We start from the raw sequence: 144,179 nt of genomic DNA, 5'->3' as shown, positions 1-144,179 counted from the left end.
TTTCTATAAACTATGTTTTTTAAATGGCAAACTCTAAAAACTAAGTGAATAAATAATAAACTAATAAGAAAGACCAATAAAAAAAATTAATAAGAAAGATATATTTTAAAAAAAATATACTTATTTAAAATTAAAGTTACATAAATTAATAACTAAGAGATTGTTTTTAAAATTATTCTTATTTGAAGTTAAATATTCAGTCATGTATAATATAGTAAGGAATAATGCCATCGTCAAACTAATATCTTGCTTTATTTTTCTCGTACCATATCTTGTTCATGCTACCCATCATGTAAGCCTTCAGACGAGCCAGAATTTTTTGGGTCTGAAATAAGGTATGATTGAATAAAAATTAAAGATTAATCTTTGAGATATTACCTTTTTCTAATAAATGTTTTTTTATAATTACTGTTAAGGAGAACATGTTTAAATTAGTGTAAATTAAGAAATAAAACAAAATGAAATAGAATTCTCATTTCAAAAAATAAGATGTTTCCCGTCGACAATGTACGAAGTGTCTTGCTTGTCATAGTTTTTGAAAAGTCGAACGGAACAGACTTGAATATTTGCAACGGTCATTAACCGCCACTGGCGCCTCTTAGTCCCCTATATAATTCCCATGCACTCGGACATTGCCTTTCACAGTTTTTATCGTTGTATTGTATCCAACCACCAAAGAATCTCGTGTCTGAAACATTCCCGGTAGTGGCGGCGCTGTCTCTTTGGCAGCCGCTGCTACGTTTCCTTTTCCCCGCTCGAAACAACAAGTTTAGTTATTTGTGTCTCCAATATGATCCATCGTGATTAAACACTACATCCATGGATAATAATAACAACAACTCCGGGTTTGTTCCGAATAATGATACTGATGATGACTGTACATTTCTCCAAACCTTGTTGGAAATGGACCCCCAACATTTCTATTTACCCACTGAAGAATTCGATTCACTGTCCCAACAACAGCAACAAAAAAATGATCCTTTTGGCGTTGAAAAGGGTAATAAAGTTTCCTTCCTGCAGGGAAATAATAATAACGATTTTCCCATTGGAGAAGGAGTAGTTCCTGATGTTGTTGATGTGGAGGAGGAAGAGGGTCCACCGAGGGGGGCGGGTAAGGAACTGATCCCCGAAGGCCAAGGTGATCGATTCTTCATACATGGCGATGATATTTTTTTCTTTGGAGAAGGAGGAGTTGGTAATAACGTGGATCCCCCACAAGAGAATCAAACTCAGCCACCAAATAACCAAGATGTGAGGTCACTTTGTCCTTGGCCCCCACCACCAGAGCCATTCTCTTGCAGTTGCTGTGAAGTTCTTAGACAAATAAATTACACCAATGGTAATAGATAAATATTTTTTCTATGTCAAGTTTTGAATAACCATATAGATAAATAAATGTCCACAATTCTATATATTATTTCGGGTTTGATTAATTTTTCCGCCGTAATTTTTGTTTCCCGTTTTAAATTTAAAATATATCGCAGGTGTTAGGTTTGACAAGCTTGAGATTCATGGAACAGTCGGGGTGATTAACCACGCAATATGCCACGTTGAGGATAAGACATCGAATCGTCCTCCAAGGGACACTTATCAAATAATCGAGTACGTTTTCTAACTTCTAAGTCTTGCATTGCTACTACTATTTGCATGCATGCAAACAAAGTTTCGTTGTTATTTTATGTTTTAGTATTTACTTGTCAATCTTTTAATTACTTTTTTGTCTGCAATTATTATCAGTTTCTGCAATAAAAACACAGAAGAAATAAGGAATTTCCTAAATGTTTACTGTAAAGAGAGGATTGAAGCAGGGTTCATTCCCATAGAAGATCCGTCGATGTCTGCCTTTTATGATGCCCTCTGCACTGGAATGGATTGGACTGAAGTTTCCAATGACGTAGACGATGATTTGGGTCCACGTTGGTCTTCATCTCTTTCATTAATGTCACATTTTCTTTCTTCAACCATTGACAATTTCATTCTACAATCATTATGTTGAGTTTTGAATCGTTATGTTTGTAGCAAATGGCACGGAGCAAGAGTCGGAGTCTGAACCTGAGGCTGGGAATGGAAGAAGGGCTTCAACTTCTAGGCCTAGACGACGTGATATGGCAGTTCAGGTAATATTTTATTGTTTTCTTAAGAAGTGTTGTGTTTGCATTAGTGGGGAGTAACTGTTTTGATCTTTTCATTTTAGTGGGGGAGAATTTGAGTTCTGACCGAGTAGTTGTGTTTTACATTGCACAGAGGCAGAGAGTACCAAGGATGACATTGAGTGATTTGAGCGGTGTCTTCCATTTGACTATTAGTGCTGCAGCGGTTAAACTGGACGTAAGTAACTCTACCGTGAAGAGTATATGCCGCAGAGGAAAATTGAAAAGATGGCCCCAAAGAAAGGTTCAATGCTTCCTGCAACAATCTCCTTTAATTTCGTTTTGCTAGCTATTTGATATTTGATTTTGTTGTGAGTTAATTATCTTTATCATTAATCATATATGCATGCCTGCATGTGTCTTTGTGACCATGTGCTCAGGTGCAAAGCCTTGCCAAGAAGGTCAGAGTACTCGTTAGAGCATTGAATTCGCCTGATCCAGGGGTGAAGCGAAGAACTCAAGATGAAATTCGAAGACTTCAGAAAGAAATAATTGAGAATTGTGGTGGAATTACCCCAACCGGAATACCGATGCTCCAATTCGATGAAGAATGATGGAGAGAGGAGACTATAATGTAAACTCTGTTATTCGAATTAAGTTCCCCTTTATTTCGTACCAACGTCTGATTGTAACACTGTTGCTTTGTGGCGGGTTATTAGATTTCTTTTGATCATTTTGTTGTTTAGTGTTGGTTATGATGAGTTGTGAAACAAAGGTTGGTTTAATTTTATTTATTTTTTAATAAAAAAAATAACTTCTTGGTACCAAGACTTTTTTTCGCTTGTACCTTAATTTGCAAATGTTACATGAGAGTCATGCGCATATAAATGGCTGTTTAAAGTTATGCATATTCAGAAAATTAAACTATGCTGTTGCATGCTTTACAGCGTATAAAAATTTCATTTTTTTTTACAGATTCATAAATCAATGTATAAACTATATTTTTTATATTTAAGTGAACATAATATATTCTTTTTGGTGCATCATTGAACATAATATTTAAAGTAAGCAATAACTAATAGTAATGAACATTTAGGAATTCTTAATAAATGAGAATAATATATTTATATTTTTTGATGAGCAATCATTAATATCGAAAGGTGGCTATTCACTAAAAACAAAGGTAATACACTAATATGGGATTTTCAGGAGATACTACTACTCTCTTGTTGCATTGACTATCACGAGACATACACAGTTACTGAAACCTATGTCTAAGAAATGAATTTCCAATATAAAAATTATTTGTAGAAAAATACTTATATATTAAAGAAAAGGATGATATGATTTGATTAGCTGGCATTAACCTTTGGAGAGAAAAGGGAAAAAAAATGGGATAAAGGTGAAAAAGGATGAGAAAGAAAGATAAACAAACTTTTATATTTTTTATGTTAAATAACATAAACAAGTACAAGGAATGAAACCTAAAAATAGTAAAAGCCATCTTGTAAAATCCATCCAAAAGAATGAAATCTTTACAAAACATGCCAAACAAACTTCTGCCACAAAATTATGTATTGAAGTTATAAGATTGGACTAAGAATTTCAGAAAGTAGTAAGCACTATTATCAATCAAAGTAATAGATTCATACCTTCATTTAAGTGGATATGTAATTACTCACAGTAATAGATTCATACTTTCATTTCTACTCGGGATAGATATGGTCTCTTTTCATCATGTGCAAACCGCACCTTTCCTTGTTTTTGTTTGGATTTATTCCACTCTTTTCGAACCTCAAGATGATTCCACATAGCTTCCATATCTTCTGGGGCTACTCTGGAATGCCAATATGTGTCAACACTTCCATCTTCATTTAAAATATAAAAAATTAGTCAGCCAATATAGAAATACAAGGCTAATTTTAAGCTTATACTATAATAAATTTATAATATAATTAAAACCATAGAAGAGAAGACTGAAAATATTCAGATCTATAACTATATGGCTAAGACACATCATATGGAATAAAGAAAATCATTAATATTTTATGATAAATTGAACTTACAATTATCATTCTAAGACTGGAAGCCAGAAAACTAAGAAAAATTGAACTTACAATTATCCAATGCATTTAAGAAAAATTGAGGCATCCAAAAGAGCCACCTTTTTTTTTTCCGAGAGAAGCTCAATTTGTCTATTTTTTTGGTTTGGTTTTCCTTACATTCTTTAAATTCTTGTGGAATTTTAAAAATAAAATGAAATTTTCAAATATAATTAGAGGTAAACTCCAAATTTGTCAAAAAATATTACTTGAAGCAATTTATTTTGCTGCCTAATAAACTAAGCTGAACAAAAGGATGATCCTTAACCAGTACAGTGTAATATTAGAATGAAGCCCGATTCAAATTCAAACCAAAATAATGAGATCACACCCTCGAGAAATAACATGCTAAAAATGGAGAATGGGGAGAAAGAAAGTGACCTTTTGAGTTTTCTAATGAAGGTAAGGGATGAGAGTGAGAAGGAGGTGAAACATTGTCATCACCAGATTTTCTGAACAAGGACAAAGTATTAGCATTAAAATATTCTGAACAACACATTTTAATTAGAGTTTTCCTTCTAACCAAGAAAAAGACTATTACTCATAATTTAATACACTTTTAATATTATCTATCTCTCAAAAGTGCGTAGCAGCACCAAAAAAATTATATAATGAAAGTTAAAAAAAATCTATCACTACTAGAGAAGCATCATTCTACATCGGTTAATTGGGTCATTTTACATTGGTTTATGTTCGTCGTCGTAGACGACGTCATAAAAAGGGGTAAGCTATTCTACGACGTCGCCATGACCATCTTAGAATGGGTATATTTCTAAGACGGTCACCTGTGAATGACCGTCTTAGAATGGTACGCATTCTACGAAGGTTGCGTGGCAAGGACCGATGTAGAATGATACACATTCTAAGATGGTCCTTCACACGTGATCGTCTTAGAATGGATTGCATTCTACAACGGTCTTTCCAGAACCGATGTAGAATGGATTGCATTCTACGACGGCCACTTGGCAAGGATCGATGTAGAATGATACTCATTCTAAGACGGTCATTCACACGTGACCGTCTTAGAATGGAAAACATTTTGCGACGGTCTTTCCAAAACCAATGTAAAATGCATTTTTTTTTGTATTCATAGACTTCAAACGTTCAAATACTTGCAATAAACACATGACAATATGAAATTAAATAAATTTTATGCAATGAATATGAATTATTCAAATCTTTTCTAGTTTGAAGCAATTTGAAAAGTAAAATGAATTCATATATATCCATGCCACCTATTTTCCTACCCGCCAGAACATCCATCAAAGTAGTCTTACCAGCTCCACTTACACCCATCAAAGCTGTGAGAACACCAGGCCTGAATGCACCACTAACACCCTTCAAAATTAAGCACCGATATGTCCTCTTGTAGACCTTGTTCCTTCATTTACTGCCAGTTGAAATTAATTGAGTTAGAAACGCAAATTGCTTCTGGCTGAAGTAGATTCCTAATAGAAACACTATTAGAAATGTAAATGCTAAATTTATAACTTTGAAGGTTATTTTCGTGTGGCATGTCAACAGAGTATAAGGCTGAAGTAGATTCCTTACATATGTCAACAAACCTCTCTGCTTCTTGAATTCCTCTGGAAGCTGTTTTTGAAGCAAAAAGTTGGGATTCTACACACCCTTTCTTTCTTTTTATGCATTTTCAGTATGAAAAATGAAAAGCACTTATGACAGAGTGAATTTGAAGCATATAATATAACCTGAGAAAGTGAATCTGAAGCATACCTAGTATAACAATTCCAACCAAGAAACAACAAATGCATCTTGCATTCATGAACAAGTTTCTCTGCACTTTTTGAAACCTGCACATGGAGGCCCATAACTTAACGGTGATAGGTGACAATTCAGAAACAAGCCATATATATATATATATATATATATATATATATATATATATATATATATATATATATATAGCATAAAAATTATAATTAAAAATAATGAAATTAAATTGTTACCTCTTTGGTACTTTTGCTAGCTAAACAAGTAGTTGGTGTTGCAAGTTTTCATGAATTATTTTCCATTTGTACAATAAACTATGAATCAAAGATGAATTCCATAAAAGTTGACCTAAAATTATTCTAAATTAGGTTCCAGTCATTGAGAATACAAGTGGTATGAAATAATAAATTATCAGAATAAAGAAGAAAGTTTTGATAATTAGGTTCACACTCACTATTGCAAAGTAATTGTGCAAGAAATGGCTAAAATTTCTTAATCATAAAATATCTCATACCAATTATTCGAGGTATTTGATTCCAGCAAATTGCACAGCTATACCATGAATGCCCACAATAGCCTGGTTCACCTGCAGTACATGAAATTGTCAAACATGCATGAAATGTGGATGTTTCAGAGCATATAAAAAATCCTAAATGGATATCCTAACAAAATGTTACCTTACAGTTAAGTATAAGACATAGAAAAGATGAAGCAAAGAATAACATTAGCTTCTTAAAATTTGGAGCACTATGATTTAGGTATCCTTTTGAATATACTGATATTTCAAGATAAATCAACCAAAATTTGGAAAGGATGCCCTAACTCTCCCTTTAACTTCGGGGAAGACTTGGAAAGATGAGTATGGAGTGGCATCAGGTAAGATAACACATTTTTCTTCTACTAAGAGAGAATTTTTTAAAATAATTTAGTTTCACACATTAGTAATAGATTTCAAATGTTTAAATCCCATACCAAACAACCCAGCAGCTAGTTTCTGTTCAAAGAAAAATGAAATGAATTTTGCTAGATTGGAAAAACAAATGTTTGAAGCTAGATTGTTTTAAAAAATAATGAGGTATATATATCTTCAAATTTTGCTAAATTCATATTACTATGTAATTTGAAATTAAATTAAAGGTGAATTATTTTTGCACTTTATAAATTAAATGAATTTAAAAAGTTTCACCATTCACTTGTATGCATAAGAATAATATAAGAATATAAATATTAATATTGAAGATATTAAAATATAAATGAAATATTCACTAATTTAATGAAATATTATTTTAAATATAAAAAAAATTTATTATTATTTTTAATATTTAGATGATTTCAAAATTCTTCTTCATCCAGACAATGAATAATAGCCATGCATTTTTTTCTTATCAACTTTCTATTTTAAAAAATTAAATACAAAAAATATATTATTTGAAAAGCAAATCCTATAACATCAGTTTAGGTACAATACAATTACCAATACCTCCTACACCAAACACTAAAACCACTCAACATATTTAATTCAACATAACTCATAACCTCTTTGCAAAGCATAGTCGTACATCACTCACAAATTGTTCAATAGTACATTGACTTCTTGAAGTGGAATAACAACTTTTCATCCAATGGTCCACAATCAACTTACTTGCTAGATGAATCAAAGTAGTTAAAAAAATGATTAATATTTTTCTATGAATAGTGAAAATGTACTGGTGAGCTCTTTCTTGGTTGAATAAGTTACAAATTTTGAGAGATTTGAATAGCCCACTGACACATTTCATGCATATAATTAGAGTTATGACAAAATTATTCGCTGAGTCCAGAAATATGAGAAGAAGGAAGAAAAGGAAGCAGACATGCAAACAGTAATATTGAGACCAAAGCTGAAAGAAACTACAAACAGAAACAAATATTCCAACACCTGATAAAAAAGAGCCTCCTTCTCTGCAGATACAAACCAAAGCCTACAAATACAAATATTGATCAAACAAACTATAAGAGACATGAATCCATAACCACAAAACCTTATCCAATGTAAATCAACCATATAAGAAATAAAATATTCTTTGTAGAGCTATCTATCTATCTTCATGACATAAATATTAAATTAAAATAAGAACGAGTTCATACAAAGGGTATATGTTTTTTAGGGGAAATGTGCGAGATGTTCATATTCAGTAGCTAGCGGTTGCCTTGGATTAGGTGGAAACTATTAAAGCTGAGTTATAACGAGTGACAGAGGAAAACAACACTCTAAGAATGATGCTTGAAGTTCTAAGCAGCAAGTACACAAAGCTTGAGACCCATCTTCAAGAAATAAACAACACACAACACAAGGGCATGAGTTCAAATCAAATAGGGTCAGTAACAATACAACCTATGTTTCATACAAACAAGAGACCGGGACTAGAGTTGACTTCATGGAAGACAAGCTTGACCTCATCATTGGAAATTACACTGATGGAAACTTGGTTTGATCCTTAGTGGCTTCTAAACTTGGAGTGACTGAGGTTCATTGAATCTCCTAGCTTATCTATGCACATTATTTTCCCATCAGCACTTTGAACTAAAACTTCTTTCCATAATAAATCAAGGCAACCATTTCTTAAGCTAGGATCATATATAAGTAACATAGGCTACTAAATTTGAAATTTACTTTCCCCATGGCATGTGCATCAAGTCATGAAAAAAGAAAAAAGTCAATTGATCGAAGCAGATGAGTTTGTGTGGGCAAATACAGATATTGTTTGTTTAAGCGAGCATAAAACACAACATTAATTCAAAAAGAAAGTTCAAACAGACAATTTAATCTCTAACGATGCTTTGTGGTTTGATCATGCTACTGTGGCCATAACAGTATAAATACACCGCAACTAGGTTGGTTTGGTATTGGCAGTTCTCTAAATGCTCGTCAATGTCGCCTAACTTCTATTTGCCGCAATACAAAATCAACAATTAAACGGGAAATAGACTAAGGGTTGTCGACATTACCTGCGTGACGAGTTGAGTACAGAGGCGTGCAAACACTTTTGATGGCTTCTAACCTAATAACAAGAAACTGTAGGGTTTGAGGTAGACACTGTAGCTATGGTAGGCTTCGATGCGCTTGAGATTCACGGACACAATGTGCGTGAGGTTCAGGGACACAATGTGTGTGAGGATGAGGGAGAGAATGGTTGAGGAACAACGAAGGATGCTTGAGACAATGGCTGAGGGACACAATGTACAGGCGACGTCGTTTAGGTCGTTTTAATTATGCTATACTATGATGGTCCTAGGTCAAAGACCGTCGTTGTCTTAATTTTACGCAATTACAAGATTGCCACTACCATACATTCTAAGATGGTTATTTATAATCGCCTTAAAATGTACGACGTAAAAACAAATTTTTGTTCCCCTATTTACAAAATTGCCACTGCGCCATATTCTAAAATGGTTCTCCAAAACCGTCATAGATGGCGCGTCGTAAATACAATGTTTTCTAGTAGTGTATACACTAAAAGTTTTTAATAAGGAAAAGGAGGAACCACCTGGATCAAAAATTTTCTTTAACTGAGAGATAGCAATTCCAATAGCGCAAAGTGGATTTATGAGTTGCCTTATAACAATGCCCCTCATAACAATAGCGCAAAGTATATACCCTTACAATAAACTCTTCACTTCTTTTTCTGCAAGCAATGCCCCTCATAACAAGTAGGTTTCTATCACTTTCAAGTTCAACAATAGCACATATCATGTCCTGCAGCAATTAATTTTAATCATAAAAGTAATGCAAATTTGTAAGAGTTAATGAGTCTAAACAAAAGATAGTTTTGAGTTATGATTGCATTATTTGTGTGCTAGTCGCACCCTTCATCATGGAATAAAATCTATTTGCTCTTGACCTTGTCCCTATAGTACTTATCTCAATGGAACTTAAAATTCTACCAGAGAATAACAATGTGAAGCTGTTCCATATGATCTTATAATAATACTTCATAACAGACCACATTTAAAATTATAGCATATTCTTCTTTCATCCCCCTTCTCAGCTAGGTAAGATTGAGTACTTAACTACCTATTTATGTTTTCAATATTTGATATCAACCTCAACAATTCCTAGACTATATATATTATTTTTGGAACAAAATTGAGAGATGAAAAATACAGAAATTTGAATGCTCTACTGCTAAAAAAAAAAGAATTCAATAAATCTTTTCATTGTGTCACTCAATTAATTTTCAGATTTCGAAACCAATTCGCAAAAATTAAACTAAAAAAAATACTAGTAACAATTCTAATTGTTAAATCCAATTAATCTAGACGGGTGGGTAACTAAAGTCCCTCCAAGAATGCATCATATATTCATCCTTGGTCAATACCACAAATGGAACAAATACCTTCTTACACGACCATATTTCAATGCATTCTATTGTCACTAGTTATGATAGCATATCTTATCTAACTTTTTTTCCCAAAGAAAAGACACCATCCTTTGAGCACCAGATTTTTTTAAACAACTAATTCAAATTACTTGTTATAACATCGTAACCCAATTAAAAGGAAAAAGGTTAATTCAACACCCCCAACCAATGATGTTGAGGTGACTCAGTGATAATTTGTTTTAATATTTGATATAATTAATTTGTAAAACAGAGAAAGAAGAGGAAAAATGATAGTAAAATGATAATAAAGTAAATGATACTTTAAAAAGAGAAGTGTTGGACAAGTGGCCTCAGAAATTTTAAGAAGGGGGGTTGAATTAAGATTTCATTGACTATTCTTAATTGAAAATTTCCCTTTCTTAGATATTCCCTAGATTCAATTATTTCTTTAATTATAAGTTACTTGAATAATAAATAAGGAGAAGTAAACTTAAAGAAGTATAAACACAACAGAAAGTAAAAGAGATTAAGGAAAGAGAGAATGCAAAACCGGATTTAGACTCGTTCGGCCACAACCCGTGCCTACGTCCAGTCCCTAAGCAACCCGCTTGAGATTTCCACTATCCTTGTAAAATCCTTTACAAGCAATGAACCACAAAGGACTTCCCTCCTTTGAGTTCAATGATTACAACCAAGAAGTTATTCCCACTTCTTGCAATAAACCCCAAGGAACGTTGGTCCCTTATGTCCCGTGATAACAACCAAGAAGTTATACTCACTTCTTGCAATGAACCCAAAAGACGTTGGTCTTTTCTCTCCAGTGATCAACCAAGAAGCAAATCCCGCTTCTTGCAATGAACCCAAGGAGCGTTGGTCCCTTGTGTTCAGTGTTTGTAACCAAGAAGACCTTCTCTTGAAAACAGTCACCAAGAGTAGGTCTCTTGAAAAACTTTTTGTAAGAATGAAGGAGAGGAAGAAAATAGAATAGCACAAGTTTTTGTCCAATGAACTTTTCTTGACAAAGCAAGTGTTGAACAAAAACTCTTAGAAAGATGTTGAGAAAATCTCCTTTTGAAATTCGTGCCATGGTCACATATTTATAGCCATTTGATGGCTCTTGAAGAAACCATGTTAAAAGTTGTGACTTTTGGCAATTTCTTCACAACCAGTCACTTTAAGAAAATTGTGACTTTTGGCAAAAGCTAATCACTTTAAAATTTGTGACTCTTTGACAATTTATTTTTCAAAACCAGTCACTGGTAATCGATTACCATTATGGTGTAATCGATTACACAGTTTATTTTATCAAAAGTTGTGACTCTTCATGTTGAAGTTTGAAATCCAACGTTCAGAAACCACTGGTAATCGATTACAAATATTGTGTAATCGATTACACTATTTTGAAAATATTTTGTCACAAGTTGTGACTCTTGAGATTTGAAATTCAACGTTCAAAAACATTGGTAATCGATTACATGCCCATGGTAATCGATTACTACTTTGTAAAACAGTTATAAAACTATTTTGGGCTTCTGGTAATCGATTACTGCCTTATGGTAATCGATTACCAGAGAGTAAAAACTTTGGTAAAAGATTTTTCTTTGAAAAATTCTTTTGGAAAAATTGTGCTATTCAATCTTTTCTTTGAAAAATTCTTTTTATACTTATCTTGATGCTTTTCTTGATGTTCTTGCATATCTTGAGTCTTCTCTTGAATCTTGATTCTTGATTGAATGACTCTATGCTTCTTGAAACTTACTTGAATCTTGATTCTTGACTTGAGTCTTTGGCATCATCAAAATAAGCTTGGAAGCTTTGCTTCCACAAGAAGTTGTGCTTATATGATTAAATTGTACTCTATAATTTTTTGTACAACCGAGAAAGAAGAGATGATAGATGTAAAAAGAAAAAAAATGTTATATAAAAGTAGTATACATTTTTTAATGAATAAAATGAAAATTTTGTAAGAAAAAAAATTAAGTGAAAGACACTTCCATCTTTCATATGAAAGCAAAGATTTATAGTCAGAAGACAAAAGGGTGTCAAATAATTCAACAAATACTTATAGCATTAAGGAAAGCATCAACAAGAGTGAAAATATTCACTATAACAACAACACTGTCACAACTAGATTTTGTCCTTAATTCACTTTGGTGCTTGAGATTCTGAGGCCAAGCAAACATCTTTGTGTGCTCTTCAAAATTGAGCAGTTCCCTTTCACTCTCATGGCTTTAAATCCAAAGTTGCTCATTTGTTTGACACATCTTCACAAAATCTTTTCATGGTGTCACTCAATTAGTTTTCAGATTTCAAAACCAATTCACAGAAATTAAATTAAAAAAATACAAGTAACAATTCTAATTGTTAAAACCAATTAATCTAGAATCTAATAACATTTCACCAGTAAAAATAAAAATGACAAAAAAAAAAGAAAAAAAAAGAAGGAAGCGGAGATTGCATAAGACTCACGTGCAAGAGTCTCCGATGTTACCGCCACATTGGTGAAATGACATAACAGCCTACACCTTGAGGCCATGCTTCTTCGCCATTTCCATGAGTTCACCGTGTCCACCAAACCCCAGGCTTTTCTCTCTCCACCAAACCCCACCACACGTCCATCATCACCCCCTCTACCCCTGCGCTCTTCAGTGCAGCCATCCCCGCGTTCATCACCTTTTTTCAGTTCACCGCATTCCTCGTCGTCACGCTGTCCAAAGGCATCATCACAAACACCGGCACTCGTTCCTTCCCCTTCCCCTTCTCCTCCTTCCCTCCGGCAACGTACTCCTCCTCTGCCGTGAATGCCTAACACGCCATCGATAGATCCGCCCGCAGCACTGACGACCTGCACGGACTCAGCGGCGACAAAACCCCCTTCGCGCAGCCAACGGTCCTCATTACCTTGCACTTCAGACTCGCCGTCAATGAATTCCACACCGCCGTGGCACTGGCCTAATTATTTTATAAGAAAAACTGTATTAGGAAGCCGACGGCTTCTTCCTACCATGGTTGTAATGCTTCTTCTTCTTCCACAGTGTCGTCCGAGTTCTAGTTCAGCTACTCCAAGACGCCGAAGGTGAAGCCGATCGCCATCGGGCAGGACGCCGTTCCCACCCTTCGCACTGCCTATGATGCCACAGCTGTGGACTAAGAAGGCACCATTGAAGGGTCTCCATTGTCCTCCTCTTTGTCGACACTGTCGAGAGTGTCCACATCCACCCATGTCGTCCTCTGCCAGTGAGAGAAAGCGACAAAGAGGAAGGGAGATACAGAAGGCAACAATGAGGAAAGGAAAATGAAAGGTCAGTGTATACAAGGACCCGAGAAGATAAGATAAGAGAGAGAAAAAATGAAGGGTCAATACACATATACAAGGACGTGTAGCACCCGAGAAGATAAGATAAGAGAGAGAAAAAATGAAGGGTCAATACACATATACAAAGACGTGTAGCACCCGAGAAGATAAGATAAGAGAGAAAAAATGAAGGGTCAATATATACGAAGACGGGTTTTTAAATAACTGTGGTTGAACTTAAAATCTTAAAATTCTAAAACAGTTTTCTGCCTATCATCCTTGTTGGTGCGTCATTATAAATGATTTTTGTAGTAGTGACAGTAATCAAACATTTTGAGCTCTCTCAAGTTTGCAGAAATGAGCATGAGAGTGAACAAGCGGGGGAGAGAATTCCACAGAAGTGGGATCAAATATGACTGCAAGATAAAAATAAGCACCTATCTGTCCGACCAATGTTGTTCAGTAATAAGCTTCATTCTATTTATGCCCCTAATTAGTGAGTACTACATCGATACTACCACAGCTAGGTGCATGGCATGGTTTAGTGCAGCAGTTTCCTCTGGGGTCCCTCTTGTTTTTGTCAATATCCAAACAGAACAAATTCCTTCCACAGTAAAACACTTTTTCTTCAGATTTCTTACTTCTTTATTTCATAAGTGTTTTTCTCATGTTAATGGATCAATCTTCTAACGCAGGAAGAGACTCATTTCTTGAAAAGGGAAATAGCTACTAGCAAGCAAAAAATCAACAATGCTAACCAAATAATGCATGGTATAAGTTCGTGGTTTCTACCTGGACTAGCAGAAATTTCAGTTGTGTTAATCCCTCAACCTGGCAAAGTGTGCTTTGGCATGGAAATTAAACAAACTGAAGAGGTGTGTAATGCTAATTAACACTCCTCATTCCTCATCAAGTATTTTATAGCAATTTTGTGTAGAACATGTTTTGAGAACTTGTTAGGCTATGTTTGGAGCCTTGTTCATTATGTGCCTGCACACATCCCCATACGGATCCAACAGCTGTCTGCAAAAGACACCTCCCTGATCCTTTTCAAAACCCGATTTTGAAGACCCTCAAGGACAACTCAAACATCCACTTATTGAACAACCATAGTGGCAAGAACTTAGATTTTGTGTTTTGTGTTACTGCAAGGCTTTGTGTACATATATTCAATGATGAGGGGTTCGCCAGCTGATCGTGATGGGTGAGAGAAATGCATGAAGAGTCAAGTGTAAATGGGTTCCTTCTGGTGATATCAAGGTTGCAATGCAAGAGCATAATGCCAAAGAGTGCTTGTTCTGCTGGCCTTGTGCATTGCTGTGACCAATCTGAAATGAAGGACATTCTCTCTTCAGCTATAGACCAATATGAGATGATTTAGCTGCATGTCATGGCCTGGCCGAACCAAACTCGTCCCTCTCCAATTCCTGATGTTGGTGGTTTAGCAGCCCTGCTACATCCAAAAAGTGATTCATCATTATGATTCATGACCTTACAGTAAACAAGTACAATTAGACACTGTCTCTATCTCAAAATCAGAGTTATGAACATGAATCTTAAAATTAAAATTCATTCTTTGTTCCATCAACTTTATGCAATGTTTCGTTTATGACATATTTTTATTTCTTTAATTTTGTTAAAAATATTATTGCAAATATCAAATAAATTGATAGTTAGGGCATTATGTGCCCCCATATTTAGTGTTCTAGTAAGCGGGATCAAATAAATTCATCCAATCTCGTAAGTAATAAGTTAGGTATTCAAGTAGACAATGTAGTATGATGAGAGAGATCTGAGATCGAATGGGAAGTTTTGTATTTTTTTAGATATCCCAAAATATAGGACTCCTCGCATGAAATATAAAGTTGATACCAAATAGCAAAGTGAAAGACATATTTGGAGTGAAACAAAACAATGGCAAATTAGTTTGCTGCCAATGGCCACTCAGCCATTCCGGAAGCCATAGCCAAACCTTCTTCTTCATCAACACCTCCAATTCTAAACCTTTCCCTCGTATCCTGCATCACCTTAATCCTTCAAAACCTAAATCCCCAAAGCCCAGATTACTCACCCCCCAAACAGTTCTCATCTCACCACACCCCAAACTTGGTTATCAACGTTATCAAGAACCAAAACATTCTCCACCATGCCCTTCAATTCTTCAACTGGGCCTCCAACCACAACCACTACTCCTACACACCCTTCTACTATGCTGCCATCACCGACCTCTTGCTCTCCTACTCCTTCTCTGTCACTCCAACTGACTCTCCGACAACCTCGTCAGCATGTTCATCAATGCTCTCGGCCACCGTGGCGATGTCAGAGGCGCCATTCATTGGTTCCACAAAGCCAATACCTTCACAAAGGACGCTGTGTGTATTCTTGCAATTCCATATTGGGTGTCCTCGTGAGGGCCAACTATGTCAACATTGCCAAGGCCATCTACGATCAAGTTCTCACAGAAGCTATATTGGAACTTGATGTTTACACTTATACTACCATGATTTGTGGGTTATGCAAAGTGGGCATGGTCGAAAGTGCACGCAAGGTGTTTGAGGAAATTCCCTGCAAACCCAACATGGTTACTTACAACACGTTGATCCATGGGTTTTGTAAGAAAGGTGATATGGAGGGTGCCACGAGGCTTTTTGACAAATTGGTTGAGAATAAGAGTTGCAAGCCGGATGTGGAGTGTTTTACCACTTTGATTGAAGGGTATTCGAAGAGAAGTGATTTTCGAGATGCGCTTGAGTGCTTGAAGGAGATGATGGAAGGTGTTCCCTGAATGTTGTGACCTATAATGCTTTGATTGAAGGTCTATGTTTGAGCGGTGAAGCGGACGAGGCCAGGAAGATGATGAGTAGGATGCGGTTGAATGGTTTGAAAGAAGACGTTGCCACAAACACTAGCTTATTGAAAGGGTTTTGCATTGTGGGGTAGTCTGATGAGACTGTTCAGCATTTGAGGGAAATGGTTAGTAGCGGGATGAAGCCAGATGTGAAAGCATATCGGGTTTTTGTCGTCAATGAGTATTGCAAGATTAGAAAACCAAGTGAAGCAGTGTTGCTTTTGTGGGAAATGATGGTGAGGGGTGTTAAGCCAAGTATGTCAAGCTTTAATGCAGTGTTTAGAGTTCTTGTGGATGAGGGGAAGCTTGATAAAGGAGTTCTTCTTTTGAAGCAGATGCCTAAGATGGGATGCCCGCCCAACTTCTTGTTTTATTGCATAGTGATATGTGGTCTTTGTAAAGTGAAGGGTAGGATGCAACAAGTTGAAGAGCTCATTTTGAATATGCTTCAGAATGGGCATAACCTGGATGCCACTATGTATAATTGCTTACTTGCGGGATATTGTGAAGACGGGGATGAAGAAATGACACCAAAGACAGTTATGACATAATGGACAAGAACTTTGTAATCAACCAAGACATTTTGTTCACTTTTGTGAAGGTGCTGTGTGCAAAGGGAAAATTGAAAGATGCAGAAACAGTATCTGAGGAGATGTGCAGGAGATGCCAATTGAATGGGAAAGTTAAGGCAACGAAGGAACATTAACGTGCATGGAATTCTTGCACAACTATATAGGCCCTAAAAACTATAGAGCAGTGGGGGAGGATTGAAGAGGGGGCTAATCCAACATTGGAACCTTAATGTTCATCCTTTGTAGGTGTTTGGATTGTAATTAATTTGGTTGGTGGTATGGTTAATAACAGGGTTTCAATATAAATTTAAAAAAATTGAATCTTTGACCAACTGATTCAACTAAATAGGGCAATGATTAAAATGAGTGCTAGTAACATTTTTTTTTGTTCACACTCTATTTCTAATAATTTTTTTGAGATGTGAGCCCGTCAAAATTGATGATTTTTAATAAATTTTAACAAATATAGAGTATCAGAAAGACAACATGAAAAAGAATGTCGCTCGCATTTCTCTTAAAATATTTATAACAACTAGAGAGATGGGTATATGAATTTAGTCCATTGATGGGGAATTGAATCTTACAATCCTACAAGTGTATCTTGTACCGCCCCCCCCCCCCTCATTTTGTTTGAAATTACCCTATTGCCCTTAATGAATTGGCACCACCTTCTTCAACCCACTCGTGAGGGGTGCCTTCCATGAAGTTTGCTCCTTTCGTCCTTCGTCTTGAAGCCACGCATCCTCATTCCCTTCCTCCGTTGTCATTGATGGTAAGCTTTTTCCTTTCTGGTGTGGGTTTGGGTTCCAATGCAATTGGGATTGGTTTCTGGTGGGGTTAAGGTTGGGTTTTGGTGGGTGTGGTTTTTGGTGTGAATGGGGTTGCATTCTGGAGTGCCCATTTTGTAACCAAAAAATGTTTATGGAATAACCTTTATGTAAGAAAAAAAAGTTTCTAGAATGATCTTTCTATAAGCAAAAAAACCTTTCGGAATGAGCTTTCCATAAGCAAAAAAGGCTTCTAGAATAGCCTTTTTGTAAGCCAAAACAACTTCCAGAATGACTCTTCTAGGAGAACTTTAGCTTAAGGAACGATTATTCCAGAACCAGATTTGTAAATCCAGAACATCCTTTCCGGAAGTGTATTTTATGTATTTCGGAAAGGGGGTTCCGGAAATCAATATTGGGCTTACGAAAAGCTCATTTTGGAAACAACAGCTGCAATCCATAGTAGCCTTTCCGAAAGTGTATTTTACACCTTCTGGAAAGTATAATTTTGACTTATGGAAAAACCATTCCAAAGGCAAAAAACACAATTCGGAATAGCCTTTCCAAAAGTACATTTTGAACCTTCCGAAATGGTTATTTCAGATAATACTATTTTTGCTTACGAAAAAGGTGTTCCATAAGACTTTTCCTTCCATAATGATCATTCCCTAAGCGAATTTATTCCCTTTATAGAAAGCCTATTTTGGAAATAAATCCATGACGTGAATGTGATTGCGTTAAAACGTACTTGCAGAGTGGAGAGTTGAAGAAGGAAAGGGATTCCACGGACCAATCCATTAGCCCATGGATTGGACTTAGCTGGTAGACATATCAGTCAAAAACTTGGTACCTTGAATAAGCAAGTTTTATATGTCAATAATTTTTAAGTAAAAAAATAAAATTACCATTTGCACTCTTATTGAAGCATGGAATATGAATATGATAGTATAAAGGGCCCGACCATTTGGACTTGAGTTTGCTCGGGAACAGCTTAACTCTAGAATTGAAGAGCAGAACTTGCTGTCTTGGTTGAAAACTCTTCTTCAGCAATTTCTTGTCATGGTAGGCCTTCATCTTCTGTTTATACAACTTGGAAGACTCATATGCATTGAGCCTCATTTCTTCCAGCTCTAGGAGTTGTAGTTTTCGCTTCTCACCAAATAAAACTTCATCAAAATTCAGGAATCTCAGTGCCCAATAGGCCTTATGCTCCATCTCTACTGGTAGATGACAAGCCTTACCATAGAACATATGGAAAGGAGACAGTCTTATAAGAGTCTTGAAAGCGATTCGATAAGCCCACAAGGCATCATCCAATTTGGTAGCCCAGTCCTTCCTTGAGGATGCCATAGTCTTCTCTAAAATCTTCTTTAATTCCCTGTTGGATACTTCAGCCTGACCATTGGTTTGGGGATGATAAGGGGAAGCCACCTTGTGAGTGACATTATAATGCCCCAGTACTTTCTGCAATTGGGCATTGCAGAAGTGGGAACCTCCGTCACTTATCAAGACTCATGGAACCCTAAATCGAGTAAATATATTATTTTTCAAAAACTTTATGACTATCTTGGCATCATTCTTGGGTGGAGCAGCTACAGCCTCTACCCATTTAGAGACATAGTCCGCAGCCACCAGTATGTATTCATTTCCATAAGATGATGGAAGGGGACCGACGAAGTCAATACCCCAACAGTCAAAAACTTCTACTTCAATGATATTCTGAAGGGGCATCTCATTTCTCCATGATATACCTCCAGTCCGCTAACATTGATCACAATGCAACACATGATCATGTGCATCTTTAAAAATTGAGGGCCAGAAGAAACCATATTGCAGGACCTTCACAGTTGTCTTGTCCCCACTGTAATGACCTCCGCGGGGAGAATTATGACAGTGCCACAATATACTTCTAGCCTTTTCCGTGGTCACACACCTCCTCAATAGGTTGTCTGTTCCAATCTTAAACAAATGAGGATCATCCCAAACATCAAAGCGTGCATCATGAAGGAATTTTTTCTCTGATGCCAATTCAGATCCTTGGGAATGATTCCCGCAGCCTTGTAATTAGCAAAATCTACAAACCATGGTCTCTCATTCAAAAATAGCAATAAATCATCAAGGAATTCATCACCGATTTCCAACTCTTCATGAGTTAATTATTCATTAATCAACCTTGATAAGTGATCAGCCACCAAATTCTCTGACCCTTTCTTATCTTTAATCACAAGGTCAAACTCTTGGAGCAAGAGGATCCATCTAATAAGCCTAGGTTTGGAATCTATCTGTGAGAAGGTATTTTATGGTTGCATGATTAGTGAATACAACTACTCGAGATCCCACAAAATAGGATCTGAATTTTTCCAATGCATACACGATAGCAAGCAGCTTTTTCTTTGTGGTAGCATAATTCAGTTGCACACCATTCAGGACTTTACTCGCATAATATATGGAGTGAAACTTTTTCCTTCTATTGCCCCAAAACAGCACCAATTGCGTAATCACTTATGTTGCACATTAGCTCAAATTCTTTGCTCAATCAGGAGCTGTAATCACTGGAGCTGATACCAATCTATCCTTTAAAGTTTGAAATGCTGCCAAACACTCTTCATCAAATTTGAACATCTTTATTGAGTAGATTACTCAATGGTTTTGCAATCTTGGAGAAGTCCTTAATGAAACGCCTGTAGAAACCGACGTGTCCAAGGAAACTCCTAACGCCTTTTACACTGACTGGTGGGGGCAGCTTTTCTATGACATCAATTTTGGCTTTGTCTACTTCAATGTCTCTAGCAGAAATCTTATGTCCCAACACAATTCCCTCATGGACCATGAAATGACATTTCTCCCAACCTAGAACTAAATTTGTCTCCTCATAGTGCTGCAACACCAGCTCCAAATTGGTCAGACAACAATCAAAAGATGGACCAAACACCAAAAAATCATCCATGAACACTTCGATGCATTTCTCCACCATATCAGTGAATATTGCCAGCATACACCTTTGAAACGTGGCTAGAGCGTTGCATAGCCCAAATGGAATCCTCCTATAAGTGAAGACACCAAAGGGACAAATAAATGTAGTCTTTTCTTGGTCCTTGGGGTCTACGGAAATCTGATTGTATCCAGAATAACCATCCAAGAAACAATAGAATGATTGGCCTGCTAACTGTTCAAACTCTAGGACAGTCCCGAACTTTATCGGAAAGTGTACCGAGTTGTTAAAGTAATAATAAAACGGTAAGGAACCGAGTATCGAACTCAGGGAACTTGTTTCATTTGGTGAAGTTTCATTCAACAAGCAGACATTGATATAAAGCCATGTAAACAAAATTAAATAAAAAATGTATGTGTTGTAAATCTAAAATAACTACAAGTACGCTTATCAAAACGGGAGAGAAAATAGATGATTGAAACGTTGGGTCCTTCTACTGAACGCTTGATGTAATTAAAATATTTTTCTCTATTTAATGTTATTTCTGTGTTCTATGCTGAGGACTAAAATATCAAACACTGATTCCTCGTATGAATGGAATAATTCTAATTAAACCTCGTTCTCGGATGTCTCGTCAAACTTAGCCTAACCAAATAACATTACAATCATAGCATATCAAAACCTAAAACCTTGCACTCTATGTCTAGCAATGCAGTTATCTAGCCCTGCTCTATCCAGTTCTAAGGATTAATACATTTTCTAATGCTAAAAATCCTAACTTTACACACCAATGGGTGATCATACCAAAAGCATGCAATAATTAAGTGCAAATAGAAGCAATGAACACATAAAAACAACTTTAAATAGATAGTTAAGAATTTACATCAAGTTTCAGCAGAATTTCCCAACAGAGATACTTAGCCTTCCATCACAAGGCAACACCTTTCAACTACAAGATAAGGGTTTAAGAAGAAAATAACATATTACACAGTGGTGGGGATGTCTCCTCCACCTCTAGGAACCTAGAAATTACTCCTAAACCTAAGATCCTCTTGAAAGCTGAGGTTTTTCGCTTCCTTGCTCTGTTTTGTGCCTCTATTCTGCTCTCTACCTTCCAATCCATGCTCTCTAGACGACTTCTCCTTGATTTTTCCAACTTCAGCCTTAAAAAAGGCTTTCTGTCCTCGAAGGCTCGCTTAGCGCCATTTTTGCGCTTAGCGCTAGTTAGTGAAAATCCGCTGAGTGAGCTGGGCACACTTAGTGCAGGAAGAGACAAACGCCTCGCTGAGCGAGCTGGTGATGGCCTGAGCGCACAGATGCTTCTCAGATTCTCCTCCAGATTCTCCCAACTCGCTAAGTGGGCTGAGTGCCTCGCTAAGCGCACAAGTATCGCTTAGCGAGACACCAACTGCAAGCCTTCACAAATTTCATCATTTTTACCTGAAATTGAAGTTGAAACACATTAAATTCACAATGTTGGGCATTTCTACTGAACAAAATTAAACTAAACCCAAAAATATGTATAAACCTACAAAAAGAACCATAAATTGGGGAAAAGATAAACATTTTATAAAAAATTTCTATACAAAAGTTAGTCGTAAATGACGACTAACACTAACCTCTCGAGCATCTGATCCATGAATGGTAGAGGGAAGTGGTCTTTTCTGGTGGCATCATTCATCTTCCGATAATCAATGCACATTCTCCATCCTATGACAGTTCAGGTGGGAATGAGGTCACTTTTTTTTTTGTTTCTTACCACAGTCATCCCACCTTTCTTGGGGACTACCTGAACTGGGCTCACCCAAGCACTGTTTGAGATAGGATAGATAAGTCCTGCCTCCAAAAGATTAAGGACTTCTTTGTGCACCTTTTCTTACATTGAAGGATTAAGCCTTCTTTTTGGTTGTCTTACTAGCTTATAATTAGCTTCCATCATAATTTTATACATGCAATACAAAGGGTTAATTCCCTTGAGGTCTGAGATATGTCACCTAATGGCGGCCTTGTGTCTCTTGAGAACTTCGACCAACCTGAACTCTTCATCAGAGGACAAGTCATTGCTAATCACCACTGGCTTTGCTTCACTCTCTTCCAAGAAAACATATTTCAAGTAGGTTGGCAGGATCTTCAAGTCTACTTTGGGTTTCTCTGTTGTGGGATCCTTCTTTTGCTTTTCAAAGGCATATTCCCCTTAGGGAATTACCTGTAGTCTATCTAAGTCTTCCAAGCAAGCTCTAAGATCTTTCTCCTTCTTCTTTGTTAGACAATCAATAGAATTTATTAATGCCCTTTCCAATGGAGAGTGGGAAGTCAGACTTTGTACAACTATATTGGCTTCTTGCTCAGTTGTCTCCACTTTAAAGCAAGCCTTGTTGTCACTGTGATGCTTGATTGCTTTGAATAGGTTGAAGGTCACCTTTTGATCATCCAGACTCATTTCTAGATTACCATTGACCATGTCAAATACACACTTAGTTGTCAACATAAATGGGCGACCTAGAATCAGCAGGATATCAGAATCCTCCTCAATATCCATAATGAAAAAATCCACTAGGAATGTGAATTGACAGACTTTGACTAGAACATCTTCAACTACACCATATGACTTTGACTTTGAAGTGTCATCCTTGTGGGCATAATCCTTAAGTTTCCTATTCGCCTGCACATTGAGAATGACATCAAATTGATGCTCGCTCCCAAGTCAATAAGAGCCTTTCCCACTGATACAACCCCTACAGAACAAGGAATGGTCACCCTTCCAGGGTCCTTGAATTTTTGTGGCAAAATTCTTTGAATAACACCACTGCAATTCCCTTCCACCACTATGCTTTCATTATTGATGTATTTCCCTTTTCTAGTGAGGAGGTCCTTCAAGAATTTGGTGTACCACGACATCTGTTGCAGGGCCTCCTCGAAGGGAATTATGATTTCTAATTTCTTGAAAATATCAAGAAACCAAGCAAAGTATTGCTCCTTTTCTTTCCTCGAAGGCACAAGAGGATAAGGGGCTTCATTCATCGGAATGATGGATGGTTTTCTCCTACTATCCATCGCCAATTGGATTTTGGTTTTCGGCTCACAGACCACTTCCTCACTCTCTTGCCTCTCATTTTTTTCAATCTCTCTCTTTTTATTTCTTTCTTCACTCATCATATTTTTTCAATTATTCATTTTTTCTCACTCTGCTCATTTTCTGCTTCCCTTTCTTCTTTGTTTTCTACCTCTCCCTCAGTATTCTCTTCCCTCTTCTCCAATCTATCTCTATCCTGACTCCTAGTGACTACCGCTTTACACTCCTTTTTTGGGTTTTTCTCATTTTTTGGGTTTTTCTCCTTTGGTCCTTGTTGAACTAATTCCCAGGGTGGGCCCTCCAGCCTTGGCCCTAATTGTGAGGGAAGTTGCCCCCTTGCTGGTATCCTAAATTGCCACCTAGATGAAAACCTTGTCTATTAGGGTTAGCCATATAATTAACTTCCTAAGAGGTGTCATCGTGAGTCATGCAAGCACCTGACTCATGAGTTCCTCCACATTTACTACACCACCCGACTTGCATGACTACCAAAGGAGCAAGTTGAACTGCATGCAATTGTTGCAGAAGTTTATTCAAGGTTTCTGTGAGAGTCTCAAGTTGTTTGGCCAATAACTTATTCTATGCCAACAAGGCATCCTGCGATGTAAGCTCCAATAGACTCCTCTTTGCAGGTGTGCGGATCCTATCACAAAGTATGACATGGTCACTAGCTGCCATATGTTGAGTTGAATGGGCTCACTAAACCCATGAGTGGGAGTCTTCTAGAGTAGACCATGAAAATGATCCAGGGCTTCACTCACAGATTCATCAGGGAATTGGTGAAATGAAGAAATCTTTGCCTTCCCTTCAACTGTCTTTGACTCCAGAAAATATTTCTTTAAAAAAAATTCAACTACCTCTTCCCAAGTTCTCAAACTATTCCCTTTGAATGAATGTAACCATCTCTTGGCTTCGCTGGCTAGCGAGAAAGAGAATAGGTTGAGTCTTATGGCGTCTTATGGGACTCCCTCTATCTTCATCGTATTGCATATTTCAATATAAGTGGCTAGGTGAGCATATGGGTCTTCGTTTGGTAGGCCATGGAAGAGGTTTCCTTGGATGAGCTGAATCAGGGAGTGTGGATATGAAACATTGGTTGCTTGAACATCTGGCCGAGCAATGCTAGTGAAGAATTGAGGCATGGAGGAACTGGAATAGTCCTCAAGGGTCACCCTTAGTGGTATGTCTTCTGCCATAATAGTTGCCTCAAAGGTAGACAACACTGGCTCCTCCAAGTTGGTTGGGATTGAAGAAGATGATTCAGAGGATAGAATCCTTCTGTCGCCTTGGTCAGCTGACCTTTCTTGTAGCTCCCTTCTTTCTCTAGCTGTGTTATTTCTTCTACAGGTTGCCTCAATCTCTAAATCCAGAGGAGCCAAGTCCTCCGCTGAAGTTTTACCTCGTATACAAGAAGCAAACTACTACAGAGCAGTTAACCAGGACAAAGGATTAAATTAATAGGGAGAAATGTGTATATACAAAGAGAAAAATGAACGAATAAAGAATAGTTGCTTCCAAACTGAAATATGCACACTAAGTACAAAAAGCAAAATCTCCGACAACGACGCCAAAAACTTGTTAACTCATTGGCAAGTGCACCAATTTGTTCAAGTAGTACTTTAAAAATGGGAAGACTGAGTATCGTCTCCACAAGGATTTTATATATACTCAAATAGTGTGTATTCAATTTGTATGAAATTAATGAACGAATTGGGAAAATGCTAAGTAAATCATTTTGGTTGTAAATTAAACGATGGAGCAATTCTAGACTAGAACTGAGTAAAGGAAACAAACATTGAGCTTAAGCGAATGCAAGATTTGATTATGTCGGGGCTCCCTACCAAAACCTCTCTTGATGTAATCAGGGTAATTTTTCTCTATTTAATACTATTCTAGTTGTCACCTACACCTACGAAATTACTCTAAATGTGATTCCTGACACGAGAGAGTCTAATTCTCCTAGTTCATTCTTAATCCCTCAAGAACTAAATTAAGCAAACTGCATGACTAATAAAGATGTACACCTCGGCTAAATTACTTCACATTATCCCTAGTAATGAAGCATTTTAGATGCTCTTCCAAGTTATAAGGATTAACCACATTTCCTAATGCTTAAACCCTAACATAACATGTAAATGGATGATCAAACCACATACATGGAAATAAGCACAGGAAGAAACAATGAAACTAGCAATAATATTAAATAGATAATAAGAGTTTTTACGTTAAGAGAGTTTGGTGGAAGCTCCCCAACAATGGAATGTTTAGCCCTCCATGGTCATGGAGGGCTCAACTATACAAAAGTGTGTAAGAGGTGAAAGGATAGGGAATGAAGGTGAAGTGAGGAAAAAATATGGCTCTCAATGTATTTCTTCTTTTTCCAGCTCAAGCTTTAGGGGTTTTTTTCTCTCTTCTATGCACCAACCCTCTCCTCCTCCCTTTTTCTGCTTAAAAACCTTCTTGAGTTTAAAATATCGTGACTACGCGCTAAGCGCGTAGGTGGGCTAAGCGCGACTAAATGGTTGGGTGTTAAGCGATCCATGCGTGCTAAGCGCCCTTTCGCCTGACTGAAGGTTCTCTAAGCTGCTTCATAGCGCTGAGCGAACATTCTCCCGCTAAGCGAAAAAGCTCGCTAAGTGAGCTTTATGCATTGAGCGTGAACCATCAAGCTTCAACTTCACTCTCTATCCCTTGCCTGTATATTTGTAAAATAAAATCATCAAAATAGTATGAATTAGCATTTTAAGGCACCTACTGTGTAAAAAATCAGAGGACGCCGAAATTCTAATGATTCACACAAAAAGAGGCAATAAAAATGGGAGGACATTGCTACTTCTTATATGTTTTAATTACATAATCTACTTCTGCACATCAATTATCACCCTCGAACCGCTCCAATGTTCTCGGTGGCTTTGCTTCTTATGTTTTTGTTTCCCCTTGGGATCTTTGCCGACGAGAGGCACCACATATGCCAGAACCTCACAAGATCTAGGCGTCGGGTTGGTGGCAATAGTTGGGAAGGTCCACCAACAACGACAATTCGAGCTCGCCTGGCCTGGCACATGGAATTTATGTCATCGCTAGCCTACGTCATGATTCCTACAAAATAATACAAGTGATAAATTTTTCAAGTCAAAGCAAGAAATGGAAATAAACCGAAAAAGAAACGAAAAATAATCCTCAAGGTCCTGAACAAGATTTGGAGACTGAAGAAGGGCCAAAAGGCACTTAGTAGGTAGTTGTCGAGGGAGCGATTCGAGAATGCAAGTTCTTAAGATTCATCATCATTCAACAACTCCTTAGGTACTTGTCATACCATCGAGGACACTGTTGCCACTAGAAGGGGAATAGTGGAATCCCCACTGAGTCATAAAAATGATATTTCCCAGCAAGAGTCCTTATGGTGACTTTGAAGTAACCGGTTTTTAAATTTTTATAAGAGGAAGTGAAAGGGCGAAGGAGTGAACACTTCGGTAGCCGGATCAGTGATACCAACCAAGCCTTCTCCTGTAGATGGCTACAAAAGTAATGCAGGAAGAGTTCGGGCATCGCCGATACAAGGCTTGTAAGTAAAGAGCTTGGAACGCCTGCATGGCCGCCCATCCATTTGGGTGTAGTTGCGTTGGCGTGACATTGAGTATCCAAAGGACACCCATAATGAAATCATCAAATGGGATCCTCACATGCAGATCACAAAACAGACAATCATACATGTAGAAGAAGTCTTAGTTCATCCCCTCCTGGTTCATGAACATGAACTCCACAGGCAGAGTGGCGTTTGATTGAACCACATGGAGAGTGATCGAGCACGTCTTTGGGTCCGTCATGTCACTTATCAAACGCCAATTGATGAGGTTGGTTAGGTCTGATTCGTGATTATAACGTGAGAAGTATGTGCCTACCTCTCCTTCGACCCACGTATACTATGGAAGATTGATTGGGGGAGGCGAACACTTTTCCATCAACACGAGATGCCTCCTGGGCCTAGAAGACGTACATGCCCCGGTAACGACGACAACCACTAGAGCCACAATGCTCTCGCCTACCTTCACAACCATATTCAGTGACAACTAGCTCAAAAAAGATGAGAGGTCACTAGACCCCTCAATTTCCAAGGGACCAGCCGAATTAGAGAAAACCGATCACAAGGAATGGGAATCGGACAACACTTAAAAAATTTCGTCCCTAACACCTCAGACTCATCTCCAACCGATTCCCTCGACGACAAGCTTTCAACTAACACCATTACTACGTACTTCACAAAAGAATTGATTTTTGAATTACTCGACTGAAAGAAAAACGCATTGTTTGACTCAGAGCAAAGAAGCAAAGATTAAGAGCAAAGAATGAGGGGAGGGGGGACCTCCCCCTATTTATAGGAGTTAGGCCAAGAGCAAAGCCTAACCGATGACATTTCCCCACCGCTCGATCAAATCGGATCTACAGCAAAGATCATGTGATGTTTGGAAACCCAACGTGGGAAGGTGAACAAATGTGGGTTGTAACTATTACATCTACGATGTAATGATCACTTCATGGAAATAAAAGTGTGTAACCGTCACAAGAGGTAACTGTTTGGACATGTGGTAAAGCCCTTCTTTTCGGCCTAGGCCAAAAAGAGGCTCGGGGGGCTAGTATACCTGATAAAGTACAGAGTCAGGCTAAAGGGACACCTGGAACACCCAAATCGAACAATATGCCTCGGCCTTCAGCATGCACGAGCAACAAGCATCATTCGATTGCAATTATCACCACTAAATCTGCTTAAGGGTAATCACTCAATCAAGGTTACCTAAGCATGATTAGAAGGAGTATTGCTCAATTAGTAATTATGATGTAAGAAGCCCACAGATCCCAGGCCTAGCAAGGTTAGTATAAAAAAGGGTGAACTCCGCAGGTAAGAGGATTGATTCATTCTCACCTACTCACTATATGTCATTAATAGCCATGAGTCAAACCCTCACTTGAACATCAGAGTGTCTTTTGCAAGTATCCTCCCCTCCGCTCTGTCGAATACTCATGCATCCAAATCCTTGGCAAGGAACAACAAACAGATGACTCTTCAGCTCTAGAGATCCTTTGACACAGTAAAAGATCTTTTGATAAAAAGATGAGTATCGAATCCATTTGTGATAGAAACAAATGGCTTTTTTTTTTTACCATCCTAATGAACAGGAGTCCATGGTGTTGGTGGCTAGTTATTAGGCCTACGCTTGCTACCGAAAATAATATAAGGCAATATGTTTGGTTTATAATTTGATACTATACAACATGGCAACACGGGTGTGTATTTTAATAAAAGAAACAATTTTATGTCTTTATTAATATATTTGTTTAAGTTGTTTTTATTTAAAAAAAATTAAGATGAGGAAATCTTATTTACTTATTAAATTTTTTTTAAAAAAAAACTTATTTTAAATTTATTTTTTTTAAATTTAAATAAATCAGCCCATCAACCCATAATCTATCTTTAATTAGACGCACAAAAGAGGATGAAATAGAATTTTAGATTTGTAATGAAGGTCACAAACTTCATCCTAGCTAGTTACTTCATTCTTTTACTTTTACTTTTAGTTTAGAGAAAATACAATAGAATTTGTCAGTTCTTTTAACTTAATTATGAAAATTACTTTCATATTCTCAACCTAACACATATTCTCTTGCCATCTATCTCCTTGTTCGTTGGCTACCTTCTTTGCTTGTTGAATATCCTTGTGGGTCTGTTTTTGCACTCTTATAATGCTTCTGACATCTTGAAAATAATTTCAATAGTGCATTTTACTTTTTCAACAACTTGACAGATCTATTTTTTTTTTTTATCGTCTTAAGCACATGAAGCATGTTCGGTTAACATCCATTTTAAGTCTTTCTATCGACATCAAACTATATTCTGCTTTTAAAGCACTCCTTTTTAATTAGGCCCTAAAACTACTAAAAAGTTGAACAGTTTTTTTCATAGTTGAATGACTAATCGACATATTGATAATATAAGGACCTAAGGAGATATTTCTAAGCATAGGAATTAGTAAAAAGTTAGTAAAAAAATATAGAGGACAAAAATAGTTGTTTATTATCATTTAAGCATAATTTGATTATCTAAATTTAGTCTTCATTTTTTTAAAGATAAAAAAAGAAGAAACCAAAGTGTTTTTCTTTATCATATTAATGGTAAGAAGTATCATCGACTTTAGTGATGATAATTTCTGTCAAAGAATTTAGTTGATCATCTTTAATAAAATTTTCTCTTTTCAAACACGTTTTTTTCATCTACAAAACTTAAATCTGAGACTTTACTTGAAATGATAAGTATCATTTAGATCAATAATTTGTTGGTATTTGAATATTTATTAGTTATTAGGTATTTCCTTCGCCTATCTTTTGATATTTAAGGTTATTGCCCATAGATTAAAAAGTATTTAATGAAATTAAAATTGTTATATTTTGGACTAAAATATTCTTATTTGATAACTCAATTTTTTATACTTGCAGTATTAGTAATGAGTATTAAATAAAAATATATTTGAGAAAATGTATTAATTAGATATTAAAATTCTAAAACATCAAATGTGTGGGAAAATATAAAAAAAAATAAAACATCAAAATACATGGGAATGAAGTAGTATAAATAACTAATTTTAGTACATTTAAAATAAGGTAACATTATCACCAGTGTACCGAATGGATCAACAACGTGAGGTTGTTTCATACTTGGAGAAAATTTTTTGTTACTCAAAATAATTTTATCTAATTCGAATAAAATTATCCTTAATAAAAAGTATATATATATATATATATATATATATATATATATATATATATATATATATATATACTTAAACGAAAAGACTGTCAACTGTTGCGGGAGTTACTAGCTAATCAACCAAGCTAATAAGTATTTTGCACAAATATCAAAAGAAAACCTGGCACTTATCATAGTAATAAAAGAAAAACATTAGAACAATAAAGTTAATATAAATTATACCATTCCTCTACTTTTTAAATTCTAAATAATAGAATGAAAATTTTCTTTTGTTCTACGATAAGTATTTAAATACTAAAACATTTAATATTTTAATTTCATTTCACTTTGTTCCATATTATTATACTTTATTCGTTCATCATGAATACCTAAATATAAAAGGTTGTAGTTTAGGTGATTGAATATGATATATGAGTTGTTGTAAACTTTTTAATACTTATTTTTTTATTTTTGTGGATAAAAAAATTTATTTTGTAATTAATTTTTTTATGAAATAGAGTTTTTAGATTCTAGAAAAATATAAAAAAAATATAAATATTTAAGATAAAAATATATACTAAAATATTTTAAAATAAAATATGATTAAAATTGAAGGCTAAGAATGGCATGTATGATGCTTTAGGTAAGAGAAAATTTGTCTTCCATAATAATTCTATTTGGATTGAACATAATTCTATACAAAATGAAGAAAACATGTGCTTAAGATAAAAAAAAATATGAAGATAAATTTTAGAATAAATAATTTAAAGGTATAAGTAGTTTTTTAAGGAAAAAGTATAAGTAGTTAGATTTAGAAAGAAAAATTTAACAGAATGTTTGACATAAATTAATACAAGATTTTTTTACTGCATTAATAGAATATTCTTGAAAGCAGTTTTGCTGTTATTTTAATTTAATTACGACAATGATATGATTAAAGAATAAATAAATAGAAGAAATTTATTGAAAATCAAAACAAAAATGTATTTTTGACATTAAATGCTGAATTTTTAATAAAAAAATATATTTTAAATTCCTTAACTATTGTCAATGATGACAAAGTCATTTTAAAAGTATAAAAACATATTTTTTAACCTGGAAGTCTGATTTGAAAATGAAAAAAAAAAAACATATAGAAGAATATGATGATTCGACCGATCTTATCATGCACGAGTGGATGATTGACGGGCTTTAATTATCTCACTTTAAGTTTAATATGCTTCCATCAAGTTTAGAACTTAATTGATAAACAAGCTTTAATAATTTGCTTTCAAATCACAATATAATGGCTATCACAGTATTAGAAACGCATAATATGTAAGCAAATTAGTCTTAATTTTAATTGCACTGCGGCTAAAATTAAGTTACAATTGCTTTTTCATGCAATTATCATTAATGTTTTATACTATTTAATCAAATATTAAAAAAAAATAGCGTATTTCCCTATCAGTAGGATTATGCAAAGCGTAAAGGGAAAAAATGTGTATTTTATCTTGCTTCCAAGCATTCTCAAAGAAGCAGTGCATTTACAGCAATTACAGCTTGTATGAGTGTGCATGCGGCTGCTATTTACCTGTTTTAACTGTTTCCAAAAGGGCTATTAACATAATGACATTTCAATCATAGATGAGAAAGAGTCAGATTATGGCTTTGATGTTATTTGCTGCCTAATCTCTTTGACCAACCGAATAAATTCCTCAATAATCTATGACCCTTATTGTCAAATCAGAAATTTTCCCCTTTAAGAAAAAATTTGATCTATTCAATCAACCTTGCTTCTAAAGATATGTTTAGTAGAGAGAACTATCCCTCTCTTCATTTTTTATGCATACCTATACTAGTACTTGTTTAATAGTAACAGTATATAATTTAATCATTAAAAATGATGAAGAGTTGCTTTCAAACTACAGGGAAATTCAAGCCTTCTTTTGACTACACAATGCTGATGGTTTGTTGTCCAATTAACATATATTTACATTAAAATACAAGAGACCCTGCAAGTTGTGAGGATTATATCTCTAAATACAAAAAATTGTGCTAATTCTTGTCATTTTTTTAGAAAGTGAAATTTAACACCTACCCTGTGATTTTGGGGATGGCGGAAGACTGAAAGGGATTTTTTTTTCTTCAAATGTTCAATTTAGATTGTTAAACCAGATTAAGTTATGATAAAATAATAGAGCATATTATAAAATTTGCTATCTTGTTATATTGTCTGTTTGAACATATCAAAGTATATAGTGCAAACCACTGTGATAAATGTAGGGTAATTGATTGAAAGCTGTGAAAAATTCCAGAGGGCCTATGATGAATATGTCAAGATCTTAGACAAAGGTACAAAATCATTGCCTGCTTCTTACACAATTCTGTTTGATCAGAGAAACCGTGCAGCAATTGATATTTATGTTGGTTTATATTACTAGTAGCTTCCATCAACCCCTATTTCTATATCCTCTAGGGGGAATAAATGGAGTCAAAGCTTCTCATTAAAGACCAATTTAAAGCACATAAAGAAAAATATTAATATCAGTAAAAATAATAACAACGATTATGATGATTTCATTACAAAACACTTAATCATAAACAATTTTTTATGGACAGTGTTTCTGATCCTTTTTCTCATGTTTTCTTAAGATCTGTCCTCAAGTGTATTATTTGGTGTTCTTTTCAATATTCAACTACCTAAAAGTGGTCCCAAATCTTAGAAGTTATACAATATAACAGTGGAAAGAAAGCAATTGAATGGCAAACTTTTATCTTTTCCATAGTAAATAACAGAGGAGTCAGATTCAAATATTGTGGTAATTAAAGAGTAAATTCACTAGCTAAAATATTATAGCACTTCAAGTTTATCTCAAAAGAAAATTACATAGTAGCCAAATAATGTCAACAGTTCAATGAATTCATAGAAAAAGGACAGAAACAGAGAGCGGAGATTTAATATTAATATAAATAATTAAATAAATTTATGTTACTATACCGTATTACTATAAAATAAATTAATTTAGGTATAAAGTTTAAAAAATTATAAATCATAGGCACAAAATTCATAGCAATAATGATTACTTTAATTAATTTTTTTGTTAAGACAATGTTGGCCCATCACGTAATCACACAATTATAGCATGCATATACCTAACTTATTCAATGTAAGTGCAAATTGTAAGTCATGCAACATCAAACACAGAGAAATAGTAAAACACAGCATTAGACATAGACATCCCTATTTCCTTGAAATGATTATCTTGATTCTTAAATCATGTGATTTATCTTGAAAGTTTCCCATGCATGAAACGTGTGGACTAATTAATTACTATTTGTATGGATTATTAGCAGCCCACTATCATTTTCCCTAATTACAAAAAAAAATTAAAGAAAAATGGACGTCTATACTTTAACTTCACCCAAAGACAACACGGATGAGAAACAAGTATATAACTTACAAACTACTCAAAGCATTGCATGTATGCTATTGGAAAAAGAAACAATAAAAATATGAAACTTTCCATTTCATTGCTTATATTTATATTAGACATTTTCTATCTTTATTCCATCGTATCACTTGAAAGCAAATAAAACAAAACGGTATAATATATTCATAAATTAAGAAATCAAGAGAGATAACTGTTTCATGATTGTAGTACTATAATTCATGTTTCCTTCGCTTCAAGGTGAGGCATGCCTAGTGTGATTGTGGGGTTCCAATTCATATAGCCCATAGACTTAAAAGTTGAAACCCTTTGTGTGTAGCTCGTTTGATCTTGCCCACTGGCTTGTGTTGTGTCCCATTGTAGCGCACTGTGCACATGAAGCAACTTCTCTTACTACATTGAAAAGATTTATGATCCAGTCAATTGCTTCTTGACACACATTTATACCAAATTTTACTTCTAACTTCATTATCTAAACAATTAAGCACATATCTTTTTAATATAATATGAAATTCTTCATAGTATTTCTTATTATTCAAATTAAGCTTCTGAAACATTTATGATGACTTTTGGTAATGAGTATATACATTCTGAGTCTATTTTATCAAAAAATCAATAATTGAATACAAGCAATTAATATATTAAAGTAAAAATTAAATTGTTTGGATATTATTCAAGTTTAATTATTGAGGGAAATAATTATTAGTTAGATTTTACTTATCTCAAAACTCCTGATGTTAAGACAAAAAAATAAAACAAAATCATGTAAAATAAATTTTTAATTCATATAAAACTCAATTACATAATCTATTTTGAATTTTTTATCATATCACTAGTTGATGTAGAATTTTTAAGATACTAAGTGCTCAACTTCTGCCCAACACAAATTAATTAATTTATATACTCTATTTGATTATAGTTTGGACGTGAGATTTCCAACAAAGTTCACTTAATAAACTTTCCTCCATAAAAAAAAAAAAAAAAAAAAAAACAAATCAGGTCCAATACGTGTATGTATGAGGTTCACGATAAAGGTCCCATCCAAATCTACAGAAATCTCAAGAACAGACAATTGAGGTTGATCTATGGACTAATCAATTTGAATTGTGATTTGGAATGTTTAAATTCGTCTGGTCCTATTTGTTAGGTCGTATGAAAGAAAGACCATCCTATGGGTGCCAATTACATGCATGTAGTGTGTAGTGTGAAGACCAGAGAATCCTGTTCACACCCAAGGAAAAGAGAGATGAAAAGAAGAAAGTAAGGCAGTAAACACTAATAAGGACTATAACTTCAACTTTTATCAGATGCTTTGATATTTGACAAGAAATTCTGACTAAGACAGGTAAGCTGATTTTTTTCTTATTGAGAATCATACATATAAAAGGTAATAAAATTAAGGTTTAATTAAGTTTTTCATACACTATATGCCATTAGTCATTTTCTGTTAAGTGATGACGTGGTAGACATAGTATTACGTTATCACATCTTGTCACATATACCTCATTGACACATCATCACTTTCAATGATATGGTACTGACGTGTCGGTGATTGGACATGATGGCGTGACACTGTGTTTGTCATGTCAACACTTAACGGAAGACGACTAACAACAGGTAATAAAATGAAACTTAAATTTTTTTCAGGTAAGTATTTTGACAAAAAATGAATTTCTAGGTAATTATCTAAAAATAATCTATTTTTTATGTATAAAAAACTTATTTAAAATATGACATGAAAAATTTATGTAAATCATATATAATTGGTATTTTACCGTCTATGATCAATGTACACATATAATATGTTATGTCTTCTCTCACTCTTCATCCAAAATATATATATCTCACTATTTGATCTTGTTGAGTTTTCTTTTAACTTTGTCCAGATATTAAATACACTCATCTTAACTCTTTAATTTCACATTCAATACTATCTTATCAATCTAGTTTAGTTGATTAAACATGATAAATTGATATGTGAGTTATTGCAAATTTCAAATAATATTTTTTTATTTCTATCAATAAAAAATATCTTATTAATTTAATGTATTTTTTATTTTGAATGAGGAATTATCTTAAAAAATAAATAGGATAAAATTTTTTAAGTTTATATAAAAGTAAATTATATATATGTTCATCAAGTTATTTTAATTAATTTTTATTATTTTGAAAATTTTACAAGTATTTGATTAAATAAAAATATTTGAGAAATGAATTTTTCTTATTAAATTATAATTAAACGTAACTTAAATTTACGATTATCATTTTCATTTTCAATAAAATAATAAAATTTATCATTTATCATTTTATCTAAAATTAAATTATTTATTTTGATAAAAATCCTCCTTATCATTTATTAACTAAAAAATTATTTTTCAGATTGACTTAAATAAGTTTTTCATACCTGAAAAAATATGTCTTTTTCATATTACTACCTAAAATTTTATTTTTTTTGTCAAATACATACCTAAAAAAAATTTAATTTCAATTTACTACCTATTATTAATTCTCTTCCGTTAAGTGATGGCGTAATATATAGTGTCATGTCATCACACCTTGTCAATGACATGTCATTGAAGGTGGTGACATAATAATGTCTCCGTGACGAGGCGTGACACTTCGCGTGTCACGTCATCACTTAAGGAAAGATGACTAACGACAATTAATAAATTTTTTCAAGGTACTTAAAATGAATGTTAGATAGTAATCCGAAAATAATCTATATTTCAAATATGAAAAACTTAATTAAACCTAAAATTAATACATTTACTAATTTTGTAAATATATTTGAAGTATAACTTACATATATCTTTTATGAGAGACAATCATACCTGAGAAGAGTAAGATTATTTTAAACAATAAAACTTTTTTCCTCATATATCTAATGCAGTTATATATTCAACATTTAATGTTGAAATTACTGGTTAAGTTAGAAACGATTTCATATCATGTCCGCTGATGTACATTTTCGGTGTTGTAATTTGGTAAATATGGAAGAGCATAGAGAGGTAAGTATTCAACGTAAAAGTAGAAGAGTCCAGGGTGGTACTATTGAAGTCCAAACTTGAAAAAAGTGGACAGATTTCAAAACATTGATTTTACATGATCACGTGTGTCTCCCAGCCAGCAAACCATCGCAATCCCTCAAATTATGGTTACCCTTTGGCTACGTGAAACATATTTCAACTATAAAAGGCCCCCATTAGCTCCAACACATTTCCCCACATTCCATGAAAAACCACCTTCTTGCTTTTGAAATTCTCACCATCACCACCACCACCTATTCCACCTTGGTTACTTACTTACTCTTTCACTTACCAACCAACCAACCAACCACCATGGTTTCTGAGACACTCCAAAGCCAAACCAAGAACGTGTGTGTGGTTGGAGCAGGACCATCAGGGCTAGTGGCTGCAAGAGAGTTGAGAAAAGAGGGTCATAGTGTGGCTTTGTTGGAGCAGAATCATGATGTTGGAGGACAGTGGCTATATGAATTAAATGTTGAAGGAGAGGACCCTTTAGGAAAAAAGCCGTTTCTAAAGGTTCATAGCAGCATCTATGAATCTTTGAGGCTCACATCTCCACGTGAGATCATGGGATTCACTGATTTTCCCTTTTTGGTCAAGAAGGGTAGAGACATGAGGAGGTTCCCTAGCCACACTGAGCTTCTTATGTACTTGAAGGACTTTTGTGATCATTTTGGCTTGAGAGAGATGATAAGATTCAACACAAGGGTGGATTATGTGGGAATGTTGGATTATGGTGTTTGTAGTAATGATTTGAAGTGGGTTGTTAGAAGTGTTGATAAGAAGAGTGAGAAGGTGGTGGAAGAGGTGTTTGATGCAGTTGTTGTTGCCACTGGTCATTACTCTCAACCAAGATTGCCCTCCATTCAAGGTAAGTCAAAGAGTTATCTCTTGATCTCTCTATCTCATAATTGGTTATGATGTATATATAAGTTCTCCAAATGATAAAAAATATAAGTTTTTCATCCATTTATTTTTACATTCCATTCTAGGAAATATAAGGTGGATTAGGTGGTTAACAGAAAATGGAAAGAGAAAAGATTGCTGGTTCAATCTCCTTTTTTTAACAAAACTAACATTCTAACGATTAATAATTATCGATAAAAGAAAATTATTTTTACATTGCAAGATCAAGCATAATTATTTTAGTTTCTGTCTTTGTGATGCTCAGGAATGGATACATGGAAAAGGAAACAGATGCATAGTCACATTTACAGGACCCCAGAACCATTCCGCAATGAGGTATATGACATGCAATCTCTTTTTTTTTTGTTTCTCAATAATTGAAGAGTTTGAAATTAGCATATACGTATGAGTTTGGAGCAGGAACATGTGCATTAGTTTAACAGTGAGAAATATTGTTTGTTTGGCTGTCATATTCTAACACCCCCCCCCCCCCCCCCCCCCTAATTCATGCTTTAAATAAGCACTCTTAAAACTTACTTACAAATTTTCCTTTAACAGATTGTGGTAGTGGTTGGAAATTCCTTGAGTGGGCAAGACATATCAATAGAGCTTGTGGATGTAGCGAAGGAAGTCCATATGAGTTCCAGATCTCTTAACATCTCTGAGGGTTTGTCTAAAGTCATATCCAAACATGCCAACTTTCATCTTCATCCACAGGTATCACTTCAAGTTCTTATCCCAAGTAAAACATAAATATTTAAGTCTGGTAGAATAAACTTTTTCATAAGTATTTATAGAAAAAAAAATTAAACTTTTTTCATGAGTTAAAATTATCTTATCACTTCAACTTTTGGAGAAGTAATAAAAGCTTTTGCAAAAGTTAAAATGGATAAGTTGATATTAACTCGAAGAGAAATTCATTTTATTTTACTTATAAATGTTTATTGAAAAATTTATATAAACAAAGTATTGAATACTAACTTTGCTATCCTCATAACATGTGGTAACTTGTGCAGATAGAGACCCTTCAAGAGGATGGACGTGTAACATTCGTGGATGGTTCTTCCATTTTTGCAGACTCCATTTTGTACTGCACAGGGTAATGTCCCACATATAAAAAAAAAAAAAAAAAAAAAAAAAAAAAAAAAACTTTTAAGAAAATTGATTAAACTCCTATATGTGGCAACATGTATTATCTATTATGAATCGTACCCTTAATCAAAGAGCAAAAATCAATCTTATAAATTTCATTTCACTAACTTAAGTTCCAAAAGATAGTATCATGATTGAATAATTATGATCTTGGGCTTGGAGATTTTCACTGTGGGACCTATGTCCAAACATGTCCCGATGCTTCTTCCTTTTAGATTTAATTAATTAGTTGTGTTTTCTAATCATTGATGATGGGTTTCAAATTCAATTGGTTATGTGTGTAGGTACTCCTATGCATTCCCCTTTCTTGACACCAAAGGAATGGTGGTTGTAGATGATGACAGAGTGGGACCATTGTATGAGCACACTTTTCCCCCATCACTTGCTCCATCCCTTTCTTTTATAGGCATCCCTAGAAAGGTAAACCACCCCAAAATCAGTAATTTGAATTCGTTTTAGGTCACATGTTTTTAGCACACACATAACTTTTATTGTAATGGCAATGTATATTTTCCACAATGTTTGCTTCTAATTTAGCAATAGAATTGTTGATTAGATGAGAGTGCATGTGTGCTTACAGATCATAGGATTCCCTTTCTTTGAGTCACAAGCAATATGGATAGCTCAACTGCTTTCTGGGAAAAGAGTATTGCCATCATGGGAGGAAATGATGAAATCCATCAAGGAGTTCTACCATTCAAGAGAAGCAGCAGGCATTCCCAAGCACTGTACTCATGAAATTGCAAACTTTGAGGTAAAGAAATTAAAAATTATTCACTTTAGTTTAATGTTTTTTTTTTACTATAAACTTGAAAGGATACCTCATTCTAGTCCTTGAAATTTTTAGCATTGATCAGTTTAGTGCATGTTTGGTTTCACACTATGCACACATGTTTCACATTACACACAGACAACAAACAATAACTTCTACGTATTTCTTTAAATTGACTCGAAAAAATCTTATGACATGTGCATGTATCACATATTCAATCACATACTTAATCTGTTACTTGACAAAATTCTTGATCTAGTCTTGACTTAGTAAAATATCATTCACTTTAAATTATTTTGTGTTAAGCAATAATGAAAAAATAAGTGAAAAAGGATTCAAATGGGTGACTTTGTTTTGGAAGTTAGAAACTGAAGTGAGAATTTTGTAAAGCCATGACTAAAAGAAGTGTCTGCTCCATAAACCTGGATTCATAACTTTACACGTGGCAACATATTCACCAATAAATTTTATGATTTTAAATCATGTTTTAAATGGTATGTGTTGTCACAAAGAGTGTTTGTTAGGTTATCTCCATCCACGATTCTTCTTTATTCAACGCTGAATCTTAATTAGACGTAATTAATTGTTAGGATGATAGTGCATCTTATCATGTAAGATTTTTACTTAAATTTTCTCATGTGAAAATCTCTACCGTCAAATTTTGACCTTATGAATGATCCTATAGTCTTTGATACTAATACTTAATTTACCTTAATTTAAGTAGACGAAATATTTTTTTAAAAAAAAAATGCATAAAGAGAGCAATAGAGCATGCAAGGCGTTGAAGTAAAAATGTGAGAGGGATAAAATTATTGGCATGTTTGCAAGCTTTAATTTGAGAAAAGTTTTCGTTGCATTTGCAGTACTGTGACAAATATGGGGATAATGTGGGGTTCCCACGTATAGAAGAATGGAGGAAGCAACTATGCTTATCAGCCTTAATTAACTCTGATGCCAACTTGGAGACATATCGAGATTCGTGGGATGATCATGAGCTACTCAAAGAGGCCCTTCAAAGCCCTCACTTCACTCAACTTGGACTTGAAGATTCTCCCATGTAAACCCAAAAATAAAATATAAAAAAAATTATGAAAATATAAAACAGGAAATTTTGATTAGCTCTAAAATCATTTGTTTATGCAATTTGTGTTTTTAAAATATTGGAAGGAGACAAAGGGGATTGAACGAGAAGAATGTTGGGTGTTATTATATAGAGAAGAATATGTTTGTGAAGCTTAAATTTTGTTTGTATCTTTGTTTTATAGCAATGTTAAGATTTAAGGGGCACTCCGCTTAACAGTTACTCAAGTACGGAATTTTGTTCGAGTAATTAAAGAGGAGAAGTAACTAATTTTTTTTATCTGCGTACTCTAAAATTTGTTTAACAAAATATATAATGAAATATTGTTAATTGTTTTTAAATAAAAATTTATTATTTACTAATTTGGTTGGAATAGATATTAGTAGGGATTAGGGATGTTCACAAATGGATCAAATCCAATGTGGACCGAAAAAATTAATCTAAAAAACTAAAAATTGAATAAATTAAACGAATCATAAAATTAAAAAACCCAAATTTTATATTGAGTTATACATATCTAAGAAACCGATCTAAACCAAATTTATGTAAATATTTTTATTCATAATTTTATAGTATCACTTATTTTTTTATTTTTCATATACTTATAAATTATCATATATAACTTATATTTAATTAAATATATTTTTACTAATTATTTGAGTTAAAATGCATAAATATTATATTGTTAGTAATGACATATAAATTAAATATTTGATATTTAAAATTATATTTATTATATATTTTACCTTTTGTTTAATATTTTCTAAAAAAACTAAAGTAAGATTAAAAATAAAAATCAATCTAATCAAATTGTTTTAAATTGAATTGCTATGGAATTAAAAATTTAAACTAAATTGATTAGATGATAAATTAATAAATAATTCTTTTTTAAAAATTGATTAAATCAAATCCGCAGCTTGTTGTTAGGAATCAAGTGAAGGACCCATATTTACGCTGGTCGCGGGAATTTGATTCCTCAATTGCGATTTGCGAGGCACGTCGGCACACAGCCATACACTGTGCTCTGTTTCGGCGCTTTGCCTTGTGCTCTGTTTTCTGCGTAACGTAGCTTTCGAAAAATACTATAAGACGAGTTTACGATACATCCGTCGAAATAATGAGATTAAATTATTCATTTAACCTTCGCATTTTCACTTGTAGGATATTATTAAGAATGGTATGTACACACTAAGGAAAGCCAAAGGAGAAGAAATTTCCAAGATAAATGGAGAAATGATAAAAAAAATCCGAGTCCAGGTAAATGCTTATGCAAAGTATAATCTCACTTGTACCCTTAGTCATTTAGACTATGACGAAGTTTATGATAATCGTGAATAAATTCATCAATTTACTCACGTTAAATAGGCTTAACTACTTCATTTATGGTAGGTTCATTGGATATTTACTACTACAAAAATCCAAGATATCTTGACTGTTGCTCTTAAAGGACCAGACCAAGTGAAAAAGTTCAGAAAAAGCATGTTGGGGGAGCAATACCAACTTTTCAAGATGCATGATCATGAGTTGATAGGCCGAATGTTTGAAAGATTTCAAACAACTCACTAATGGGTTAAAACCTCTTAGATAAACCTTACAACAATCAAGATCATATAAGAAAAATCTTGAAAAAGGTTACCCAATGCGTTAATACCGAAAGTAAAGATCATAAAAATCTAAAAATCTATATAAGCAAATCTCAAATTAGGTGAATTCCTAGGTCACTAAAGGCCCAAGAGTTGGAAATGAACGAGAAGGATCACACAAAAGAGAGAAAATCCATTGCTCCAAGGCAAACGAAAAGTGTGCCATAAATAAGTCACGACACATTCTTTTCTTTTAAGGCATTCAATCTGATGATTCATCAAAAAATTTGATGAATTTATCAAACAACGAATCATTTAGAGATGTGGATAAGCTATCTTTCATCTCTAGAAAAAAAATATATGTATACATATATATATATATATATACAGAAAAATTCAAGATTCTAAAAATAAAAGTAGAGAATCTTTGAAAATGTAAATTATATAAAACTCTTATCTAGACAAGTCATCTTAAGTCATCTCCAATAGGAGATCTTGGAGAAGGAACTTAAGTTGAAGATTCATTCTTCCAAGATCTAGCTATTGGAGACCCCCTAAGATTTGTTTTTCCAAGAAAGAAAAATCTAAAGGGGAGGGGAAGAGAGAAAAGAAGAAAGAAAAATCTAAATTGGTGGAGGGGGAGAGTGGGGAAGGAAAGAGGGGAAAAAAGAAGAAAGAAAGAAATGTAGCATTTTTTCGTGTTTTTTGTCATTACTATAGTGGGTCAATTTTTTCTATCGTTATTGTAACTCAACATAATTGTTACTGTAGCTTGAGACGACCATTATTGTAGCACATAAATTTTTTTAAGAGTAGTTGTAGGTTGTTCAAATTGTATTTTTTTCTAATTTTTTACAATGAACTTTTGTAAAAAAAATTGGGTCCTATAGATTTTTTTTTGCACAGTTTTCACATTCTCATTCTTATTCGCATTGTCATTCTCTGATTTTCCAATTTCAATTTTAAATCTTGTTTTATTTGTTCCTTGCCATATGGATTCAAATCAATTTAACTGACAAACTTACATGAATTTGTTGCAAAATTACCAATCACTTCCTTCGAACGAAAATTCGTAGCATCCTCCTCTTTTGTTTCTGTACATGCCACTACCACTTCCACAAATGAGCGAAAATTCTCAAAATCCTTCTCATTTCATTTTGTATTTGCCACTACCACCAATAATTTATAACCAGCCCCCTTCTTATCGAAAATTCTTCAAGTTCTCAAATCTTTCCTTCAATGCCACAAAACACCTTCAACACATTCCATAAGTCTCCCAATAGTTGTAGTCGTGCACAAACTCCTTCCAATAAGGAAGTTGATATATAATTTCCAAATTTTCTACTCAAATTGAGTTAGAAAATATTACCGTAGAAGAAGGAAGAGGGAGTTCTAGAAGGAAGAAAAAGGGCACACGAATATTCTTTTCAATTGAAGAAGATAAACTTCTCATTAGTTTGTGGCTTAATGTCTCACTCGATTCAATCGTCGGTTATGGTAATAAAATTAGAGTCTTTTTGGAAAATGATCGTAGAAAATTACTACATACATCGTGGCAATTTAAGTGAGAGATCCACCAATCAACTGAAATCTCGATGGCCAAAAATCCACTATGCCATTCAAAAGTTCAATGGTTGTTCCAAGCAAGTTGTTGCTTTGAAGAAAAAACGGTTACACAGAGAATGATGTGATGGTTAATACATACTTAATTGTTTATTTTCCTTTCATGCACCCACCTTCTTCTTCAAAATTGTTGTGGCTTTTTTCTACTTCCACTCAGTCATAAAATGGCTCAAAACTTTGACTTCGATAGAGTTTGAAAACAAATTATTGATGAAGCACTTGAAGACAACATTGATGAAGAAATCATGAGATATTTACGCCAACTACAACGAGAAGCAGAGAGTAGCAATCAACCCATACGAAAAAGAAGAAACATAAATCAAAACTGTGAAGACGGACATAGTCACTTGATGAATGACTACTTCTCTGAAAATAGCATATACACAGAGAGTCAATTCGACAGAGGTTCCGAATGGGAAAACAATTGTTCCTTCGAATTATAGACACTATTAATAACCATTATCCATATTTCCAAATGTGATCTTATGCATTTGGTAGAAGAGGTCTTTCATCTTTGCAGAAATGCATTGCAGCAATTCGAATATTGGCATACGAATTACCTGTCAATAGTGTTGATGAGTATCTCAAAATCGGTGGAAGCACTGTAGTTAAATGCTTAGAAGCTTTTGTGAAGGGTGTGAACAAGATATTTGGAGATGAGTATCTGAGAAGGCTTAACAACAACAACATCAATTGCCTACTACAAATTAGAGAGGCACATGGGTTTCCAGGTATGTTAGGTTCTATTGATTGCATGCATTGGGAATGAAAAAAATTGTCTAGTTGCATGGCAAGGGCAATATTGTAGAGGTGATCATTGAAAACACACAATAATACTTGACACCATTGTCACAAGACTTGTGGATCTGACATGCTTATTTCTAAGTTGCAAGTTCAAACAATGATATTAATGAGTTAAATCAATCTCCCGTGTTTAATGGCGTTATGCAAGATCGAGCTTCTCTAGTGCAATTTACAATTAATGGAACCACACGCAATATGGGGTACTATCTTGTAGATGACATTTATTCTGATTGGGCCACATTAGTAAAGACCATCCCAATGCCACAAAAAAGAAAGTTATTTGCAAAATGTCAAAGAAGCGGTAAGAAAGGATGTGGAGAGAGCATTTGGTGTGCTCAAATCTCATTTTGCAATTATATATGGTTCATCGCGTAATTGACACATGGGTACCATGAAAAACATAATCTTGACATGCATAATATTGCACAACAAGACTGTTGAAGACGAACGGGATACATACAAGGGTAACGTTGATATTGATTATGATCATATTAACGAAGAGATTAAAACATTGACATATCTCATGATGTTCATCCAAACTTTGTTGCATACCTGCAAACAAGACATAATATGCATACAAGAAGAGTTTATCAACAATTTCAAGTAGATTTGGTGGAGCATATTTGGAAATGTTTTGGTCATAATTATGATGAAATTTCATTTTTGTTGCTCAATATCGATGTTTGTATTTTTTCGATCAATTTTATGTATTATAAATTATATTGATAAATAAATATTTTAATTATTAATAAATTTTGTATTTTCATTATAATTTTTTAAAATTTAAAAATATATAATTAATTATTTTTCATTGTTTTAAAATAATTTATAAATAAATATTAGAAGATGAGTCCCTTGTGAGGTCTACAAAAAAAGGTTTGATATCTCAAAATGAAATTTACTATTAGAGTAAAAAATGTAAGAGATCTTAAAAGTAATGTGACACGGTGAGATCCACCAAACAAGTAATTAAAATCTCAAATTGAAATCTATTGTTGGAGATGCCCTTACCTACTCCAAACATAGAAAATCAGGACATACGAAAGTAACCAAACCGTCATTTAAAATAAAATATCACAATATCTCTTGAATTAAATATCATACCATATTATTTTCACTAAATTAGTAAACTCAAGTGACACCATCAGTGTTAGAAAAATTTCAATCCTTCAACAATCTGGACTCACATGGTAACATTATTTACGACATTAAAGATTTTTATTATTAAAAGTTGATTTAACCATTTATTTTATACTTACCAAATATACGAAGTAAAAAAATACACCAACAACGATTGATACAAGCAATAGCGACTTGTGTCATTTAACCAAGTTGTCCATGATTCAAATCCTAGCTTTGGGTATGAAATATATCATGTTGAAAATAGAAGAAAAATATTCACCTTATATATGTTTACAGTTTTCGACGAAGATGAATCCCTCTTCTAACAATAAATACTTCATACTAATACAATAATCATTAAAAACAAGTACAAAATACATTTATACAGAAAAAACACTCAATATTTACGAACATTTCCATATTGAAGTCATTGAACAATAATATTCTACTATAATAAGTCTAAATGTGGTATTGCTTATGGCTTTAAAGAGGCAATAGATCCAAAATGCAACAACCAAAGGAGATTATTAAAAGTCATTGCATCTCTGTAAGGAGAGAATGGATTTGATTCAAATAAGTAAATTGGACATAAGAGTTCCTTTTCTATTCTTCTAACATACTTTCATATACCATGAATTGTCTATGACGACATTTACAAGACGATCCTATAGTTCATAAAAAAAAAAAAAACCTCGTCCAAAAGTCCATGAACTTTAAATTTAGAATTAGTTATGTACTTGGCTAAAAATTAAGTGGGGTTTCCTGGTAGGAACTCTCTTCCCCCTTGGCTTTCTACAAATCTTTCCCCAACTTATGAATCCCATTTTCTCAATGGCAATTTCAGTGTCAATATTTACTTCCTTCAAGTTCAACAGCAAGTCTGTGATGTTGTTAGAGGCTGAAGCACAAGACCTTCTCTTCCCCTTAGCCAATGCATTTCTGCCAGCGCTTCTTAGGCAACCTGTTGCTGAATGAGTTCTTCTGGCAGCTTCCACGAGACCTCCGATGGTTTGAAGATCTTCGGTCACCTCATATCGTGACAGAGAAGCAAGACTCGGGAGAATTTCACTTTGGAAGTCGTTTCCGTGCCGCCTCCTGTTTGTTCGGCACTTTCTTGGTTGAATTGGTGAAGTAGATCCACCTTCTTGCTCATTTGGGCCACTACTCTTATAGCAGCCATAATCTAGGTCCTTTGTCTCGGTTAAATTCAAGGACATGAACTCAAAGTAATCAAAGTCAGCAGGCAGAAAGTCCTCAAGATCTTTAATGGTACAATTGAAATCCTCCTTAACCTCACACTGTGAATGATCCACTATTGTAGAAACAATTCCAGAAAACCAATGGAGAGAACTACTTACAGAAGATTCAGATGATGGACAAGTTGTCATTTGGAGGTCATCATAGGCCACAGTTTTTGATATGGAAACCAAAGCCTCAGCTGCAATTCCGGTTTGGTCTTCTTGTTCTTCCAGATCCTGCTCCTGTTCCTGTTCCTGCTCCTGCTCCTGCCCTGCCAATTGCAAGAGCATCTCAAGCTGGTTTTCATCAGATTCTCCTCTGGGTGGAGAACACTCCTTGTTTTCTGGACTTACAGGTGCTTGTAAATCAATATCAATTGGCATATTCTCATCCTCGTTCATGCATGAATTTAGGTCAAGAATACCTGCCAAATGCTTGTGTTTCTTCTCATTCTTCATGAAATGTTCGATGGCAGGTGCCTGTTCCCCCATGTCAGGATCACTATCACAAAGTGAATTTACATTGGATATCTTAATTTCTTCAATCCAATGATTCTTGAACAGGCTCTGGAAGACTTTGGATGTCTGAGGCTTTCCATTAAGGTCAAATGCAAGAGTCTTGTCTGTACAAAAGTCACTTTTTTCAACCTTACTGAACATCAAATCAGAATGCATGCACCCAGATTTATAAGGATTCAAAAGGAAGGAGTCAACTTGGGTTGAGGTTTGACTTTCTTCATTGGGCTTTCCTTTAGGTACAGGCTTGGCTTTCAGCCAAGGCAATCTTGAATCTTGAAACTTATCTTCTTCACCTGTAATCTGAACGCTTTGAAATGATGCAGCTGTTGTATCAAAACAACCAGTAGGCATAATATTCAGGTTTATGCTCTTGTGAGTCCCCACATATTCCGAATCCTTAACATACTTCCTAAGCTCATGGCCAGCTGATGATGAACCAAAGTTGTCACCGCTGTTTAGATCACCAGCACTAATTGGTGGTAGATAGTTTCGACGATCTAAATTAGGGCCAGATGTAGTACTTTTCCATAACACTGATGGTGAAATACCAGAACTTTTCATATCAGAATCAGAAACAAGCTTGTGAGGAGCACATGTGCATGAAGCATAGCTTGGTCCAAGCAAACCACCACTGGTGGGATCATGAGTTCCTGCAGGGCTCTTGGTTCTAGATCCTGGGACAATTTGAGATGTCGAATGAAAACATGGACAATTGTTAACTTGTTTCAGCTTCTTACTTATGAAATCAATTGAAACAGATTGGCTTTCCATATCATTAAATTTAGCAAGAAAACCCAAGTTACTGCCATTTTGCCCTGGAAAATGAAGAGTTCACTATATTAGAAAAGGTATACTAGTACAAGACATGTATTATAATAACTACAATGCAACTTCGGAGATAAGCTCTCACCAGCATGAGTACCTGAGGGCAGCCATCCATGTTTCTGCCCTTGATTTGGTAGTGGGAGATCTGGGTAAGCTTCATGATCCTGTCTTCTTTTCAAATTCGGGATGACATCATTGGGAAAATTATGAGAACCCGATGTCATTCTCCCAAGCATACCATGAAATGTATGGTTTCTGTGAGGGATTGAGGCCCCAAAATCATCAGACTCCACACCTGTCTCTTTTTGAAGCTTAAATGGTAAATTTAAGTCAGCAAAACCATTAGAATTGATTCTATATGGTTTCTCAACAGTGTTATACACAACCTTAGAAATTCCATTTGAAGTATAAGTTGACAGTGGGGGCTGTTTGATAACCCTTTCATTCTCACAAGATTCACCTTCACTATCAATGTACTCATCAGCTGGAAGTTGAAGATCCAGTATTTTCTTACCAACTTTTCTGCAAGTCAACCCTGATAGTTTAGTATCTTCTAAAGATTCTTTGATTGCAGTTGGAGCAGGAACAGCAAGAGGAGTAGGACATAATTCCCTGCTCTTTTCTTGCATAGAAGCCAATGGTAATTGGATGAGCTCGGCATTTAAAACAGATGATTGACTAGTCAACCAAGGCATGTTTTGTGAGTAATACAAAGAGGAACTTGACAATGATGTCTCCAACCTTAAACTACGTTTATGGAGTTCAATCCTTTTAATTTCATCCATTAATTCCTTTTGTTTCTGGTAAATGCGGTGAAGCTCTTGAATCTGAACAGCAATGCATAGTTGAAACATTAAAAAATACAGTTAAGATCTTTATGAATATTCAAGAAAATAGGAGAATAATATTTTTGCCACAAACAACAAACTTCCACGAGTATTTTTTTTCGATGAATTTGACAAAAATTTCAGAATCATTTTTGTTTTTCTAAATAAGATTCCTATATTGTTCCTCACTTTTATAATCAATAAATAAACAGATATGATTAACATTTCTTCTTATAGAACCTACTTCTGACCCTAACAGATTGCATTAAATTCTCCTCGCTGCCATTTCAAAATGCATCAGAGTAAAGAATTACACGGCATCATGATTTCAGGAACCAGCAGACGGTAAATGTTTAATCTCGTGTTTGATGATGACTGAAATAGGAAAGTTTAAGAAAATTTATTAATTTGTGTAGACAAAGGATTATACTTTAACATGGAGATGTTTTCCTTACACCATTAATTATATTTCTAATAAAACATAAAAAGAAATTCTTGGCAGCTATCTGTAGAAATGAGTAAGACAATAAACACAAATGAAACCATGAAGCTAACATACTTGGTCCCTAAATATCGCTTCATGCTGGAGTATTGTTTGTTTCAGAAGTTCCTTGTTGTATCCTAAAAGATGACAGGCAGATGACAATGGCAAGGAACCAAGTTGGTAACAGTCATTCTCACGTTCACTGTTACCATTAGATGAGGTACATGTGCTTCCTTCGGCACCAAAAACAAGATACCTTGGGGAATGATATCCTGGGAAATAGCTATTGCATTGCCTGTTTGCACTCATGCCCATTAATGCCATAGATGATAATGCAGAGGTTTCAATTGAACAAGATATGATAATGTATCGTCATTTCAAAGGGAATGAAAACCTGCAAAAAAAAATGATTATTTGATAAATAATTATTTCAAAGAATTATTTGATAAATAATTTTAAAACAACAAAATACAATTTAAGCCGAAAAAGAAGGGACACCTGCTTTACTTTGGCTTTCATAGGTTTTTATTTACTGAGAATACAAGATTGTAGGTTAATAAGTAAAGTGATTGCTCCAAGTATGCACCCAAAAATAGAATAACTAGATTCAATTGGACTGTTTCGTAAACTGATCATACAACCTACATGGGAATTTCACTCTACAGCTAGATTAACTGGAAGAAGAAAAATTGCAAACACGGAATAATTCTAGATCACGACATTTCCATATGACGTCATAGCAGTAAAGTCCTCCAAAGAAATGTGAGTCCATCTGCACAACAAGAAAATAAAAAGCAAGAAAAAGAACTGCAACATGCCAAATTCAATGATGCATGTTCTACACTATTGTGCAATTTAGTATCCAAAGTTCAGCACTTGTAAGGAACCTACATTGCACATATTTAATCTAACATAATATGCATTTTGCATAAATCTACAGATGACAGATTACTAGACATCATCACCAATAAAAGTCAACATCATCAAGCAGTATATATTCTCAGACAATAATTTGCCCCCAAACAATCCTCTCCATCACCCCAAAAATGAAAATATATAGGCTACAAGAAAAACAGGTGATGAGAAGACAAGAGTCTATAACCGCCTTCACATAGAGGCACGATCAACACATGTAATGCTATGCAGGAGGGCCAAAAATTTAATTCCATTCATCATTGCCTTCAAAAGGAAACATTTAATTTTTTTAACAAAGAATTGATTTCGGTTAAACTAAAATTGGAGCATGTTCTATATGGATAACGGAAAGGAATACCAAACTATCTAGCAGAAGCATTGAAAATTGAAACTGATAAACACAAACCCCTGAAGCAAATAACCAAAATTATGATCACAATTGGCTTTCTCAAAAAGGGGATTTGTACTTTAGCCATGATAGATATCAAACGTTTTTCACTTCAATAAAAGACAATCTACAAAAGGGTGTAAATAATTCCTAACCAGAAATTAAGAAACATCAAAACTAACACTGACAAGTACAATTGAACCACGAAAGAAGAGCAGTGTACAATGAAGCTATTAATAATAAGCACAGGACACACATACACTGAAGGAAAAGCAGAGAAACAGCAAGGTCGATCAAAAGATTTTTCTGAATAAGATAGAGTTAAGCCAAATGTTATGGTATCAAGTCAATCAGAAAATTCTCGGCCAGACAATCTCACAAGCAAATCATCTTTTGCAATCAGAATCAGATGCTCAAGACAAGGGTATCAAATACATCCTTCAGATAATCTAGCCAATGATACAAAAAAAAAAAAAAAAACAAATATTTATTCTCAAAACTGAAAGAAGGTCCATCAAAATCATTTGATGAACCAAAAAAAGTAACAGGAAGAATACTCATTTGATGAACCTAAAAAAGTAACAGGAAGAATACTCAAGAGTATCTCATTCATAAAACCACAAAGACTACACAAGTGAAGCCAATTACACCAATCACTGAAATACACAGCTCATTATGAAAAGAATCAACAAAACAAGTCAAAATCAACCACCCCACTTGGAAGAAAGAAGATGAAGAAGCCAGTAAAAAGTAGTACACAGAAGAAAAATTAAAAACCAAAAAAAAAAATGAATTAAGGAAATGTTGTGGAGAAACATGACATCATTGAACAGAAACAAAAAAATGAAGTCACACACTTACCGGATGAGTCATTGTTTGCAGAAGAAGGAGAAGAAAGGCATTGATGAATGAATGTTGAAGAGGAGAGAGAGAGAGAGAGAGACCCAGAAGAAATTGGGAATCAAAAAGTGATATTTTGCTTTGTGAGATGCCTTACAAAAGCAGAAAAGAATGGGGATTTGGATCCGCAGTGCTGGGCCATTCTCTCAATGAAGATTTTGCTTTTTCTCACTCAGAGAGAGAGAAAAAACAAAGAGGAAAGACCCCTCAAATTGAAAACCGCACAAAACAACAACACGAAGTTTACATTACATCAAAATGGATATTAAAGTTGTCAACATAACTTCTCTCTCTCCTTCTCTTTTCTCTTTCCTCTTTCTCCCTCTTCTCCGTCTCTTTCTCATTTATGTTTTTGGGTCTTACAAGTTGTTGTTTAGTTTAATAGGTCCCTATGAGTATGGAATTTTCTATATAGTTAATTAAGATAAATTATTAATCTTAGATTATATCTATTCTTTATTAGAGATAATGATGTTTGAGTATGGACAACAAAGTTCTTCTATTAATTATTTAACGTACTTAAATATTTAAAATTTAAATAAGTTATATATTCAAAAATTAAATATAAGATCTCTCAATTAGAACAATCTCATATAAATTGATGTATGCATTTGGTGGTACCAGATGTTTTATACTGATTATTTAAAATTCTCTTTCTTTTAACAAGATTGTGGGATTCATCTTTTTTAGCTATTTAGTCACAATATTTGAAAATATTTTATTCCTTAATTAGTTATTTAGCTATTTGGTGGTACTAGTGTGTTTGGATATTTGGATCCATCTTTTTTAGCTATTTAGCTATTTGGTGGTACAGTGTGTTTGGATATTTTTTTAAATCAATTTGGACTTTCAAAATACTGATAAGAAAAATTAGACTATAAAATCGGTAGAAAATTTAAAAAGTTATTATTTGTTGTTTTAACTTTAATTTGATTTTTGGAATTAATTTTAGTATAATTGAAAGTTATCTTAAACACCCAGTTAAGGTCAATGAACATTAATTAATGAGACCAATAGATCTAGATACCACCTTATTATACCAAAAACAAAATTTTGAGAAATTATATAACTCTAAACACTATTATTATAAAATTTAACAATTACATATGATAGTTTATTATTAATTAATGATGAAAAATACTTTTATATTATTATTGCATGTACTATTCATTCAAGTTTTTTTTTTCTAAAAATGACAAAATTATAAAAAAAATGAATGACTTCAATTAAATGTAACCATATTTAAAGGAACTTCTTTTATTACAATATTTAAAGGAACTAAAAACATGTTTTGTTTAATAAAAATATACATGTCTTATTTTTTATTGATAGGAGTTAAACACAATATCAAAATATTTATAACACGTATATATTTTGTTTAATCAATTGAGTTAGACTTCTTAAAAAATATACATGTCTTAACCCATCTTATTTATTTTTGAAAATTAATAATTTTATTTTTTTTATCAATTTTCATATATATTTTTAAAATATTATTTGTTCTTAAATACTGTAATCAATAACCATTATGTATGTTCATAGAACCTTCTTTATAAATAATTATTTTCCTTAAATTTTGTGATAAAATAGTTTCTTTAAAACAATTTCAATTTAAATATACACTTGAGTACATTATACGTACTAATAGAATAAGCATTGGTCCTCAATATAAAAAAAATAAAATAAAAATAAGCATTGGCGTTATTTTAACTTTTTTTTGTAAACCTCTAGTTATTGCAACAAGGAATCAGAAACGATCTTTCTAAAACTACCTTGGTCTTTCCAATTCAATTTTTTAATTGGGTTTGGATTGTTACATTCTCTTTGGTATCTTGCTATTTTTATTAGTTCCCAAGTGCAGGAGTCAGCAGTGGGGTCCCCTATCCTAATTTTGAAGTAACAAGCATGCAAACTATGTGAGCTTTTAACTAAGTAATATAAATATATGGTCCTATAGTTCCACAATTATTACAAGCATATTGTTTGTCCCTCACGGCATCGAATCAACTAAACTATTGGGAAGCAGTCTAATTTAATGGAATGGAAGGTGGCCCATTATAATCAAACCCTCAATTAGTTTATTCAAGCTAATAATATCACTATTGGGGAGTTAATTCAGTTCTATCATTCCTCAGATATGGTAGTTGGAATTTATATTAAGTCGCTTGAGTTTGAAACACACAATCATTTTGATTGTCAGAAAAACCAACTAATTTGAAACCTTTAGGATTTATATCCAACTATTTCAAATTTTCAATTCGCGTAAGGGGAACATAGAGAACTATAAATGAGATGTTTATCAATTATTTAAGTTTGTTTTGTTTAGTTAACATTTCATTAAAATAATATGTTTTACTAATAATCAATATCTATATACTAAATTTGAAGTATGTGAAAAATATAAAATACCCATGACTGAGAGCTTGACAGTTGTCTAATTTTTTGAATTTTTGATCAAAATACCCATAGCTGAGAGCTTGACGGCTGTCCAATTTTTTGATTTTTTGGTCATTTATGCCCCTCCGCCTGTTGGTTTGTTTGGTGCCACCTGCATGTTGTGTTGCCTCTTTTTTTTTGCCACCTTCATCTCTTCTTTACACAAAGCTTGAGCATTTTCTGACATGTGTATACTTTTTTTTTCCCCAAAATTATTTTATCTTTCCATCTAAACTCACTTTCTCTTTCTCACTCTCTCCGTTTCTATTTTCTTTTTCTCTGTGTTCTAAAGAAGTTTTAGAATTTCGTTTTATTTCTCTCTTTAGCCATTTCATCTCATTTTTTCCTTTTTTGTTTTCAGAAATTTTAACCGTTTCTTTTGGGTTGTTTGTTTGTGTCTTTCTGGTGTTGTAATTTGTAAGTTGTTTATGTGTTTGCATGTGTTGGACATGGATCTTGCTTTTTTGCCTCTTTACTTTGAAGGAAAAAAAGGATTTTTCCTTGCCTACAAATCAGGTTTCGTTTCAGAAATGGATGTGTTTGCTCTTTTTTTTGTGTTTAAAGTTTAGGGATTTTCATTTTTTTAAAATTATTTTTTGCCATTTTTGTGTGCTCCTCACAAACAAAGAACCTTGCATGTATCAGAGAGAGTGAGAGAAGATAGAGAGAATATGAAATGGGTCTCCATCTTCACACTTCTATTTCTCTCCCACTCGCCCCTCACAACCTTTGCAGAAGATGGTAATGTTCTTCTTCTTCAATCTATGTTCTTTCTACCTCTGATGTTTTCAAGTTTTCCTCTTTCTTGCAAAACCGAGAAGTTGTAGGTATGTGGTGATTATCATCCATCTTTTTTTTTTCTTTTCATTTTAACTTTTGTGATTCTAATAACAAGGTTTATTGATGTTTTTATTTATTGTGTTGCTGACTTTATAACTTTATGTTGTTTTTTGTGGTGAGAGGAATCAACAATAGCAGCAATGTTCTTTTCACAGGCACGACAGTAAATGACGTAATGGTAACGTTTGATATATATGATTGTTATGTTGTTTGATATGTAAAATTGTGCATATGAAGTGTTTGTGAACATTTCTATTGTGACATGTCTCACAAAATTGAATGTTGGGACTTAGTGACACTTTCTACCTCTGATGTTTTCAAGTTTTCCTCTTTCGTGCAAAACCGAGAAGTTGTAGGTATGTGGTGATTATCATCCATCTTTTTTTTCCTTTTCATTTTAACTTTTGTGATTCTAATAACAAGGTTTATTGATGTTTTTATTTATTGTGTTGCTGACTTTATAACTTTATGTTGTTTTTTGTGGTGAGAGGAATCAACAATAACAACAATGTTCTTTTCACAGGCACGGGCAGTAAATGACGCAATGGTAACATTTGATATATATGATTGTTATGTTGTTTGATATGAAAAATTGTGCATATAAAGTGTTTGTGAAAATTTCTATTGTGACATGTCTCACGAAATTGAATGTTGGGACATATTGACACTTTGTATGATAAAATTAAAATTATATTATGAAAACAGAGTTTTGGGCCATATAAATCCATATAATATAAGATCAAATGGTTGAACATTTTTCAATAGCAGCCATTAGATCCGTAATAATGGCTTTTCACATGTAGTTGATGACCCATCAATATTATTTTTTAATCTAAATTACAATTTTACCTGGATAATTTGGGTAATATAGGTTCGTAATAAATGTCAACACACCGATTAGATTAGTGAAGTAAAACTCTAATTCTGATCACAGAATAATACTTTTAGTGTATTTAAATTTTGTCCATATTCCAATATATTTTCTATTTTTTTCCAAATTAAAAAATTGTTTTGTGCTATTATCATGTTTCTTATCTTTTTTTTTTGGTATACTCATTTACCTTGCTTTTACTATAAGAAAAATAGACTAATTCAAATTATTAGTTTCTTTCCTTCTTCATATGAGCTAATACAATGATACTGTAGACTTTTTTGTATGTGTGTATGTTTTTTCTTCTTCTTTTAGGTTGCTTTAGCATTGATTATTCATGGAAGAACATGATTTATCCCTGTCTTCAAATACATGTTCTATCTCTGGTTCGACCCCACCAGAAACTTCCACACTTATTCTATCATTTGGAAGCGCCAGCACATCATGTAGGTGATAATAAACAAATATTAAAAATACAAATTTTTGTTTATTAGTAAATAGTCTATCAACTAATATTGCAGAGTTCACTTTTCATTGCTTAATTTGCATTCTAGATTATAATATATCTCATATTTATTGCTACTGAATGATACATAAATTAAACAAAAGGATGCAGACCTACGTTTTGGAAAATAAAGAAGCACGAATCTACGGAAGATTTCTCAAGCCTTCCTTACATTTGCACATTGCTTAATTGATCCTTATGGACTTACTATGGAATCATAAAGGCTAGAGAGTACCTCGTGGCTACTGTCGATGGCTTTGGCATTGTGGTGGAGACAATCAATGTTATTCTATTTCTCATATATGCTCCAAAAGGGATAAGGGTATGTAGTATATATTTCTTTTTTTTTAACAACAAATGTTAATTATTAATATTCTTAGTTTTATTAGTAGAGAAAATCAATATGTACTATATTAATGAATTAATTATATTATAACTATATAAGCCAATTTCTAATTAATTCACCTTACAAAATCCAGTTTATTGTTAAGTGGTGATAGATTAATTTGAATCTGATTTCAGGGTAGAACTCTCATTTTGGCTGTGATTTTGGATGTGGCAATTTCGATAGTAGCAGTAGTTACTACTCAATTAGCATTGCAAAGAGAAGCTCGTGGTGGTGTTGTTCGTGTTATGGGAGCAGGGTTAAACATTGTTATGTATTTCTCACCTCTCTCTGCCATGGTAAGTTTCGCTAAATCTTAGCTTGCTATCATTAATTTCCAAAGTTCCATTATATCTCACTATATAATATTTTGGAAAATGTTTATCAGTACGAATTCGTTCTAGCACGAAATGTTTTACCACTGCTCACCACCGTTAATTTGTGTCAAAGGATTTGATTACAAAATTGTTTATCTAAACTCAACCAATCACATTTCAGCTTTTGTTTTCTTATAGTGTTTGTGCATAAAACTTTCGTGCTACATAGCATTGCTAATAATATTTATACAATTGAATTTATAGATAGATAGTAATTAATACCCATAAGTTCACACACAAATTTAAACTTAGATATATAATTTACCTCTTATCCGACAAAAAATTGATGTGTAATTTGGTTTGTGTTTGTAAGTGCTTAAATTAGTCTTTCAGTTTGAAAACAAGGTCGAATGATGCTGTGAAATTTTTGCCTTAGTTAAAGAGCAAGGAATTTTCTCACTGCACCCTTCAAACAATTATAGCTTTTAGATTAGTATGTGTAGATTCTGTATATGGATTGGTCCTCATTCGGTTCTCATTCCTGTATAGTTTATGTCATCTACTCAAACACTGTTTATATCGTTGATTTATTTGTATTGCTGCTATATTTTTCTTCTTCTTTATTCATTTTGATATATAGGTTCTGCACATTCTTCCATGTTTTAGTTGGATATATTGGTTCTGCATGGTTTCTTTCACGTTAGAGGATGGCTGATGGAATCCATAAAGATCTTTGTTGCTTTGCGTCTCGGGTATCTCTGAGCCTTATACGAGAACATATACAACATATACAGTAAGATATAATAGACGCTACCAACATATGTAAGATTTCAAAGGTGATATTTTTTTAATTAAAATTACCAGCAATTAACTAATTTCTTTATGTTTCAAAATTGTTCCATTGTTACACTTGCTTCTTCTTTTTTTTTTTTTTGTTTTTAATGCAGGAGACAATAAGGTTGCCACTTCTTTTTTCTATCTATCCCACCTTGACTGATTTTGGTAACGGATCCAAAAGCTTTGAGATTAGGATTTTATGTGAATTTGATAGCTATTGCATTGCCAGTAAGAATAAATAGTGATACTATTTCCTATATCAGCATGAGTCTTCTATTTCTTGCTCTGAATTTCAATTAACTTGATCTGCTTCTGAATGTAGGCAATTTTTGGTGTATCCTTTCAAATTATTGTTCATATATGGGTCATGAGCAAGAAGGGCCCTCTCTATGTTGCAATGTTTAAGCCAATTGGACTCATCTTTGCAGTCATCATGGGAATTGGCTTTCTTGGTGGCTCTATCTATCTTGGAAGGTATACGTTTCTTTCATGTCTCAATCATAAGAAAAATTGGAGGTGTGTCCACTTATGGACTTATGATTTTATTAATGAGAGCATTTTGTTTTCGTGTGAATGAATGCAATTTAAAAAATACTTTAGTCTAAGGACTACAATTATGAAAGGGGGACCTTTTGTTTGCATGTGTGTGAATGCAACTTAAAAATATTTTAATCTTAGAAGGAATACAATTATGTAAGTATGGTTTTGTTTATGTACAGTGTGCTTGGAGCAGCCATAGCGGTTATTGGTTTTTATGCTATTATTTGGGGGAAAAGCCAAGAACAAGCAAAGGAAGAGTGTGAAGTCTATGATGACTCAGAATCATACTCGATGTTGTCCCTCTTTTGGAGAACAAGAGAATGGAGGAATAGAATCATAGCAATCATTTAATTTCTCTAGCTTCAATATAAATGTCTCATGTAATATTTTGAAAACAGATTGCATTAATAAAAAAAAAATTAGTCATAGTTCGATTGATTTGAAACCTTAGTCTAATTTTCTAACAAGATAATAAAAAATAAACAGCTTGAAACACAACCAGTTTATAGTTTAATCAATAAAAAATAATGGGTGGGAAAGAAAGTAAGAATTTTATCAGACATGCTATTTTTCCTGCATTTCACATTCACAATGCATTATTTAATATCTATTTGGCTTAATGTTAGAGAATAAGAATGGGCCGTTTTTCTAGCCACTTTACAATATCCTATTGTTGTCTATATATATTCTTTTTCTCTGACAACCTTCATTTTGTCTTATTTCATTAATTAACCGTGCTTCTTTTCTTTCATTTCTTTCTTTAAGAATAATTATCCAATCTGTTGGGTAGGTATAAATATATTGACAAGGGAAAATTCTGTGGCTGTGGAGAAGACCCCAAGACATGTAAAATCTATATCTATATCTATTTATATGATCGATATAATATAATATATGTAGTTTCGAGACATTGACGAAATAGAAACATCATCTCTGGCTCCTAAGTTGTACATTTTTTTTGCTACATAATTAGTACGATACAATTCAATAAAAAATTAAAATTGATTTCTTACATGATTCAATGATTAATTCGTAATTATCAATAATGCAGGTTTGATAACTTGTTGTCTACCGTGCGTCACCTTTGGCCAAATTACAGAAATTGTGGATGAAGGGTATAGTAGTAAGATCAACGAAATAAGAAATAACCAAAATATTATATATAATTGCTATTTTACAATATATGTTGTATTGATCATATATAAGTTAGTTTGATCTGTGAGAGTGAAAGAGAATTTCATATTGCAATGTAGTTGTCCCTTTTCCGGATGAAAATGAAATCATCAAGAGGGTGTCTGTGTCACTTGATTAAGATACTTAATGAGTTATAATTAAATTGAAAACCCATGTTTTGCTAAACTGGATGTATAAAATAGGATATGTCAAGTAGTTTTTCTTTTTCTGGTGGGGTTTGAAAATTTTTATATAAAAAGAATAAAGGGTTAGTCACCTTTTTCTTTTTCAGTTAATTAATAATGTTTCTATTTTTATCTTATTGATTGCTTCCTGCATTTCTATTTACATAATATATTTTTGATTTTCTGTGTATTTTAGTTATTTATCTTTATATTTATGGGTGAAAACAAATTATACTATGAATTTCTTATTTATTGTAATTGAAAATACTCTATCAACTTTAAGACTGAGATTCACACGGGAGACAAATCACATCGGTAGTACAATAAAAATTAGAAATTTTCCTTACTTTCTCTTTTTGTATTTAATTAATTAATTTTGTTATTATTATTATTATTATTATTATTATTATTATTATTATGTGTTGTTGATTTAACTTTAGCAAGTATGTTTATTTTTTATCTTATTAACTTTTCAACTTATTATATATCCTTTTTGATGTTTTATTTTTTAAATCGCCTTTTTCTTTTTCAGTTAATTAATAATGTTTTTATTTTTATCTTGTTGATTGCTTCCTGCATTTTTATGTACATAATATATTTCTGATTTTATGTATATTTTAGTTATTTCTCTTTATATTTATGAGTGAAAACAAATTATTCTCTTAATTTCTTATTTATTGTAATTGAAAATACTCTACCAACTTTAATGTTGAGATTCACACGGGAGACAAATCACGTCGGTAGTGCAATGAAAAGTAGAAATTTTCATTACTTTCTCTTTTTGTATTTAATTAATTAATTTATTTATTTTATTATTATTACTATTACTATTATTATTATGTGTTATCATTATTATTGTTTGTTTCATGTTTTTTCACGGGATTTTAAGACATTAGCGTTCCTCTAATTTTTCACTTGAATTTTTTTTTGTGGTGAAGTAAATGACAATGAGAAAAATCCCATAGGAATGGTGGTGAGACCTATTCTTTTGCATTGTCTTTTAAATTTAAGTTGTTAAGACAGTGCAGTTAATAGAACATGAACATGGATTTGAAATTGATAATTTTTCTCTCTTATTGCAGGTAATTAGAGGAAATAGTGTGGTCATTGTTGAAGTGTTTGAAATTCAAGTGTTTAAGTGTAAATTAACAATTGTTATGTGACTAAAAAAAATGTAAATATGGAGTAATTTATATTATAATTGACATGCTATCATATATTTATATAAAAAAAGCTATTTGACTTATTTGAAATTTCAATTCTCAATTTAATTACACTTTCTTTTTACTTTTTAACCCTTTTAGTTTTAAACATTTATTTTGTTTATTATGTTTGAGCCTTATGAGATTCATCTTAATATAGTTTGTTAATTTTGTCATATGAAACAATTGTTTTGCCTGAACATCAAGTTTCTTTAATCAAGTGATCTATGCGTATGCACAGGTTTTAAATTCGCATAAACATCAACCTTTGAAGTCCCTAAATCAAGTGACCCATACGTATGCACGGGTTTCAAATTCACATGAACATCAACCTTTGAAGTTTGGTTAATCGAGTGACCCGTGCGTATGCACGGGTTACTGACTAGTATTAATTTAAATTTCAAGACTTAAATGTAATTTTAATCTTCCTATTTTATGTAATCCACAATTTTGGCCCTCTTACTTTTAAATTGGGACATTTAACCCCTCAATCTTGAAAAAAAAATAATAATTTTAACCTCATCATCCAAATTAAGTCATTGACCATTAATTATTAACATGACTCACATTTTCGGAAAGAAAATTACTCTTCAACCCTTCTTCATTAATCTTCTCCACATATCTCTTGAATCTCTCTGACAATTACTATGTCTCGAGATTTGTTGCACTTCTCGCCAAAGTTTATTTAACTACGAGAATTATACCTCTTAAAGAACAAATTCACCACCAGTAGGGGTGGCCCCTTCTCATCAACCATGTCACCCACCTCCCCGACAAAGGGAACCTCATCATTGAGCACCCTAGCACCATTCTCAATAAAATTCTCTCCTTTGTTGGATGCCCCACGAATGTCATCATCGCCAATCCCAACAATTGGGATTTTGATCCATTTTCATTGAGTAATGACAGGGATAAGCTTCAGGGTTATGGAACTACTAATTGTTTGGGACCTGTGGCTTGTCACAAAACTCATGAGTGTTAGTCGTTGTTTGCGACTAACTTTTGTATTGAATAATTACATGAAATTAGTCTTTTTCCCCCCAATTTATGGTTCTTTTTGTAGGAATTGTACATATTTTCATGTTTAGTTTGAATTTATACAGTAGATACTCTCATTTTGTGAATTAATGTTGAAACCACTTCAGTTTCAGGCCAAAAGAAGAGAAGGTCTAGCAGCTAGTGTCTCGCTAAGCGAGCCTTATGTGCTTAGTGAGTGACATCCGCTAAGCGAGGAACTCAGCTCGTTTAGCGTGATAAGAAATCCTAGAAAAGGATCATCCAGAGATGTGCTCACCCAGCGCATCACAAGCTCGCCCAGCGAGTCGTTTGTCTTTTCTCGCACTCAGCGTGCCCAGCTCGCTAAGCCAAATTTCACTAACTCGCGCTTAGCGAACCAATCTCGCTAAGCGAGCCTTTAGAATTTGAAACGTCAAGGAGCCTTTAAAACATTGAAATTGGCAGAAACTAGAGGGAGGAGTCGAAAAATAGAGCCAAAAGAGAAGCTAGAGCGACAAAAACAAGCCTCCAAAGAGAGTTTAGGTTAGAGGAGTGAGATTAGGGGTCTAGAGGTTGGAAGAGACATCCTCAACCATTTTTTGTACCATTTTCTTCCCTCAAAATCTATCCTTTGTGCTGAAAGTTCATTACTTGTAATGGAAGGCTAAACCTCTTGTTGGGGAGTTCTGCTGAACCTTTTATGTAAAACTTTCTTACTATCTATTTAATGTTTTTTTTTATGTGTTCATTGCTTCTATCTATGCTTATTTTTGCATGCTTGTGGTTTGATCACCCATTTGTATGTATAGTTAGGATTTTTAGTACTGGGAAGTTTTTTAAAACCTTAGAACTTGATAGAGCAAGCTAGAAAACTGTATGTCTAAGAATGGAGTGCAGTGATCTAGTCCTATTTATGTTGTAATCATAATGCAACTATTTTAGACTAAGTTTGTTGAGGGATCAAGGACAAGGTTTAAATAGAGTTAGGCCCATTCACTCGAGGGATCTTGGTTTGGATAATTTCTCCGTATAAGAACACTAGGATAACATTAAATAGAGAAAAATATTTAACAACATCAAAGGAAATTCAGTAGGACGACCCAACGTGTTTTTTACTTGACTGTTTTTACTTCTCAACTGCTAGATATTTTAATTTGTGTTTAACTAGATTTTTATACATAAATCCAACTCAACATTTACTTGCTTTACACAAATGTTTACTCATTGAACATATATTTTCTGAGTGAAACAAGTTCCCTGTGGATTCGATACTTGGTTCTTACCATTTTATATTACTTATGCGACTCGGTGCACTTGTCGATTAGCATCATTGACCAGCGAAACAAGTTTTCAACTGGATAACAAGTTTTCAGCAAGAACAATGAGCAAGCTTGGGGAAATCAAGCCTAATTTTAAATCAATTATTGTTGATGTTTTTATAGCCAATGAAAAACAACCAATGGAGAGAATTTTGCAATTACTGGAGTTATTTTGGATGCAATTGTTGTTAAGAGTACTATTAACTCAATAGAAATAAGCTATATCTCTCTATATAGAGAAAGCACTTACTTATTGTAATTGTATATTTTATCATTGTCCATTCAATATGAGTGTTTTCTATGGAACTTTTCTTCTATTCTTTGAGTTGTATGATGAACGGTCACACCAATAGTGAACCATCAGAACCTGTCACACTGGAATCACTGAGAAGGAAATTGTTCACCACATCTGACGAATTAGAGAAACTCAAATGCAATAGGGAAATAGAAGGGAAAAATGAAAACCCTATATATAGATCGGGGAAAAACATGTGACCTTGATCAGTGAGGGAACACATTGATTGTGACAATACAAGTGGCTTCACCTTCCCCCCTTCGTCTTTGCATCCCCAAGAGCAAGGGAAACTCATAAGTCATTGTGCTACATGTGACATCTTAGGGAAATGGCTTTTAATGCAACTTGTCATGGAAGTTTAAAAGTGAAACGTTCCATCGCTTCAATAATTGTATGTATGCCGACTGAGTAGGTCAATTAATGCCACAATATCAAACACAATTACCCTACGGTTTGTCAACTACCAAGACATACAATTTAGTCTTTTTAGGTTTTACTTTCAAGATCGAGGGGTTGTGTACCCTCCAATCTTCTAAATACCAAGACATATAATTTAGTCTTTTTAGACTTCTCCTTTAAGACTGAGGAGTTGTGTACCTTCTAGCCAATCCTACATCGAACTCTTTAAAGTTTGTTATTCTCTTTGAAACTATGCACTCAAGACTTAGGGGATGTGTACCCTCTAATCAATATCGAGCATTATTCACATATCCCTACTCAAATGTCGATGGAGTGATTCCATGGCCACATTAGAATATATTCGCCCTTGATAAATTAATATTTGAATGTATTTTGATATGATTTTCTATGTTATATTCATGCATTTTGATATATTTTATTTAACAAAACTCACGATTTGGTATAAGTTTGTGAAAGATGGGTGTTTAAGAGGCTTTGTGTGGAAAAAAAACTAAAAATCATGGATTTTTGGAGCCAATCAAAATTACCATGACTGTGATCTTTTGATTGACTCCAAAAATCCAAGAATTTTAGCTATTTTCCACATAAAGTCTCTTTGCCTTTCACAATCTTATACCAAATTGTGAGTTTTGTCAAATAAAATATATCAAAATGTATGAATATGACATGAAAATTCACATCAAAATACAGTAAAATATGAGTTTATCAACCTCCCCACACTTGAGCATTGTTAATGCTCAAACAATTATTCTGATTTATAAATTTAACATAATTTTCTCTAGTAAAAAAAACTTTAAAGAGAACCTCAATTAAAAATAAAAACAAAAGGCAATAACAACAAGCAACAAGGATGCAACAAAAATATCCAAGGAATCAATTAGGCTTTAAATTACATGCGCATATAATTCTCAAAAAGTTTTATTTCACACAACTCTCCATCTCAATGTTCCCTCGTAATCAAGTATACACTCAAATCACAATTCAATGGACATGCTAACAAAACTGTTCATCAATCAACTCAACTCAAACAAACTTTCAACAATCCTAAAAAAGTGAGGCAATTCAGGTTGTAATGGGGTTAAACTCATAATGTAAGGTAGATACTAAAGGAAATAGGCAACAAAAGACTCCAAACACAATCAATAATTAGTAACTTAAAGTGCAGGGGAATCAATACCTTTTTTTCTATTTTTTGCAAAGGTCTTTGACCCTTCTTTCTTTATTCATGGAAGAAGAAATTGAGATTTATTTGCCTTTCTCATTTGTACAACCTGTATAATCACTATTCATTCCCTTGTCCTTTAAGTCACCAACACAAAATTTATAACAGAAAATACAAAATAGGGTGACCAAGAATATTCAATAAAGTTCAAATTGGGTAACTAGGGGAATATGTATCAATATTCTTGTTTCAAAAAAATGCCTGCACAAACCTCAACATTTCATTAAAGTCAAAATTCATCCAAGGATATGCATTTCATGATGGAAATTAGAATAATGCCATTGAACAGATTAATTTATACACACTAAAAGAATTATTGGACCAAAAATCACATATCTTTAGATAAGCTCAAAGAAAAATACACACATGTTATGCTAAGGTTCCTCCCTTGAGAAAAATCCATTTTACCAAGCTACAAGTTAAAGAAAATAAATAAATTACAAAAATAAGAAAAATGGCACAAGAAACTTGATGCGTAAAATATATACTCACACAAGGATAAATGAACCCTACACAATAATATCATGGACTTGAAAGTCCAAATATTATACCTTAGAGACCAATTGTGTTCCTAAATAATCTAAAGCACATAAATTAAATAATTTGGGAGTTTTTATCTTGTGTTTCAAGGATTTGAGTTCAATTACACTATAGAAAATAAAACTTTAGAACGATCAAAGATAGTGCAAATATATTATTAGATAATAAGGCCTAGGGTTATGAATAAATCTTGCAATTGAATTCCTCAATTCTATGTTAATTGAATTTTCAATGTTTATCAATTTCTGACTTCTCTTAAGGTTATCAAAAGGTTTTGGACAAACACTTCCAATAGTCTTTCTCTTGATTTAGTTCTAATTTGGTAAATTAAGAAATAAATTATGAGAAAACATAAGCGCATAATAATGATAATAAGAAATCTCTTAAATGTGTTTGGTCAATCGTCGTTCTAAAGGATTTAGTTGTTCTATAATTTCATTATTTATACGAAGCTTATCACAAATGCACAAATGACTAAAATATATATTGATAAAATCTAATGATAAATTAGGCACAATAGAATAACATAATTGACTGAGTAAAGACAATTTTATTTGCAAATTACATCACAACCCTAGAAAGAGGGGTTTAGCCCGCCATAGGCAGAAACAAGAAAAACAGTAACCTCAAATACATGGAAAAGACAAGGGAACAAGAAAAATTACAATAAGAATCCCCCACAATCTTCTCACATTCTTCCCAATCCAAAAGAGTGCTTAAACTATGCCTAGGTTATCCTCATAGTCAAATTTCGCACACAAAGCAAAAGACACCCTTTTCCTTATTTTTCCTACTATTTATAATTAAAACACAAAACTTCTAATGTGGAAAGGAGCATGGTTGTTATAAAAAAACAGTAATGTTGATGGCCCTTTTATGAAATCTAGAGAACGACCTTCTTGAAGGTGTTTTGGATGAGCACGATTGTTTCCAAAGATCATGTTCGTGCTCCTCATCAGAGTTCTCTTTTTGACCCTTTTTAAGCTCTTTTTGGTAGAATTTCCATTTCCCCATCACTAGCTTGACTTGATCAAACTTAAAGAATTTCATGAGTTTTGCCAACAAATTAAGTAAAAAACATGCAAAAACAAGGGTAAAGCTCATATCAAATATCACACAAATACCAATTTATCAATTCCCCCTTAGAGTTATTGGGCTAACACTAACTAAATCCTAATCACATCTTAACTTAATCTTAATCATATTTTTTAATCCAAAATAAATGGATTAAGTTATGTTCAACAAAACTAGTTGAAAAGCTAGCTAATAGATGTTGAAAGCTAAAAGATTAACTTATTAAATCATAAGTGTTCGATAAAACTATCTATTGAATTAGTTGAAAAATATAAAATGACAAAAATCAACATATTTATATGACAATTTAATATAAATTTCAATTTTATTTTATGGATAAAAATATATTTTGAGGTATATGATTTTATTTTTTTAATTAATTTTAAACTCTTAGAATTTTTTATTTATAAATAAGTTATTTTATTACATTTTTACTTTCAATTATTACATTCTTCATATTATATATTTTACTATTAATCTTATGTTATACATATTAAAATATTTTTAATCAAGTTTAAATAAACTAAAAAATAAATTTAAGACATTGTATTTTTATTATGTTAATTAGCGTACTAATTAAAATAAATTATATAATATACAATTATTTAAAAAAATAGTACAGTAGAGAATTGAATAAAATAATTTAACATTTATAATTGTCAAATTAATGAATTATAATGTTGGAATAATAAATTAGTAAAATAATAAATAAATAATAAATTTGTTTTATTTAGAAAGGTTAATAAAAAAAATTTAATAAATATTTTAAGGATAAAAAATAATAAATTATAAAAAAACTAGATACTAAAAAGGTAATATTTTAAAAAATATTACTTCAAGATTTAAAAAAAATATTAATAATTACTAAAAAAATTTAATCAAACAAAATTTTTAATTAATAAAAAAAATTAAAAACTAACTAAAATAATTTATCAAAGGTAACCTTAAGCTATAATGAGATCATGACCTAATAAGGCCTATATAAGACACGTTAGACTCGGTGATGAAGTAAATTTTTCACTTAATAACTTAGTTAGGCAACCTCTAACTTAATTGAGGAAACCCTATTCCAAAACAAATATAACCAGCAAAAAATTTCTTTCGACCAACTCAAACTACCTTCTTTTTATTTTTATCTATGTACTTGATATTCTTAATCTACATTCTATTATCTTCATCGCTAAATTGAATTTCAATAATTTTTTTTAAAAGAAATTATCAATAATTAAAATTAACTTTATAACATTGTATATTATGAATTTAAAATATAATTTGTTTAAAAATATTTATTTATTATAAATTTTAATTATAATATAATTTAAATATTAAAATTATTATATAAAAAAATTATCTATCCCGTAAAAGACATGATTTAAAATACTAGTTTATGAATATATTCATTCTACTAATATAAAAATGGCTAGGCAAGCATTGTTATGCGAGTAGTGTCAAGGCAACAACAATAATGACTTGCTTGCCACTACTTGAGGGTCTTATGGTGTCACTGAAAGCATCTTTTGGAACTCTAATCCCAGTGTTTGTTCTCGAAAACCCTGGAAGACACTATTTTAAAATGATAATCCTACAAATTGGGCTCCAAAATGGCTCAACAAGTTATGGTGTCCACTTGGTGCCGGATAAAGTGACACACAATCTTTAGTAGTCTTACAATGGCCAACATGATAAACTATACTGTTCTATATCAATTATCGTGTAAAACTTTCACCATTCCCATTATTATTTCTTGTATTTCTCATTACATTTTGAAAAAATCATTCTAGAATATAAATTGTATTCTAGAATAGACTTTTCCAAATACAATAAAAAAACAATAATAGAAGTGCAAAAAGCAAGATCCCAATTATCAAATGCATAATCTTGATCCAATACTAATTTAGGCCCAATAACTCTTACTATTTTCTTTCTTTTTCAAATCAAATGAAATGTCACACTTACATGCCATTGCACACCTTTCTTTTTATTATTATATTATTGATACAAAATATTTATTAATTTTATCAATAATTAGTCTTTATTAAAAAATCTAATTAATTATTTTTATGAGATCTCTCTTTCCAATCCAATCATGTCCTTTTACATTTACAAGGTTTGTATTCAAAATTTTACTTAAAAAAATTAAATCAATATCACTTAATTAGACTTGTTAATCACTGCATGTTTGAAGATTAGGATTGTTTTACCCAGACTTCTGAGAACACAAAAATTAATGAATATAAAAAGGTCAATAAGCGAATGAACCCATATGTTATTCAGGTATCCACAACTTTATTGGACAACTTCTTACTCCTCGTACTAAGAGCTAATGACGGGGTAGTGGTAATAATGTGAATAATCTAGCTAGATGCATGTCATCATGCAAAGCATATGAGAATGAACCCCCCACCCAAATTTTCCACAGCAAACTTGATCTGTTTTGTTGCAGAAAATATTTTTAAGACATTTTCCTAGCCGTAGGGTATATAACTATATATAGCTATCTTTTCAGAATGCACGCAAAACACATCTATACGAAAACAGACATTTACACTTTTCAAAATAGAATATGTAGTAATCTTTTATTGAGTTAAACGTGCTTTTACATTGGAGAGAACTTATTTCCAAACACATTCTTAATTTGCAAACTTAAGGGCTTGTTTACTTCATTTTAATTTTAACATAACCAAGATAACTAATCCTAACAAGATTATTAATAGGGTGTGTACACATCGTCGAAGGAGGACGAAGACCTACCAACAATGATTTTATGATTTTTAGACATTTTGTATCTTGTTTAGGGCACTATTTGTATTTTAGTTGTATTTGTATATAATCTTATTGTTTCATATTATGTTAGACTTATTATATAATATTATGCTAGATTTATTGTTTGACTATTTTATTTATATTTTCTTTGGATTATTTTTTATTATTACTTTGATTGGTGAAATCTTGGTTGTTTTTCTTTCTTTCTAAGGCTAAGGACAAAGTACATAACAATGCATTGGTATACGAATAATGCATGTGATTGAATCGAGATGATCTAAACCGTTCATTTCGTTGGTGTAATCTTTGTTTAGTTTTCTAACACCAAAGGATAAATAACTTAATGATGCACTACACGTGAACAGTACATGCATTTGAATTAGAATGATTTAAACTATTCATTTTTCCAATGTTGATACTCTAACACGCATGTTTGTATAAGTAGAAGTCTTTTAAAGCACCCATCACTCAATTCATCCGTTAACATTTTCACCAAAACCCTTCCTTCATTCAACATATATTCTTTTATATAAGTACGAATTCGACACTTTTTTTGTGTATTACAGTGGTCAGATTACAACAACTTTTATAGGTATCACATTTTAATTAATGTGATGGCCCAAAATCATTTAGGGTAAATGAAGGCATCACAGTTGATGTTACTTAAGAAAAAAAATTCATGATAAGATAGAGATGGAGGTACGCAAAGGGTGATTGTTATTCATTATGGACACCCTGTATCTTAGGGTATGGTAGTGTTAAATACAAAGCCCAGGAACTTAAAGACAATGATGTTGTATCAAAGATGTTCTTTATTTTTTGCCTAATATGCTAGTCGATCTTGGCCTATTGAGTTATATGCTACGCTCCTCAGACAAGATCATAGTCTGCTTGCATCAATCAGACAAGATCATAGTCTGCTTGCATCAACCAAGATTCATTGACAAGATAATCGTGTGCTTGAGGCAACTATAGCCATCGGCTAGCTAGAATGACTAGATCATTACCAGCTTGACTCAACCATAAAAAGAGTCTTAGTCAAGCGAGTTTGTCTAGCAACCAGAATTATTTCACTATCTTATATTTTGTGTGTTAAACTTATTTCATACTTCTCTAGTCATCTTCATAATGGTATTAATTGATGTTTGTTGATATATGTTGAAATTAGTGAAAGGGGAATTCACGATACCAAACAGAAACATGTTTTGGTTTTATACAGTGTATTTGTCTAAACAGAAATTTGTTTCTGTTAATGGTATTTTTGTAAAAAAAAAAAGCAACAAAGATAGGGGGTAAGCTTAACAAATCAGGAGGTGAAAGTAAAAATTCTCATTAGAGTGGTTTTGATTATTTTTCCATCAACATGACCCAACTCGTCATGATATCCCACACTGTCGTTCATCAACTATTAAACATTATCAAGTATAAACATTATTGACACGAAAAATAAAGAAAATTGGCTAGAAATAATGCTGGATTCCAATAAGGAAACAAACAAGACAGCAAGATTCTACATAAATGAACATATATAGGCGAAATTATAGTAATATTCGAGCAAATGGCTCCTATATTCAGGTTAAAAATTTTCAAATGGGTATAATTGATTTCAAGTCATGGATGGAAAGACGGAGACATATCTGCCATACTCACATGATTAGTGTCCTACAGCAAAATCAATCAAGTGCTCCTCCATTATAACAACTAGTACTTATCTTAACCGCATAGAGGGAACACAAGAAATAAGATTCCTATCAAGTCTTTCGTTTAATTTGGGTTAACTTTTATTTATAAAACTCTGTTAAGTTTGTATATGTTTATAAAATAATAAAAATAATAAATTATTATATATGGATAATGTAACATTCCATTTTTCGTAAAATAAATTAAAAAATATTTTAGAAAAATAATGACATTTTTTATAATTAAATAATAAGAAAAAATAATTTTATTAATTAAAATAATGGTTTGAAGGAAAATAAAAAAATATTTTATTTATTCATTTGATAGAAAATAAAATAGAGTTCTTGTTTATAAAATAAAAAAAAAATAGAATAAACGGAGTACCCTAGTTATAAATAGAGACACGTTTGTTTAATTACACGTATCTTTTTCTCAATTTCGTTTTTCCTTCTTTTTATTTCAAAACCTTTCTTTTTTCTCACATACACCTAAACTTGTCTCAATAAAATGACGATCCCGGACTCGTTAACCGTTGAATTGTAGTGAAATTTGAGCGCCAAATTCGAAACTCATTTAAAAACATTCTCACCATTGAAATTTGTGAAACAATGTTTGAGGTGAGAGAAATATCTTTTGCATTATAGCTTTCTCTTTTTCCGCAGAGACCCAAAACCTATCCCTTCAAAACTAAGATCCCGACGCTTCAACCGTTGGATCGTCATGAAATTTGTATACCACCTTTGGAACCAATTTTCACACAGTCTCACTGTTGGGATTTGTGAAATAATGTTTTTGTAGAAAGAAATTAGTCTCTCACGTTGACAGTAAAATGAAGACTACAATCTCTTATCCTTCTCTCTAACGCTTGAAAATCCTAACAGAACAAACAGAGGAAAAGCTTGAAGAATCTTAGAAAACTGCTAGAGACGCCCGCTATCATTGTCGGACTACACAATGAGCTCGTTTAGAGGTAAGAGATGAGTTTATCACAATTGGGGTTAGAATGAACATATGTAGGGATCCTTAGAGGATTAAATTAGATTTATTTTGAGATGTTTATTGAATTATAAATTTTCCTTTATGATTATAAATACGATATTGTTGTGTTTGATTAATCAATTGATGTCCTAATGCAAATTGGTTGATAAATTGAGTGTTCTTGGTGTTTTCATATTTTTTCACCTATGATTTTGATTCCTTGATTTTGATATGATTATGTGAAACTGTTGGAAGGATTTTACTCCCATGTTGTGAGAAACATTTTTGTATAAATTGTTTGTATTTTGGATATGATTTACTAGGAGAACATGATAAATTGTAATATTGAGATCATGAAATTGTGATTAAAATTGTATGTAAATGATAAATTGAATATGCGATGAATTGTGAGATAACATGTTGCTTTGATATTATAATATTGTTATTGAGATTAAGTATAAGTGTAAAGTTGAATATGCGTTAAATTATGAGATACATGTAAATATGTGACGGTGGATTATGACATTATGAGATGTTAAATTGTGGACATGAGATTTGGTTGTGAATAAGTGTGTGATTAACACTTGATGTGACAATACTTGTGTTGTGAGCTATGAATTATACAATAATTCGACTGGTGTTTACCTTGAGAAAAGTGTTTATGCGCAGTATTAAAGGAAAAATGTAGGATTTCTAGTTAGGAACCTAAAATGTTAAATTGTAGCGCAATGTGTTAAACGTGTTTGAAATACGAATGTGAGGTCATGTATATTGTATAATTCATGAGCAGTGTCTGCATGCAAAAATTGTTTTAGGGGTTGGACCTGAATCAAGAAGGTGAGACCCTAACGGATTCTTCGGAGTCTAGGCCTTGTGGGTAAAGACACTCGGCTTGAATGCTCCTTTAAGCCTATGTTAATCCCATATGGTTAGAGCATTCTCGTAAAGCAGAGTGACCTTGACTGGTCACCTTATGATTTTACTTAGTGAGAGTGACATGACATACCCATTGTATGGTGTGTCTTGTTATGTATTCCAAAGTGTCCCGAGATGGTTTTTCACTGACATGGTACCATATTACATATAGGCTTGAGTCTTAGTATAATTGTTGCATAACACTTGCTAATTGTTTATTATGAAATTGATGAGTATTATTACGTCTTGACATGAGTGTGTGATTCATGTGTAATGTGATTGGTGATTGAAAAATAAATTTTAAATGATAAAGTGCTGAAGTGACGTGGATTGTATAAGTTGAGCTATGTTATGATTACTTCCATAATTTATTTTGATTACGTCTTTGTTTATTTGTATTTTTTTTTAGAAATATGATAACCCACTCCCTGTGTGCTATTTTTGTTTGGATCCTGTGATGATCTCGAACCTTGTGTTTGTGGGAGCAGATTGCTAGGTGGATGACTTTAAAGAACCTCGTGCTAGAGGTCGCCGAGACACAATGATAGGATGTGACATTGGGGATGATTTTTTATTTTAATTACATGATGTTATTTTATTTTATTTTACCTCACTAATATATTTTTAATAAATTTTATTTGGTAATAGTGAAGTGAATATGAAACTTATACCCACGAGAATTTGTTGGTAAATATTATTATATGTTTTATTTATTTATATGTATGTCGGGATAGAGGATAACTTAGGATGCATAACTTGTTGTAAATTTAGTGATATCAATAATTGATTCTTTTAAGGATAAAAAATAACATATTTATTTCCTTGATTCATCTTATTTATTTATTTTCCTATAAAAATACTTGTTAAAAGTTTATTAAAAGTAACACTTTCTCCTTTTTCTTATTCTATATAATCTTAATCCTACTCCCAAGTTTTCTATAAATTGGACATGCATAGCATTTGGATGAAGCATGAGTTAGAGATAAAAACCAGAAAAGGAGATATGGATTGCTCTTATGGTTTTCCCATAACACGTCCAAGAGATGTTTCTCTTCAGGAACTAAGCAAGAGGCTGGCCGAGTTTGCTGAAGTGAGAGGATGGGATCAACATCACAGTCCTAGAAATCTTCTCTTAGCACTTGTAATTTAAATGGCTAAATTGACATTGAAAATTTCAACTATTGCTCTTTATTAATGCTTTATTTACTCTTCCTTGTATAGTTATAGAACATTTTGTACCACTTTAATTGTGCAGGTTGGAGAGGTGGGAGAGCTGTCTGAGATATTCCAATGGAAAGGAGAAGTTGCAAAAGGATTACCCAATTGGAGTTCTGATGACAAGGAAAGGTTAGAGGAAGAACTTTCAGATGTTTTGTTGTATTTGGTGCGTCTTGCTGATGTGTGTGGCCTAGATCTTGGACAAGCAGCTCTAACAAAATTGGTCAAGAATGCTCAGAAATACCCTGTTGTTGTTACTAACAACACACCCTCTTCAACAACCATGAATTGAATAATTTCTACCTGCATGCTTTTCTTTCCCCTTGTGCTAGTGTCAGTGCTGCTTAAAAAATGCATGTGAGACTGTTGCATTTCATAAATGTTACTTATACTTCACGTGTTATATATATACCACACTTTTTATGATATAACTTCAGTCTCTACAACTATAATGTGATTGTAAATGTTATATTGCATTTGCTTACAAGAGAAATTCTAGTTCATGAAGTGCATACTAGTTGATAGATTAATTAAAGATACAATTAATATAACAAGAAAACACATGGGATTATTCTATCAGATTTCTTTATCAAGGGACTGCCCATGTGGTTGTTACATCGTTAATTAACATTGTTGTTACTTGAGAGTAAACTAAAAGAAGAAGAACCATTAAATTTTACAATTTACTTTTTTAATGATTGTGAATGAATACTTGGCTTGTCCTAATGTCTCCATCAATAACCATATAATTTCGTAAAAGAAGAAAGAGCTGTCACCATCTTTTCTGAGCTACTAGATCAATTAAGGCATTGCCTAGTTTAACTTGTTGCTATCACATTAAAAAAAACCATAGAGACTTCATCAATATTAAGCAAACTAACTAAATTAAGATTTCATACAGCACTAATGGACTAAATATAAAAGGACCTAAAGGACAAAAGTCCAATAGTGATGACAAACCTGAGATATGACTGGTATATAGAGTAGTATATAAAAGTTTACATATCAATAGTTGTCCTAAACAAGAGAACCATGTCCTTAAACAACATTTGCATAAAGAAATCAATCTTGCTAAATGTCACTTAGCGTGATCTATTTCTCTGATAAATGTCATTGTGTCTTTATGGACATCTTTTTTTTTTCACGTGCTTTTTACCTCCAAGGTGCAGTCTGAAAGCAAACTCATCACTGCACCATAATTTGCATAGTGCACACCATTTTGGCTTATTTGGAGCCTCCACACCTTGCTTGCTGATTTCCAGCATCTGCAATTTAGCCTTGTGCTTTTGGCCTTGAAAGTGCATTTTGAGCAAATCTTCATTCATACACGGAATGCAACACACTTCACACCATTGCATCTGACTATTGCTTCCACCCTTTTGCAACATTTGCTTGTGCTTCCGACCTCTCAAGTGTTGCTTGAGATTGGATGGACTTGAGCAAGATATTTGACAAATTTTGCAGTATATATCATCCAGCTCACCTTCATGGTTGAGAGTTCCATGAAATGGATGATGATGTTGTAGACGCAGATGATCAGAACTTGGTGATTCCTTCCCTTTAGTGCCTAAAAGACTTGAGAATTTACTTGTACATGGACCTGGCAATGACTTTGGGAGGGAAGCATCATTTGATGATTTAACCTGAAAAATAAACTTAGGTTGAAATACAAAGTGTTGTCCAAAAGAGTATTCTGAGATAACAAAATGCAGCCTACATTAAGACTGAAATCCCTGGCTCCTGTCTTCATTTCGTGATTTCGACTTCCATGAAATGGCTGTTGATGTTGAAGACACAGATAATCAGTACTTCTTGTTGGTGATTCCTTTCGCTTAGTTCCTGAAAGGCTTGGAAATTTTATTGAACTTGGACCTGGCAGTGGCTTTGGGAGGGAAGCATCATTTGACGGTTTAACCTGAAAAATAAACTTAGATTGACTTAAACTTAAAAAAAAGTGGTATAAAAGAGTATTCTGGGAGAACAAAATGCAGCATACATTAAGCCTTACATCACAGGCTCCTGTCTGAACTTCATGATTGAGACTTCCATGAAATGGTTGTTGATGTTTTAGACGCGGATGATGAGTACTTCTTGTTGGTGATTCCTTCCGCTTAGTTCCTGAAAGGCTTGAAAATTTCATTGAACTTGGACCTGGCAATAGCTTTGGACAGGAAGCATCATTTGATGATTTAACCTGAAAAATAAATTAGATTGACATACAGAAAATCTGGTTCAAAAGAGTATTCTGAGGGAACAAAATGCAGCATAAATTAAGACTGAAATCAATCAAATCATAGGTTCATGACCATAGATGTCAGGTTTGAAAACATATGATACTCACAAGAAAAGTTCTAATAATCAGACTTTGGAGAAAGCCATAAAGGGAAAGATAAAGGACACACACTATATGGAATTAATGATGGTTTTGAGCTATATTTTGTAAACAATATATATCATAATAATAGGGTAAGATATCACCTCTTTAGTGAATTTAGAATTCGGACGCAAATGAAATGCTGCTACAATTTTCCTATATTCTAACTCCCTCTGGATTGCAAACTTCACTGGCATTGTATTTTCTTGCTTCCCACTGCTTCCAGCCATCTCTTGAGCTAAATTGTTTCCTCTGCAATGATTTCTGAGGCAATTTATTTCACACTGTTTTCAGATGCCAAATGTTACCATAAACAAAACATAAACAGTAGGATAAAAGAGCTAGCTAGCCACAAGAAATGGGACTGAATTTCTGAAAGTCATTAGACATTAATAAGTGAATATAATGAAATCCAAAATCCACTCTCGTAGAAAGAGGAAGGTGAATATAAACTCACCAAAATGTTCAAAATAAGTTCCATTCTACTCAAATGAAGTAAATATATATGTATCAGCCATCATTAGTAAATGGTGATCATAATTTTCTTTTAATCTCAAAAACAGCAAATACCAAACAGGGTTTTAACTTTTAGTGTCATTTAGCAAACAACTTACTCAATGATGAACCCAATTTCTATCCCCAATATGATAAGTTCAAAAGATTTCTTTCATATATATATGTAACACTTGGACGTATAAAGTTTATAGGGGAATACAATAGCAAAGGTATTGCCTTACTGGGGCTATTATTGTCAATGAATAACCTGTGGTTTTCACGGTGATAATTGCATGCTAGTAACCACTAGCTAATGCCAATAGTATGTTCCTTTTACTTTATTCTTTTAGTACTTGCATGATTTTTTTGTACTTGACTTGCCAATTCCATTTACCAACCCACATTGGCATATGGCAATTATTGTAGAATAGCTTTTTTCCTCTTTTGTACAAACATCAGAGTGCAAAAACTTGCCTTCTAGTGACATTTTGTGGTCGCTTTTAATATGAAGGAAAAAATTAAATAAAAGAAAAACTAATTAACTAAGAGATTAATTTCTTTATATTTGATATTCTTCCATTTAAAAAAACAAACAGAAAATAAATTAATATAAAAAAGTGACTTCTTTTACGTTAGTGCCACAAAAAGAATAAACTTTCTAAATCAAAACCTCAAAACTTGGTATTATTTATTGCAAGTAAAATAATATTTAAATTCTAAAATATCTGTACCGTGTTCTTTAATTTAAAACCAAGCCTAACAATAATAATAATAATTATTATTATTATTATTATTATGTAAAATAAAGATAGGATCAAAGAAATGGGTTGCAGAGCCCAACATCCAAATCTAATATATTAAAGAACGATAAGTCAATAACAATGAACTAAAAAAATAGGAGAGAGATAGAGAGACCCTATGACTGTAGAGTGGGGTGTTTTATGAATGTAACTGGAGTGAGAGAGTTTCCTTTTGTGTTGTGTGTAGTGATACTGAGAAGAGAAGAAAAGTTAACAAGTGTGGATGAATGAGTGTCATCGTTGAGATGTAATCAGACACATCATAGGCGTGAGGAGCAAAGCTGCAATGTTAGGACCAAAAATGGTAACTAGAAGGGACATACCAAAAGCATTTGGTTGCAATACATCATACAGTCAAAATTTGAAAGTTCTTTTTTGTTTATTTTATTATTTTTATTTCAGAAAACAAACAAAATGGATGGATTTTCTTGGACTGTTTTAGCCAACACCAATGCCCTCTACTAATAAAAATATATTGGTGTTGGTTAAAATATATTTTCTATCTTTTATGTTTTAGATTATATTTAATTTGATTTTTTATATTTTAAAAAATTTAATTTAGTTTTTAGTGTTTTATAATGAACTAAAATGATCATTTTTAAATAATAATTCTTTTCAATTTTGTGACCTAATTTTAATTTTTTTATTAATTTGAGACGTGGAACTTAGCTCATTAAATTAAACATTTTTATTAATGACTTTTTAGCTTATTAAATTTTTTTTATAATTTAATATTTATTATTAATTTTTTCGTCCACACTTCAAGTGTAAATAAATTTAACACTTCTATAACAGGATTCAGTTCACTCCCTGTTGTCTGTTGTCTCAGAGTTCTGGGATCCTCAATGATTTAAGTTACCTTTGTTCAAAGAGTTAGAAATCTTCTTGACGGATTGAAGAAATAATTACTTTACCCTGCCATTGATCAAAAGACAAATTGAACAGAGGTGCTTATTATTCATCAGAAGGTGTTAAACAAAAGTAAAGCCACAAAGATAAAACCTCATGGATACAGAACAAAATTGAACAACTTCTTCAACATGAATGGTGAGTTTCTTTACATGAGAAGAATCAACTGTGTATGACATGTGTGTTTCTATGTAAAACTGTATTGGAACTTACACTATATGCACAGTTATTTTTCTGTCTTAAATCACAAAAAGACTACACAATGTGTCCACCATTTGAGTCCCCAGTGGGATTGTATATCCTAATGAGCATAGCTAGAACCTCCTTCATGTTAGGCCTAGCCTGTGGTGCATCATGTGTGCACTTCACTCCAACTTGGAGCAATTCACTCATCTCCTTTGCCCCTTCCACTACTCCACATCCCTTCAACAAAACTGGCACATATTGATCCAACCCTTGTCTTCCAGAACTCATCATCATAACGCGCCGAGTCCATTCCACCAAGCACTCTTCACCTCCATCCACTGCTCTTCTTGCTGTTGCTAGCTCCATGACCAACACTCCAAAACTATACACATCCCCTTTTGTAGTGGCTTGCCATGTTTGTCCATATTCTGGTGCAACATACCCAACTGTGCCAGCCACTATAGTGCTCACATGACTATCTCCAACATTAACAATTCTAGCAAGTCCAAAATCTGTGACCTTGGCCTTGCCATCTTTGTCTAGCAACACATTACTAGCCTTCACATCTCTATGCACAATAGAAGGGTAGCACTCATGGTGTAAATAGACTAGTGCTCTAGCCACATCGATTGCCACTTCTAGGCGCCTCTTCCATGCCATCCTTTTTGTATCAGTCACAAGTTCCTCCAAGCTTCCACCTCCTATGTACTCATAGACTAGTATCTTCTGTGAACCATAGAGGCACCAACCATAGAGTGTGACAAGGTTTGGATGAGGCCAGTTAAATCCAAGACCACTCAGAACCTTCATTTCGGCTCTGAATTCTTTTTCGCCCTCAGTTCCTTCCCTTTGAAGCTTCTTCACTGCCACTTCTCTCCCATCTGGAAACATCCCTCTATAGACTGTTCCATAGCCACCCTTTCCTATGATTCTCTCCTCTGTGAAGTTGGAGGTTGCTTTTAAGATGTCAGCATGTGTGAAAACTGTCTTGTTTAGGTGGAATATCTTGACAGTATCGGAATACCCTGCTGAGGATCCGGTGCTGCCTGAATCATGTGCTTGCTTCTTTGTATTATTCTTCATGAGGTATCCTGGTTCCACCTTTGGACTTTTCACCAAGAAACATATCACCAGGAAAAGAAGTCCAAAGACCATGATAGCAAGTGCTAGAGCCAAAACCAAAGACCATTTTGTGGGATTTTTCAAGACTTTGGGTAAAGTCCTATTTCTATCATCAGTGATGTTAAAGAACAGGTTCAAAAGGGGGTCACCCAAATATGAATCCTTGTCAAAAGTGAGTAAGTGTCCAGCTGGTGGGACTGCACCAGATATGAGAGGATTATATGAGATGTTGAACATGCTAAGCTCATCCAAGCGTGCCAAAGTTACGGGAAATGCCCCGGAGAAATTGTTACAAGACAAATCCAGATCCTGTAGACACTTCATGTTGCCAATATCACTTGGAAGTTCACCAGAAAAATTGTTTCTGGTCATGTTCAAGACTACAAGTGGCAAACCTACCATCTCTGGAGGGAATTTCCCAGTGAACTTGTTATCCCCAAAATGCAACATGCTGAAGTTCACCATGTTCCCAATTTCTGAAGGGATTTCACCACTCATTTGGTTCCCACTTAGCTGAACATACCCTGCTATGTGTGAAGGTTTAGAAGAGGGCACAGATGAACACATGGGAAAAATATTATGTCCTTTGAGCAACCTATCCCAAAGGGCCCTACAATTCTTCCTTGTTAAGATGTTATACACAAAGCTGAATGGAGGGTAATCAGCAGGTATCCATCTCCTCATTGCTAAGCACTCACTATTGCCAGCAACAACTCCCCCAAGGTTTCTATTGTTTGCTTCAAATGTGGCCCTTGCATTCCTTCCGATTCTCGTTAGTTCGGAAGGAAATTTTCCCGAGAGTTTGTTGTTTGCAAGGTTCAGCCATAACATGCTTGAGCAGTTTCCCAACTCTGGCGGGATTTCTCCTGATAACAAATTATCTGAAAGGGTTAGCCATAGGAGAGTACTCAAGTTTCCAAGGCTTGGTGGGATTGGTCCACTGAAATTGTTGAAGGCAAGATCAAGTGCCATAAGGCGAGTCAACTTTCCCAATTCAGATGGAATAGGCCCAGAGAACTGGTTGTAGGTTAAGGTTAAGAAGGTAAGTCCAGACATTTGTGAGATTTCAACAGGTAATGGACCTGAAAAGTTGTTGAAGCTTATGTCCAAACGGCTAAGGTTTGTCAATGTAAAAATGCCTGATGTGTTCAACCCTCCAGTGTAGGAATTTGAGTGCAGCACAAGAAACTTCAGTTGCTTGAATTTCCCAAAAATCTCCTGCACCTCCCCACCAAATTTATTCCTGCTTAAATCCAAGATGAACAAATGGGTCAAGTTCAAAAGGGTCTCTGGGATATCCCTCGAGAAAGTGTTGTTCCCCAAGAACAATGCATCAAGACCAGAAATGGAACCAATTTCACTGGGAATATCTCCAGTAAAATTGTTACCAGAAAGGTTGAGAACCAACAAATTCTTGCAGTTAGCAACCTCCTTTGGGGGCTTACCGTCAAATTCATTAACAGAAAGGTCAAGTTTTTCAAGGCTACAATTGATTGGAAAAGCCTTGGAAGGAACAACCCCTGTGAGAAAATTCTCTGAGATGGAAAACTCTCTCAGCCTGGAAAATCCAGTCCATAGGGTCCCATTCAGATGGTTGGTGCTCAAATCCAAGTGCTGCAACTTCAAGCATTGATCAAAGAAGCCATCAATTCCACCATTCAAGTGATTGTCTGAAACATTCAAAGTCACCAAACTATCACAAATGGCAGGGAAACTCAACCCAAGTCCCCCAACAAATCTATTAACTGACAAGTCCACTGTTTGCAACTTTGTCAAACCCTTCAAATTCAACTCCCCCTTAAGAGTATTATGAGAGAGATTAAGATACACAAGTTTGTGGCTCCTCCTCAAATCCTCAGGAATTCCCCCAGAGAGAGAGTTCCAAGAAATATCAAGGTGCGTGAGTTCAGTGAGTTGAGAGAAATTTTCGAATATGTTACCATATATGTCACTGTAAGAGATATCAACTTTCACAACCCTCCTTGTTGTTCCATTCAAGATGCTGCTGCACTTGATTCCTGACCAATCACAAGGATTTGAACTGTTCTTGTTCCAGCTTGTGTACCCTCCTTTATTTGCAAGAGTTTGTGTTTGCAAATATGATTTCAGCTTCAGCAAAACTCGTGCGTCAGTTTCCAATGAATCCCCAACAACTAGTTTACCTGTACAAAAGGTACCACAACCTTGGTAAACATGAAAGATAACTAACAAAACAGCATCAATGATCAACCTAGGAAAACCAGAACAAACATAAAATAAATAGAGAATCTAACAACACCCCACCACCAAATTAGATTGGTGCTTAATAACTTAATAATAAATATTGATTCTTATTAAGGTTCACCAATCATCAGCACCAATAAAGCAATTATTATTACCCCAAAAAGGAGTTTGAGGCAAAAACTTTTAATTTTTTGGAAAAGGGAACAGAGTTTTGAGTTAGTACCTGAGAAAAGGATCAACAAACAGACAAACAGGAAGCCCCATGAATCGGTTTCCTGCTCTGACATTAATGATGATGGTCCTTCTCTTGTGCTATGTGTTTTTTTTCTTCTATGAGCAACAAAACTCATGTACTTGATGGAATAAAATATGAGTGAATCTTTGAGGGGCTCAAAACTGTAAAGCCATTGGTGTGTGTTTTGGTTGGAATGGTCTACCAGTGCCAGGTGGTGATGGTGGACAAAAAAACAATTGAACTCTGAAGTCTGAACAACACTGGCTCGTGTCTTTATTTTCCATTTTTTGCTTCTTGTGATATCATGCTGAGGGGTTTATTTTATTTTATTCAATACGTATAAGTGAAGAATGAACGAACGATTGTTGTTGTTTATTGATTAAAAAAAGTGTGGTTGATGTGGTTTGTCCCCGAATGTGAATGTCAAATCAGGTATGTGTTTCTAATCCGGGCTAGCTAGCTAATTGTAGACTAAGGAGCTCAAGTTTCACATTTTTTTTAACATATTCTTTTTGTTACTCTCTCTAATTTATACAAGGTTAATTATTTTTTTAATGAGATTCACTAAAGAAAATCAAGATATACATATTTAATGACATCCACATAAAGTTTACCAAATAAGAAAGAATATGTTGATTAGATATGATATTCCTATGATAAAATTATACAAGAATTTAATTAGAATGTGACAGTGAATAAGATCAAACAAAATCAATAGATGATTTAGTTAGTTATTTAAATATTTTAATATGTGTTTTATGACTTGGTTGTACGTAAGAAAAAGAAGATTTTATTTTATTGGATGAAATAAAATCTATTTTAATAATTTTTACGTCTTAAGAGTTAATTTTATAACTTTTGATGGTGAGGATATTTTGTTTTAGTAAAAAATATGTCAATTTTTCTTACATTACAATACATAAAAGTAACATACTTTTTTATTTCTCTTTATGATGTAACTTATTTTTTCTCTTTGATTTTTAAAATATTGAAAAAAAATTCTGGTTGTGTATGGATGAATATTAATTTGAGAGTCACAAGAAGCAATTAAAGGAAATGAGTCACAACTCACAAGAAGCAAAGGAAACCGAGAGTCACGGCATTTTGGATTTGGTAGCAAAGGGGCGGTCGAGCCGCCATTGCTGACCGGTTCGACGAAGATTGGCTCGCACGGGTTTGGCTACATTGCTACCACGCAAAGACTACTTTGCTGAACCATTTATAACACTTGAACAAGCTAAGTATGTATTCACACATAAATGATTAGATGAGAATAACAATAAGGTAGAGTTTAAAAGCTAGTACAAGATGTATATAATTAAGGGATCTGGGATACTTGAGTGTTATAAATTTTTTAGTATTTATGTTAGATTTTTATAGATAAAAAAAAGATATATAACACAACAATTAATATATCATAAAAATAGAAACATAAATCTTAAATAGAAATGAAAACAAAAATATTTCGTAAGTCAACTTTGATTATTATAAACAAAATAAATATTATTATTATTATTATTTAATATTGTGGTATTTTACCTATACCGATATAAAAAATAAAATAAATAACAGAAAGATACTAGCTATAAGATAGATCAAAATATATAATTTCTTTTTTTAAAATATTCGTCATAGTATGTAACTCCAACTATGATTAAAAATTTGGCCCCAAACTCGATAAAAATAAAAAAATTGAGTTGTGTTATGGGTCACTCATTATCAATTTGATTTTATGTCAAGAAGATCTACACTAAAATTCATTTACCTTTAATTAAAGTTGATGAAAAGGTATTGAAGTAAAAGAAGTTAGAGACATGAATTTTGTTAGCTTGGAAAAGACTATCGAGTGTAAAGAGAAGTGTTGTCGAAGGCTTTAAAAATCGATATGACATGTTTCTATGTTTAAATATTTTGGATCCATATAATACAAAACGATGAAAAACTAATGAGATTATTGTCACGCGCTATACAATTAGGAGGAGCAAATGGAGAAAGACGTTAGGAGCTATGAGTAATTGCAAATGTTGTATTGCATTGTGTATTTATTTTTCTATTAATGACAATGGTATATGAATGTGTACTAATACAACAACTTTAAATTTTAATAATAAAAATATCACTTAATATTTTGGCTCCCTCAAAATAATTGGTCAAACTCTGTCACTGAGTTCAGTAATTAACTAATCTGAAATTTACTAGATAATCTCACCATCAAGAATTAATTAGTCACATAACTTCTAGATAGAGAGAAAGAAAATGAAAGAAACAAGCGAGAACAAAAATGGACAGAGAGACAAATGCTGCAACAACGAGATAACGACAAACGCATGGCGCCCGTGCGTGGGGTTTAAGAAAAGACAAACCCAAGGATTATTAAAGATTTGATGTGAACATTATTTTATATATTTGTTTTTAACATATCCTCGCGTTCGAATACGTGTACAAATAATTCCCAGCCAGTCTTTGAATTGTTGGTTTTGATTTTTTTTCATGGATCACGGATGTTCCTAATTTATTAAATTAGAGACTTATCTTATTTACAATTAATAAAAATCTTAAGAGAATCACACACTATTAGAAAATACACTTTCAACATCAGTTATTTAGAATATTTTACATCGGTTCTAAAATTGATATTGAAAGTGACGATGTTGAATGTATGAATGGAGAGCCGATGTTAACATACATATGACAACATCGGTTCTCTAAATACTCGATATTAAACACAATGAACATCAACAAAAAAAAATGTACGCATGATGAATGTTGACATCGGTTTTCCAGTAAAACCGAAGTTAATATGTTAGTTTAACATCGGTTTTCTAAAAAACCGATGTCAACGTTGATGATGCATACACTTATTTGGTGTAGTTCTTTGTGTATAACATTTGTTAATTATAAATAACCGATGTTAATATTCAAATATTCACATCGATTATTTATAATTAACCGATGTTAATGTACAATAGTTGACATCGGTTATCTACAGATAACCGATGTTAAAATACAAACGCTGACATCGGTTATACACAAAAAACCGATGTTAATATACAAACGTTAACATCGGTTTTCTATTATAACCGATGTTGGTTATGATATTAATATCGGTTTTTGTTAATAATCGATGTTGTTTTCAAGAATTTTTTTATATATACTTTCTGTTTTTACAGTAAACCCAAAATTGAACCTGTCAAATGCAATTTCAGGAGGCTCAATTCACAGCAAATAAACATTTTATTCTGCTTTCAAGCAGTTTTAATGATAATAAACATCAAATAATTGATTTATATATTATAAAGAACAATCATCAAATGAATTCAATGTTCATGTTACATAGAAAATGTAAAAAATGTAAAAAATGTTAAAAAATGTCCCTAAATCCTAGGCTTGATCTCTAACTCGGAGATAAAACTGTGTCAACTGGATCCGCAATGCTTTTAATCTCTCAGGCTCCAATGGTCTAGGATCGTTAAAATACTGCATGATGAAATAAATCATATTAAGTTAATAATGTAATACAAATTATAAATAAATCGATTTTCTTTGAAATAAACTTACCGCTTCCCAATTATTTCTAAAAGTTCCTAAAATGATGGTGGACATCTAGTGCATCACATAGTAGCTGCACTCAGTAGTTCCTTTTTGTCTATTACACTAAATACATAATGAAATTTGGATATTAATTAAACAACTAGTGTACAGACACATAAAGAAATATATATAAGTGGAAGTTTTATGTAAATGACGTACCTTGATGACAATCCACCTAGCAGGAGCCTTTGATTTAGGATGTGGAGCATCATTAAGACCCTTGATAGCACAGTTCCATATGAGTAACAATTAAAAACTGGTGTTGTACGTTGAGGTATTACAATGCAAATGTATTGAAAAGAACAGTAACCTATTAATAATCCCCTTAAGGTAGTTGTCTGGCCTGTTATGCAATGAACAAAACCAGACAACTAAGTGTTCCTTGGGCAAGATGACCACCATCTGCCAGTGTCCGCTGCAGTGGAACCTAAAATGGGTTAGTACCTTAGTAAACATTAATTAAATTTTGTTATTTTGTGACTTATCCATTTAGGTAGGCTCCAAGATACACATCGCGTTGTGAACTCTGCATCCAACTCTTTATGTAACTTTCAGATTCAAACTACGATTGCCCAGACCTCTGAATGGACTGAGGCTCGAGGAATCCATAGATATCAGAATTCCCCGCTGCATTCATGTTTCAGTGAGATGCCTGTTTATGTTAAGTCAAAGTTAAATATTTATGAATTGAAAGTCATAACTTAGGTAAATAAAAGCCTTTTATATAAAGACTTACAGAATCCACAACTGTAGCACTGATATGCTGAGACATTGACCATCGTGTGCGATTTCGGAGAGGTCTTCGTGCTTTATGTACAGGGGGAAATATGGATTAACGACCCCGAACACGGTGGCATCCCATCTAACTTGATAAGGCCTCAAGAAAAGCTCTGGGATGGTCAATGTCATCAGATAAAGCGGATCATCGACCTCCGGATCGGGCTTCGGAGGTGGTTTTGGCGGAGACACAACTACCTGTTCATGAAACAAAGTTAAATAGCCAAATTTGAGGCACGCTTAATGAATTAATTTAAAAAGAAGAAACATATAGTAAGGACAATAAGTACCTGGTGTGATAAAGACTTGACCAGATGTGTCGGCCAAGCAAGGAAGGTGTGAAGTGTCTGCCCCACTAAGGAAACCTCATCAGTGGGTACAGGAACTGGAGCATCTGCATCTTTAACCTCATCCACACTCACCTTTAATTTGCCAGGCAACAAAGGAGTGTTATGAACAAGAGTGGATCCCTCATAAACTCTCCCCATGGCAACCAGGCGGGCAGGATCTGCTTCTATGTACAAGCCGCACCTGTCAGAGTCACCCGTCTCAGGATCGTTTCCTGAGGGATCAACACAACTCCCCTTTGTGCTCACTCGAGGGCCGGAGGGACCAGGACCAACCAGAGGCTCAGGAGGCACTGCAAGTCCCTGAGATTGCATCTGTGACTGAAGCTGGCTGAAGGATGCCATGACCTGCCTTCACTTTCTCTGTGATGGACTCCTCTAGCTGGTGCCTGATCTGCTGGGTCAGCTGATGTAATTCGTCAGGAGGCAGGGAGGAAGCGCTGCGGGACGTCCGTGGAGCCGATCCAAAGTATTGCTTGATGGTGACACCGGCTCCAGCAGCACGGACACGTCCAGGGTGCTCTAGACGTCCAATAGCAGCGGCTAGAACATCCTGACGTCCATGGGGGACGAACGATCCCTATGTGGCCTGCTCCTCAAACGAATCCTGCATAGAAAACACACAGTGGTACATGGCATTCTCAAAATATTCAAACATAATTGTAATGGTTAGTTGAAAATGACTTACAATCTTTTTGAGAAAGGTTTCACAGTCCATTTCAATCAATGGGCAAGCAGCTTTACACAAAGCTTTTTGTATCAGTAGTAGCCTACATTGTTACGAGCCTATTTAATGTAAATTTCATAGCAAATATATATCCATACTCTAGTTCCCTTTCAGAATATCAATGTCTGATTGTGGAACCATTTGTATGGTCCTTTATGTACTATTAAGTACCTCTGGTACTCCAATTAATATATAGATTACCTTTGCTGATAAAAAAAAATGGAAGCAGAAGGGAGATTAAAAAGCAAAATTGTTTGTAACAATCAGCTGTTGGAAGAGGCCCAACAATTATGGGACTTGGGGACAACCATAGGCTTGGAAGCAGACACATGTCACTTGTGTTTTATTCAAAGCTTTGCAGATATGGAGGCCAGAGACAAAAATGAAGCTATGGAGTTGGGAGAGAGGAAAACTCATAGATGAATATTTTTTCCTACAACATTAGAGGGCTGGGCAGTGGCAGTCACAAAATATATATACAGAAGGGCAGTAGATAAAAATATATATGGGGGGTGGAGAAATTTAGATGAGGGAAGAAATAGCAGCTTACACTCCCATTGGTGGAAGGGCCTAAGGCAGCTCAATCAAATAGAGGAGTCAATCAAAATAAAAGAGCAAATTCAGTGGAAGGTGTGCTGTGGAGACATGACCGAATTTTGGGAGGACAAATGGTTAGGGGGGGCAGAACTTTAATGGACAAATTTCCTACGCTCTATCAAGTTTCTAACCAACAACAACAAACTATCAGACACATGGGAAGCCACAAGGAGGAAAGGTGGGAATGGAATTTTAATTGGAGGAGAAACCTATTCGATAGTGAAGCTTCAATGGCTGCATAATTCATAGAGGAAACAGGACTGATATCAGTTTAGCAACAAGAAGCAGATTCTTGGATTTGGAAGCAACATTCGAGCGGTATCTATTCGACCAATACTGCTTACAAGTTTCTGATGGAGGAAATAAGGGGGGATCCAGTGGATGGGAGCTTTGTGTTTCTATGGAAGCTTAAGATACCACCTAAGGCAAAGATTTTTACCTGGAGACTCATCAAAGACCGCTTACCAATGAAGCTGAACCTAAGAGGGAGACAAGTGGAGATAACTGACCCAATGTGTCCGCTTTGTAATAATTCCGAGGAGGATGCAACACACCTCTTCTTCAGCTGCAGAAAGGTCCTCCCCTTGTGGTGGGAGTCACTTTCATGGGTTAAGTCAGTGGGTGCTTTCCCCAAAGAACCCAAATACCCTTTTATGCAGCATACTATATCGAACGCTACACGATCAAAGGATATGAGATGGAGCTGTTGGTGGATAGCCCTCACAAGGACCATATGGCAACACAGAAATAAGCTGTTATTTGATAATCAAACTTTTAACGCAACCAAGCTGATGGATGAAGCACTTCTTCTTTTATGGTCTTGGCTTAAAGCAATGGAAAAAGATTTTGATACACATTTCAATCAGTGGTCCTCTAATCTGGCAGATGCTTTATGTAATTAGAAAGGGAATGTACTGGCTGAGCCCTCTTCCAAGAGGTGCAACACATATGTACTTAAGTCAGGGGTTGTAGCTGGTACTTAATTCATCTTGTGTACCAGCTATGTTCAAAATATATCTGTACTCATAGTACCTCTGGTACTATTTGATCTATCTAATACATATCTATTTTTGCTGAGCAAAAAAAAAAGATAAAAATACAAAAACATTCAATACTAACAATTAACAAGTTCTGAGAGCCAAAATCACAGTCAATACATCAAAGATATCAGTCCAGTAAAAAAAAGGTCATGTAGAGAGGCATCAAGATATCAGTCCCATGAAAGAAAGGTCATGTAGAGAGGCATAGCATAAGTTACAAATATACCAGTAATGCATACAACAACAATTTCAAATTAGTTTTCGAATGAAACATATAAATACCTGAGTTCGAGGCTTCAGCACAATTGACTTTCTAGCAATGACCGCATGACCAGTTTGAATTTCGAAATAGCAATGACCACAGAATCAACAATGGCTAAAATCGCTCCCAATGGAATCTGAAAATACTATGGCAGCATAATTTAGTGTTTAGAAAATTAAATAAAAAAGTTATTCGTATTTTTGAAAAAGATGTTATAAATGGAGATGAAAGCAGTAAAAGAACATATGCAGAGAGTAGTAGTCAGTGAGTGAATCAGATCCAGATTGAGGTCAAATTACAGCCATTCTGCTGCAACACTTTACTTTCACAGCTAGTTAGCTAGCTCTATAGCTATGGTAGGAGCAGTAAAGTGTGTCATAATTGCCATGCCAGCCACTTGTCTGAGCAATGGTTTTGGTTTGAAAACAAAAAGTAGTGTAATGTAAAAACTAAGTACTAACTAGTGTGTGATTGCTCTTGTTGCACATGGCAGCTCTACATTGAGTGCATACACAGAAGCAGTGAGGGAGCTGGCATGTGAGATATTGGAGCTAATAGCAGAGGGGTTGGGGGTCCCGGACACTTGGATATTCAGCAGGTTCATAAGGGATGTTGATAGAAAATGCAGTGGAGAAATGCAGCAAAGAAAATGCAAGCATAGCTCTTCCTTAACATCATTCCTTTCCCCTGTTGTCTTTCCTAAATGCAGCAGAGAAATGTAGTAGATTCAGCATGAAAGGACCCTTTTTGAATGTGCCCTGAAACTTGTTTCTTTGTGGCATTCGTATTTAATTTGAATTAATGTATTAATTCTTTGTGGCTTCTGATCAATTTGAATTTTGTTATTTTTTGAAAATTTTACTGCAACAGGAGATAATCAGGATATTGAAGAAAACCTAGAGAATGATGTAACAAATTCATCAAATGAAAGGTAAAATGGTAACTTAAATACAGTATGATGATTCTCATCATATATCCTTGTTTTTATTACTACTGTACTTAAATACAGTCTGAGGCAGAAAGCAAGGATTAAATGGCTTAAAGAAGGTGATAGTAATACAACATTCTTTCATAAAACCATAAACTTCAGAAGACATTATAATGCGATTCAAGGCATCTTCATTGATGATGTTTGGGTTCAGCAACCTAAAGTGGTTAAGGAAGAAGCTGTTAAATTTTTTGCTAGTAGATTCACTGAGGAATGCTTAAACAGACCTACCTTGGATGGGGTCCAATTCAACAGGATTACTCACACGCAAAGGGAGGAGATGATTGCCCCTTTTACAGATCATGAACTTATGGAAGTTGTGTGGAGTTGTGGAGGAGAGAAATGTCCTGGGCCGGATGGATTCAACTTTAATTTCATAAAGGAGTTTTGGGGGGTCTTAAAACCAGAATTTAGGAGATTCGTGGATGAATTTTATGTTAATGGAAGCTTCCCTAAGGGCAGTAATGCATCCTTTCTGGCCTTAATACCTAAATCACACAACCCCCAGACGTTTAATGACTATAGACCCATCTCCCTCATTGGCTGTATGTACAAAGTAATAGCCAAATTATTGGCAAACAGACTTAGCAAAGTGATGGCTGACCTTATTGATGAAAGGCAATCGGCTTTCATAAAGGATAGACACATCCTTCATGGAGCTTTGATTCTCAATGAGGTAGTAGAGGAAGCTAAAAGGTGTAAGAAGCCAGCACTGGTTTTCAAAGTGGACTTTGAAAAGGCCTATGACTCGGTTTCATGGTCATTTCTGGAGTATATGCTGGATAGGATGGGTTTTTGCCTTAAATGGAGAAATTGGATCAATGCTTGTATGCAATCAACCACTGTATCAGTCTTAATAAATGGAAGCCCTACAAAGGAATTTGCCCCCTCTAGAGGACTGAGACAAGGGGATCCTTTAGCCCCTATGCTTTTTAATATTGTAGCAGAAGGCTTGACTGGTATGATGAGGGTGGCAACAAACAAATATTTGTTCAGAAGCTACTTGGTTGGGAAGCAGAAAGAGCCTGTAAATATTCTGCAATATGCAGATGATACAGTGTTTGTGGGTGAAGTTTCATGGGACAACATAATTGTGCTGAAGGCAATGCTTAGGGGTTTTGAAATGGCATCTGGATTGAATATTAATTTCTCAAAGAGCTATGTGGGGATATTTGGAGATGATACCAGTTGGGTTCATGGTGCAGCTCAGTTTTTGAATTGTAGGCATATGGTGACACCCTTCTACTACTTGGGGATCCCTATTGGGGCTAAACCATCTAGTTGTATGGTGTGGGAACCACTGATAAAAAAATATGAAGCCAAATTATCCAAATGGAACCAGAAAACTCTATCAATGGCAGGGAAGGCTACTTTGATTAATTCAGTTTTAACACCACTGATCAAAAAATATGAAGCCAAATTATCCAAATGGAACCAGAAAACTGTATCAATGGCAGGGAAGGCTATTTCTATTTTTTACACATTTAAAACTCAAACATATAAAATAAAAAATATATAATAAACTAACAAAGATAAAGACAAAAAAAAAGGAAATATAAACTCACCTCAGTTGGTGCTGCTGCCCATCATTTCACTCTCACAACAAATAGGAATCATGTACCTGCATGGAAGAAATAATCACACAACACACAATGATCAGAATAAGCAAATGCATATAATTAAGCATGATACAATATCAATATTGATGGAAGTAACAATGACTTGTCAAAAATTTGGATGAAATTCAATATGTAAATCAAAGCTTTGTCCCTAAAACCCTCTGTGTAAATCAAAGCTTTATCCCTGAAACCCTTTATGTAAATTTGATAGCCTCGTCTCTCCCTTCTTGAAAACCCACTAAAAACTGCCTAACCCCCCCTGCTGTTACTCCATAATTTATTCTGCAATAACTGCTTAAGGCAATTACATATGGTCCTAAATCACTACAAATTCAGTTACGATTAACCCTTTGTGCCTAACTAGGGTTTCGAAACATCACAATAGAGACAGACCATTGAACAATGGATTTTCATCATTAACATACAACAGAGACATACCTTCGATGGAAGCGCAGACACGAACTCCACAAACACGAACTCGACAATGTGGTTGCAGTCACGGAAGCGTAGCCCAGTTTGCGACAAACACGAACTCAGGCAGAAGGAGAAACAACAATAATGCCCTGGGAGTACCCTTTCCGGGACTTTTTCCTTTCCTACTTTTCTTCGACCTGCGAAAGTGAGCAAATGTTAAAACGACGAACGCCTAATGTTAAAACGAAAGGACGTACCTCAATGGATAAGTGGCAAAGACGATCTCCACAAACACGATCTCCACAATGTGGTTGCAGTCACGGAAGCGCAGGCGACTTTGACACAAAGACGATCTCAGGCAGAAGGAGAAAGAAGAAGAACGATAGGGTTCAAGCGCGCAGGTTGTGCAATTTCAGAAGTTTAATATATAATGATAACAACATCGGTTTTTTAAAAATAACCGATGTTAACATCAACTACGTAACATCGGTTATAATAAAACCGATGTTAACATCGACTCCATAACATCGATTTTTACAAAACCGATGTTAACAACGGCATACTAACATCAGTTTTTCCAAAACCGATGTTAACTAAGTCTACTTATTTACAAAAATGTCATCGTGCTTTTGTTAACATCGGTTATTCACATAACCGATGTTAAAGGTTCGATGTTATATGTAAAATTTGTAGTAGTGACACCACAAAAGTTAGCCAACGTAGTTGGAGAATCGAAGGCCTTATAAACCCCACACTACAATATGATACTTCCAATGTGAGACTCCAAGCCTCATACCTTGTAATTGGATCCTAAAATCCCATCAGACTCTGTGGCTCTGCACGCAGGCTAGCTGGACACTAGCCCTTTGATTAGTCCTGGGCGAACCCTGTAATGTCGGTGTCACCACCCACGCTGCTTGGTTGCAGCTGGAGTCATGGTGGAAGGCTCTAATACCAATTGATAAGAAGCTTGAGAGAACCACACCACAAAAGCTAACTATTTTAATTGGAGAGCCCAAGACCTTATAAACCCCACTCTAAAATCTCATACTTCTAATCTGAGATTCCAAGTCTCATATCTTATAATTGGATCTTAACAATAATGTATAATTGTCATGCTTCAATATAAATTTTTCTACTCAATAAATGAATTTTACTAATATAGACGCAGTTGTATCTTATATTATTGCGTCTTTTGATCTAATTCAACTTAAAAAATATGATTAAAATAAATGGTTTAATAAAAATATATTTGACTAATACTAATAATAATAAATAAATAAAATTATTATCTATCATTATAAATATAATATATAATATAATGATAAAAATATGAAAATCCTATCTTGTATAATAATAATAATAATAATAATAATATACAATTTAGTGGAAGAAGAGAAAAAAATATAATAAAATATTACTTTATATAGAAAGAAATAATAAATAAATCTAATAAATATTTAAGGATAAAAAAGAATACAAATAAAAAAAATTAAGCTGACATTTTAAAAAAATATTACATGAAAATAATGTTTAAAAAAACATTAAAAGTTTGTTCATCAAGCAATAGAAAAAAAAAACTTAAATTCAGCTGATAAAAAAATTAAAAATTAACAAAAATACCTTTTCAAACATAAAATAATTAACTAGTAAGACATAATTTTTTTATGAAGTTTTTTCGTAAATATTTTTAAAAATTATTTATTTTAATTTATAAAAATATAAAAAAAATATTTATTACTTATTTATAAAAATACAATATAATGTATTGTTATTTTTAACCATTATGGATCTTATATTGAAATACGCACTTTTTAGAAGAAGAAAAAATAACTTTAAATATGTTTTTTATTCATCTAAGTTAATATTATTTTTAATTTTAAACCAAAAATTGTTCTCTTGTACTTTTGTGCGTATAAAAATTATTATATTATTTTTTTAAGTTAAATGGGGATAATTTATTTAACAGGCATGTTATAATTAATATTTGTAATAGTAAAACTATTTATTTTACATATATAATATGTAATTTTCTAATTAAATGAAGTAAATTATGGATATATTTTTGTTTCTCGACTTTTTTAAGATATATTTTGTCAACATGTTAGTTTTTACTAAATGGATTATAAAATTTTGTTGAGATAAAATAAAATCAAATGAAGAAATAATAAATAATTGAATTATGTTAGTTTATTTTATTTTTAATCTCAAAATAAGATGTTTTAAATTCTTTTATTTTCAGAGTTGAGTACACATCGGCACATTATAATTTCACTTTCAAACATGTATCTTGTAATTAATTATATTATCTCTTTCTCTAAGTGATAAAAAAAGTCTAATTTTTTAAAATAATGTTTGAAGTTTGAAACTTACAAATTTTTTTTTAAAAAATAATTTGTAACTCGTGCATGCGCAAGGGTGTTGGTCTTTTATTTAGCAAGCATTGTAATTTTTTATTGCATGGCAGCAATAAAAGGAAATATAGGAAAGAATGTATGCTACGAAAACAAAATCGAACATTTATAATAATATTGTGGTGAAAAATACATAATATTGTCTGAAAATGAAACGAAATATTACAAAAATTAATTTGTGTCACTGTCAAACAATTATTTTTGCCTTCGAATATTTATAATAATATTATGGTGAAAAATACATAATATTGTCTGAAAATGAAACGAAATATTACAAAAATTAATCAGTGTCACTGTCTTCCCAATCTTTTTGCCTTCTGATAACCATCTCCCAGACTTTGTCATGAGGTCTAAAATAAAACGAAACTTCTTGGATGAAATCACCGTCGGCCAAAAACTAGTACCAAGGTCGAACAATGGATCTGTCGTTAATACCAGCGTCAATGATGGTCACAGGCCATTGAAGTGGAGGAGAATGTTTTCTCAGGATTGTCATATGTCGGCCATAGGCATCAACATATGGCACTACAAAGGGTGGAAGTTCCTATAGTAAAAATTGAAATAAGTAATACAATTTAATAAGTATTGTAATAAGAGAGTGTGATTAGTAAATGAAGATTTACCAATGGATAAGGGACACCGAGAATGGCTTGAGTGATTTCTACCATCCATACGTATTTTCTTCTAGTCAGTCGAGGTCTTCCGCAGCTTTGCTGTTTTAGTGGTGGTGTGAAGTGCAGGTTGAATATGCAGTTTTGGTTGCAAGCATAAAAGTTGATGGTAGTTGATTGATAAATTTGTAAGTCTGTTCTAAACTACCTGAGTCCATCAACAAGGTAAAATTTACTGTGGTGTTGCCTGACTCTGACTTGGTGTGTTCCTCCATTGTATTTTAACTGGACAAATTGTGGGTAGTTCGGTGCCCACTGTCAGTGGTAAAGGATGGTATTTCAATAATATCCTGCAAGAAAACATTTTAAAAGATTACTAATACAACGTGAATGAATCAACAATGAGAATGAAAATAGAAAGATAGTTAAACTTACGTTGTCATTGTGAAATGCTGCTATGAACTGGTGGATGATGGGTGATGTTATAGGTGCATGCCTTAACTGTAGTGAGGCCGCATGATAATAGTAGGAAAAAATTTAAAAAAACAGGCGTAGTTTATAAATGTGATTCTAAAGGATGAAGCTAGATTTATTCTCACAATATAGGAGTAGAGAAAATGAATGTCGAAAACATGTAGAAAAAGATAAGAAATGTTGATATGAAGAAATTTCAGTGCTTGAGGCAGTGGATGATTGTGAGCTCATGTTGGTAATGGCCAGAAGTTGAAGATTTTTTTATAAGCAACAGTATTGTGTTGAAGACACGAACTAGAGTATGCCAGAAAAAGTTGTATTTTGGCGTGTGCAGTTGAAGTGAGGTAGCAAGTAATAAAAAGGTGATAGCTGGCTTTTCCGAAGGGTTGTAACTGGCGGCGATTGGAGTGGCTCGGGAAGTGTGTAGTATTCATTGTGGTGTGGAAGATTGAAAGGTAAGGGGCAGGTGAATGATTGTGGAGTTAGAATGGCGGTTATGATGTGTTGTTGTTAGGATATGAAGAGTTTCCTATGCTTGTTGTGGATCAATGTCACTAAGGTTTTCTTCCTCAGTCACCTAAACAGTGATGCCATATTGTTTATTATTGTATTAAATAACCAATGTTTTAAAATTCAACTTTATTCCATGGCAGATAAATTTTTAAATGTATAGCACGCAGCCATGAACCAACAAACTTAATTTTTTTTGTTTTTGTAATTTCGATTTCTGTTTATGTTAAGTAACTGGACTTTTGACAGGAATGGACAATAGAGAACGATATGTTAGTTAAATCTAATTTTATTTGTTTTGAATTAATAATTTTAGTTAAGTGCTATTAACGGTAATTTACTTTGGTGTTGGACTGATTGCAGTTTAGCAAAATGATTAACTTTTTCTTTTGTTAGTGGTGTAGATTAAATAAAAATGTTATTATTGACAGCAAAGTGTTGTTCCTCATATCAGTATTGACATTTTTAATAAGTAATTAATAGCATCTCTTACAATGTAATGAGTAGTAATACTTTCTTTAATTCATCAAAAATTTAAATATGAGCATGAGTTAAATTGTTAAATTTTATTCTTATACTAAGAGAAGTATAACAAAAGATCTGTAGACTTTTTATGGATTTAATTAACAGATAACAGAGTAACTTATTATTTTTAAATGCCAAACCCGTGCAAGTGTAAATCAAAGAGTGGGATCATCAGAACCACTTGCCAGTTGTTGCCCATAAGGATTGAAGTCAACATTTAGTACAACTTTAGCATGACTTGCATAATACAAACAATGGCAACAACATGAATTCCAGAGAATATGACAATGACATTTCTGTTGTTAGAGATAATCGCAAATGCAATTTAAAGCACCTTAATTTTTTAAGACTGTAGTACAATGGTTGTAATTAATGTAAAAGGTGGGTGTGCAGATAGATGTTTATAAAATATCTATTGTAAAACCTATTAGATCAAACAACTATGTTCACAGAAGCAGTGAGTGTAGTTGTGGTAGAACAGTTTAGAAATATTCAAGTTCTAAAAGAGGGAGTTATATGCGAGTAATAATGTTGGAGTTATATGCAACCTTTTATGGCAGATATTGGTGTACAGACCTTATTGTGTTAATGGTCAATATTTAACAGCGAAGAAAGTCTGGAATTTTTATGTTCAAATATTAGAATGTTTGTCTTTGAAGTTGTATTTCTTTAATGGATTGTCATGTCAAATGTTATCAATCTTTTTTTAATTTATTGATGTAGAATCATGGAAGATTTGAATGCAGTAAATGATATTGGTTACCTCATAATAGAAGATCCAATGTTTGAGGTTGAGGTATGGTTTATTGGGTGATATCATTTGAAAAGTAGCTGCATATTATAGGTTGAATGAATTAGTGTTAAATATAGTATTATGCAAACTAATAATTGTCATTGTATAGACATTGTATTTACCTTGTTAGATTTTTGAAGACCTCTTTGAAAACCACATTGGTGGTAGAGGACAATGTTTTGTGGTCTGTAACATGTATTAAAACTTTTAATCTATTCTTTGATTTGACCCTTGATAATGCAACATATAATTGACCATGGCTAAAGGCCGGCTTTGGTAAGTAAAGTTCAACAGTGGATAGTGATTGCCCTTGAGACTTGTTAATTGTCATTGCATAAGAGAGCATTATTGGAAATTGCCTTCTTAAAAGATTAAAAGGTCATGGTGATTGAGAAAGAGACATGAACATTCTTGGAATATAAACATTATGGCCTATATTTTTTCCAAAATTATCCCAGCTGCAATAACGTGTTTTGTAAGCCTTGTAACAATTAATCTAGTGTCATTACACAATCCTTGAGTTTGATCTAAGTTTCTTAATAGCATAATAGGTGATCCAATCTTTAGTTTGATAGAATGATTGAGCAAGCCAGATGTTGTCAAAGAATTAAGAAATTTGGTAGTTAGTGAGCTGAAATGACAACTTTGTACGCTTTCTGATTTGTCTAGTGAGTTAGAACTTAGATATTCCATATATTCACCTGTGATAATTTTTGTAATTAGTAATTAAGTTAATAATAAATATAAATAAAATCAATAAAGATAGTAGATAGCCGGTAATTTTGCATAATGACAAATGAAGTAGTAACAATTTACATTTAAGGGAAGACAAATTAATTAGATAGAGATTAAGGAATTATATAAGTCATGTTGTGAATAGTTGGGATCAATGATAGTATATAATCATTGACTTGTTGGACTGTTTCATTTGTTGAAGCTAATATTGCTTCAGATTGGAAGAATTATGGGTTGTCGTGATGCTGGCATAAATCTGGAAATGTGGAATTAACTATCCCATGCATTGGATCATCATATTTTGTTATTAGGAGATCTTGTGGGATTTTCACTATAGCATAACCATCATTTGGAAGTCCAATAATTCCATCTCCAATGTCTAGAATTCACTGTGCAAATGTCACAGTTTCTTCGTTATCTGCTGGTTGTGTGTTGCTTTGTAACCGCATATTTTTTTGTTAGTGTTAATACCCGACAATAATCCCATAGATAAAAGGAATTTATTGTTGCATGAACAATGTCCGAGCAACTACCCCTAGGAATGACGGGTAAAATTTTCCAAAAATTTCCACCTAACACCATGACTTTACCTCCAAAGATCTGATTTGAACTATTTTTGCCTTTAATAATATCTCTTAGACTTTTATCAAGCGCTTCAAAACAAAATTTATGAGTCATGGGTGCTTCATCCCAAATGATTAGACTTGTTTGATTTAGTAATTGAGCTAGTTGACTTCCTTGGTGTATATTGCATGTTGAGTCTTCAAAAATTGGAACAGGGATCTTGAATTCGGAATGTGCAGTTCTACCTCCAGGAAACAGTAGAGAAGCTATGCCACTAGAAGCGACCATAATAACAATTTTGTTGTATGCTTTTAATGAACTTGCCAATGTTTTCCAAATGAATGTTTTTCCTGTACCTCCATATCCATATAGGAAAAACATGTCACCTTCATCATTCTTGACAGCTTGAATAATTTGTTAATAAATCGATGCTTGTTGATCTGTAGTTATGGATATGTATTTATGAGATGTGAAAGAAGAATTAATGAAATGCAAATTGTATTTGATTAATAGTAGATTGTAATCTTAGAAACAAATAGAAAATCGAATATTGGTATAGCAATTTTGAATTTAAAATGCAAGGTAATGTGCGTTGTTATGATTTTTTTTGTTCTGTTTATGTTGTTAGTATTGTACTTAATGTTTTTTATGCAGATATAGGATTTACATATGGATAGATACATTACGTGTCATTTGAGAAAAAAGATGTAGAAATTTCGATCTGACTTCATCAGTATTGTAATTTAGCTATGATAATATCAGGCTATTGTCTAGGTAGGTTGGCCAATTTCCATATTCAAGATATGGCATTGAAGGATAGTCTCTAAGTGACTTTTGATTGGCTTGTAATAGTTGTTCGATTTTAAGCAACACCAAATTTTTCAAATGGTCATCATTAAGATGTATCTCTAACAGATCAGAAATAATTTGTTAAATTATGATTATTATAGATGGGATTTGATATAAAAATATAATTGAACTAGCTGTATTTGTTGTTGTTTTCCTATGATGATACACAATGTCATCAGCTAACCAATGTCAAGTTTGGTCCCAAACTTCTTCAGGTTTGTGCATGGTACTTGTTAGAAGCATTAACACAAATAACTTTCTCAAATAATGTGTTGTGCCCCAGTCTTTTGCTTCTTTGATTGCTTCAACAAATTCTCTATCATCTTGTAAAAAACCCATCGCAAAGCATGCTTCTCTATATGTGGGATATTGAACATTAGCAACTGTTCTTATATCCTCAAATGAGGTTAGGCCTTTGCAAACAGTAAGCGTCATCCTTAAATAAAATAATTCTCCTGTAGTTGGTGGAACCCATAGTAGCCTCCCAATCGTGTATCCTTTTTTTCAAGTTGCCAAGATTTTTTTTTATTAGAAACAAATTCAGCATAAGTAAGAGTTCTTCCTTTAGGATAGCTTTGGTTGTTGTACATCTAAGAAATAAACTTTGAACCAGAGATGCTTGGCTTAGACAGGACATCGTCAATATCATCATGGTCTTGGTAAAGAACATTGTGTTGTCCTGGAAGATGGAAATGTAATCTTTCAACAACAGGCTTTCTGCCATGTATTGGAAAACCAAAGATTCTCCAAGTAGCTTCACAAGGAGAAATGTATTTGCCACTAAGATCCATGAATTAAAATAATATTGGTAAGATAAATTACATGTTACAAACTAATGATACCTGCAATCTAGATATTCTTTGATCTCATATTTTTGGGTTGCAGCACTCAATGACAACAATGACTCTATCATATCCTTTGTTTATGTACTTGAATAAATATTTTATAGAAGTACTTTGGTTACACCATTCAATATTGATGTGGGCTTATCTTCTGAGTAATTTTGGATTGTAAGGTACAATATATCTATTATCAATTGTAACACCATTTTTGCAAATTGTCTGACCATTGCCTCTTCTACGGTAGACTGGATAACCATCGGCATCTAGAAGAGTATGGGGTTGAAACATTTTAGGATAGAAACGGTTGCATCTGCCTTCTTTCATGCATGGAGATTGTCTTCGCAGAATTCCACATGGGCCATGAACCATATGGTTTTGTACTAATGTATACAATTCTGGGTCATCTTCCTGTGAAGGTATCTCTGCTGATATCATTTGATCAATATCATCTGAAGATGGATATTTTTTGTCTGGGTGTAAAAACAACAATAAATGGACATGAGGAAGTCCTCGGTTTTGAAATTCTATTGTATACACATCTGCCATTTTAAAAAAATATTAATAGACAATTACGGACGGGTCTAAATAGTTTCATAATATCATTTAAAGATGGATATTTATTGGATCCATTGTTAGTATGAATAGTTTCATATATATATTGAAACCTAATGTCAGATGAGTAGGCAAAAAAAATTAATCTGTAAGTTGGAATGGGAAAAATTTGGAGAAACTTACATGCAACTACTTTTCCTAATAGATGATTCTTTGTTAGGTCCGAAAACATTTGTTCATACTTCAATTTAAAAATGCACGAGAGAATGTTTGGTCTATCTGTTGCTTTCAGATTTAATGGTGTTAGCAATCTATGAATTTCAGGCCAATTTGGATTAGAGGTTAAAGTAATAAAAAGATTTGGGTAACCAACATGGTTGTATATGGCCATACCATCAAAATAAAGTTGATCCATGTACCGTGGGCTTCCAATAAACGTTGAAGGCAAAATGACCCTTTTACCTTTTTGTAAGCCTTTGGTGGTACTAGCATCCAATGACTGTTGCAAGCTGGAAAACTTGTCAACTCTAAGTTTTTTTTATTGTGTCTGATGAAGGAAAGTCTTTTGGATTCAACCATAGTATACCCTTTAACGACAAATTGCTGGAAGAGTTTCCTAGAGTGCAACAAAGTTTGTGCTTCATTTGACCTGCATTGTAGTCTAAAAGCAAACCACTCCCTCATTGTTAGATGATTTCTCTTTCTTTTTTGTCCACTTGAGGTTGCACGATGAAGTATGTCAGGTCTATATCCATCTTTGCCATAAGGAAATAATAGAGGGTATTATAAACCTAGATAACTAGAATGCAATTCATCTATCCTTTGTGATTGGCCATTTTGAGTCTCAAGAATAATATCTCTTTTTGAATGTGTATCAAAATCACCTGTAATAAGTGCAACTACTTCTGAAACAGTAGGCACATTATATATACGACCATCTTTTTCACGGTCAGCAATCAATTTCAGCCTGATATTATGTACTTCACTATGTGTCAATCTATCTCTCGCCATCCTAAAACTTTTTGCATAGGTGTTGTGTTCATCTAGCATTTGACTTAAACTTGAAACAATGTCTGCTTCAATTTCGTTATGTTGGCTGTAAAATGGAATATGAAAATGCATAATTCAGACAACATCAATGTAAAAGGAAGAATTAAAGAAATAAAGAATTGAACATGCTTCATTAATGATGTGTTTTTACAATGATAAGAATTACTACCTGATGGCATTAATTCTATTTTGCAGTTCGTTATTTGTGTCAAAGATATATAATTCTGCAAATTTAGATTCTTTTCCAGGCATTGGTAATAGACTGTCTATCCTGTGACATGGTTGCCCTTGAATTCTAATTGTAGGAAGTCCCCTTGAATCATTAATTGATTTGTTTAGCTTAATACCAGCAGAAGTAAAGACAAACATCATGTTATATGTCCGTATATGTTGTTGATAATTTTTACTATCAGTTGCATTATGATCAAACAAAAGTTTCTAGAGATGATTGGGGGGATTTTGTAGTAATGAAAGTTCAACTTTACCATCTCCACAACATAAGTTGAACCTTGGGCTTGAGCTATTCTTGTGTTTTGATATTCTTTCATTATACCACATGTTTGCATTACAGTGTCTACATTGCAAAAGTTGGTCACCAAGTTCAAAATACCTTGAAACTGTTTAATGAAATACCCCAATATGATGCCAATCCTTTCCAGAACAACATGCAAATTTATGATAAATAAAATGTTTTTCGAGAGTTGGAGTCATAGTAGCTGAAGCAACTAATTTGAGTAAAGGTGGAAACAAATGGTTAGAGTTAGAATTGTTACCTTCTGTGTTAATTGTAGGGTCACTAAATTGAAAGTCACAATGTACATCTCCAACAGAAGCAAGAGAGTCCGATTTTGTAAAAATTGTAGTTAGATATACTCATTAATTGATAATCTTGACAAAATTATTGTATCGAGAAGTTTTTTAGTAGTACCTTGTGTTGATTCAGTATTGACATCGTCTGATGAATCACAAACAATTACTTAGAAAAAGGGGTAAATCAAAGTTAGCTGCAGTGTATGACCATAATTTAAATACAGTTAATAAATATATTTTGTTAGCTATACATAATTTTGATGTATTGGGTATAATGATATACGATAAAAATATGATGGAGTAGATGTCAATATAGTTTTAGATTTCATGCAAATTATAGTTTTGTTGCCTTTGTAGAACTAAATTTGTATAACAAAAATCCCGATGAAGGGTCCAAAATTTTCAAGATTGTACTTAGGTAATGTTAGCTTAGAAATCATTCTGAATGGCATATATAATTTCTTACCATTATCTTTTGCATTTTGTGGAGCCGGTTGTAGAGTTGTGTGTACAGAGAATTGAGCATGAGTATGACGTTTTTCCTGCATGATATGTTTTCTCTTCATTTGAGCTTTTGTTGAATTTGAGTTGTTTGTATATTCATTGTTATCCATGTTGTTCATGTGAATTGTTGATGCTACTGCAAGTTTAAAGTTTAACAAGGGATGGATGGTGGAATGGAGCAAGAGATGATAAATTGAAATTTTCAAAGTATGGAACGAAAGGTTGGAAGATAAACAAAACGGTTGCATGGGCAACTAAAGCTAGAGTTAAAAATTGACTGTTGCTTAAATGGACCATACTTTTTTCAGAGCCACATATGCATCTATAGGTATGGGATTGCTGACATTGATAGAAAAGGTGATATGAAAGATGTTGTGTGTGGCAGGAGTAGGCCGTCAATGTAGAAACATCCTTTTACTTTTTTCCCTGAATTAATTGTATGTTGTTCTTTTGATAAAACTTTAAGGATATTAGAAATATTAAATTTCCCATTTTTCAAAGTTGGATTAAGTAGAATATGGCACATCAAATAACAAATGATCGTAAAGAAGTTAAACCCAGGTTAAAGGACAAATGGCTTTCGTCAGTTTTATTAAGTATAACAACGATAAAATGAAATGGTTTTTTTTATTTATAGGTACTCACTAAAATAAAACCATCATAATTAAGTTGTTAGTTAAATATTGCTTTTGTTTAACTCATAAGATCGGTGAATTTATCCGACCCATTGTATTGCCTTTTTTTTTTGTTAGATTTTTGTGCTGATTTCGTATTATTTTATCAACTACTTTGCAAGCATTCTCAAGTTACCACGCCTGTTGTCAAAGTAAACATGAAGCACATACTTTTGCTTTAAAATTTTGGTGTCAACTTTCATTTCTTTTTTTTATATAATTTTTCCATTTTCTGTAATATGTTTGATGGGTCATTTTTCCAATAAAAAAATAGAATTTAAATTGCAGAATAGTCACATAGAAAATGAAATGTATAATAAGAAGAAGTGTTTACATCCTACATTGAGACAGGCATATATATGCCAATGTTTAATGAATATTATGAGGCCTACTAAAAAAAAAGAGGTTCCGTAGACAGTGCACTACTACAAAAACATAGCCCGATCCTTAGACAATGTATGTACATCTTGCAAATAACCACATTCATTCAATTTTAGCATGTTTCCCCAATTTGTTAGACAAAAGTTGTGCAGGTGAAATCTGAGAGCTCCTAGCTTCATCATCACATTCCTGACATATGTGTCATTTTGTTGGTGTTAAGAGGAGTCCGAGAAGCGGATCATGGTCTGCTGTTCCAGACAGGGATTGTTGCATAAAAGATACACCAGTCACTGACTTGAATTCAAAATCGACATTTGTGTAGTTTTTAATGGGATAGCGACAACAAATATCAGATTGAAAAGGGGACATTATATTATCAGTTTACAAATTCATGGTGAGGAGGATCACTGGAATAGGGAATTGCAATATCGATCTTGGAAGATGCATGCATGACATATACAACAACAGTTAGACAACCCCAAAAATGAAATGAACATAGGCATAATATATATGTATCCCAATATGAGCTGAAAGATACTTCATGAAACAGTACCTCAGCATTAGGCAGTAACTCAATTATAGTGTTAATCAAAGTTAAGTCACGTGAGTATTTTAGAACAACAACATTCCTAAACTTTGGTTGAACCTTGACTTTAAAGGCAAGCACATAACCGAGCAACTTATCAAGTGCTTCTGGTGATGCATTTATATCGACATCACCATCCTTGCATAAAGAAAATAAGTTTGTGCATTACATATCTGCCGTAAAGTTAGGCAATAAGGAAAAAATGTTCATGTTTTTAAGATGCAAATTTGATGTTTGATAATGTAAGCACTTACTGCTATTTTTAACTTATTCACTTCATCAGTTGATTGTCCAATTAACTCAGCGCATTCACGGTCCAAGAGAAGAAATTTGGTGCTTTCCTCCTTGTGGCTGACCATCACCTCAAGTCTATACCTGCCAACATCCATAATAACATAAAAATGAGATGTCCATCATGGTAATAGAAATTTAAAAAAGTCTCCAAATGACCTCAGCACAGGTTGCTCATTATATTTGCCACATGCGCATGTGAACACAACAATGTCTATATCAGTTTTTTGTGACATTGGATGCAAGCTAGATAACACCATGAATGATTTTCCATAACAATTCTGGTAATGGTGTCCACGGTAACACAAATAATATCCTGGTGGAAACTACATATTAATTGGATTGATCACCAACTGGTTGATGTGTTAAATGAATACAACAAATAAATAAGATCAGTACCTCTGTGATGTTGTTAATCTTAGAAATGCTCTTTGCCTCAGCCTTATAAAAAAAATGTATCATTTGATGATAATTGGCTAGAACTTGAAAGTTGTGAACTGCCTTGACCGCGAGGTGTCATAAATGAGTGGACCTCAATGCCTAATTCAGAAAGCCTAGACATATAGAATTAATATGAAAGGCTAGGCAAAAATAATCAAACTAAGTTAATGACATGAGGAAAATACCTGTGTTTGAATTCTTGAATTTTGGCCATAGGTTGATTAATAAGTAACTTTGAAGCCTTCAAAGAATTACTTACTGACGGTGGATATGATCCTACAAATGCGAAAAACGTGAATATAAGATGTCATATAAGAAGAAGAATAATCAACACATTCAACATGAAACTATACCCTGCGCTTCTTTAATTCTAGCATGGGTCAACAGAACAATTATGGGGTCATCACTTTGACATTTATTTAAGTACTCCAAGAACTGCAAGCAATAATCTTCCCATAGAGTGCAAGATAGTAATTGGTCACTACCATAAACAAATGATGGTCATAGTATTAGTATATAATAATCCAACATGGACATAAGATTGAAATGCGGCAAATTAAATTGACCCAATTGTTAATAACATAGGACCCAAAAATTTTAAATGAAAGGGAAAATTGGACAACATAACCTCAAATCCTTCAGTTTAAAAACAACCCTTGTACTCCTTGATGAAACATGCTGGAAGACCACCTCATCAACAACACCAATAATGTCTTAAGAAAGTTGGAAAATGGAAGATATGTTATAAAAAGATGGATGCATATTACGGAACAAAGTTAGCAGCCAAATTGTAGCTGAACTTACCAACCAACAAGCCAACCTCAAAGTGGCCAACAATGATATTGGCAAATTGAGTAAAATTGTATTTTTTTTTTAAGGAACATTGTCCAAATGAGTTTGTCTAAGAATAGTAACTCCAGTAAACACCAATTTATATTGGTGGTCACAAACTCTGTATTGTCCATAATTCTTCAAGACTTTAAAATTGTGCATCACATAAGTACAATTCTCTTGCAGAAGCGACTTCCAAGACCTCAGTTGGTCTCTCTTACAAATCACATGAATTTGATCCCACTGGTGATGGGCAAAGTATGAAACAAATTGTTAGAATGGTAAATCATGGACCAAAGACAAAGAAAAGCTAAAAGCATACATTCGAGTCCACTATAATCATCTCAGCTTGTTCAGACTTGTCGGGCGTCCCAACAAACCAAAGGTCAGTTATCCTGACAGCAAGTTTAAGAGTTTCTTTTAATCCATTGATGTCTTTAATTTTATCAGGAATGCGAGCCATAATTTTGCCTATAAATGACAAAAAAATGTATAATTTGCAGGGCAAAAGAGATAGATAATATGATAACAATTGACACAATGAGCATGCAAGAAAGCAACAATAACAATTGCCAAAAAAAAAAACTAAAGCAGAGATTAAAGAACAGATGCCTTTCTTCAGTTTTTTTGAACAAATTCCTTTTGTCAGTTTGCTATAACAGGTTTGGGACAACAAAATAACACTAAAACCAACAAAATAACGAAGAAGAAAACATTGAATAGGAAAAAAATAAGCAGTATAAACAGAAAGACATGTAAAAAACTGCGTAGGGAAACTTGTATAAACAAAATGGAAAAGAAGCAAACATGCATAATAACGAAGCAGGCTAAAATGCTTTAACCTCCAAAAAGCATAAAAAGATAACATTGAATAGGGAAAAAAATAAGTAGTGTAAACAGAATGAGATGTAAAACAAATGCGTAGCGTATTAGGCACACAACAACAATGCTAATGTATTATCGCTGGAAACAAAGAAAGTGAATAGTATTAGTAAGGAAGCAAACATGCAAAATAATGAAGCAGGCAAAAATGCTTAACAAAAAAAACATTAAATAAATAAAAAATATCATATTAGTGTGCTAAGATCAATGTGACTACCGGAAAAAAAAACTATTAGTTACAAAGAAAACATACATAACTGGATAACAAATTTAAACCTTGCATGCTAAATTAAGTACATCGTAATGTTGAATAACAACAAATAAAAGTAAGAGAATGAATAATGTATTAGGCCAACAACAAAAACAAAGGAACTGAATAATAACAGGTGTACTAAAACAAAGAAAGCGAACACCATTAGTAAGCAAGCAAACATGCATAATAATAATAAGTAAGCTGCCAAAAATGCTTTAACTTGGAACAACAAATAGGAAAAAAAAATTAAACATTGCATGCTGAATGAAGTACATCCTAAATCTTGAACAACAGGAAATAAAAGTAACAAAATGAAGTCAAGCAGGGGAAAAAATTAAAATAATCCTGTATTAGGCCCACAATAGAAACAAAGAAAGTGAAAAATAACATATGAACTGAAGCAAAGGAAGTCAACAGTATTAGTAAGAAAGCATACATGCATAATAATGAATGTGCCAACAATGCTTAAATTTGAACAACAAACCGGGGAAAAAATTAAAACCTTGCATGTTGAATGAAGTACATGCTAAATATTGAATAAAGCAAATAAAAGGAACAGAATGGAACAAAGCCAACAAAATAACGAAGAAAAGAACATTCGATAGGGAAAGACTATCGGAAACAAAGAAGTATTAGTTAGAAAGAAAACATGCATAAGAGCAAACAAAACCTTGCAAAGTAGTAACGAAACAAACATGCATAACAACAAACGTTAAAAATCTTGTCTACTGGATGCTTCTTCGCTGGGACATTCAACAACCACCAAGCTGAAGAAAACTAAAGAAGGAATAGGCAAACAATGATACAAATGAAGAAACGGGTTTTCTCGATGGGACATTTGGATGGAAAGCAGAGGAAGCAAGCGTGCGTGCAACCGCCATTACGTCAACACCAATATGACCGGAGATGGGTGGAGATCGAGTGTACTTTTGCACAGAAAAATACTGGGTGACGACTGTAGATCGAGACACGTGGCATTGGCCACAGGAGAAAACGGGATAAAAAATTGGAGGGACAAAAAGACCAAAAAATCGAGAAAAGTGTTAGGTATCAGCATTTTAGGTATGGGCATAATAAACTTTTCATTAGACTACTCCTTTATTAAGATATATAGAAGTGTAAAGGTTTGGGTCATGTGTGTGTTTGCCCTTAAGTATTAAGAAAAATGAAAAATATTAATCACACTTTCTCTGATATTGTCTTGGTGATGATATTTATAATTGATTGAGATTTATTAAAAATCATCAATTTTGATAAATTTTCTAACTAAATTAAAATAAAAAAAATAATCAAATAATAAGTAAGATCCATCAAAATTGATATTTTTTTAAGAAAAATAATAAATTTTAATCAATCACATATACATTATCATTAAGAATATTAGAAAGACTGTCCACTAATATTACTATAAGAAAATATTCTATTCTTAAATTTTCAATGAATGCAGAATAATCTATCCGTTAATTTTTGGTTAAAATTTGATAGACTTTGTCACATGACTAACATGTGACTAGTTTTTATTTTCCAAATTTATCTTTAAGAAAAATATCAATTATCACCCTAAACTTGTGTGACTTTTTCTCAAACCTTTGTTGGAAATAATTTTGCTTTAGACAGGTATCTTATTAGCAGTAAAATTTTCCTCTAAATTTAAAAAATGTGTTTTAATCCTTAAATCATTTAAGGAATTATAACTTAATATCAAAATTAATTTTAAATATATAATTTATCTTCAAAGATTAAACACGCTTCTAATATGCATGTGATAATTCTCTTGTACTTTTAATATCAACTAAATTAGTTAAATTAATATTGTATCTTTTTTAGATCTATCTTTTTTAATACCTTTAGCTCTAACTTGATTTTTCATACATATTTTTTAAAAAAATCATCAATAATTAAAAATAATAATATATCAGAGTATAAATTAATTATCTTAAATCTAAAATATAATTTATAAGTATATCAACATTTATAAATTACAAATTTTAATTATAATATAATTTATATATTTAGAGATGTTTATTTATTATATATTTTAGTTGTATAAAATAAACATTTAGCCTCATCACTATACTTGCAAAAATACTAGTAAATTGAGAAAATCTAATTGCAAAGGGTCACATTATCACTTACTAAATAATTGAGACTCAAAACAAAAGTTTCATATATAAAAAATTCAATGCAAGAAAAAATTTATTAGTATTTAAAATTAAAGTCAGTTATTTATCATAAAGCAGCTCAAACATATTTAAGGCTCCTTAGAAGGCTTAAATACTAGTAACCAAAGTAAAGAGATAAGATTTCTTAATTAAGATCTTTAGCCCCTTAATGGAAACCGAGGTATCCTAACAAGCTTAGATCCTTTAAAAAATGTATATTTATAGGAATTAAAAATGAACAAGAAATCTTATGAGATTCAAAATTAAAAAAATACAAACTTAGGACTAAAACAAACTAAAAAACTTACAATAATTAAAATTGAAAAATACAAACTTTCAAAGAACAAAAACATATTTAAACCAAATAATTATGAAAAAAAATATTTTATCAATCTAATGTATTTATTTTTCTCTTTCTCTCTCTTTCTATATTCTTTCTTTCTCTCTCTCTATATATATATTATTTATATTTTATGTATGTGAAATTTTCAAATATTTATTATTATTATTATTATTATTATTATTATTATTATTTTACCTTCTTCAAATCGATTTTTTGGCTGTGTCCCTGAATTTCAGGGTACTGGTTTATATTATTTCTTATAAATTATTAACAAATAAAAAATTCGGGATAAAAAAGCTATCGAAAGGAGCAACCCATTCAGCACATATATTTTCATTTTCTTATGTTTTTCACTTTTTATGTTTAATTGTATATAAGATTGGTCTAATTGAAAAAAAAAAGTGGTGAATTTAAATCCCACTGAAAAAAAATACTAACCATTAACATTTTAAAAAAATTGTACATACAACATCGGACCCTATATAACCTGAAACTGACAAAAGATTGAAAAAGTTTACAACCCATTTTTTTAATAGCTAATCCTATTCGTTTTTTTTTCTTTTAGATAATTTTAGCTTAATTATTGTTTTAGTGCCTGAAGTTGGGATGTGTTTTTTTATCTGAAATTTAAAAATATTTTTTTAATTACTAAATTTTGATAAATTATTTTTTTAGTTTTTAACATAATAAATTGATACTTTGTGATAATTTTTAATTGTCATAAATTAATTTTTATTTTGTTAAAACATGTTTTTCATCCTTAAAAATATGAAAATGTTCAGAATTCGTCTGTAAATTTTTTTGTACGTTTTTTATCCTCACAAAATTAAAATATATTATTTTTTTGTCCATATGTAAGTTGAGGTAGATCTGAATCTACAATGATGACTTTTTACATGGACTATACATATAACTGATGTAAATGTGATATTTTTTATATTGATTATGCATATAATTGATATAAAATATGATTTTTTTACATCGATTATGTATATAACTGATGTAAAAACAAAAAAAAATCAATTTTGTGAGGATAAAAAGCATGTTTAAAATTTTGTAGGAGCAAATTTTGAACATTTTCATATTTATAAAGATAAAAAATATATTTTAACTATTTTATTATTTAGCCACTTAAATTTGCATTTTCAAATTGTCATAAAGTATCAATTTATTATGTCAAAGACTTAAAAAATTAATTTGTCAAATTTCAGGAACTAAAAAAATATTTTTAAATTTTAAGAAATAAAAAAAACACCCCTTAAATTTACAACTAAAACAGTAATTCAACCGATAATTTTAGAGTTAAATTAATTAAAATTGTGTTTAAATCAAGATTAAAATTATATATACTTTATTATAATATTAATTTTAACTAAATATTAAAATTTCTCGCTTTTCGTTCTTAAGTGAATTCCACTTTAAAGGGACTTAAATTCCAAAAGTCTCCAAGCTTCAAGTTACACGTTGTTTTCTTTCTAACATGGCTAGGGAATCTTTGAAGACTTTGATCTTCTCCCATAAGATGTGGTCCAAGACCAATAACCAGTTGCTTTTTATAAGTGAATTTGTCACTGTCATTATCCCTTTTCAAAGAGGTTAATTAAAGAAATTCAAATTTGCCAACAAAACATAGGTTGAACAAAGACCCATCGATCAATGGTTGGTGAGTCACAAGAACGACACACACGTGCTAGCCTCCGTCACATTCTTGGATTTCAATTTACGGCAATTGTTAATTAAAAGATATACAAATACGGCAATTGTTAATTAAAAGATATACAAATATTAAAATCAACTCGGATTGAGTTTAATAGAAGAGATTAATCTTTTACAATTTCACGAGCCAATATTTGAAATTTTGTAAGAAAAGATGTTTATATTTAATATAAGATGATGCCTTGAATAAGATTATATTTGAAGGAAAATTTCTAAAGGAAACAAGAAATAAAATATAAATATATGTCATCAATATGAAAATTTGGATTTGGATCTTACCCAAATTCTAACGTAATATTAAAATTTATCTTAATGATGGTTGTTAAACCTATTAAGTAATTTCTTATTAGATTGTTATGGGATCACTTGTAAATATTTATATATTTGTAAATTTTCCTTCCAGGTTCACATACCAAGGACAAATTTGCTCACTCTATCCAAGAGTAAACATTTTGCTATTGATGTTCACCCTCCAAAGAGTCAGATTATCAAGAAAGTGATTTGGATCCCTCCGCTGTGCAACTCTGATGGTTCGACGAGGGGCTCACCTGGTCACGCTGCTACTAATAAGCTTCTTTTGCTGAGATTTTTGTGGCTATTATTGCTCTTGAAATGGCTAAGAAGAAGGGGTGGAATCACATTTGGCTTGAGTGCGACTCTACCTTGGTCTTTCATGCTTTCAAGAATCCTTCTTATGTCCCTTGGTAGATTAGATGTAGATGAGAAAATTGTTTCTTTTTGTAAAGATATAATTTTTTTTGCTTCCATATTTTTAGAGAAGTTAATTCTTGTGCTGACAAACTTGCTAATTTTGGTGTTTCATTTATGAATACCAGTTTTTGGTCGAACTTCATCCCATCTTTTCCCAAGGAAGAGTTCCTTAGAAATAGACAAAATCTTCCTAACTACAGGTTTTATTGTTTCTCTTGTTGGGTTTTGGCCTAGTCCCCCTCCCCACAACTTTGTTATGTTTCTCCTTTTGGCTATGGTTTTGTTATTTTGGTGGAGGGGTGTTGTTGGTTGTTGTTTGCTTTATGGGCATCAACCTAATTAGGGATCCCTTTTCCGTCTCCAGCTGCATCGGCTCAATAGTTTTTTAAAAATAAAAATAAAAAGATTAAGAGAGTATCAACACACTTTATAGTCTTAAAAAAACATAAATAGTATGTTAAAAATTTTATATTGATTAACGATATAACCAAATTAGTGAAGAACAATCCAAATTGAGTTACGACATAATCCAAATTCTAAGAATTTGAGGCAGGTCTCTTTCGCAATTCTCAAAAGCTATGTTACTGAGAAATGATATCAATGTATAGTATATTTGTTGCTGATGATATGAATTATGATAATATAAGCGTAAGTGTGATATAGCTAGGCCTAGTTTTATTGTTATTTTTAATTTAATTTAGTATTTGAATCTCCTCATTGTTACAAAAACAAATATAGTAATTTGCGAAAGGTCCATTAAATTTACTTTTATATTTTAAAACATGAAGATAGAATATAAGAGATCTTTATTAATATTCTTATCATTGTGATGCACTAGCTGAGATCATTATGTTAATTTTCTTTATAAAAGTGGGAAATACGGAAACCTAGTCAAACTACATGTTATTTATATTGGCAATTTGATTAAGTATTTGTTGCTTGTAATCTAGTCTTTTCAATTTGCATTAGAATAAATTCTTAAAAGTTAATGACATGAACGTGCATGTTATCTTGCGCCCATAAAACATTTTTTTCTAGATGATGTTATGAAACACAACATGCTTAATATTACTTTGAAATTTGGGGTAATTAATTTTTAAATGAGACATTTGAAATGTATTATTAAATCTCCAATTCAAACGTGAATGGAAAAAAAATCTTCAATTCAAAATAATATTCATAGTATACTCGTTTGTCAAATGTCAGCTATAAAATTATATGATGATATATCAATTATTGGTTTCTTTTTAGTTTAGTACAGACGATATCATAAATATCAATAAATAAAAAAGAGGAAAATATTAATTAAATTTGTAAAACCAATTCAATAAGTACCTTTTTTATTTGAGATAGAAATTGATCTCTCTTAATTAATATTAAATTTTTAGTGTCCATTGAACAAGACTAGATGTAAGTTATACCTTAAGATTTTTGTATACATTCACATGCATACAAAGTATATACTTGTATAAACAAAAATTCCTCAAGATGACACTTGAGATCAAGTACTTCTCGAGAACGCTTATGCAACTTTGTCAAAAAAAGAAATGAAAATAAAAAAATAATATACAACCATTTAAGTGTCTATTAAGTCGATCTATTTATATTTTATAAGTGTTTTTTTTTCTTCAGAGGCCACAATTATCTTCTACTAAAAACAAAGATAATACTTCTTAAATTGGGTAGTACTATATATATTGACTAGTAAAGCACTAAAGCTCTCCCTCTTATACTTTGCAAGTGTTATATTAATTAACGATAGTTTTAAAAGTATATTAATTAAAAACTAATAAATAAAAAGTTTGTTAAAATACAGTAAAATATATGAATAATATTAAACATTGAAATTTTATATATAAAATCATTTTTTTAATTCATTTTTAGCTCTCTTAAGGCACTATTCTCATAAAACTAGAAAACTAAGTATGTTCCCCTTTTACATTAGCTTTTGCCTCTATTTTATTTTCTTAAAACAAGAAAACTAAAAGTTAGTTACCTACGTCAACATAAACAAGTGTAAGTTTATAATTGGTTAAGGAAAGCAAAATCTGAATCGTAAACCTCAAAGTATGTAAACCGCTGTGCCACACCTAACTTCAGTAACAAACCAGAAGCTCTGCACCTTCTCTATCAAACAGATTTCTGGAAATGAAGTGGATATTTAATCAATAGGATAAGTGAAACCGCGTGCTTAGAAATTCAGCAGCAACTTCACGGTTCTCAATCACAGGCAGTTTTATTTTACCAGCAAAGGATTAATCCGGGTGATAAGAAGATGATTCATTAAAAAAAAAAAGACACTGAATTTAATTTTCAATGTAAGAATCTTATTAATAGATAATAATGTAAATATTTATTGAAGTATTCTTTAAGTCCTAGAGGTATTTCATCTCTAACTTTTATCCTTCATTTTAGGTTGATCCAAGAAATTTTAAGGTTCAAAGTGAACTTTGACTGGAATTTTTTAAAACTAAAAAATATGTTTTTATCGTTAAAAAAAACATACATAATTATCACTACCACTATATTTGATCGGTTAATAATAAAAATTGTATAAAAATTAATGCTAAATACTTCTTTTTTCTTGAGCTTAGAGCAACAGGTTGCCACATGCTTGGACCGGGATCCTCTTAGTCCATTTATATTGTGGATATATTGACTTTAATATATAAAAAAAATTGATATGATTGATTATTTTTAGTGAATTTTTTCCTCTAACCACGTATCATTGATCAATAGATGAAACCTTCTATGAAAAGAGAGAAAATTATCACAGGGTTTAAGAAAATATATATTTAATCACTCCAAAAAATTAATATTTATTTTTTGCTGAGTTCCAAAAAATTAATAATTTTATCAAGTATTTATGAAATTATTTAAAAAAAGTTATTAGTTAGTAAAAATATTTTTCAGAACCTAGCTAGAATGATAATTTTGCCTACCTTGCCATTAGATCAACTCCAACTGCTATGAACAATTGTTTATAATAATAATAAATATTTATTTATATAAAAGACTTAAATATATTTTTAGTGTCTTAAATTTGATTGATTGATGTTTTTGTCTCATAAATTTAATTTTTTTAATCTCAATTTGGAAAATGCTCTTTTCAATCCCTCCTGATTAATTTTTTACCATTTGAATGCACACTTTGTGGCAATTTTTTTTTACTTGTAGAGCAACTAAAAGATTTTTTTCCAATATTGAGAGATTTAAAAAAATCAAATTCAAATTTAGTAGACAATGATCCAAATTTAAAGAAGCAAAAACATATTTAAACCTACATAAGATAAATCAAAATATTTTACCAAAAAATAACAATAATTTAATTTCTAAGAAATGAGTGAACATTTTTATATTAGATATACACTAATGCATAAAAAAAATAGATATGCATTTTTAACCTTCCCCCAATAACAAGAAAATTGTTGTTAACCCGCACCTTACTCATGATGTTTTCAAGTAGCCAAATAGATAGGTAAATACATTTCTGGAACAATTTTCTTCTTCTTTTGTAATTCATGCATGCTTTCTTCTCTATTTAAAATTGTTCCCTAATAAATATTACTCTAACCTTTAAATACTTATTTTTCTTAATCTAGGTGTGAAAACTTTAATTATCAGTCATCTTAGAAAAGATTGATGGTTAATGGTCTTGTCACCCATCTAATGGGGCTTCCTTCTATTTTGTGGAGCTTCTCCCCTGATGGTTGTGAGGAGTTATGCTGACTTGCCCCTGGTTAAAGGTCTTGCCAACCAGTTGAGGGGTAGGTCGCTTGACCTGCAGAGTTCCTCCTCTGATGGTTATGAGGAGTGAGTATAAGCTACACCTGATTGAAGGTCTTGTCATGCAATCTGGTGGTGGGTCATCTTGACTTGCAAAGTTACTCTTCTTATGGTTATTAGGAGTAGATGTGGCTTTGACCCGATTAAAAGTCTTGCCAAATAGTGTGGTGGTAGTTCTTCTTGTTGAACTTGGATTTTGGATGATGGTCGTCATAGTTGCTGTATATGAGCAGACCAAGGGGATGCCTTAGGTTTTGTAGAAGTATGTACCAAGGGTGGACCTTGGGTTTTGCAAGCATACGTGCCTTTTATAAAGTGGCAAGTACTGGAGGCATGGTGGTGTGAATCAGTGGGACTCACCAAGGTTGGACCTTGGGTTTTGCGATCCCCTTGGAGGATTGACCAGGGAATTGTCCAATCTAGGTTTTGGACACTATGTTCTTGCATACATGCCACTCATCGTGGGTGGCACGTACTTGAGACATGACGATAAGCTCTTGCATATATGTCACTCGTCGTGGGTGGCATATACTGAACTCGTGATGGCAATGTGCTCTTGCATGTATGTCACTTGCTGTGGGTGGCATACACTGGAGTCATGATGATAATATGCTCTTGCATGTATGTCACTCGTCATAGGTGGCATACACTGGACACTTAGTAGGGTGCCCGTGCGCACATGTTGTGGGTGGCACATACTAAAGGTTTAGTAGGGTGCTCATGCGCACATGTCGTGGGTGTCACATACTAGAGACTTAGCAGTATGCTCTTGCATATATGTCACTTGTCGTGGGTGACATATACTGAAGTCATGGTAGTGTGCTCTTGCACACATGTCACTCGTCGTGGGTGGCACATGCTGGAGGCTTAGCAATATGCTCTTGCACATATGTCACTCGCCATATGTGACATACATTGGAGCGATAGTAGTGTGCTCTTGCGCACATGTCACTCGTCGTGGGTGGCACGTGCTGGAGGTTTAGCGGTATGCTCTAGCATATATGTCATTCGCCATGGGTGACATATACTGGAGTCATGGTAGTGTGCTCTTGCGCATATGTCACTCGTAGTGGGTGGTACGTGCTAGAGACACAGTGATATGCTCTTGCATATGTGCCTCTTACAAAGTGGCACCTACTGGAGACTGCATGGTAGAAGAGGGGCTCACCAAGGGCGGACCTTGGGTTTTAAGAGCCTCAGAGCTACGACTATGGATGTTCTTGTCTTGATAAGAGAAATGTGAAAATGAAGGGGTGTAGAATTTTATTCAATGTATCTGATTGAGTACAAATTCCCTTTGTTACCCCAGATGTGCCTCGTTAAAACCCCCCTAAGCCAAAACCTTGATTTTTCTATTTTTGAGACAAAAGACCTGAGTAGGAAAAGAGTACAACATTGAGTTTTGAGTATAGGTCAACTAAAGTAGAACTTCAAGTGGGTGGCGTTCCACGCTTTTGGGATTGCCTTGCCATCTAGTTCTTGTAGTCTGTATGCTCCGTTGTCGAGGTTAGTTGTGACCCTGAATGGGTCTTCCCAGTTGAGGCCAAACTTTCCCGCTTGAGGATTTTTTTCTGGCTTCACCTCGGACTCGCCATACGAGGTTGTTAGGTTGAAAGGCTCATGGTTGAACCTTTGTATTGTATCTCCTGGCTACTCGGAGTTTTATAGCTTCTTCTCTAATCCTTGCTGTTTCTTAGACTTCTTCGGTGGTTTCAAGTTCCACCCTCATATTTTCTTCATTTTGTTATTGTTGGAACAGTAGTCTCCTTGTCGACGGTTCCCCAACTTCAACGAGGATCATGGTGCCTGTGTCATATGTGAGTTGGTAAATAGTTTCGTTGGTTGTTGTCTCGGGTGAATAGTGGTACGCCCAGAGTATAGTGTAGAGTTCTTCTTTCCATAGGCCCTAAGACTTGTCGAGTCTAGTATGCAGGGTCCTGAGGATGATTTTGTTAGCTACCTCTGCCTGTCCGTTAGTTTGAGGATGTTCGACAGAGGTGACTAGGTGCTTGATGTCTAGCCTTGTCAGGAAGTCTTCGTAAGTCTGTGCTTTGAATTGAGTGTCGTTGTCAGTGACAACGGTGTATGGAAGGTCGTACATGTATATGAGGTGTTTCCAGGTGAATTTTTCCACCTTGTTGGCCGTAATTTCCCATAATGGTCTCACTTCTATCCATTTGGTGAAGTAGTCGATGTCGACCAGTAAGTATTTGACTGCTTATGGGGCCTTTGGCAATGGTCCCAATATGTTCATTCCCCACATAGCGAAGGGACAAGGGGAGCTCAGACTGTGAAGATTGTCAAGAGGAGTGTGTGGCACATCTGCAAACTCTTGGCATCATCTGCATTTCCTGGTAAAGTCGAGGGCATCTTCCCTAAGTGTTGGCCAGTAGTAGCCGGCTCGCACCGCTTTGGTGGCTAGAGAGCCTCCTCTAGTATGGAGATTGCAGATCCCTTCATGAAGTAGGCGTGTTGTCAACCTTCTTTTGAATTGCTTGCCATCAAGGATGACGTAGTAGCTGGCCTTCCATTTAAGGCGTCGGGCTTCATCCTCATTTGGTGGCAGTACCCCCCGAATTAGGAAGTTCTTGTAGGGGGTCATCTAGTTTGATTCCTCTTCTTCTCCGACCATAACTTCCTCAATATTTTTTGTGGGAGTTTAGAGCGTCTTTTGTATGATAGTCTTGAGGTGCCTAACCTTATTGGTGCTGGCCAGCTTGGAGAGCAGGTCTACTCTAGTATTACTTTCCCTGGGGTTGTAGTACATTTCGAAACATTCAAAATTTTCGATTAGAGACTTCGCTATGTAATAGTACTTGAGTAGCACTATTTCCTTGGTCTGGTATGTGTTGACAACCTATCCCTGGACAAGCTGCGAGTATGTGTAGCATCGTAGCTTCTTAGCTTTGACTTCTCTTGCTAGCTTTAGACTTGCAATGAGCGCCTCGTACTCTGCCTAGTTGTTTAAGGCTCTAAATTTTTATGATCCCTGCCCTGCTTCCTTTTATGTTGGATGCACCGCCAACGTAAAGGGTGCACCAGTCTGGGGTGGTTGTGTCATTTCCATCGAATTCTACCAGAAAGTTAGTCATGAATTGTGTCTTTATGGGGCCACATGGTTTATACTGGATGTCAAACTCTGAAAGTTCGACAAACCAAGCCATCATCCTTCTTGTGAGTTCGAGCTTTCTCAAAACCTGCTTGATAGGGTAGTCAGATAGGTACCTCCAAGTTGAAAGCTTCCTCCATAATTGTGGTGCAATTAGGTGTTAGGGGTATGTAACGCTTGTATTTTGGGGAGAGGCTGACACTTGTTTGACTTGTGCAAGTCGGCCTTGTTGTTTCCTTTGCGGACTTCATTCCAGAATCTGAACATTTCTTCAATCTGGATGTAGCCCTTAGCTTGCTTGTGCAGCTTGTCCATGCTACCTTAACTTGCTAGGGCATAAGGCGAAGAGCATGGAATGCAACGCTACCTCGAGGTTAAGATTTCAAATCTGGACGACTGTGCGCCCAAATCTGTCCATGAATTTTTTAAAGGACTCGTTGTCTGCTTGTCACAGACTAGCCAAGGCGGTCGAGGTCATGCGGTGAGACTGCTGGTGGCGTACTGCACACTGAATCATTCGACGAGGGTGTCGAAGCTGTTTATGGACCTAGGTAGGAGTCCATCATACTAGGTCAATGCTGCCCCCTTGAGGGATGTAAGGAAGACACGACATAGAATCGCATCGTCATTGGTGTAGAGGTTTGCATGTGTCAAGAAGGCATCCAGATGCTCATCTAGATCTATTGTCCCATCATGCCACTCAAGGTTGAGTGGTTTCCACCCCAAGGGTATGTTTGCCTCCATAATTCGATCGACAAAGGGATGTCGATGGACAGTTCGCCCTGCTGGACGGTGCATGCGGGAGAGACTTAAGTCATCTACAATGTTGATTATGCGTCGGGGGTGTGATTCCCCTTGGGTGCGATCAGGTAAAGTTTGGACGGAGTGTTCGTCACCTTGGGGATGTCTGACACGAGCCTTTAGCTGGTCATGGTCAGCCTTTAGCTTTGTCAACTCCTTCTCATGGCGTCGCTTCATCTCCATGATGCGATTTTGGAGTTGTTGTAGAGTGCCTGTGTTTGTCATAGCTGTCAGGTGAAGATAGGAGTCTTCGAGAGGAGTCTCACGTTTGAGGCCAGACTGAGTGCTAACCATGGATGTATGAAAGAGAATTGACGGGAGGCTGCGGGGTATGTTTTACCGCAGCTTCACAGTGGGCGCCAAATGTTCTTACCAAAATACAAAACTGTGACATGTCAGGGTTGAGGTGGCTAATGTGGGGTCTCAAACCTTACACGTCAGCTTCGATAGGTACCTTTGATAGGAGGGAGGACCTGCAAAACAAAGAACTCTGACGCTCAAGAAAGAATATGAGTGAGGAGAAGTAAGCAAGATATGCATGTGAGAGCAAATATGCTTAAGCTCGAAGGGTGAGCGAATGAGAGATTATGGGATGATGCAAAGGATTCGATGGAACCTGTATTTATAGTAGTGGAGCGTGACTATCGGTTCTTATTTGTAGGGACTATTATAGTCTTTGTAGATAATTCTCGACTTGTAGATAATAGTTGGGAGCTTATAGATAATGTTAAAGATAAATATTTGCTTATAGATAAAAGGTAGAGATAATCGTACTTTGTAGATAATTAGTGAGCTTATAGATAATTAATTACTTGCCAATAGATAAGATATTCGAATATATTCAAATATGAGTAGGTTAGAGATAACCTATTGGTTGGGGAGCTCGACTGCTAAGGGTCGAACATCCACACTCCTGTAGTAGGACTAACATGAAAGGTTGATACATGTCTCTAGGTGCCAAGTAAAAGAATGTCACGTGTATTTTGTGAGTCCTGAACAGTACAGATAGAAAAATACATTTGTGAAATAATTTCCTTCTTTTGTAATTCATGCATGCTTTCCTCTCTATTTAAAATTCTTCCCTAATAAATATTACTCTAATCTTTAAATACTTGTTTTTCTTAATCTAGGTGTGAAAACTTTAAATATCAGTCATTTTAGAACCAAGAAAGTATCTACTATTATACCTAAAGATATTTCTATTTTCTCATGAAAGTAAGCCCATACATCAGGCCAATTGTGTGTTGCCAAGAATTTGCACGTAGCTATGAGTTGCAATTTTTCCACAATAGGCACATGATTGGAGCACACTCAACTCTTAGCCCCACACGATTGTTGTACCATTATTAAGTAGCACTGATTTAATAAATAGAAAATTTTGACCTTGACCTAGCAAATGAGATGAGATCCATTTATGACATTAGAGTCACACCAACACCTTACACCTTGTTCTGATTTAAAATATGTCAATCAAATGTGTGTATCCACGTACTTTCTTTTTCTCCTTTGTTTTCTTTTCAAAGTCGAAGACCAAATGCTACGCAATTTCTAATAAACGAGTTTTGAAAAGAGATGGAAACAAACATTTTCATTTTTCACATTCATACAAAATGTCAACACACAAATATTGACTTTAAGGTTGATTTTGCTCCTCTTTTATGGAACAATGTGTGGCAACGTGAAATCTTAGATGAGAGTATTAGTCTATTTTTAACACTTCTCACTAGCACACGTTTCTGGAAGTTGAAAACCACACATTCATACTTGTGCATGATGCCGCTCATTAATCTGCCTATCTATGCCTAAAGGAATAATTTTGCTTTACCCCGTCAAAGGGGGGACCAAAGACTTGGAACACAAGTGGAGTGTCTGACTTGCCAAACATAATTACGAGGATCAAAGAATTAATAGTTTCTTAGAGATCAATGGAGAATAAAAATATCTTGTGTGTTTTTTGTTTTGAAGGAGCAAATGTTTCTAGATTTTATGTTAGAACCACTTTGAAATATCAACCACGAAAGTTATGATTTGCTCAAGCGGATATTCTCAGTGTGAAATTAAGAGATCTAAGATTTAGTTTGTAATAATGAATGTTATGCTTTAAACAAAAAAGAAAACACAACATTTGTATATTAATCTCTATGTCCTGACCATATGAATTTTGTCTCATACCAACGAGATTGTATTCAAATTGATCTCCCAAAAATCGTTTTTTACTCAGAATTGTATGAACGATTAGAGACTGATTCCGAAAGATCAGTTTGAATATATTTTCATTGATCCAAGGCAAGATTCATATCATCCTCTAAAAAAAAATAGAGTTGGACAAAATTTAGATTCACTTTTTTTAAGTACTTTTGGTTGTGGTGTCTAATTAGAATTAGAGTTTTACTTAAATAACTCATGTAATAAAGATTTATATTAAAAATTAATATCAAACATTGAGGTAAAATTTTGATTCTAATTGGCAATACCAAAAGCACATTTAGCACTGTATTTATATCTTGTCTTCGTAGATCTTCCACTTCTAACTCTTCAAATTTTGAAAATGTAAAGATAATTTCTTGTGGATGGAAGTTTTTTTCTTTGTCCAAGTCCAACTCACCATAACTGTTGTAATTTTCTCTGGACCAAAAGAAAAACTGTTATATTTCTGGATTGTCTATATAAATTGGGCTTTATGGTCAGTAAAGTCCATAGATCTGCATAGAAACAACAGAGATAGTCAGATAATAAGGGATTTATGTTTTTGTTCACTGAAAATTACTTATTTTAAAAAAACATCTGAAATCATTTTTGACTTGATTTTTCCTTTATAAGAAAAAAGATTTTTTTTTTGGCTCAAATAATATTTAAGTTGATTATGAAAAGAAGCCTTGTAGAATAGAATGATATTAGGAATAAGAGACACCAATTCGTATTTAGATTCTGGTATGCCATTTATACTTGGATTTTCCCTGTTATAAGTATATCTTATGTAAATATCAAAAGTGAGACTTTATTTCAGGTGTTATCTTTTTATCATAGTTAGAGTTTCATATCAGAAAAGAGAGTTTCAATGTCCATCTGTATTAGGTGAGTTATTAATTGAAGAATAACAAAAACGATCTTGTCCTAAGAAAAAAAATGTTACCAAAATCAAAACTTGATAGGACAGATTTATTTATATTAGTTGAGTGTCTGGACATCATCTCAAACAAGGCATCTTTCGATGTGTATGACAATAGGCATAACTTGCAAATTGTCACGACCACCAAACAACAATTATGGCTCATCGTATCTTAATCATTTTATATTGTCTTTTTTTAAAAAAAAATTGTAGGAATTGAAGACATAAATTAAGAAATTTATAATAATTTGCACATCTTATTCAATCAACTGAGTTAGATTTCATTTATATTGTCTACTAATGAGGGATACATATATGCAATAATAATAAAATAAAAAACAGATCAATACAATACACATAAAAAGAAATATCTCTAAATCTAATTGCAAATGACTGAGCAATGAGCACATTAGTAAGTGAAGTTGATGATAAAAAAGGCCCAAGCCCAAATAGAGGGAATGTGCAAGTAAATTGCAATTGCAATTGGTAATTGCTTTAAGCATCCCATGAAATACTTTTTGTACCTCCTTTAACTTTTTTTATTATTATAAAATCTGGAAACGACCCTACAGCGCATAATTATTATTGGGTTATTTTTGGAATGAAAAATTTGGAACACATAAAAATTGTGGAGCCTTTTGGAAATGAAAATCAGAAACTATTTTTTGATCATGCTGGATTAATCCGAAAAACAAATATATGTATTCCAGATTATGAGTAGGAATGAAAAAAAAATGAAATCCTCTTATGGATTAACTAATTTGGAATTATAAAAAAGAATTTGGAAAATTGGAATTTGCCATCGATTTATGATTAGGTAAGCTAGAATATCAATTTTGTATTTTGCATCATGTGTTTCAAAATGAAAAAAAATTGAAAGTCTCTTACGAATTACCTAATTCTAAATATTGGAATTTACCATCAATTTTGGGGAAAATGTAAATTATATTAAACCCAAAAATAATACAACAATAAACGGAGTATACTCCACAGCTAGAGAAAATCAAAAGTCTCCCTAATACAAGAAGGCCTATATCAAGATGCTAAAACAAATGTAACAGGTGCACTTGTCCTTGTCTGTACAAAAGAAACTTAATCTTACTAATAACCTCTACTACAGAAAATTGATAATCTTCAAAAATCAGCTTAGGTAATTTAGAATAACAATTAGGTATTCTGGACTACGTGTGTTCTGGAATGAAAAAAAAAAATACAGATTACCTAATTCAAAAGACTGAAATTTACCATCAATTTCGGATTAGGTAACCCGGAATAACCAAATACCAATTTTGCAATTTTGGATTGAGGTATCCAATTTTAGAAGAAAAAAAATGTTGCTATCAATTAAACCCATCAACACGGATTGAGGTATCCAAATTAACAAATCTATCAAATTTTTCGGTACAACAAATTTATCAATTTGAGAGCGTGTTTTTTTTTTATGTTAATCTGAGAGCGTGCTAGTGAGTCTTATATTTGAAATGGGGTTTAGAAATTGCCAACACAAAACCAACAAAGAATTATGGAGGTATAGTGGGGTGAATGTGGTCTGTATGAGGAAGAAGGGTAATGCTGGAATGTTAGAAATTATGGAGGTGCAAGTAGAAATTTATGGGGTGCAGTGTGAAGCAATTGCCTGCTATTGATTAGATACAGACTACAGATTGTTAAATCCATAAACATTAGGTGCTTTATATTTTCCAGATTAGAAAATCCGCAAGTTTTTTTTTTATTATCCAGAATACGTGTTCCAGAATACATTATACATTATGGATTTAGTGTATAAGTATTGTAAATAAATTGTGGATTGTCTGATCCATAAGTGACTTAATTAGTTATGTTCATTTTGGTTGTCTATATAGTGTCTCTTTGCATTGTTTTTTATTTCAGTGGATCGACTATTTGTACTAGCACTGACATTGTTTGCAAGTTAATTACAGGTTTCATTCTTCCTCATCTTTTTCCTTTCTGGAGTTAAAAATTTGGAAGCTAGCTTGTATATCCTGTAACTACTAACAGCAGCCAAAAAAAAAAAGAAGCAACAATTGTGCCAATTTAGCCTTTCTAAATATTGTTAGGCAAAGACAACACAAGCTAATAATGGATAAACTAAATTGATTTGTGATGCATAATATAATTTTAGAGATCTTGCTCTTTTTAGTTTTATATACTAATTTGATCAACCATTACAGTTTCATGAACTAAAATAATTGATAATTTGTAATTTTAGAGATCATTTTAGCTTTTTATTGATTTTAAGAGCTAATGTGATAAATTATTATAATTTTAGGAACTAAAATTGGTGATTCATAATCACATTAAAAAATGGTGATTATTTCTTTTATTGATTTTGCTTACAAATTTGTTTTATATTAAATAATACTCTTATTTTAAAATATTTAATTTTATAAGTTTATTATTTGAAAAGCATTTATGCTGAAACATTTATAGAGTGTTTATCGATTATCATAACTAAATAAATTAAGATGATTAACACAGTAATGTGAGGTCTCTGGTGCAAAATAGGTACATTCATGTTCTATTAGGTAGGAAAAAAAATTATCATCACTATATATAATAAAAAAAATTATCATCTCTAGATAAGAATATTTCTTAATTAAAAGAACAAGGCACTTGAGACTTGAGAATTAAAGGTTCCTCTCTTCTGGGGCCGAAAGTGTAGGGCCATAATTAGCGTGCATCGGACGCAGTTAATAATGGTCAATGAAAGAGGGGGCGGGCCCACAACAAGATTAGAATATATGTGTGTGTGGTGAAAAATAGAAAGCAAACCCTAATCGGACTTTAGCAGATAGCATAGGTTAATTTAATAGAATCAGTTTGAAGATAATCTCTTAGCAATTGAAAGCCGCATCATTGATCGCACGAACGATGTTAACATTGATTTTACGGTGAAAACCAAATTGAAAAAAAAAAACCAAAAAAGTATAGCTACATACACTAAATGGACATGTTTTTTATTCAAAAAAATAATTTGACATATTTTAAACTATAAGTATTAAATTAAAAAATAAGTGCAATTATAGACAAAAGGGTATTTGAACCAAAATTTTATCATTACAAACAATTCGTGATGGAATGATAACGTGAAAATAATTTATACTATAAATATATTTTAATTAAATTGTAAAAAACTATCACTTTGAAGTACTATTAATTATCAACTTTATATAAATGATTTTTATTTAAATATGGTTTCTTTTTATCAATCAAACCAATAATTTAAATGATTTTTATTTAAAATATTAGTTCTTTTTATCAATCAAACAAAAAATAGATTCAATGAGGGTACCTTAATTACAACCCCTACTAAGTTTACTTGTGGAGAATAATATGAGTTCGATTCTTATATAATAAGTATATTTTGGGAAAGTATGATGGATTTTTAATTGTGACTAAACTTAATATTCATAATTAGTCTAATAATAGATATGAAAGATTAAAGTTTATGGGAAGACTTTAAGAATCGATTCAATTTAATTGCTTAAGCAGAATATATGAGTTTGATTCTTATATAATAAGAATATTTTGGAAAAGTATAATGAGTTTGTGGAAAGACTTTGGGATGATTCAACTAAATTGGTTGAACATGCTATTAGATATAAGTTATACTATTATATCTTTGGTGTATGATGTGTAAGTTGTTATAAAAAAATTAAACCAATCATTTATAACAATAGATTAAAGGGATATTTCTTTTGTTAAGCACTTTTTGGTTACTATATTTTTAAGACAATTATGTCCTTAAAAATACTAATTCGTTAATTATAACTATCCATTTGTTAATCTAAGTTTTTTTAATTTTTGTTTTATCTTTGTTTTTTTTAACTGTCTCTTGTATTTTATAGACTTTTTCTAATTGTCTTCTTGTCTCTTATATTTTATAAACTTTCTTCTTCTTCTTCAAGATGTATGATGTTGTGTTGGTAAAGAGAAAAATGAGAAAAAAATGGGATCGACAAAATAAAAAATATATTATATTTTATGGAATTTTTAACTATTTTCTTATTTTGTATTATTTTTGTTTACTCTATTGTTTCCTTTTAAGTATTTTTACAGGCAAAGAAGAAAAAATCTAATAATTTTTCTCTTATCTTATTCATATTATAAGTTTTTTAAGTTTTTCTTATTATTTTTGTGCCTTTAGAGACGAAAGTCATAGAAATATATAATTTTTTAATATTCAAGGATGATGAAAACATGTATGATGTTGTGTTGACAAAGTTTTTTATATGAAGAGAGAGTAGAAAAAAAATGAGGTAGGAAAAGTAAAAAACCTCTTATATTTTATCATCTTTTTATTTGTCTTCTTATGTATTAACTTTATTTATATTTTTAATTAATTTTGCCTTTTATTAATTTTTTTTTGTTTTTAATTGCTCTGAAGAACAGAACATAATATATATATATATATATATATATATATATCTTTTTGCCTTTGATCATATTATGCTTATAGTATTTAGTCGTACAAATTTGTATTGGAATTAATTTTTGGATTTGTATTTGAATAAATTTTTTGTTGAATTTTATATTTGGATCATGAACATCAAATTATGAAGAAATGATTTAATCGATAGCTGATAATGTTAGGAAATAGTTTTATTAGATTTTTATAAGATTTTTAAGATGATTTTTCCTCTCACGGATAATTTATAATGAATTTATGTAAGTCATTCAAACATGAATGTTGTGTTAAAAAAACATGAATTTTAATATTTGTAAGCTAATGTGTTCTTATAATGACTTCAATATAATACTATCTTTAATTTTTTTTTTCTTTCTAAAAAACTAAATAAAACAGATTAATTAATTATTTTCATTGTCCTAGAAATTTCTTATTTGTCAAAAGCTAACAAAAAAACAAACATCATTTTATATTTCTATAATTTGTTAATTTTGGATATAAATGTTTAAAAAATAATAACAAACTCTGTCAAAGTAAACATGACTTGAATGAATTTTATTTGCAATTACAATTAGAAAAAATGTGTTGGATACGGTTTACTCTCTAGACATATTTTTTTATATTTATTTTATGTATTTATTTATTTATTTTATTTTTTTCTTCATCACATATTTTACTTTGAATATATATATAAAAAAAATCCTTAGAATTAAAGTATAAATACTCTAAAAGAAAATATAATTAAAAATCAAAATAAGAAGAAAAAAATTTAACAAGTGACATAATAATATTATCATTTTAATATTTAATAAATACATTTATTAAATAAAATGATATTCCATATGTACCATAAATAATTTGATAAATTATATATAAATCTGACATGTACATACAAACATAATATATTAATATCATATTATCATAACAAACAAATAATTATTAATAAAATTATGTATACATTATAAAAACATATTAAATTAAAATTAATATGTACATTAATTTACATATAATAAAATATATTATTTCAATATATAAATTTTAGTACAATAAAATATAATAGCACACTAGAAATGCACACCCATATAAAAACAATGTACCAAAAATAAAAATCAAATCAGGAATAATAACAGTAACCAATAAAAACAAAATCAAATCATTAACCTCCCAAAACAGATTTCAATATTTTCAATAAAAAAACAGATTTCAATATTGTCAAACTTGCTGTTGACCAAGAGATATAACCTGATTCACAAAAAAATCAGTAAAAAAGATATTTTCTATTAAAAAATTAAAAAAATTACATGAAAAAAATGAGCATATAAAAACAGTTCCGGAATTTACTCAAAACAGAAAAAATAATAGAGAAAAGGAATTATATAAATCCATTTCCTCCTTCCTAGTCTCTGTCTTCTCCGCCCCCACTCACCCACCCTCCATACACACTCTCTCTGAGTCGGTCGAGTTGAATCGGTGAGTCAGTGACCGAGTCGAACCATGTCGGACGAAGAACACCATTTCGAATCCAAGGCCGATGCTGGAGCCTCCAAGACCTATCCTCAACAAGCCGGAACCATCCGCAAAAACGGTTACATCGTCATCAAGGGTCGTCCCTGCAAGGTATTAGATTTTTTATTCATCCACCCCTGTCTTTTTTTTTATGATGTTGTATCATTTCATTCGATTATCATGTGTTTTCTGATGACTGTGGTTTTGGTCACGATTAAGTGTGGTTTTATTCGATTTGGCTTTCGAGATCTATTGCTTCGCATGTGACTTGTGTTTTATGCCGTTGATTTTGATGATTGGGATTTTAGGGATTTAGGGTTTATGAACTCTTGTGACTCGTCTGGGGGAATTATTTTAGTTCACTGGAGAAACAAAATTAGGTTTTTTAAAAGAATTATTATTTGTTGAAATCTCTAGTTTCATTTCTGTGCTGTTTAGGACGCATGCTTTGATTTAAGGAACCGATGTTATGTGTTGTTGTCTTTTGAACATTGATTTTCAATTAGTGGTATTTATTTTTTAATCTAATTTTATTTTTATTGATTCTGATTGATGCATGTGAATGGATTCTGTTTCTCTGTGACAGGTTGTTGAAGTTTCTACTTCCAAGACTGGTAAGCACGGTCATGCCAAGTGTCACTTTGTTGGGATTGATATTTTCACTGCCAAGAAGCTTGAAGATATTGTGCCCTCTTCTCACAACTGTGATGTATGCTCTTGTTCATGTTTTTCATGTCTATTGTTTCTTCAGTTCTGTCAATTCTTTATCTGATGACACTTATTGGAACTTTTCCTGTTCTCAAATTTTGTTTGTTTTTTTTTTCTTATTCCAGGTTCCCCATGTGAATCGTACTGATTACCAGTTGATTGACATTGCTGAGGATGGATTTGTGAGTTTCTATTCCTTTGATTCACTGACTTTGACCGAGTTTGGTTTTGTGTAGTTTCTCATTTCCTGTTTTCTCACACAAATTTTGAAAATATCACTTTTTTTTTAAATTTATAATGTGTTTCCTGTATTTATGGAACAACAACAATAAAGCCTTATTCCACTAGGTGGTTAGGTGAGGTTGGCTATGTTTCTTGTGTTTAAAAACAAGTCTAATTTTGATACACCACTAGCATAAAGAGTTTTACACTGCCAACTGTTTATAAATCATCTTAGATATGATTTTTAAAATAATTATTATAAAAGTGAATAATCTTCAATTTTATAGCTATCTGTGATTGGATGATAGACGCTGACTGTATTCTAATTAAAATCTTTGAAGATTTGTATTCATTCCTGTTAATTTCTATGAAGATTTGTTTAACAAATGATAAGACTGACCAATATGTCGTTTCCCTGAATTTTATACAATCTTTGAAAATAAAGTGACTTGGATGTAATCACATGTAAACATTAAAAATGAAAATAAAATATTTTTCTCTCCAACTAAAAAGCTCTACTGTTACTATTGTCTGAATTTATACTTGAGTGATGTAACATGAAAAGATTGAAGATGAAAATAAAAAATGTTCTCTCCAACCAAAGTGCTCTAATCCTTGTCACTATTATCTGAATTTATTCTTGGATGATGATGTTACAGCTTAGCTTGCTTACTGAAAATGGGAACACCAAGGATGACCTGAAGCTTCCTACTGATGAGAGTTTGCTTACTCAGGTTTGTAGAAACCTACTGTTTTTGTGTGTTGCGTTTGCAGCCTGCAAGTTTATAACCTTGGATACATTGTCTATATACCAAGGACTTGTTTGGATAAACTTTTCGGGAAGTACTTATAAGAGAATAAAAGAAATGAACTTCTCTATATGCTGAAGTTTGCTGATGCATAAACTAATATGTAGAAGTTCTCTAATATTAGCTTCTCTAAAAGATGATTTTTAACTCATTCATCAGTTAATTTTAGCTTTTATAGCCTCTTTGCATATGCAAGGGTAAGGCTGCGTACAACATCCCTCCCCCATACCTTCGCATAGCGAAGAGCTTCTGGGCAATGGGGTACGAAGTTTTTATGGATAAGTTGTTTCAATTTTTTTCTTCTCATAGAAGTGCTTCTGCCGTAAAATAGCCTGTAATTCCTATGTTCTATTCACCTGTTTATTGACTTTTTTTTTTCCTTCCCTCTAACTCTGTATATCTAATTATGTATCATTTATTGGCCAATGCAGATAAAGGATGGGTTTGCTGAGGGTAAGGACCTTGTTGTGTCAGTTATGTCTGCAATGGGTGAGGAGCAGATTTGTGCCCTGAAGGATATTGGGCCAAAGAACTAGCCTCAATTGCTTGTAGTTTGTTGTTTTCATTTAAGCAAAGTTATATATTTTTGTATGATCTTGTTAAGCCTCGGAGTCATGGAAGTTATCAACTGTGTTTATGGATGTGACAGAAACTGTTTTAACATTTCTGTTTCGATGTTGCCTTGATATTTTTTTTGATAAAATACGACTATCAGATTATTTTTGTTTTAACGTATTTTGCAGTTTAGCATGGGATACTCTTGTGCGTGCGTCAGTTACAACAAATTTCATAAAGCCTACCAATTTTATTTTTTTTTTTAAAACGATTCTTATAAGGATTTTGCAAATTACAACAAAAATTCATTTGAGGGTTTTTCTTTGGGCATCATGCAAATTGTTGGTACACTAAACATAATATGTGAAATTCTGGTTTTGTCTTTCCAAAAAATTGAATCTGCAATCCGCAGGTGACTCATGATTTTTTTTTTCAAAAATGTTTTGAAAATTAATTTAAAATTAATGATTCAAGTAATGACTTTTGTGTTATTAGCATGACATCTTGAATTAATAGATTAATTATATTATAAAATAATTAATGTTGTAATACTAAAATTTTTAATATATATTTAAACAAATGTAAATTTATATAATAAATTTTGTTACAATTAATTTTTATCTAATAATTAATTTATTTACATATATAAATTGTAAATAAAAATAATAGATTTAATAAAAATTTATATATATATATATATATATAAACATTATTAACATAAGTTTATCAATGTATTTTTTAATATTATTATAGTTAATTTTGATCTAATAATATATTTTTTTTACATATATAAATTTTAAATAAAAATGATAAGTTTTATAAAATTTTATTATGTAAATTTACACATATATACATTTACATTATAAAATGTTGTTACGGAAACAAGAAAAGTATAATAACCAAAAGGGTAAATAGAAAAATAGCGGGTCATCTCTAATTGTGGGGGCATTTTTTTATGTAAAAAAATAAAATTTAGTCCCAAAAGGATAAAAAGTGCGATAAATATATCCAGACTTTAACATTCACTAATTATTATAATTTTGAAGACAAAATATTATCAATGGATTCAAATTTTTATTATTTTGGCGAATTCTTGTTACTTTTCTTCAACTACAAAAGAAAAATCAATCATTTGTTTATTAATTTTTGAATAAATGCTATCAACACAAAAAAGAACATTTAATGTAAAACGATAAGAAAATCATTATTTCTATTTAATCAAACACTATTTATTTAATTGTTTTTTTTATAAATTTTTCATAATAAAATATGAATGTCTATTAGTATATGCAATGACATCAAATTACAAATTATAATAAAAGTGTGTAGATTTTTAAATTAATTTTTTTATATCATACACAATTATTTTTTATTGACTGATCATTTAAAAAATCATAACCTTAAAAAAATCATTCCAAGGAGATGAGTGTTTTTTAAAAATTAAAAGTATCATTACAATTGCAATTTTTCCTAAAAATTATTCATGAATATAATTTAACTATAATGATTTACAATAAACATTTTTTTACTTAAACATTTCACCAAGTGTGAGAATATAAAAAAGTTATGTACGAGTTTATAAAACTAGTATTATTTTTTTTTAGACTCAATTTAATTTACGAGTTTGTTAAAAAAAATTTGTCGTAATCAGTATAAATTTTTTCAAATTATAACAATTAGTCACAATCTACTATTAACGTCCGGATATATTTGTTACACTTTTCACACTTTAGGAGACTAAATTTTATATTTTCATCTTTCAGTGACATATTTATCAACGTATTACACAAAAGTGACTATTTACCCTAACCAAAATGCACTAAAAATTTGTTCAATCACTAAAATTAGGTTTGAGTTCAAGATTTGTCAATTGATCAGTATGGCAGTTTGCTTCCTTCTAGAAAAAGATTGAGTTCAAAGAATTTCTAATTGAGAGTAGAGAGAGTGAAAGTCTAATCCGCCAAGTTGCAGATTTTAAATTATAATACAAGAATAACTTTTTATTCCTTTCAAATAATTCTATATTTTATTTATTTAATTAAAATTTAAAATGTTGACCCACTATACAATTGAAGATAATTTTGTTTTTTCAAATAAACTAATTTTTAAGATTATTGTAGCTTTGATCAATTTTAATTTGAATTTCACTTGCAAATTTTGTTGTATAATATTAAGATTACAATAAAATGCAAACAAACTTTTATCTAGTTCTTTAAGTCTTATACATGCCTTAGTAAAAAAAAAAAACGTTTTGATACATGCTCCTTACCCTTAGGAGGCGTTTCAAGGTATGGAACAACATTTTCATAAATATGAAATTTAAAATATCACATTTTCATGTTTGGTGCATGTTTTATAAAAATATTTTCAAGAATAATTGATTCCCAAAAATATAAAATACACACAATTGTCTTGTTTCTTATTCGCATGAAGAATGATGGGTGTATTGAGTTTATATGAGAATAGAAAGTTATTTTTTACAATAACTATCAATGCCTACTTCATTGTTTCACATTTTTTTTTTTTATTTTCAATAAATTTTAATTTTTTTTTTCCTGAAACTACAATGGTCAGACAAATATGTTTATAAGAATAAGATTTCCGGTCATAATATTCTAGAAAATTTGATTCTCATGAATAAAATTTTATATCTTGAAACAAATATTTCCTCATGAGTTTATGGAACTCAACACACTATTTTCTTCACCAAGTAAAATATTTAGGGTTGTTTAAGATTATAATCATCTTAAAATTTCCTTTAAAAGATAAAGATATTTTTAAATTGATATAATAAATCAAGATTTAAAATCAACTTAAATTTGAAAACAAAAAGTTGAATTTGGAAGAGATAAAAGTATTTTTTATTTTATTTTAGCGGGTCTCCCTGTGATTTGATGGTTTGGAGTAAGATTCTCTAACCTCCCCACGTCCCTGGATCGAATCCAACAGAATCATAAGATATAAGAAAAATCTTTTATTTTAAATATTTTATCCCTAAAAGTTACCCTTCCTTAATCATATTTTCGTTTGCATTATTTAAAAACCACAAGTGTTACACTCATGTCAAACGTGTTTTCACTATAAATACATGTGTATATTGATTGTATTTTCACCCATCTTTAGCAAAGAAGATGAAAATCACCCTCCCTGAAGAGTTGATTCAAGTTATTCTATTGAGGTTGCCGCTGAGAAATCTGTTGCACTTGAAACGTGTGTGTAAGTCATGGCTTTCCCTCATTTCCGATCCTCAGTTCGCTAAATCCCATTTTGACTTAGCCGCTGAATCCACCCACAAACTTCTTGTCAGGATCAACAATGATCCCGGTTCGGACGTTAATTTTGTCAACATAGAGGATGGTTCTGCGGAACCAGTCTATAGCCTTCCAAATCCAAAACCTAATCAAATTCAGAAACATGAATGCATTCCCAGGGTAAATGTTGTTGGTTCATGCAGAGGATTTCTACTCTTAACCACCGCATCCTATCCCTTCCTTTATTTCCTCATATGGAATCCATCAACCGGTCTGCAGAAACGGTTCAAAAAAGTGTGGTTGAAGTTTTCATATATATGCGGCATTGGATATGACTCATCAACTGATGACTACGTGGTTGTGATGATAACATTGCCGAGATCCCAAACCTCATGCACTACAGAGGCCTATTGTTTCTCCTCGAGGACCAATTCATGGAACTGCACTATGATCACCGTTCCATCTACTACTAATTACACATTTGTGCAAGATCAGTTTAAACATGGATTATTCTTGAATGGGGCTCTTCATTGGTTGGCTTGCTCCGACTACAATGATTGCAAAATTATTGCATTTGATTTGATTGAAAAAAGCTTATCTGATATTCCGCTGCCACCTGAATTGGAAAGAAGCACCTATTATTTGAGGGCAATGGGAGGATGTCTGTGTCTCTGTGTTAAGGCTTTTGAGACCGCCCTGCCTACTGAAATGTGGATGATGAACCAATACAAAGTGCACTCATCTTGGACTAAGACGTTTGTTTTTTCTTCCCATGAATTTCTCCCAATATGTTTCACAAAAAATGGTGACATTGTGGGACAAGACCGTACAGCTGTAATGAGACTTGGAGACACCGGTACTGACGAAGGCGAGCTGCCTGAGCATCGCACATTTAAGCTGGGTGGTGGTGGGTGGGTAGATTTCAGATATAGTTTACTAAACTATGGCGTGCATAGAGAGAGTTTGTTATCACTTCCTTGTGACTTTGAGAAATTAGAAAAGTAAAGATGAACAACAGTAACAGACCCGAAGAATTAATTCATTTATGTAATGTTGTCCATTTTTGTTTTATATTATGAGAGTCTGCTTACGCAGGTTTGTAGAAACCTACTGTCTTTTGTGTTGCATTTGCAGCCTACAAGGTTATACCTTGGATACATTGTCCCTGATACTGACTTAGTCAGAAGCTTTCTTGTATAACTTTTTGCATACCTCAAATTTAATTTATGGAAGAAGTTTGATTCAATTTTGCCCTTAAGGATATTGTGTCAAAGAACTAGCCTCAATTTCAGGTAGTTTGTTATTTTCATTTAAGCAAAAGTTACATATGTTTTGTGATAGTTGATATGTGACGAGAGGAAAGTGATAGAGAGAAATGGGAGGTGTCTAAGTATCATTACTCTGTCCAAAACTCTGCTTTGATGTATCTTGATATTTTTTTATAAAATACGAGGAGTATGTTATCAGAAATTATATTTGTTTCCACCTAGTTTGCTTTTTAACTAGGGATAATCTGGTGCAAGCGTCAGTTACAACAAATTCCATCAACAAAAGGATTTTAAGTTATCTGGTGAAGCGTCAGTTACAACAAATTCCAACTACAAAAGGATTTTAAGTTATCTGGTGCAAGCGTCAGTTACAACAAATTCTCCAACAACAAAAAAGATTTGAAGTTATTTGTAATTCTCTCGACTTATAATATAAATAAATACTTGTAACTTAGTTTAAAGTTGTTCTCTATCTATATCAAAACTGATTTTGTGTGAAATCTTACTCTTTTTACGACCCTGTATTCAGAGGCTGACCGTATCACAAAGCCTAACTCCATAGAATCCTTAATTAAATTCCCATGCTTGTCAATGTTATGATAGTGTGCAAACCACTTAATTTAAAGAACTCTCTTATTTAAATTTCTCTATCTGCTGAGAAATTATTAGTTGGTAGGAATCATTATAGTCTCGATTAATCTTCACATTATGTAAATTTAAAAACATGTAACATAGAGATTGATTAATGGTCCAGAACTGCAAATGCCTAGAGTCTGAGTGTCTGCCTACTAAATTAGTTCCCTAAAAGTAAACTTTTCACACATGAACCTAGCATCTTAAAACTGTATCTCTCTCTCTACGACTAAGGTATTTATTGTAAGTTTTGGTCTGTATCAGTTTATGCTTAAGGGAAAAAATGAAGGTGGTTTAATGTGACAGTAGTTGAAAACAAAATTTGACCATTATACTGCATTAGGGTGCTCAATTTGGTTTCATTAGCATATTTTTTGGTCACACAGATTTGGAACTTTAAGTACTTGTTTGTTGAAATTGGTAATTATCCACAATGTTTTCATATGATAGTTTTGGTGAGGGTATCTAATTCTATATTTGATTGCTAATTTGTGTGTTTGTAAAGTGAAATTTTCATATGTTGAGTTTTAATTTGTGAGGCTCCCTTAGTTCTTTGCGAATTGATATATTTCTGTTATGTCAGCATTTTCTTGCATAAAAATTTGGTATACTGATTAATCCTAAGATCAAGTGATCGATAAGAAAGCTTATCTGCTTTTGTGCTTCTTGCATATATTCGGAAAGGCAAAAAGCTGATCATTATAATGCCATTCATTATAGGAGTTATAAAGTTGATTTGGTAATTGAAAGAAAGGGAGAGAGATATATAAAGTTAATTTGGTAATTGAAAGAAAGGGAGAGAGATAGGTTGTGTGTTCGAATCTGTCCTACTATAAAAAACTGACAAACTAACAATTTACGTTAGTTGATGTAAAAAATGCATTTATTATAAAAATTGGGATGCTGAGCTTGTTCTCCGTATTAATTTGGGTAACCTACACATGGTGACTTAGATAATTCAGACAGAATTTGTGGAGAATTTAATAAACTTGTGTTTGGAACATATATTGCAATTTGCGTTTTAGTATTTTCCATGGTGTTCTCCATGTCAGATATCCTCTTCACAGCATTGTCCTTCACAATTTTGTTATCTTTTTTTGTTTTTTTATCAGCTCAGCATGTTGCTTCTCCTTCCTCGGGGTTTTAAAATAAATAATGAGGATCATTCCAATTCACAATATACACTAATGAGGAGGGTGAAAGATACAAATGTAAAAATATGACTATATCTAACATTTACTATTTGTTTCCCACGTTGAGAAGCATGTTACACTTTCTCAATGTAAACTCCGTCCTACGAGATATCGGCAACAAGTAGTACATTGTGCGAAAAGTGAATAATGCTAATACCAAAATTTAGACATAACTATCAATGAAGCATTTCCTAATCTCATCCACAATGATACTAGGTGTAACGACCCACCTTACCATATTACTAACTATAAAATGTGACATTTCAATTTTAAATGAATGCTTCACTGATTTGATTATGAAAACGATGATAAAATTTTCACGATATACATTCATCAAATAACGTAAAAACATTGGATATATACACTAAACCACTATATATCATTCACATGTTAGAATATAATTCAATTTTTACATATATTTAAAGCTGAGGCTTACATGCCTAATTAAAGATAGTCAAGGAACCAACTAAGGAAGAGTTAATAACAAAACACAACTCTCCCAAAATAAATTCCAACGTTATCATGTCGACTTGATGGCTCCAACATGAAGACTTCCCTCCAAGTCATCTACTGCTGCTCATCTGCTCCCATGAACGAAAGTTTGAGATCATCACAGATACCAACCACACGGTACAAAAATTGCAAGGGTGAGTTTATTATAAAAGATCAACAACCACCAAATGATAATGATTAGCAAGAAAACAATAATAATAACCACAATCATTCTCAATAATCCATCAGTTCAACATGCACTTAACAAACTAGTCATTAACTTTTTCACAATCCAAATCAATTATGCTCAAAATGATGCATGTACCTGACTCAACTCTAAAATGCAATGTGGTACTATTCATCAAGAAATAGCCTAAGCATGTCCACATGACACTTTCACTTAGGAAAACTAGGTACAAGTATCGAGGTCACACTGTCGTGCACATACAACTTCCCCCCATGATGATCAACTTAAGTCTCAAGGAAGTTCCAAACCGAGTGACATGCCCCCAAGTGCAAGTATTTTTCCTCATGAAAAATTACGAGTACTTACTAACAAAGTTTATACTATTTCCATGCAATATGAAGTATGAAACATGGACATCATCAATACAATCACCATGGATAATTAAAGATTCTAAGCCATCCCTTTTCTTTAGAGATGCTTAAAACTCTTTAAACACTCTATTTCCCCCTTTGGGGATATCCAATATGTTCACTGCACCCCCCTATGTACATACACAACATACATAATCACAATGGCATCATCAACATCATCTCATCTCAATATCATTATCAACATTAACATCATGTTATCTCAACATCATCCAATATGTTCAAATTCCACATACATACATATAAATTCATGCCTATGATTCATATTCCCCAAGTCTTCAGACAACATAAACCTCACACAACAACAATCCATAATATCACGAGACTAGTATTTTAAGGAAAATTCTAAACTAAAGAGGAAAACTATGGTATTCAAAACTCTTATTGTGACATCCTGGAAATTTCAACCCGGAATTTTTGGAAACGATGTATTTTGAATGATTATATATATATCAGTACTATTCAATGTATATGCATATATGTTCTTAATAGAAGTAGGAATAGTGGGGGCAAGATATGCGGGTTAGGCTAATTAAGGAAGAGAAATCCATAACTAGGAGGTTATGGGTTAATTCTTAATTAATTAGTTTAAAAACCATCGTTTTGCGTGCGACTAAAAATTTAACGAAACCAACCTCTGAACCACGCTCGGGGTCTTATTCTGAGCGTTTGGATATATATATTGACTACTTTCGAAAACTGGCCCCGACGGACGCAGAGAAACGCGAGGAACGAGAACCAGAGAAACGACATGCAAACCGAGGCAGGATTTTAGCGTTTCAAAGGTCAGATTTTTCTCACTTTTTGTGGCTGAGTATGGGTCACAATCAAAAGAGAAAGTGGGTCCTTTTTGCTCCACTCAAATGGGGACATGTGGCATAGCTTAAATAAAATAATAGGAAAAGAGAAAACCCTTTTAAAACCAAAAGCTGTTCTCTCTCCTCACTCAGCCAAAAGAAATTCAGAAGCTCTCCCTCTCTCTCATGCAGCCCTCTTCTTCTTTTCTCTCATCCACCATTGTTGCCCAACAAAGCTTCAACCTTTGGTGCCCATTTCTGCTCCAAATCGCGAAAGGAGGGCATTTTCGGAGTTGTGAAGCGCGTCTCTACGTGTGGGGCTTCGAAATTTCAGGTTTGGGTGGACTTCTTTCTCTCTTGATTTTCGTGGGTAGGGGTTTTGGGAGATATGATGGGTAGTTTTGCTAGTTTTCTGTTTCATGATAGTTATTTGTGAAGACACTTGTTGAAAGCATGTTGAACTTGCCATGTTTTGACGGGTTAAGCTTACCCATTCAGTTTTAGGGTTTTTATGATGATGCTTGTGATGTTTATGTGCTGAAATTGCTTATAGAAAACTGTTAGAGATGAAGGGTAGAATTAACCTAGGGTTAGAAAGTGAGAATGTGGTGTTATGAGTGGAAAAAGAGTGAGGCTTTGAGAGTTGGAAGGTTAAATCTGGATTCTGTGGTAAATGGAGGTTAAAGTGAGTTAATCCTAGCTTGAAATGTCATTTAGGACTTATGAGAAGGCTTGGACTGTGCTAGAGAGAAAAACAAATGACCAAAGTGAACAAAGAGCCATTTCTAGGGTAAGTTTGGGTGTTGAGGAGTCAAATTTTGATCCGGTGAAATCTTAGGCGTAAATCCAGTTTGAACAAGTTTAAATTGATGTTATGGACTTGTGTGAGGTGAGAGTTTGCTTCAAATTTACCTCATTCTCAATTTCACTTCTCAAACCTAGAAAACCCATTGAATTGAGGGGGTATTGGACACCTAGATTCTGTGTTGCTGTGTTTTGAAGCTTGACTTTGGTTTAGACATGATGGATACATGATTTGGGACTTGTAGGATTCGATTTGGGCGAAATTGGATGAGGGAAAGTGTGATTTTCGAAATCTGCACTTATGCAGAATTTTGCTGTCAAATAGGTACAACAGAACTTTGGCTTTGTGCAGAAAAATGCTATGTTTTGCTGGTTGTGGAAAGAGGAGTGAAGAATGAGTTCTGGATGTTTGCTAGCAGATCCCAACGGTCAAAATGTAGGCTTGTGTACTAGAGACTTCCAGTAAAATTTGCGTGTCGATCCAACGGTTAACGAATTGGAACGAAGGAAATGTACTGGGGTCTTTAAGTGAGAAAAGCTGTGATTTTGGTTGGTGTTTTGGGCAGAGTTTTCTGCCTTTGCCCTGTTTTTCTTGGCTGTGATAGTTTGTGCTGTTTGAATGTTGATTTACTTGGATGTTGGGGAAGCTTGGGAGGATTGATGGGGACCCGGTGTTGAGAGAAACGAGGATATGGGCTACGTGGGAGTACGTGAGCTCAGTTAAAGGTGGGCAACAGGGGATGGTGGGTTTATGCGCGATTTGAGGATGTGGAAAACTTGTTGTGCACCATCGCCCGACCGCCACCTAGTACCACATGTTATGGGTACCCCATAATCCTACAAGCTTGAGATGAGGAAGTGTAGAAGGGTGAAACTTCCTGCTTTTATTCGTTGACCACAGAGTGGTACCTGGAGATATGTCGCGGGGGTTAGGAGACTTTGGGGACGTCAAGTGGGGTGCTATTTCCCAAAACCAAGCTTGACCAATCCCGACCCAACCCGGGCATAGTCGGTCAGTGAGAACCTGTGATGTACCTAAACAGGCGAGCTCCTGGCAGTCAACAGATAAAAGGAACAAAGACCACAAAGCAAGGAGGCTTGTGGTGGCTGGCCAGCTGTGAATCTTGTGTGATATATGGGTTATGGCCTCTGGTAATCGATTACCAAGGGTGGGTAATCGATTACAAGGCTTAAAAATGAAGATAGGAGGCTAAGATGGTCTCTGGTAATCGATTATCACGGGGTGTAATCGATTACCAAGCTTGAAAACAAGGTCAGGAAGCTTGGGAAGCCTCTGGTAATCGATTACCAAGGGTGTAATCGATTACCAGGCTTAAAAAGGGAACTGGGAGATGGTGGAGGCCTCTGGTAATCGATTACCAGCCTGTGTAATCGATTACACAGTGGAATGGGTCACTGGTAATCGATTACCAGGTATGTGTAATCGATTACACAGTGCATTTTTGCAGGTTTCATGTCCTGAGGCTGTGTAATTCGAGTTTAGCCTCTGGTAATCGATTACCAAGGCTGTGTAATCGATTACCAGAGATGAAAAGCCTTAAGATACCCCTTTTACTTGCATGTAGTAGTTATGAGACGAATTGTATGTGGCGCAATTAGATTCTTCGTGAAAGAGTCTACCCCTTTCTTTTTCTTCCTTGTAGATCATTATGGCAGCGCAGCTAATCCATGATCGAGTAGAGATGGAGTGCCTAGAGGGAGCTTGGGAGACCCTCGAAGGCAACACAAAGTGCCGATTTCGGGGCACGATTCGATTCACGGCTACTTCTTTGGTGCATCCAGATGAACCTGCACGGACGCTTCAGCGCACTGTGGAGTGGATACTACCCACGCCTACACCATATCGTCTAGTGGAGCCCGTCCAAGTGATCGAGGTAACATCATCCGAGGAAGACCCTGAGGATGATCTTGAGGAGCTACCTCCTGAGCCTGCTGTGGATGCTCTTGACTTTCTAGAGGTTGATGAGGATCCAGTTCTTGAGGTGGATTCTCCCGAGGAAGTCATGTCGGCATCTGAGGCAGATTCTACGGAGGATAGTGGCCC

General features: G+C 33.1%; 10 protein-coding genes, 1 long non-coding RNA gene and 1 pseudogene across 19 annotated transcripts in view; 8 read left to right on the top strand and 4 right to left on the bottom strand.

Moving 5' to 3' along the window:
- The window catches only part of LOC100784971 (uncharacterized), a 12,357-nt gene extending 9,447 nt beyond the window's left edge, over nt 1-2,910 (top strand). The window contains exons 1-6 of one of the 2 annotated variants that reach the window (XM_014776577.3): nt 258-1,339; nt 1,485-1,602; nt 1,738-1,916; nt 2,020-2,117; nt 2,245-2,394; nt 2,531-2,910. In XM_014776577.3, the coding sequence (XP_014632063.1) occupies nt 820-1,339; nt 1,485-1,602; nt 1,738-1,916; nt 2,020-2,117; nt 2,245-2,394; nt 2,531-2,704 (1,239 nt within the window). In that variant the 5' untranslated portion in view covers nt 258-819 and the 3' untranslated portion in view covers nt 2,705-2,910. Of the gene's footprint in view, nt 1-257; nt 1,340-1,484; nt 1,603-1,737; nt 1,917-2,019; nt 2,118-2,244; nt 2,395-2,530 lie in introns of those variants that run through there. The other variant, XM_041016607.1, reaches the window with a different exon arrangement.
- A 12,815-nt stretch (nt 2,911-15,725) lies between these two features.
- On the top strand, nt 15,726-16,364 carry LOC113001859 (pentatricopeptide repeat-containing protein At2g06000). Its single transcript, XM_026128725.1, has one exon. It carries the CDS (start codon nt 15,726-15,728, stop codon nt 16,362-16,364), a length of 639 nt encoding a protein of 212 aa, XP_025984510.1.
- A 20,789-nt stretch (nt 16,365-37,153) lies between these two features.
- Nucleotides 37,154-41,105, top strand: LOC100783371 (flavin-containing monooxygenase FMO GS-OX-like 9). The gene is made up of 7 exons (NM_001398513.1): nt 37,154-37,838; nt 38,139-38,209; nt 38,432-38,590; nt 38,890-38,972; nt 39,310-39,445; nt 39,606-39,779; nt 40,661-41,105. Exons 1-7 carry the CDS (start codon nt 37,172-37,174, stop codon nt 40,856-40,858), a joined length of 1,488 nt encoding a protein of 495 aa, NP_001385442.1. The 5' UTR covers nt 37,154-37,171; the 3' UTR covers nt 40,859-41,105.
- A 3,224-nt stretch (nt 41,106-44,329) lies between these two features.
- Nucleotides 44,330-44,905, top strand: LOC121174990 (uncharacterized; annotated as a pseudogene).
- A 1,629-nt stretch (nt 44,906-46,534) lies between these two features.
- Nucleotides 46,535-52,448, bottom strand: LOC102666418 (uncharacterized). 2 transcript variants are annotated; one of them, XM_006581920.4, is made up of 4 exons: nt 52,068-52,448; nt 49,979-50,297; nt 48,678-49,419; nt 46,535-48,582 (listed from the first exon to the last, which is right to left on the bottom strand). In XM_006581920.4, exons 2-4 carry the CDS (start codon nt 50,225-50,227, stop codon nt 46,736-46,738), a joined length of 2,838 nt encoding a protein of 945 aa, XP_006581983.1. In that variant the 5' UTR covers nt 50,228-50,297; nt 52,068-52,448; the 3' UTR covers nt 46,535-46,735. The 2 variants fall into 2 exon arrangements, with proteins under 2 accessions (XP_006581983.1, XP_006581984.1); XM_006581921.4 differs by having other exon boundaries at nt 48,690-49,419.
- Nucleotides 52,449-54,864: 2,416 nt separating this feature from the next.
- LOC100782839 (uncharacterized) lies at nt 54,865-59,273 on the top strand. 6 transcript variants are annotated; one of them, XR_001388666.3, is made up of 7 exons: nt 54,865-56,699; nt 56,863-57,080; nt 57,281-57,442; nt 58,101-58,282; nt 58,408-58,525; nt 58,620-58,771; nt 59,017-59,273. It is a non-coding gene; the product is annotated as an uncharacterized lncRNA (long non-coding RNA). The 6 variants fall into 6 exon arrangements; XR_001388667.3 differs by having other exon boundaries at nt 58,101-58,296; nt 58,408-58,462; XR_001388665.3 differs by having other exon boundaries at nt 58,101-58,296.
- A 15,299-nt stretch (nt 59,274-74,572) lies between these two features.
- LOC100527076 (uncharacterized) lies at nt 74,573-75,302 on the top strand. Its single transcript, NM_001251397.2, has 2 exons — nt 74,573-74,740; nt 74,855-75,302. The coding sequence occupies exons 1-2, from the start codon at nt 74,603-74,605 to the stop codon at nt 75,107-75,109; spliced, it is 393 nt and encodes a 130-aa protein (NP_001238326.1). The 5' UTR covers nt 74,573-74,602; the 3' UTR covers nt 75,110-75,302.
- Nucleotides 75,303-75,674: 372 nt separating this feature from the next.
- Nucleotides 75,675-76,732, bottom strand: LOC102666094 (zinc finger matrin-type protein 4). The gene is made up of 2 exons (XM_026128788.2): nt 76,535-76,732; nt 75,675-76,460 (listed from the first exon to the last, which is right to left on the bottom strand). The coding sequence occupies exons 1-2, from the start codon at nt 76,565-76,567 to the stop codon at nt 75,939-75,941; spliced, it is 555 nt and encodes a 184-aa protein (XP_025984573.2). The 5' UTR covers nt 76,568-76,732; the 3' UTR covers nt 75,675-75,938.
- LOC121172665 (uncharacterized) lies at nt 76,728-77,632 on the bottom strand. Its single transcript, XM_041016139.1, has 3 exons — nt 77,296-77,632; nt 76,831-77,011; nt 76,728-76,732 (listed from the first exon to the last, which is right to left on the bottom strand). The coding sequence occupies exons 1-3, from the start codon at nt 77,419-77,421 to the stop codon at nt 76,728-76,730; spliced, it is 312 nt and encodes a 103-aa protein (XP_040872073.1). The 5' UTR covers nt 77,422-77,632.
- Nucleotides 77,633-79,496: 1,864 nt separating this feature from the next.
- On the bottom strand, nt 79,497-83,469 carry LOC100781769 (probable LRR receptor-like serine/threonine-protein kinase At1g74360). The gene is made up of 2 exons (XM_006581917.4): nt 83,150-83,469; nt 79,497-82,865 (listed from the first exon to the last, which is right to left on the bottom strand). The coding sequence occupies exons 1-2, from the start codon at nt 83,274-83,276 to the stop codon at nt 79,651-79,653; spliced, it is 3,342 nt and encodes a 1,113-aa protein (XP_006581980.1). The 5' UTR covers nt 83,277-83,469; the 3' UTR covers nt 79,497-79,650.
- Nucleotides 83,470-130,598: 47,129 nt separating this feature from the next.
- On the top strand, nt 130,599-133,237 carry LOC100803862 (eukaryotic translation initiation factor 5A-2). 2 transcript variants are annotated; one of them, XM_003527048.4, is made up of 5 exons: nt 130,599-130,878; nt 131,354-131,476; nt 131,601-131,657; nt 132,357-132,431; nt 132,938-133,237. In XM_003527048.4, the coding sequence occupies exons 1-5, from the start codon at nt 130,756-130,758 to the stop codon at nt 133,040-133,042; spliced, it is 483 nt and encodes a 160-aa protein (XP_003527096.1). In that variant the 5' UTR covers nt 130,599-130,755; the 3' UTR covers nt 133,043-133,237. The 2 variants fall into 2 exon arrangements, with proteins under 2 accessions (XP_003527096.1, XP_040872540.1); XM_041016606.1 differs by having other exon boundaries at nt 131,354-131,657.
- A 2,955-nt stretch (nt 133,238-136,192) lies between these two features.
- Nucleotides 136,193-137,317, top strand: LOC102669490 (F-box/kelch-repeat protein At3g23880). The gene has a single exon (XM_006582486.1). It carries the CDS (start codon nt 136,193-136,195, stop codon nt 137,315-137,317), a length of 1,125 nt encoding a protein of 374 aa, XP_006582549.1.
- Nucleotides 137,318-144,179: the final 6,862 nt, after the last annotated feature.

The sequence above is a fragment of the Glycine max genome, chromosome 6 (genome assembly GCF_000004515.6).
Source record: "Glycine max cultivar Williams 82 chromosome 6, Glycine_max_v4.0, whole genome shotgun sequence".
In the NCBI taxonomy this organism is placed as follows: Eukaryota; Viridiplantae; Streptophyta; class Magnoliopsida; order Fabales; family Fabaceae; genus Glycine; species Glycine max.
This window is presented reverse-complemented; position numbering and strand designations above follow the sequence as displayed.

Coding starts and splice junctions, on each gene's coding strand:
- LOC113001859 (XM_026128725.1), top strand. CDS start 15,726: ATGCCCTTCAATTCTTCAACTGGGCCTCCAACCACAACCACTACTCCT.
- LOC100783371 (NM_001398513.1), top strand. CDS start 37,172: ATGAAAAACCACCTTCTTGCTTTTGAAATTCTCACCATCACCACCACC. Junction 37,839..38,138: donor AAGATTGCCCTCCATTCAAG/GTAAGTCAAAGA, acceptor TGTGATGCTCAG/GAATGGATACATGGAAAAGG. Junction 39,446..39,605: donor TTATAGGCATCCCTAGAAAG/GTAAACCACCCC, acceptor GTGTGCTTACAG/ATCATAGGATTCCCTTTCTT.
- LOC102666418 (XM_006581920.4), bottom strand. CDS start 50,227: ATGGCATTAATGGGCATGAGTGCAAACAGGCAATGCAATAGCTATTTC. Junction 49,420..49,978: donor AAGCGATATTTAGGGACCAA/GTATGTTAGCTT, acceptor ATTGCTGTTCAG/ATTCAAGAGCTTCACCGCAT. Junction 48,583..48,677: donor GCCCTCAGGTACTCATGCTG/GTGAGAGCTTAT, acceptor TTCATTTTCCAG/GGCAAAATGGCAGTAACTTG.
- LOC100527076 (NM_001251397.2), top strand. CDS start 74,603: ATGGATTGCTCTTATGGTTTTCCCATAACACGTCCAAGAGATGTTTCT. Junction 74,741..74,854: donor GAAATCTTCTCTTAGCACTT/GTAATTTAAATG, acceptor TTAATTGTGCAG/GTTGGAGAGGTGGGAGAGCT.
- LOC102666094 (XM_026128788.2), bottom strand. CDS start 76,567: ATGAAGACAGGAGCCAGGGATTTCAGTCTTAAT. Junction 76,461..76,534: donor CCAGGGATTTCAGTCTTAAT/GTAGGCTGCATT, acceptor TTTATTTTTCAG/GTTAAATCATCAAATGATGC.
- LOC121172665 (XM_041016139.1), bottom strand. CDS start 77,421: ATGGCTGGAAGCAGTGGGAAGCAAGAAAATACAATGCCAGTGAAGTTT. Junction 77,012..77,295: donor ATTCTAAATTCACTAAAGAG/GTGATATCTTAC, acceptor TTTATTTTTCAG/GTTAAATCATCAAATGATGC.
- LOC100781769 (XM_006581917.4), bottom strand. CDS start 83,276: ATGAGTTTTGTTGCTCATAGAAGAAAAAAAACACATAGCACAAGAGAA. Junction 82,866..83,149: donor TTTGTTGATCCTTTTCTCAG/GTACTAACTCAA, acceptor CCTTTTGTACAG/GTAAACTAGTTGTTGGGGAT.
- LOC100803862 (XM_041016606.1), top strand. CDS start 130,793: ATGCTGGAGCCTCCAAGACCTATCCTCAACAAGCCGGAACCATCCGCA. Junction 131,658..132,356: donor ACATTGCTGAGGATGGATTT/GTGAGTTTCTAT, acceptor ATGATGTTACAG/CTTAGCTTGCTTACTGAAAA. Junction 132,432..132,937: donor ATGAGAGTTTGCTTACTCAG/GTTTGTAGAAAC, acceptor TGGCCAATGCAG/ATAAAGGATGGGTTTGCTGA.
- LOC102669490 (XM_006582486.1), top strand. CDS start 136,193: ATGAAAATCACCCTCCCTGAAGAGTTGATTCAAGTTATTCTATTGAGG.